Source organism: Lytechinus variegatus, chromosome 2, assembly GCF_018143015.1.
Source record: "Lytechinus variegatus isolate NC3 chromosome 2, Lvar_3.0, whole genome shotgun sequence".
NCBI classification, from domain to species: domain Eukaryota; kingdom Metazoa; phylum Echinodermata; class Echinoidea; order Temnopleuroida; family Toxopneustidae; genus Lytechinus; species Lytechinus variegatus.
Window position 1 is genome coordinate 38,194,251 of NC_054741.1, and position 144,179 is coordinate 38,338,429.

Below are 144,179 nucleotides of genomic sequence, written 5' to 3' on the forward strand. Positions count from 1 at the left end.
AGTCACGAAGGGTCAATACAGACCATGATTCTTCCTCTGTGTCAAAAGAGATGAAAATCAATTCAAATCAAGCTCCTGCTTCTTCATTTTTGATGTTTTGTTGTGATATATGTAGTGAAGGTTCTGTGAGATAATATGGTCATGGTTTGAAATACCAATGTGTATTTGTTTGTTATGTGTTTGCATGTGCAGAAACAGGTTTGATTCCATGTTAAGTTGATATTAAAGTACATGAAACAAAAGAAACCGCTGAGAAACTCACTCATAACCATGGAAAAAAGAACAGTGACTTTTGATATTGTTTCATTTTACAACTTTGGAATTTTGACCGTGCCCCACATTTCAAGGCACTTCACCTTCATGTGAACCATAATCATATCATGTAGGGTATCCTTTTAAAGAGGATTAAATGATCTATTCATTGGTATCATTCACACATTAATATTCACTAAAACCGAGGAGTGATAATCGACCAAAGATTTCCAAACTTTTTTTGAGGAGTTTATATATAATACTGAAAAAGACTACTGGTGTTGAGTTTTCAAGTGTGTAAGGATATGGACACAAGGCAGTGTGCATGTACATACTGTATAAATTGAATATTACAGAGCCATTATGGTGATAAATGTTGGATTCGTAAAAAAAAGGATATTGTCTGCATCAAATCATTTTACAATTAAATAACAAGCAAATTAGAAGTAATCTTACCATGCACGATCATAATATGAAAAAAAATATTGCATTTAACACATCTCCCAAATATTTACTTTTTGGTGAAAAATAAAGTTGCGATATGACAGATGTGAAACAGTACACCAAACTAATCATGTATCAAAATCAATATAATTTTATTAACAATTATATACTTTCCACTACAAAGGAAGTTCCATACAAATTAATTGAACATGAAGTAAAGTCCCTGGATGGTGATCCAAGGGGAAATATACCAATAAGATGGGAGGGTCAAATCAATGCAATCCCTCTCTCTTACAGTGCCAGGGTATTGAACCCTATCTAGGCCAGGGTATTTTGGGAGATTATGTGGCCAGGGAGGGGGGGGGGGGGCTCAGAGGCCCCTCTTGAGATCTTGGCAATCAATTATGCCAAAAATTGGCATGCAGGTCTCCTGGAACATAATCTAAACAAGTGGAATGCCTCTGGCCGTCTCACCTGCATCACACGGTTCAATATAGCAGCAGTGCTGACTTTGAAAACTACTCAAACTCGCACAAGATGTTCAGTGATACAGGGTCACCCTTATGTCCACTTTTTATGAACTAGACCCATAAACTTACAGAGATATGATGGTTATTCCACAAAAAACCAAACATGGCCAAAGTTCATTGACCTTACATGACCTTTGACCTTGATCATGTGACTTGAAACTCGCACAGGATGTTCAGTGATACTTGATTACTCTTATGTCCAAGATTCATGAATCAGTTATGATGGTAATTCAACAGATACACCCATTCGGCCAAAGTCCATTGACCTTTGACCTTGGTCATGTGACCTGAAATGTGCACAGGATGTTCAGTGATACTTGATTACTCTAATGTCCAAGTTTAACGAACTAGACCAATAAACTTTCAAAGTTATGATGGTAATTCAACAGATACCCCCAATTCGGCCAAAGTTCATTGACCCTAAATGACCTTTGACCTCAAACATGAGACCTGAAACTTGCACAAAATGTTCAGTGATGCTTGATTACTATCATGTCCATGTTTCATGAATCAGATCCATAAACTTTTAAAGTTATGATGGGAATTCAACAGATACCCCCAATTTGGCCAAAGTTCATTGACCCTAAATGATCTTTGACCTTGGTCATGTTACATAAAACTCTAATAGGATGTTCAGTATTACTTGATTAACCTTATGGCCAAGTTTCATGAACTAGGTCCATATACTTTCTAAGTTATGATGTAATTTCAAAAACTTAACCTCAGGTTAAGATTTGATGTTGACGCCACCGCCACCATCGGAAAAGCGGCGCCTATAGTCTCACTCTGCTATGCACGTGAGACAAAAATTCTATATGAATTTATTTCATACAATTTGCTTTTAATTGATTATGCTAATTTATGCATAATTAGTATGCAAAATCATACCTTTTCCTCTACCTGTTAAAGCTCCGAATGTGTAAATTTTTGGTATAGTAACTCTTCATGGTGTTCTCAGCAAATGTACATGAAAAAATTGTGATATCAGATCAATTTCTTAAGTATATATATTGTTATTTTTCAATTTATTATGAATTTCTTTATTATTTGGACCTTTTGTTTTTCATTGTTTTTTTTAATGAACTTTGTCGGGGACACTTTTGAGATCATACACAACATAAAATCAATCCATTTAGACCAGCACAACTAAAAATAAACATACAATTATGATTTTTGATTGACAAAACAATCTACATTGTCTTTGTACACGAAATCACGTTTGTGAGCAAATTTTTGGTCTGACATGCACTTACAAAACGTTGCGTAGTTTTGGAACCAAGTACCCGGGTGTCGAAAATTTGGCCTCAAAAGATGCACAAGACTTCAAAGTAAAGAGTCAGTGAGCAGCGCGGGTAAAAAGTTTTGTGCAGCGAAAATGTTATGTGATTCAGCCCCTGGCCTAGATAGAGTTAATAAAAGGCAAGCCAGCCTAAGCGTGGCAATACTTTTTTTTTCTCAATTGAATAACCAGTGAATTAATATGGAACTATGCAACACAGAACTCTTTTCTTATACTCCCCTTTCTCCCTTTTTCTTCTTCCCTTTCCGCCTTTTCCATCTCCCCCCCCCTTTAATTACAGGGGAAATCAGGTTGCCCCCTGCATGGCACTATCCCAGGAAACAAACAACACTAAATTACATTTATTACATGTGGCTTGATGGAAGGAAGGTGCCACACAACTCATCAAAACATCACCATGAGTTCATTTTTGATTGATTGATTGATTTGAATTTATTTCTGCACTCAGCATAAATATTCAACATAACATCTAGGTGATACAATTAAGTTTTACAAAACAATTTAAGAAATAGTCATAACAAAGCAATGAAAAATTAATATTAAAAAGTAGCAATATTCAATGAAAAGAAAATAACAGTTTAAACGAATGCGCCATCGTGAGCGGTTAAGCTTAAAATGATGGCGGCCTTCTATTGTGTGAATGAAAAACACATCAAAAGGGCTGGGTTAAATGTTTCAAATCACTTTATAGCCCCCATCCCCAGCATGATACTGATACTGGTGCATTGAAACAATATTTTGGGTGACTTGTTTATTCCATAATCATTGTTTTGTGTATTTTTATGCATGACAATAAATCATCTTGAATCTTGTTTATTCAATACTGTCAAATTTCATTCACTTACTTAGCTGACAACGGCTGTCCTATAACCAGGTCTAGCTAAGTTTTTCTGACTTATCGACATCAAGTGTAGAGACAGGTCCCACTTTTGATCAATGAACCTGTAACTATTGACCTTATACTGAAAATAAAAATGCACTGGTCACCATATTGAACTTATATCACGATGAATATGAGTGCACATTTTTTTAAAGACATAATGTTATTTTTGTGGCAAATTTTGCCCCCGTTTGAGACCCTGATCAAGATTTCTAAAACATTTTTCAAAGATACACTAAAATGTTCATACTCTCAAAAGTCAAGCATTGAATATCTTGTGAAACGTGGAATGTACAATAAATGAGAAGATTATTCTTCTACTTACCAACTGAAAGAAATAAAAAAATTGACAATTTAAATTAAATAAAAAAACATAAAAGGAACCAAATTTTACTTAACCCTTAACCCTATCTAGGCCGGGGTATTTTTAGAGTTCCTATGGCCGGGGGGGGGGGGGGGGCCTAAGATCTCGGCCATCGACCGCGCGATCGCGCCGAAAATTGGCACACGGGTTGCCTGGAGCATAATCTACAAGATTGTATAGTAATTTATTTCATGCGAATCGCTATTAAGTGATTATGCTAATTTATGCGTAATTAGTATGCGAAATCATACTTTTCCCTTTAACTCCCTAAATAAAGCTCCAAATGTACTAATTTTTGGTATAGAAACTCTTTGTGGTGTCCTTAGCAAGTGTACATGAAAAAAATTGTGATATCAAATCATTTTCTTATGTATTATATTGTTTTTGCAATTTCTTATGTATTTCTTTGTTTTTTTACCTTTTGTTTTTCATTGTTTTTTCAATGAAATTTGTTGGGGACTCTTCTGTGATCATAAAAGCATAAAATGAATACATTTAGACTAAAAAAACTAAAAATAATCATACATTTATGAACTTTGGTTGAAAACACAATTTGCATTGACTTTGTACATGAAATCACGTTTTTGAGCAATTTTCGGTCTGACGTGCACTTACATAATGTTGCGTATTTTCGGAACCATGTATCCGGGTGACGCAAAATTGGTCTCAAAAGTTGCGCAAGACTTGAAAGTAAAAAGTCAGCGAGCGGCGCAGTAAAAAAATTTCGCACGACGAAAATATCACGCAATTCGTTGAGGGGGGGGCCTCCGAGGCCCCCCGGCCTAGATAGGGTTAAAGGACTTGGCTATTTGAGATGTATTGAGGACTGGGGGACCATGATGCCCCCATCCTGATCTTGGCCACCGTTTGCACGATCACGCCAAAATTTGGCACGCATTTTCTTTGCCACATAAACTACATGCCAGCATTGAAAAAATAATTAAATCATGACTTTTTTTAATCACAAATAAAATATGCAAATTTATTCATGAAAAACATGATTTGCAAATTTAACACCCACATTTCGCTTCAAATTTTTTTCTTCTTTTTCCAGATGTCATCTTTGTAATCTAATTCAAAGGTTTCCACATAAAACACTTGCAAAAGCCTATTTTTTCCTTGTGTATTTAATTGTTTTTAGAACTTCTTATGTATTTTTTGGGGGGTTTTTCATTGCTTTTTCAATGGAAATTATTACAGACTTTTCAATAAATAAAATCAAACCCTACATAAATTAAGCTGACCAATTAGAATGAAAAATATTTACTCTTTTATGAAAATTATCTCCCATAGCCAGCCTAGCCATTTTCGGCATGACATTGTCTCGTAACAAGTCACGTGGCATCGCGATGCTATTCCCATATGTCGTGAATTTGGTCTCAAAAGTTACACAAGGTATTAAATTCTGCGGCATTATCTTTTTGCATTTAAGAAATATCAAGCAAAGTGTGGTGGGGGGGGGGGGGGGGAGGGCGGCATCATGGCCCCCAGTCCTTTAAGGGTTAAAGTGATTGGTTAACATTGGTTTGACTTAAAAAATACACTTGTCACCTGTGTCTGTGATATTTTACAAAAATGAAGCCCAGAAAAAATTGCATTCGAAAATAATTATTTAGTGCTTCAAAAATTGAAATATAAAGTGACCGGAAACACCATCTTAATTTCATCCCATACGCTTATGTGTACTATTTAGGCGTCTAAAAGACGCCTATTTACAAAATCTGGGTTTGCCTTGTAGTTTTTGCTTTTCATTCTCAATAATGGTTGTTTTCAGGGTTTATTAGTTCTAATACATGCACTTGTACACGTTTCATCTTGGTTTGAGAATTTTTTAAATCGGCTGCTCACAAAGATAAACAATACCTTTAAACTAACATTTCTTCCAAATTCCTGGAACCACATATATCAAGGCTTTGACTAGACATGACATTGAAAAGTTTGAATATTCCATTAGAATAATAGTATGACTTTGACCACCATTAACCTACAATCCTCCAAGTTTGAATTTTTTTTTTAAATTGAGAGAACTCTTAAAATTTTAAGCACAAAAGTTAAAACTAAAGCTGTTCCTGTTTCCACATATTAGGCAGGAGTATGGTCGATATATATGAATATATATGAAAGATTTAATATACTCCATGAATAATATCTATCCTCATCAAATAATAAAGAATAACAGTATCCAATTATTATGCTACGAGCATGTGTAAATTCTATTTTTCATACCACTTTATTCTCCCCCCAAAAAAAAAAAAATCCCTTGCTGCCCCTAAGTTCTTAATTCTTTCTCGAAGATTTTCATGATAGTTTAGAATTAGATGATCAAAATCTGTCCACATAAAATTCAAATTATCATTTAACATCAAATAGCAGCAGTTACTCCTAATTCAGCACCATCGCAGCACAGTAGTCACAAATTCTATATTAAGACAATTCATAAGAATGATATATTGCCTTTTCGATAGAACTTTGACAAAATTATAATTTCTTATAATAAAATGTTTGGGTAGGTATAACCACTGGCGGATCCAGGGGGAGGGGGGGCACAGCCAGCCCATGACCCCTCCCTTTTTACGAGAGGCATAATTAAAATTTGTGATGTAAAAATGCTGCTAAAACACATGTGTGCCCCCCTTTTTTTAAGTGAAGACCTTTTTTCTTTTTTTTTTCTTTTTGCTTGTCAATTTTTTTCTCTGGAAAATGTACCCCCCTGCCTTTCAAAATCCTGGATCCGCCCCTGGGTATGGCTGCCACATGACTGTATCCTATTGGATGGTTATCCCTCTGAAGTAGCATATTGGCTTTAGTGTGTGCTCAGGAGCAATCTGGGCGTTGGATAGGAATCACTTCACAGTTTCTCTAGCAATTATAACAAGATAGCATTTATTCCAAAAATATGAGAAACAAGGTTTGCAACAGAATGGCCAAATTTACATTTGGGATCCTTCTCACATACCTTCATACAGAAATACTTGCACTTTAGGAAGAGTTGATTTCTTTAAGACATCTAATAGAATATATGTTAAAAAAATTAGACACTTTGAACAGTTTTCCAGCAACCAAGCAATGTAAAATTACTATAAATTAACAAAAAATATATTGATGAATATTTTCTAGGCAAGTACGTTTCTCACGTTGATGCAAATAGATAAAGAAGTCCTTTGGCATAGCTGATTATCTCTGATCCACCTAGTTTACTCTCTCCATAGAATCTATCTACAAATGTGATAGGAACCTGTAAAAGAGAGAGAGAGAGACAGAAAGACAGAAAAGGAAGGGGGGGGAAGAGAGAGAGAAAAGAGAAAGATGGTTGAATTTATGTCTAAGACTGATGAATAAAAATTTGAAGAAATTTGATGAATAAAATTTTGAAGTAATAGTTGGAAATCAGTTTGCATGCATCACTTGATGCTACTTGTATGTCTGGCAAGCCTCGGGCAAGTTTTCAGGTTTTCATGAGTAAAAAAAGAATACAAATGAGCAAGGACATTAGTACGAGTTACATGCATGAGGTACCTTTAGAACGAATCTACTAGAAAGTCTAACATGCCCAAGGCATAACTCGTTATCATAGTTCAGCAGATTTGCCAACATTGGAAATGCAAAAAGCTGAACCAATCATGGTGATTCATTAACTTTTGTGCACAACTGTACATGTCCAAAATATCTTCATGAATGATAGAATGCATATATCCTTGTCCATACCTCTCCTACTTTATATCCAAACTGCCTTGCTCTGACAATCATCTCCATCTGGAATACGTAACCCTTTGAGACGCAGGAATCAATCAATCGCTGAAGGACTTCTTTCTTGTAAAGACGAAAGCTACCTGTAAGGTCGGATGCTCCAGGCCGTAGCAGGACTTGAGCTAAGAAATTAGCACCACGACTTCGAAGAGATAGAGAAAGACAGGGAAGGAGAGTGAAAGAGAGACGGTAGCACTTATAATTGCATCAAGATTCTTCAGGGAATTTAATGGATCGATTCATAAAAGCTACTTTCAACGAAATATATGTAGTGCTATTCTTGTGAGGCTCATACTACATAACAGTATAGAGTGCAAGTCTTACTCTATTGGAAAACAACATTGTGATCTTATTTTATTTCAATAATCACTTTATTCAATATTCATAATTGAATAAAGGGATATTGATGGATAGAACAAGAAAAGACATAAACCCAGGACGTGAACTCATAATAATCAACATGCAGGGCAAAAAAAAGCAAATCTTATTAAAACATCAATGAATATAAAATAACAACTAACAAAGAAAACAAGATACAAGGGATCAAGTTTTTAACTCTGGAACATTATTAGAGATGGTCGTTGGTACATAAGGTTTATGGGAATTTAAGAAAGGAGGTGTGACCCGATTTCCCATTACCAAAGACTATGAAAACAAGCACTAACCACCAACCACTAGGGTTATGTTGTTCTTTATGTTCTTTAGTAAATTCTTTAAACATAGCAATGTGGGCCACTTTGAATATTCACATCACACTCCAAGCAAGACCCATGCTTTTTACCTAGAGTGCAGTGTTACTTTTTCTTTACAGGCCTGTCATGAGTTTTGCAATATTTATATCACCATGTGCATAGGTTAATAAAAACTGGATGTGAGTGGTTCTACGATTCATACACATTGTTCAAGTGATGAAAAATGGATGAATACAGAAGATCTTGATGGAGAGAATGGTAAAGCTGGCCACTTGGTTTGATATCAAGAAATTGTCATGTCAGTGCAAGAACATCCTTAGCACCACACTTTCGCGCATCGCATGCATGCAAAAATGCCCTTGGCAGCCCATAAATGCATTGTGTAAGGGCATTTCTGGACTGATTTGGTGCGCAGAAATATTCTGAAGGGCATTCTTGCACCAACACGATGAAATGGACAAGACTAAAATGGAGAAGTTAGCGCAAGGGCTATTAAATGAAAGAAGGCAACTGAGGTGCATGGCTGCCAACAGTAGCGGACCGTGACCCGAAGGAGACAATGATTGGAGGGCATTGTATTGTTTGTGAACAATGCTGTGACCCTCCAATGCTTTGTCTCCTCCAGGTTACGGACCGCCACTGGCTGCCAACCCCTTCTAGAGGGCCGTTACTTTTCATTAAAACAGGTTAACTGAGGTAATTTATAGGTTTTATCTCTTACCTGATAATTTTTCTCTTCAAGTCCCATCCATAGACCCCACCACTACCTTGATATCTGGTACCAGATACTACATCACATCCTTCTTCCTTCTGTAATCTAGCAAAATCAATCACAAACACACACAATCAAACTTTTCTCATTTCAAATAATAATTTCTACCTGAACATATGGCCAATGGTAAATTATATAGGGTTTTGAGTTCTTTATTCACATGTAACTCACTGAAAATTACCTATATTTAATAATAATATCCAAATCTATTTCCTAGGTCAAGTTAAATAGAATACCAGTAAGACAAAAGTAATGGTAATTGGGTCTAGGTTAAGAATCTAAAGTTTAAATGACACAAGACTATAAGTACAAATAAAACCACTTCCAATTGAACCTCAATCTGAGAAAAATGTCTTAGAATTATAATGGATAGCAATCTACAGTTCCCAAAGTATGCAGAAAATGTTGCCTAACAAATGAAACAGAAATCTGGTATTTTGAGAAGGCTCAAGAGAATGTTCAATACTCATAATCTTCGCTTACTTTACTGGGGCTACAGTGTATCATCCCACAAGCTTTACATTGTTGCAATGTATGGACTAACAAATCCCAACTACGATATCACTAACAAATTACACAAATGAGCTGTTTATATTACAACTGGTTGTTCATGGGATACTCTTTCTGAGCAAGTGCTCACTCAACTCAGGTGGCCAACATTGCAAAAGTTGTATTTAAAAGATATGGCATGTATGACATTCAAATGTGCGCACCATCTTGCATCCTCCTTATTGGTGGACAATTTTTTTTAAATCCGTGACGATGTAGTACATTACATAACACGTAATTCACGTCAACTGAAACTCAAACCTCCTAGATGTAATACTGAATTATATAACCAATATTGAGACACAATATGGACTTATCTAAATCAGTGTAATTATGTATATTCTTCATATTAGAATGATTCATATGCCTTCATATCAACCCTACGATATATAAATTTTAAGTATTTACGCTGTCATAATTAACCAAAAGTAAGAATATTATACAATAATTTTCTTTGCTATATTTTTATTTGCCAATATTTTTTATATTGTGTACATGTTTTTTACATTGTAAAATTTTAACGTGCCTTTACATATACATGAATTATTTCAGTATAAACTTCAAAGTATTTTTTGTAAGGTTTGGTATTGTTTATTTTTCAATAGTTTTGTTACCAATACAGATATTCATTGTCATTTCTTTATCCTTCTTTTGTATTATGCAAACTATTACCCCTGTACATTTTGTTAGTAAATTTTAATGTATTTATGTAATGTTTTTATGTACTGATTTTAAGGGCCACGATGAAAATCAGCAAATGCTGACTTGAGCTACCCTTTTTAAACAAATATACCAATACATACTCACCATTGGCTACATCCTTGAACCTATTTTATGAAATATGCCTATAATTTCCTCCCCTGGCTTTTACATCAGAAATTATCATTAAAACATGCACACATGGACAAAACAGTCATGTAAACTGACCTATGATATGTCTACATTCTATACAGGTTAGACATTCTCACACATATTTACCAGAGTTTAAATAATTCACAAATCACAATCAATCCTGAAAACATTATTAGAATTCCAAACATATATAAAGCTCACCTGATGAATTCTGGAATAAATTTTGGCTGAAAAAAAAAAGTGAAAAGGAAAAGTAAGCATACTACTTTGTAACAAGAGCAACATATTAATACATCAAAATTACAAACAAAGCTAAATAGTCTCTGCCCTTTTTCAGATCCTCACTATACTAGCAATCCTGTTGTAGAAATAAAACTGAAGTAGAGCTAATTTGTTTATTAGCTGATCAGTTAATATCAAGATTTCACATTTTATAGTAACCAACAGATAATAGAAGACAAATTTTGCCTGTGCGATTTAAATGGATAAACAAATTTGTTAAGGATTTACAAAATCAATTGTCCATTATTTTTTAATCTAAAAATTGGATGGCAATAGACAATTTGTCTTAACACATTTTTCTTATAGTTGTTAACTTTTGATTGATGGTGATTTCATAAATTAAATATATGGTCAAATACAAAATCAAATATTTGAGTGTGTGACAGCATCAATTACCTCAGTCATTAGGCCTGTGAAATGTACTATTAGATTTTTTTTTCTAATTTCATAACTTCATCATTTTACAGGTGATACACTTGTTTGCTTTGTATTCAAATGTATTGTTTGTTGCAATAGATTTGACGTTTACGTTACATACATGTAGGGATGATTTTTTGAAAGGCAACTTACATGATGAGAGAGATCAGCATCCATAATGATGATGTAATTTCCTGTGGCATGTTTGATACCATGGATGTATGCAGTACCTGAATCAAAAATGTATACAAATACTACACTGACTTAAATCATAACATCAATGACAAAGGAAAGAGAGAAATCACGATTCACAGATAGTCCATTTAAGTAAACTTCAAATAAATAAAACAATGCAAAAACATCAACAATGCTTTTTTTTCTGCGGTGTTTTACTTTATTTTTTTTCTGTATTTGATTACTTTATTGACTAAGCTTCAACACAGAAATTGTTTATATTTTAAAACTAAATTACTTTTCTTCTATTACAGGTTGAACTTTATTTACAACTTGCTTACATATAGAATAAAATTACAAACAGTAGAGTCTGCATAAGTTGAATAATCACCCAACATGATGCTTATTTCAGATTAGAATATGCAAACATATTAATATCATCTTCCAAGTCAAAATTTACCAAATTCACCAGATTTCTCTGTTCTCAAAAGAGATTTGACTTGGGTGGAGTCACCTGTATATCCAAGACATGTAGTAATGTCTCTTAAATGTATGAAAAACAATCAAACTCATCTCCATATAAGCAGCAGAGCTGCCAACCTGAACAAGGACATTTCAGTATTTTCAAGGCTGAAAAATCAGTATTTTGGTGGGGAAATTAGTATTTTCACAGGAATACCATAGGACACAAACTGAAACTTTAGAAATCAGTATTTTGCATGAAACCATCAGTATTCTTCTCTATTTTCAGTACTAAATACGGAAATCAGTACTACTTGGCAGCTCTAAAGCAGCCATTTGCCTTGCAAAAACCTGTTTTTAGTGGATACCTAAATTGCCATCCATTCTGAAGAAATATGTGTTACAGAATCTGTATTTAGAGGTCAAATGTCTCCAGAGGCGGCTCTGTTTCCCTTGGAGAGACTTTATAGTCAGGTTTGACTGTATGTGATATTTTGCTATTATACAGAGCGTCCCCCAAAAAACTATACACTTTTGAAAGGGCTACGAACTGAAAAGTATGCCACCCTCGTGGGAAAGGCTTATATATATATATATATATATATATATATATATATGGGAAGCCAATAAACTCAACTTTAAATGATGCCAAAAAGTTGGAAAACCATTCCTGCTTCAGTGAGTACTGCCCACAAAGGGTTTGGAAATTAGGGTGGGCTGGAATTAGCCTTTCATTTTTTTTCAGTTTCTGAGAGGCATGTCCATTGGAACTAGCAAATTTGGGGATGTTGTGATAAATTTATGGTTGCATCAACAACTTAAATGCGTTGTTTAATTGAAATTTAGCGCATGAGTGAACAAGAATTGCACATTTAGTGTAGTATTTTAACATTATGTTGTGGATCTCATCAGTGTGTTCATGGGAGTAAGGATAATGTGAATGGTACCTGTTTCATGCGTTGGGGAAGAGATAGGTTAAGGATATTCTTGAAAGGATATTCTTCCTCTTGTTCTCACATACCCCGCCCCCCCCCCACCCCCTGCACTCTCCACCTCTTTTTCACTCATTCCCTGGATTTGCAGTTGCTTCATTTGTCAATTCATGTGCCATGGTTTACACAGAAATATTCAGAACACCTTTGCCTCTCCTTAATTCTATCATTCAAAGTTGTTGAGCATGAAAAGCCATTGAACATACAAATAATTAGCCAACTTCAGTTGTATTCCCTTTTTCAACAAACCGTTATGCAACGTCCATTTTGTATTAATGTCCACCTGAGTATTAATGGGATGTTTAAGAAATCTTTAAACAATTAGAATGCTGGGTAAGATTCTTAATTAGCCATTTAAATTTTTATTCAAAGTCACAGATAAAAAATAAGACAGGAAATGCACATTTAATTTACTGGACTATTCAAGGCTGTATGATATAACTGAATCCTCATTGATGTTGGATGACAGCTCAAGATAGAGAGGCCTCAGTTTTCATCACAGCAGAGGTCTTTTATGGTGACAGAAAATAACCGCACCAACAGTGTAACTACTGTCATTAGGAGGTTTCTTGAAGTCTTTCCTGATACAAGATGCCCCACACGCGAAACTGTTTATCAAAACGTCAGAAAATATCGCGACACGGGGACAAGTCACAACCAAAATCTAACAAGATCTGGGAGAAGAACGGGAAGATCCAAAGACAACACAACAGCTGTTCGTCGAATTCTTCAGAATCGAGAGGATGGAACAGTAAGCAGTTGCTGCAATGGCTTAGGGATCCCAAACTCAACATTTAACAAGATAATGCAACTGGACTTAACGTTTCATCCTTATCAGATGATAAAGCGCCACAAACTGCTTCAAAGTGATCGCCAGCGTCGCTTTAGGTTTTGTCAGTGGCTACTTGAAAGGCCTGCCCGCTTCCTTCGTGATTTTCTCATAGGAGATGAGTACAACATTGCCCTGAATGCCCAAGTTAACACACACAACTTGAGGGCATATCAAGAGCAGGGTCACCCTCAAGATGAGTTTCACTACAATTGCCGTGATAACAAAGGTGACAGTTTTGGCCCGACTCACAGGAAATGGAGACATCATTGGACCAGTCTTCGTTGACAACAATGTCAATGGTGATGCGTACCTACAGATGATCAACGAAGAAGTTGTTCCTGCCCTCGACCAGATTCGGAGGTACCATCGTCGACAGAACGGTCGCTTTTGATATGTCTGGTGGGCACAAGATGGCGCTCCATGTCATCGATCAAGAGCAGTGACAGAGCGTCTCGCCCAACTGTTCGGCAATCGTGTTGTTTCTTTGCACCAAGATGTTGAATGGCCTCCGCGTTCACCTGACCTTACCCCCTTGGATTTTTTCTTGTGGGGATACCTGAAAGGGAAAGTGTTTATCACCCCTCCTTTCAACTTGAATGAGCTTAGAAGAAGAATCTCCCAAGAGATGGATGCACTGAAACAAGATAGAGGAATGATCCCAAAGAGCAGTGCAAGACATGATAAAGATAAGCAGACTGTGTGTGGAAAGAGGAGGTGGCCATGTTGATCACTGAACTGAAAGACTTTGATTTTTACTTTACACATTTTTGTTTTGTTTCTTTCTTACAGGATAGATGACATGGCTGTAAATCATGTACCATTGTGTACAAAATGAAAATAACAAAAGAAAAACAAACTTACTTGTTCGTCTTACGATTTTGTGTTATTAAAAGCTTGTATTATTCAAGTGACCGATGGTTGATGGGTTAGTTCTTTTTCTTGAATGATTAAGAAACTGACTGAATGATTTAACATTTTACTGAATAGCTGAATGATGAGTGAATGTTTGATTGGTCAGATTAATTTATGAGTGACTGATAATGACAGCTGAAAGTTCTGGATTTCTTATGTAATAGCAGTCAGTCTCTCAGAAGCAGAAAGAGAGGGATGGAATGATGGGGGGGGGGGGTAAATGATCAGTCCATCCTTATGAAAGAATTCAGGATAGGCAAAGGTGTTCTGAATAGTTCTGTGTAAACCACTGCACATGAATTGACATTTGACAAATGAAGCAACTGCAAATCCAGGAAGTGAGTGAAAAAGAGGTGGAGAGTGCAGGGGGTATGTGAGAACCAGAAGAGGACGAATATCCTTTCAAAACTTCAAAATCTCATCCCCCGTGCATGAAACAGGTACCATTCACATTATCCTTACTCCCATGAACACACTGATGAGATCCACAACATAATGTTAAAATACTACACTAAATGTGCAATTCTTGTTCACTCATGCGCTAAATTTCAATTAAACAACACAAATAAGTTGTTGATACAACCATAAATTCATCACAACATCCCAAACGTTGCTAGTTCAAATGGACTTGCCTCTCAGAAACTAATAAAATTGAAAGGCTAATTCCAGCCCACCCTAATTTCCATACCCTTTGTTTACGCAGTACTCACTGAAGAATGAATGGTTTTCCGACTTTTTGGCATCATTTGAAGTTGAGTTTATTGGCTTTCTAGATATATATAAGCCTTTTCCCCCAGGGTGGCATACTTTTTAGTTTGTAGCCCTTTCAAAAGTGTATAGTTTTTTTGGGGGGACTCAATGTATAGCCCTTAACACATAATGGACAATTTCTATGGATACTTCATGACTTTATTTGGATTCTGGCTTGCCTGCATAATTAAGTTATTACAATGATAGCATGGAGTTGAACATATACCTGCTGGGACCCGTTGCAGAAAAGTTACCATCGTGGTATCGTGCATCGTGATTGGCTGTTGATCATTGTTACCATGGTAGTTACCATTGGATGGAAAAGTTCTATGCAATGGGGCCCGGGAGCTTTCATGCTTTCATGCTTAATTAGGTTAGCCTCCCCATCCCTCAAGGTATTCCAATAATATCAACACACACACACACACGATTCATCGGAACTATACCCCATTGAAAACTCACCCAGTCCAAGTTTCTTTGCTCTTGGTCGCAACACCTGAAGAAAAAAAATGTGATTGAAAAATGATAATCACATATCAACTTTCAAAAATATAGAGATAAAATTCAATACAATTATTTACTTTTATAATTCAAAAGATATTTCAAGAAAAAGAAGTCTTGCAACAATAAATAGTTGGTAAACCAAAGTACAAATTTTATTGTTTTAATTATCAAGTTTCTTCTTTCAAATAGTAGATTGCAATATACACAAAACAGATACAATTTATTCTAAACATGCCAGACTATGAATAGTAAAAAAAACCGAAATATTTAGAAACAAGTTTTTATATCTTTCATAATAAAACGAGGAGAACACACATTTACCAACAAAGAAAGGTATGCAGAAAGAACTTACAATTTTGTCACTTCCATAGATATCTTGCAGTTGCTTGGCAACCTCCAGTGTTCCATCAGGGCTTCCATCATCAATAACAATTATCTCAAAATCATGACCACTGTAATAAAAAACAAAATAATAAAAGATAAATATTCAAAGGACCTATTTATTTTGAAAAAAAAAACAATCAAAATAACTGAACAATGTATATGAGTCAACCTTCTACCAATAGAGAGTCTGAAGGTGTTGAAATTTTGCCAATTCACTCTTGATCTAGTGGATAAATGCTAGATTTTTGGCAGTGCCTCTTAAAAATGTCCAGTAAAAAGATTATTTTGGAGTTTGCATTTTGTTTACGTAGACTTGACATAGACAAGGTGGTTTTAGTAAATGCATTCATGTAGAATTCAGTGAGCACTCACACTACAATACAAGATTTGTATACTGAATATGATGCTAGTATATAAGAGTAGATGGTAAAGCTTATTGGTGGTGAACTGACAAGCACAATCTCTGCCCGAGTCTAAGGAATCTTCATTGATTTTCACTTCCACCATAGGACATACCCCCAAGAATAAAATGAAATATTTTGTCTCTTTTTCGTAAGTTTCAATCTCGATTTTACCCTTACATCACAAGCTTTTCTTCCGTCTGAATCTCTAGCAGCTCCAATGACAATGCGGGTGGCATGGAAGTACCAGAGCTTGGGGTGGGGAAGGTTCACCTTCAAGAGTCTACCCCTAGACTAGTGCAGCATGTGGGTTTATGTCTATTTCAGTTTATGGTATCATTGCTCATTTCCTCCAAGTATCACCAGTTGTGGCTACCAAAACACAGTTGGTGAATGCCCACCGTCTACCAGCCCCCAAGCAAGCAACAGCAGCGTTTCGACCCTTGATCATTAGATCAACAGCCAACATGGCTGATCGTGATCATCTACTTTTACACCTTTGGACAATGCAATCATCAGCGCTGCAATATGCCCAGTCAGCAACATTGTCAACAGTGAGTCATGCAACCCTAACAAAAAACCCAGGAACCCCGCAAGCAATACCTGATGTCTGCTCTGATCAGGATCAAGATAGGATGGGTGGTGAAACTGCTTTTTATCTACATATACTACAGACATTGAATTAAACTGTGTTAGAAGAGATATCGATTGGCAATAATTTAATTAAATCTCTTTTTGTTGAAATCACTTTTCCTGGTAACAAAAACATAATTGTTGGTGTCATTTACCAAATTCAAATCTTCACAACTTAGTGTACCTGACTGACTTATTACATAACATTAATCTCAATAAATATTTTTCTTTATATGACAACTAGATAGAACCTTGATTTCATTGGTTGCTTGATATCGTTCATTCAGCCCATTTTTGCAATGACGTCATCAACCTAGCAATTTTGGATCCATTCATCATGCAATTTTGGATCCATACGATTTTGTCCTTGCACTCGGGCACCAACACTGCAGCTGCAGGCACCAGCAGTGCGCAAGTTGTAATGACGTAACAATCAACAGATCGAACTCGCACTGCATGAGCATATTTTGCATTGATATTCATAAATTTTATATGAATAAAAAATCAATTTTTAGGTGTCATATAAACCAAATAATGAATGTTTGTTTATTCGTGCAATGGACAGAATACTTCATTCAGTGAAAGATGAAATAATGATCCATTCAACTCGGCTATGCCTCGTTGAATGGATCATTTCATCTTTCACCTCATGAAGTATTTTGTCCAATGCACTCATAAACATTCATTATTTGTATATCAATGGGGGATTTCTTTCTTATGAAACATAATCATAACAATGCTCATCGACATTTTCTTGAACTAATTGTCTGCTTCTTTCTTTCCACTCATTTCCAAACCAACTCATGATGCATTTCCACTGCTACGTTAATAGGGTTTTTTTCTCACGTCATTCCATCCTCTGAACCATACAATACCCGATCATGTTCCCATTTTGGCACACTACCCAATACTCCAATTGTTAATCAACAGCCCAATCCAAGTAAATGCAAAGTTACTGCACAGAATTTTCAGCTTGCCTAGGAGTCCATTCAGAAATTGGTCTGACATTTATTCAAATAAATGAGTTGATGATTCATATATGACTTTTTCCATTATACTCACTACTCCAGTAGACAGAAACTTACCAAAATAAAAAATGAAGTCACATTACAAAAAAAAACACCTATACTTCCCTGGATTTCTTAGTCTATATTAAAGGAAAATGAAACCCAAAATCTAATACCACATAATGTCATTAATAGATATACACAGGGCACTAATACCCCAATCCGATTTCCCATTATTGAATGCCACCTTTTTCAAAGTAAGGGTTCTTTAGGCTGGAATGGAGATTCACCTTTTTCGCAGGGTTACTTCAAATTGTGAAGTCAGCAACAAACTACATCTCTATTATAGATTTTATTATTATTATTAATTAATCAAATATACACATACAGATATATCATTAAAAAAATTGTTAGAAATGTGTTATAATCCTAAATATGATTTAATTAGTTTTAATTATACATTTTATGCCCATTTATACCACTTCCAAATTGGCAAATTAGCTAGCAAGAATAAATTACTATCATAGCTAATATGTCAATTCCTTAAATTTATCATCAAAATTCTTCAAATCATATTTTAAAAGTACAATTATTATTAAAATACATTTCTAACAATATTTTAGGAATATATTTGATTTACTTTATAATAGAATCTACAGTACACAAATATAGATTATTTATCAATTAAATCATGTGGTGCTAGATGTTAAATTTCATTTTACTTAAAGATCATTAATCAGTAAAATCAAGGAGTTTTAAGAGATAGAGTGACAATGAGAAGCAAAGTACAAAAGAATACACAGGTGCAGTGTAACCTCTGGTGGCGGACTGTGAATGTGATATCACCAGTTTCATGGGAGAACTGAAAAGTGAGTGTGATGAACACATTTTGGGAATATTTCCAATTTCGTTTGATCACACAATATGGACATTAAACACATTACAAATCAGATCTCATAGCCTTATTTCCTACTGAAATTGGATGAAATATTGTACAATTGCAGTTTGCAAAATGTGAGAAACCCTCAGAATTTGATAAATTTTTATATCAACATTTTATAGAATGGCGCAAACTTACTCATTACAAAGTGGCTTTGAACAGAGTGTGTTGGACGGTTCTCATTCTCTTAAAAACTCCTTGGAAAAAATAACGTCAACTACAAATATATAACACGAAAGGTACCACACTTCAAAACGAAAATACACTCTGTATAAAACACACTAACCAAACTAATTCACTTTGAAAGGATAAATTTATTTCATTGTTTTCCAAACTTTAAAAATGAAATGCACACAGCATGTGGAAAGTGAACAAGCAATGAACTAGGTAAATTATAGATTGGATGTAACTCATTGAGGTCCGAAATGCCCCTGTAGTGGTCACGTGCTGGTCTAGACTGGAAAATCTGAGACCAGAAGGCTCAAGACCAAAACCAAGATGAAACTGGTCTTGAGACCAAGAGTCAAGACCAATCAGAGTTGAGACCTTCATTAAGGATTTCTTTGGTGAAGAAATATGATCCTTCTCACATTTCAATTTTGGCTTTTGTGAGGAGCACAGTACTGTCCATGAGTTAATCTCTTTTTGTTGAAAAAGTTACCCATTCAATTGATCGTCCCACACTGTAGGTATTGTCCTGGACTTCTCCAATGCTGTAATATGACCCTCTCAACCATGACATTTTACTTCTCAGACTGTTTCACTATGATGAGCATGAGAAGGCCTTGAAGTAGTTAAGGAGTTATCTGTATTTAATACATTCAGAAAGCCAAGGGCTAGTCCAATTTTACTGGCTGGCAGTGTAGCTCATCTGTTAATCTCGGCAGACTTCCGTGGCCCTTCAAATGTTTTCTCCGAGGTACAAAACTCCTCCTCTTTGCTGCAGATGGAGCATCGAAGGACCAGGGTGCAAATCAGCTCCTCCCTCTTTGACAAATCTTCCAAAGGAATCAGGTGCCCTGTAAAGTTAGGAAATATCAGTATTATGTTGTGGAATAGCAAATCAATTGAAGATCAAGTCCACCCCAGAAAATGTTGATTTGAATCAATAGAGAAAAATCCATCAAGCACAAAAATGAAAATTTCATCTAAATGGGATCATATTTAAAATAAGAAAGTTATAACATTTTGAAGTTTCACTTATTTTTCACAAAATAGTTAGATGCACCAAATGAGATAGTTGATGTTGTCCTTAGCTCACTATTTCTTGTTTTTATTTGAAATTGGAATATATTTACAAATTTGACAATAAGAACAAACTTGACTGAACCATAAAATATCAAAATAATGGTAATTCCACATATTTAGGGAGGAAACTACATTCACATGACAGTGAGGAGAAAATTAATTATTTCTATAATATAATACAAAAGAAACAGTGAGTGATGTCATCAGTCCCCTCATTTGCATACCACTGGGATGTGCATGTGCATATGAAGTATTTTGTGAAATTTAAGCGAAACTTAAGACATAACTTTCATATTTTACATTCAATTAAGATGAAATTTTCAGTGTCGTGCTGGTTGGATTTTTCTCTTTTAATTATTCAAATCAACATTTTGTTGAGGTGGACTTGTCCTTTATTTATATAAAAAATATAGAAATAAAAGAATCCATTTCAGAGCAATACCATCGTGATTATCAAGCAAGAGATCGATTGCTGCAATCCATTTTTATGATGGGAGAATTGTAACTAAGATGATCTCTTAATATTCATTTTATTTTAATTTTTTGCACACATAGATTGAGTTGGGAGCAGATGAAGACTTTTAGTTTTAGGATTTACTAGGCATTAAGTGCATTTTAAAATGGGTATTTGATCTACATGACCTATATTTATAGAGTGTAAAATATAAAAAATAACCAATAAGAAATACATGGCATAATCGTGATATAGTCCCCAAATCCAAAAGTGGGGATTATTAGATTCACACCTACCAGAACGCATGAAAATCACTTCCTTTCTCCAGAACACAGTCCCCAACTCTCGCACAACAATGTGGCGAAATGATAACACACACAAATGAAACACACAGTATATAAACACTGGGGTTCTCTCCCTATTATATACTCGTGATACAGTCCCCACTCAATGGGAAATCAAGTTCGATTTTCACGGCGGTGGGGACAGTTTAAACAGTATAGTATACTCGTGATCCAGTCCCCACGCTATGGGATACACAGTTCGCTTTGTGCGCAGTGGGGACGGTTCCAACAGTATAGCTATACTCGTGATACCATCCCCACGCTATGGGATACACAGTTCGCTTTGTACGCAGTGGGGATAGCTCCAACAGTATATATACTCGTGATACCGTCCCCCCACAACATCAAAGCGTGCTCGTTCAACAAGAGGATGGGGACAGTTTCCCGATGCAACGTGACAAGGATAAAGCATTTTAGGGTATGGCTGCGGAAGTTGGGGGGGGGGGGAGGACTTCAGCCCCTACCTTTTTCCTAACATAAACGTAAAAATATGACCATAAGAATGTGATTTACTGTGCATCTTCAGTTTCCAATGTTATGAATGTAATAATTTTTGATCGCCCACAAATGCCTTCATATGAAGCACAAAAGTGCAGTCTTTTTCCAGACCCGGTTAATAAAAAATTATAATACAAGTCCAAAGTCTTTTTTCCAGACCCGGTTGTTTCAAAAATCATAATATAAGTCCAAACTAAGATACCATAATGATATTCCAGTGGAATAAAAATTAAAAATCGAGTTTAGTCTTTTCTCCAAACCCCGATATTCCAAAATTATAAATAATACAACAACAACAACAATAACAGTATAACTATAAAGACAGCCCCCCCCCATAATCTTATTAATGCTGGCTAACATGGACATATTTATAGCATAGTCTTTCAGCCAGACCCAGTTATTTTTTTCCAGAATAACGCTAATAGTAATAATAAGAATAAGAAAAACTCAATATTTAAGACCAAACAATCCTTCAACCTAAAACCTATTTTAAAAAGAGGTTTTGAGCGTTTTCTTTATTCCAGACCTAATCAATTTTCATAAAATATGAAAAAAAATCGTCTAACGCGAGACCCTATTTGTGGAATAACACAAGTTTTAAAACATACTCTTTCCTCCAGATCCGGTTATTTAAAATCAATTTAAACAATCTTAAAAACATAAGACTTTGTCACATCCTTATTCCTGTGGAATAACAGGAGTACATGTATTATGCCTAGTCTTTCGTCTATAGACCTGGTTATTTAAAAGATAAACAAATATTGGAAAAAAAATCAGAGCTATAAGACCAATCTTCAAAATTAAACCCAAAAGTCAAAATGCTTGGATTTAGAGTGTTGTCTTAACCCCACACCCAGTTCTCTTAGAAATACAAATCAAGCATAACTTTAATCTTAAAACTTGTTTCCCATGATTTCCTATTTTGAAATAACTGTGTCTGGAGCAAAGACTACACCATATTTCCGTGCTATTCAATGTTGATAAGATTGCGAGGTTTATGTCTTGTCGTGTTTTTAACGATTTTTTCAACTAGGTCTGGAGGAAAGACTACACTATATGTCCATGTTGTTCGACATAAATATTTTTTCATTATTATTATTAATTTATTAGTAGTAGTATTCATTTTTATTTCAAAGATCTGGGTCTGGGTGAAAGACTACGCTATATTTCCATGTGGGCCTTTGTTACTTTTTTACTCTGGTCTTGAAAAAAGACTTTGAACTTATATCACAATTTTTTAAAACAACCGGGTCTGGAAAAAAGACTCTGCAATACAAACGTATTACAAAAGGATTTTATTTTGGAACGAATTTGCCAAATATCCCTTCAAATTCATTACATTTGTGGGTGTAACACCCCCCCCCCCCCACTTCGAAAACCGTTCCGCAACCCCATTACCATCAACATCATTATTATTACAGTCATCATCATTATATTATCGTTACTATTATTATTACTATATTGTCAATATTGTCATCATATGATAATTGGTATTATTAGGGTGAATATAATCATAACTATATCATCTTCATATATCATTATAATTCTTGTCAGTATTATAATTACCATTACTATTATCATTGTTTATTCTTTATTGTTGTTTTTATTATTGTTGTTAATTTCTTGATATGATAGTATGAATGTTATTATTACTGTCAATTTAATTATCATTATAATAATTATTATTATTATTCTTGTCAGTATGTTATTACCATTACTTGATCATGATATATATCATAATTATTCTTTATTAATGTTATTATTATGATTATTCATATTTTTATTATTGGCAATATAAGGATTACTATTATCATCATTATTATGCTATGCAATTGATTCTATAATTATTGTTTGTATACTTTCTATTATCTAATTATGAGTGTTATTATTATTATTGTCAAGATCGAGATCGAGCGACAGTGTGGTTATATTAAGACATCAATGTCATGCGGACTAAATGAACAAAATGAGAGGTTAAGTGTCAAGCGTCATCCGAAGAATATACCTTGCCGTGAATTCTGATGATATGCAAATTCAGTCAGATACTGACGATGATATCCAATGAGTACCCATCGGTTCCTATTAGCCTTATGGCGCTGAATATAAATAATATGTAAAGTAGGTCCGTATGCACTCTCCTCGATATACCGCAAACGCGGTCTCTCCCTCGAGTTATGTAACCACAAGATGATGGAGGGGTGAAGGAAGAGGCGGGAACTGGGAACTACGATTCAGAAGGAAAAAATTAACACAAAAATAGAGGGGATGGTGAAGAGTTGAGAGAATAATTGAATATAGAGAATGAATGTACAGTTAATGGGTATGTGGAGGCTAAATTATTGTGAATGTGATCATTTTTTTGTCAATGCATAACAAATAAGAGCTTGATTTACTGTCTTTATTTTGTTGTTACCATGCAGACTGTATGTTCAATATCTGGGTGTACAAAGTTTCTTGCCAGCCTCTCAATTATCCCCCTCCTTTCATGTTTTTTTCTTTCTTATCTTTCCCTTTCTTTTTTCCATCAAGATGATAAATCTGGGTTGTGATTACGTTTCTGTATGTAGGGTCCATGTGTATATCATAGAGCCATGGGTATTAGCTCCATGGGTATATCATGATCGTCAGGCTCGTCTCATACGGCCCTATTTTGCATACATTTATATTCAGCGCCAAAATGACTGATGACGGGGTAGGGGTTATACTCAGTGACTTTCTTCATTTAATGGCTAAGTATTTAATGCGGACGTTGGTGTAACCCATGCTTATCTTTCAATTTTCATTGCCTCATCTGGAAAGGCATATGACAGTCTCCCGCCCCCCTTCCATTCTCTCTCCCTCCCTCTCTCCTTTTCCCCCTCCATCTCTCTCTTCCTCTAGAGCTCTGATACGGTATATGCAAATATGGCCAAAATTTAGGCGGCAAATCACGGGTGAATGTCTAATTGACGAATCAGAATTAGGCTAGATGTAGCATGGTAAGGTGATTGGTCAAAATGTAGCCAGACTAAACTTAAGAGATGTGTTTTGGATCCTCCAAAAATGTATAAAAGCGTCGATTTTTTTAATTAGATGTTAGTTGAGTTTCATGTTTGTTATCATCATGGCCGGCAACTTTCGAAAACGAGTTTCAGCCCAAGAATGCACCGTCGCAGATTTCTACAATCCCTGGAGCTTCCACTCCCTCTTCTTGTCGGAGCCCGAGTTCGTCCTCGAATGGATGAAAAACCAACGGCTTCTGGCAGCTTCGATGATCTGCGAAGAATGTGGGAGTGAGTGCAAGTGGACGTCGAGGAAGGACAAGCATCATGGCTTCACTTGGCGTTGTCGTCGCAAGGGGCATCGTGAGAAGGAGTACGGCATAACGCGATACTCGTTCTTTGATCGCAGCCACTTCGTCCTGCAAGACCTCCTCGAATTCCTCAGGACGTTCCTCCTGGGTGGGTCGCTGAAGGGTTGTTCCGTTCAAGCCGGGATGGACTACAAGAAAACTTCGGTAGATTGGGCGAATTATACTCGCGACCTCTTCAAGAAGTTCGTCGACTCCCACTACAACGTCGAAAACCCAGTCCAACTCCAGGGTGAAGTCGAGATCGACGAGTCCCTCTTCGGCCGACGTTGCAAGTATCATCGAGGAGATGGAAACAAAGGGGTGAAGGTGTGGATCGTAGGGTTGGTGGAACGAGCCACTAACAAACTGATCTTGTATCCTGTCGACGACAGGTCGGAACAGACGCTGCTGTCCATCATCAAACGGCACGTCGTCCCAGGTTCCACTATCTTCACCGATGGATGGAGTGGATATAGCCGGTTAAACGAGGAGGGATACCGCCACTTCTCGGTGATCCATAAAAACCAGTTCAAGGCGGTATTCGAGGATGAGGCTACCGGGGAGAGAATGGAAGTATGTACCAACGCCATCGAGGGAGCTTGGAAACATGCAAAAGACCACTTCCGAAAGATAAATGGTACCAAGCTCTCCAACTTCGAGGCACACCTGGCAGAGGTGATCTGGCGTAACCACGTCAGGGGGCAGAACATCTTTGTCGCTTTCTTCGATCTCCTCCGCGAGTGCTATCCACTGACCGGCCCACCCCTACTGGAAACTGCAGTCCCCCTCTTCCAGACATGGTCGAAGTGTAACGCTGATACATCACTGCAGAGAATCAGCGACGCAGAGGACGATGACGTCGATGCTGATCTCCCCCAACACCCCCTTCACTCTTCCACACCAGGGCCCAGCTCGAAGAGGGGGAAGAAAAGGAAACCATCAACTCGCCGTGTCTGTGCTCCAGCTGGGTATCGGCACGTCAACCCACCAGCATCACCAACTGCACAGATGGGGCCCGTTCCAAACAACTACGAGAAAGGGGCATTTGTCCAATTGTCATCAGATGATGACTTCCAATAGACGATTCGTCTATCCAAACGGCTCTTCTAAGAGCCACCACAACTCCAAGAAAGATCCAAAGATTATCTCTAACTTTAAAAAAAAGTCAACCCTTTTTTACCCTATTTTTAATATATGTAATACAATTATCTCCCTTCCTATACCCACTCCCTCTCCTCTAGTTTAAAATCATTTTCATTTGGTTTCACAAATTCCTTCTGAAAAGAAATGAATATAAGAAAAGTAAATTAGAATAAAATCACTTCAATTTAATTTAAATATAATATATTGGACCAAATATACATGATGAAAAATATTATTTGCTGCAAATATTCAGAAAAAATTATGAATTTTGATATTTTGAAAAGGGTAAATATGATCATGAATAAAATTATTACAAAACGAATTTGTCATGGGCTATGCTGATGATGATATGACTACAAAATTTATAACAAAATAATGACAATTATAATCATGATAATAAGCTAATAGCGATGATAATAGATATAATGATAAGAAGTAATAGACAACTACAATTATTATTTGCAGCTTCATCTTCACCTCTCACACTCAGAATCTGAGGTCAATCGTATCTTTATTGCGGGCTTTTTGGTCACAGATTATCTCTTAATCATGATACAGTCACTCTTCGTCATGCATAAATTCACTTCATCTCTCTCTCTCCCTGACTCTCTCGCATGTTCTCTTACACTATGCATTCAATGTTGTCTGCTTGAATTTGTTTCAAAAATATCCTATTATATCAGGTTTTATAGGATAAATGCGGGGAGGAAAAACTTCCATTTTAGATAGATACATGTAGATAGATGGTTTATTAATAAAAATCAAGACATCATCGCGGCTAAGGCCGAATTACGATGTATTCACAAGGTAATAAAGACACAAAAATATTCAAACAATGACACCGATAATTACAAAATAAATAATACGGATAATGGTATTGAAAACTACTTGTGTTGTCGAATTTTGGAAAGGTAAGAGAGAGGTGGGAAGGAGGAGAGGCAGATAGAGAGAGGGGGGTGGATAGGGAGGGAGAGAGAGGGGGAGTGAAGGGAAGTGGAGCAGAAAGTCTTAGGAAAAGAAGAGAAGGTAAAAACGTTATGAAAGAGGTAAAAAGCATGAAGTTGTAAGGCGGTACGTAAGAATAAACAAAGTTAGAAGAATTCGAAAGTAGAATATTATCCTTAACACATATTGGTATGGTATTTTCAGAACCATGATCCGAGTAACATAATCATCATACATGATAATGGCCTTTATGCAAATCCTAACATGCCTAACAACTGGGGAAAGGGGAGCAGATACCATCACCATTCCCCTTCCTAACATTGAACAGAAAAAGCTACTAATCAAATTAAAGGAAAGAAGAAAAGAAAAAAGGGAAAGAAGAGGAAAGTAGAGAGAAATAAAGAGGGGGAAAGGGGGCGTGAAAAGAGAAAGAAATTTGTAAGAAGAGGAAATGAGAGGGATATGGAAATAAATTAAGGATTGTCGATAAAAAGATGTAAACAAGGAAGGAAATTGAGAAAAGATGAAATGAAAAGAAAATGAGGAAAGTGTACAGAGGAGACGTTGATTAAAATTTTAAAGCAGGGATGGCTATCATGGGGGCCGGGGGCACATTGCCCCCACTTTTTGAAGCACTGGAAAAGTGCCCACTTCATACGCAAGAAAAAAGCAATCTTACGAACGTATACTGTACCCCTTTCATCAGAAGATGACCCGTTTTCAGTGTTACCTAGTGCCCGTTTTTGTATAAGTGCCAATTTCTTTTCTTCCAAAAATGCCCCCTCACCGCCTGTTAACACCCTTTTTACCTGAGAAGGACCCTTTTTATGTGTCATCAAATGCCATATCTCGTATCAGTGCAAAATTTATCCCCCCCCCAAAAAAAAAAAAAATATCCCCTAATTAACGAACGTGTTCTAGCCTCTTTCACCTGAGAGAGACCTGTTTTATGTGATACGAGCGTCACCTTGTCCTTCTCATAGGCATGATAGGTGCCTGTTCTTCAAATCAGATAAATTTGTCCTGAAAAATAAACTCTGGCTTTTCGTGCTGAATGCACCCGGGTTCTTTATCATCTGCAAGTGCATAGAACCCAATGAATTATAGACAATTGTAAACATATTCCTAGGTGCCTTTTCATGAGACACGTGAGTGGGGTAGATAATATTTGTTTTTTTTTGTTTTAAGATCATGGCCGTATATTATACACAGCAAGGGGGGGTGAAAACTTACATTTTTACTGCAGATTTTCACAAAACTCACTAAAAGTATGCACAAAAATCCATCAATTTCATTTACCATAATACAAAGCCCCCTCCGAAAATATATGATAAGCTTAGTCGCTTTGCTCCCTCGCGTTTTAGTTTTTTCCCCAAAAGTTTACACATATGCTGCCCCCAGCGAAAAAAATTCTTCATACGGCTATGTTTAAGATGGTGCCCATCCCGAAAGAAAAGGTGCCCACTTTTTTTGCTGTGTCCCCCCCCCCTTCAACTTCGCTCCGCCGCCCGGCCTGCTTTAATGAGAAAAGAAAGAGAATGAAAGTACAAAAAGAATGAAGAAGGAAAGAAATAGAGGAGAAAGAAAGAAGGGGAAAGGAAGAAAGTACAACAATGAGGGAGAAAGCGCAAGGGCTCCAACAGCAAACTAGGAAGTGGGGGTGGGGGCAAGAATGAATTAAGAATGACACGAAACCACAAAACAAAGGAATCAATACAAAATGTGAGGGAAATGAAAAGCAAGGTAATGATAACAACAATAATGATAATGATGAGGGTAATTTGATAATAAAGAATAACAATAATGATGTTGATAATAATTATGACAGTGATAATTATGATTATGATAAATAAGGTTAATAATAATAACAATGGTAATAATAATAAAAAATAAGAATAATCATTGTTATAGGAAATAATAAAAGAATAATATTAAAGCGAAAGTATTATAATAATAATAAGTGAATATACATGATAGTAAGAATTAACTAAAATGAAATTATAATAACAATAACAAAGTAAAATACATGACAGTAAGAAAAAGGGACAATAATGATGATAACAATTATGATAATAATACCAAGCGTTACGAGTCTACAGCGATTTTATTTGAAGGAATTAAATGAAATGCAAGAAACGGAATGTATGGAAGGGGCATATTTTCAATGATAAAAAATATCTATAATAATGATATCATTATTTTGATAATAACAATAACAACAATAAATAATGATGATGATAGTAATAATGAATAATAACAATAATAATGATCGTAATAATACAGGGGCCGCGGAACGGTTTTCAAAGTGGGGGGGGGGGGCTGACCATGTCCTATATGGTTTTTTACGCCATATATGTTTTGGAAAATGTAGGAGCTAAAGCCCCCCCCCCCCCCTTTGATCGCGGCTCCTGTATTACCCAAAGGCCGGTGCTTTTTCCTTGTCACATTGCATTGGAACCCCCCCCCTCCCCAACTTCCGCAACCATACCCAAATGTGTTTTATCCTTGTCACGTTGCATCGGGAAACTGTCCCCATCCTCTTGTTGAACGAGCACGCTTTGATGTTGTGGGGGGACGGTATCACGAGTATATATACTGTTGGAGCTATCCCCACTGCGTACAAAGCGAACTGTGTATCCCATAGCGTGGGGATGGTATCACGAGTATAGCTATACTGTTGGAACCGTCCCCACTGCGTACAAAGCGAACTGTGTATCCCATAGCGTGGGGACTGGATCACGAGTATACTATACTGTTTAAACTGTCCCCACCGCCGTGAAAATCGAACTTGATTTCCCATTGAGTGGGGACTGTATCACGAGTATATAATAGGGAGAGAACCCCAGTGTTTATATACTGTGTGTTTCATTTGTGTGTGTTATCATTTCGCCACATTGTTGTGCGAGAGTTGGGGACTGTGTTCTGGAGAAAGGAAGTGATTTTCATGCGTTCTGGTAGGTGTGATTCTAATGATCCCCACTTTTGGATTTGGGGACTATATCACGATTATGCCCAATACATACCTCCTTGGCACACATGTGTCCTTTGCAAAGCAGATGCAAGCCGTTTCCCACTGATCACGTAAAAACCATCAAGATCCATACGTAAATCTTGGCATGTGGGACCACTTTCTGGTAGATCAGGGCTCTTCATGGTTTTGAGGGATAGCTTGCTTTCTAATACTGGTGCTGCTTCATGCACCTCCTCCTCCCTATTTTTCAGCTTCTTCATGACATGGTATGGTGTTCCTCTAAAGAAATTCCTCTTCTTTATATATTTTGGGGTTTTGCGAGGCATTTTGAGTCAAGTGTTTACACAGCAAGAGAGCACATGAGTTTCAGTAAACAGTTTATTCTGTCCCTCACTCCCTCTAGATGGCAGTATATTTATGTCTAAAACTAGTCTAGGAATTCAGACCCCGTTCTCTTCATTTTGAGACCTTGATTGTTAATAGGTTTTGGTTTACAATTTAATGTTTAACGGATTTTCAAAGGAAACTACAATGTTAATTCATCATGAGGACGAATTAATTGATCTGTCCCTGTTTCTCATAATCACGTATACAATCACCATGTTTATTCAGATCAACATGATCATCATGATGAAAACTGAACTGTTATGAAAAGAACTTGTTCGAGTACTCTTGAAAAGGGAAAAATGATAAGGTTGTGTGAAAAGGTGTTGGTAATACACACAAATATAAATAAAGAAGGATTTTAATCTCTTTTATTGTGCAATATTTAAGTGGTCCTAGTATATGAAAGATCACCTCTTAATTTCATAAGAATTTTCTTTATTTTTATATATTTGTTTTTTTTTATAGCCAATTCTTGTTGCGTTTTCTCTAAATTGGCTCTATCAATTTTACTGAATTTCATGTAATATCTATAAAGTCTATCTTAGAGATGCCATAATAAGCTTTCCAAGGTCATCTGGTCATGATGACCTCATCTAGGCACCATTTTGTAAAATTCTTTATTTGATCATCCCAATCTCTTAAAAGCATAGTGAATTAATGCAAACTTGATCTAATGTGTTCATTAAAACTGTTTTTTTGATGGAAAGGCCATCTTAGTGATTAATATCAAATAAAAAATAAAAACTCACCCATTTCTCTACAGTGACATATCAAAAAAGAAAAAAGATCTCACAAAACCAAGAGGTTTATCAACCCGTTTGGACTAAACATTGCTCATAATGCATTCTGGATAGAATCAATCAAGACAAATTTGCAATTTTGTTTCATATCAATAAAACCTCCACCCATATTAATCCAGGGGGGTAAAAAAATGGGGGTTTGCAAAAGTGACATGATGATGATAATGAACATTCAACAACAATATGAAAAATAAATGAAAAACAAAAATAATAGAAAAAAAATGATAGAAAAAAACAATGATAGTACAAAACAAAAAGCGACGGATCGAGAGAAGTAAAAACTAATATAAAAGCATATTACAAGATACATTTAATATCTATGCTGATGGCACTACATAAAAATAGAAAAAAAACTATTAAGTGTCAGGGGAGAAAGAGACTACTATTGCTGTGGTAAGAAGCATTTTATCCAGCTCTGTAGAGGTCTGCGGTGTGATTGCAGTGCCGTGAGGCTAATTACAACAGAAGGCAAATGACATTTGTTCGACCCAATCGATTCAAATTTTTTTCAATTTTGATATTGCTGATTGGCAAAAGTGTATGAATATGATTGAAAATCTAACACTGATTCTAGAAATGCTTCTACTTCCTTTGCACAAATTTGGAAGATGTATCAATGATTTTGGAACAATGTTTTGACTGGTGGAAGAATTAAGGCTGCATGTACTAGTATTTTACTGTTTCAGTTGATGAATTTGATTCCATCATAGTTATATTTGTAAATGGCGAATTTTAAATTTCACTTTTCATCTATACTTGTAAATCAAACATCTACAACTACTAACAGATACAAGTGGAATGCCTCTGGCCGTCTCACCTGCATCTCGCGATTCAACATAGCAGCAGTGCTGACTTTGAAAACTACTATAACTCGCACAAGATGTTCAGTGATACTTGGTTACTCTTATTTCCACGTTTTATGAACTAGACCAATACACTTTACAGAGATAGGATGGTAATTCAACAAATATCCCCAATGTGGCCAAAGTTCATTGACCTCACATGACCTTTGACCTTGATCATGTGACCTGAAACTTGCACAGGATATTCAGTGATACTTGATTACTCTTATGTCCAAGTTTCAAAAGTCAGATCAATAAACTTGCGAAGTTATGATGGTAATTCAACAGATATCCCCATTATGGCCAAAGTTCATTGACCTTTGACCTTGGTCATGTGACCTAAAATGCGCACAGGATGTTCAGTGATACTTGATTATGTCCAAGTTTTATGAACTAGACCAACATACTTTTAAAGTTATGATGGTAATTCAACAAATACCCCCCAATTCGGCCAAAGTTCATTGACCCTAAATGACCTTTGACCTTGATCATGTGACCTGAAACTTGCACAGGATGTTCAGTGATACTTGATTACTATTATGTCCAAGTTTCATGAATCAGATCCAAAAACTTTTTAAAGTTTTGATTGTAATTCAACTGATACCCCCAATCGGCCAAAGTTCATTGACCCTAAATGACCTTTGACCTTGGTCATGTGACGTGAAACTCATGCAGGATGTTTGGTGATACTTGATTAACCTTATGTCCAAGTTTAATGAACAAGGTCCATATATTTTGTAAGTTATGATCAGGCCTCTACAAAAAATGTTTTCGTCACTTGCCCTGTTGGGCAAGTGATGAAAAAATTTGCTTGCCCGATAGAAAAAACTGCTTGCCCAATTTTTTAAATAATTTTTTCATTATGACGGCACTATTATTTTTATTAAGGTATACAAAATTACAATTGAGAATCATGTCCAGTATAAAAGAACACACATTGAAAAGGATATCTTCAGCAACGTAGGCCTGAGTCTTAACGTTTATTTTGGAGAAAAAAAAATTGATGTTTTATGGGCATTTAAGGTTTTAAAACACCCTTCAACAAAAGTTGCTAATATTTCATATTTTGCATCTTTAAATCCACGAAACGGCTACCTGCTTAGGCTACCATATTTCCTTAGAATTGCTTTCATTTACCGTAGTTGGAAACTATAAAGAAAGCCAGTGAAAAATGTTCAGCTCTTTATTGTTCAGCTCTTAATTAGTTGGAAACCATCAAGTCTTTACTTCATCATTTTATGATGTTGCACTCGGTCAATAATTTTTATCTACATGTTTTCACATGCTACTTTTTTTTTCTATTTTGAGGAATACCTGTTCACTTATTAATGAATTATTACTAACATTGTTTAATATTGTATGATTTTTAAGTAATTTTTTTCACTATATGCTTAGAATCTTGGGTGTGTGTGTGGGTGCGTGTGTTTGTGTGGGTGTGACTGTGAGTTGAACTTTGATATAAATGAATTCAATATCTAATTTCTACTTCGCCTATTCCAGTACAATAACCTGTACTCGGCCATGTAATGAAGGCCCACATACCCTAACTTTTCCTGAAGTTCTTTGAAAACGCAGACTTCTACGAAAATTGCATTTCTCTATGGGGGAGTCTAAATTCGGTGAGAATGTATTCATTAATAACTTAAATATACATGACAATGAAGAAATCATCAAACTTTATTGGAAGTTTTGAATAATATACCCGAAATGTAAACTCTGAAACAGAAAATCACCATATTTGAGGCCTTTACTGAGCGAATTGTCCCCCAGAGCTCTGGCAGAGAGACAGAGCTCAGACTGGCTAGCTAGTATGCGCACTTGGACCCAGGGTGACCAGACGTCCCGTATTTCCCGGGATTGTCCCGTATTCTGCTCCTTTGTCCCGGCGTCCCGACAAACCCTTCCCGGGACGCATATTTGTCCCGTATTTAAGAATTTTGAACAAAATGTAGTTAATACATTAACAAGTGATGAATTTCCATCAAATAACCAACAGATGACGAAGCAGATATAACAATGAAACTACTGTAATTTGGAGATGTAATCGGTGGAACAAATTATTGAGTTTTCATAACTAGATCTTGTTATTTCAGCTTTCGTTTTTAGTCTTGTGTACGATGCCGGTATGTTTCATCTAATTTTTAAATTTGACAATGTTTCACTTTGAAATTTTATTATCTAAAATATTTTCGCTTTTCAAAATTCTAAAAATGTATTACAAAGCACCAAATATCATTATGATTTTTGTTAAATAACTGGATTTTTTGTTTGCTTGAAGTTTTAACTTTTTTCTCTTTCTTTGTTCATCTTTATATCCTTCCTGCTTGCCCTTTTTTGTTCCATCTATCTTTATTTCCGATCTTTTCTTCCTGAACCTTTCTGTCTCTCTCTGTTTATTTGTCTTTCTTTCCTTCTTTCTGTTACTTTCCTTTATTAAATTTCCATTTTTTATTTCCTGAATTCAATCTTTCTTTCCTTAAAGGACAAGTCCCCCCAACAAAAAACTTGATTTGAATATAAAGAGTAAATCAACAAGCATAACACTGAAAATTTCATCAAAATCGGATGTAAAATAAGAAAGTTATGGCATTTTAAAGTTTCGCTTCATTTCAAAAAACAGTTATATGCACATCTCGGTCGGCATGCAAATGGGGAACTGATGACATCACTCAATACTATTTCTTTTGTATTTTATTAAATGAAATATTTTTATTTTCTCATCATTGTCATGTGAAATGAAGTGACATTCCTCCCTGAACACGTGGAAATTTATTATTTTAACATTTTGTGCTTCAAGCAAGGAGGTCCCAATCGTCAAAATCGTAAAAATTGAAATATTGTATAATTCAAACAATAAAAAACAAAAGAAATAGTGAGTGACATCATCGACTCTCTCATTTGGATGTACGTTGGCTCGTTCATATAATTATTTTCTTAAAAATAAGCAACACTTTGAAATGTCATAACTTTCTCACTTTACATCCAATTTTGATGAAATTTTCAGCATTGTGTCTGATTTTTTTCTATTTATTCAAATCAACATTTTTCGGATGTGGACTCGACCTTTAAACTTTTCTTTGCTTCCTTCTCCCTTTCTATCTTTTTTTCGTTCTTTCTCTCCTTCCATTAGTTTCTCTTTCTTTCATTCTCTCTTCCCTTCATTCTTTCCTCCCTCTCTTTCCTCCTTTCTTTCATTATTTATTTTATATTTCCTTTTAATTCTTTTCCCTCATCATTCCTTTCCCTTCCTTCCTTTCTTCCTTGTTTTCCTTCCTTCCTGTTTTCTAATTTCTTTTCTTTCTTCCAAAGAATGAATGAAACAATTTTTTTCCTTAATTCGTTCTTTCCACCTCTTTTTCTTATTTTCTTTTTTTTCCTTTCTCTCCTTTATTTTGTTTTTCACACATATATTTATCCTCCCTTCCTTTCTTTTTCTTTCTTTCTTTCTTTCTATATTCATTTCAAAGAATTAGGGAAATCTTTTCTCTCTCTTTCATTCTTACTTTCATCCTTCTTTTATTATTTGTTTCATCCTTCTTTTATTCTAACTTTCTTTATTTTATCTCTTCATTTTCCCCTTCAGTTCGTTTTCTTTATTTCTTTTAAATTCATCTCTTTTCTTTTGTCTTTTCTTCCTCTCCTTCATTCTTTCGTTTACCCTCCCTTTCAATTCTTTATATTTTTCACAAGTCTAACAATGTGTATCTTTGTTGATCCTTTTTGTCGATTGTCCCGTATTTGATTTTGTGAAATCTGGTCACCCTGCAGGAGCCTCCCGCCGGCCTTGTAAAATAGATGGAGCTTTGTTTGATGATTTATTGTCTGATATTTACCTAATCCCCTCAAAAAGGGAAACAAATGAATTTTAAGTTATAATTAACAAATACGGCAAGTTATTTTGGATGTTAATAGGCCGTTTTGAAAAGCAAAGCCGAATGACATGACAACTCACCAATGCGAGGTTACTCGACTCTGTGATTTATTTCCTGTGTAATTCTAATTCTTTTATCACAGAATTGTGATATCGGAAGGGGGAAAATGTGCATTAGAAATTGCACATGGTGGTAGTCATAATGGACCCCTATACTACATTCAACTGTTTCCCGGCCATTGCGTTGATTTTTTCATACCTGGTACCATGTGTATGGAAATACGTGGTACAGAAAAAATAACGCAATTTCGGAATTTGAAACTCCGCTACTCGCTATTTTTTAAGGCTTGTTCATGATTTTGAGTGTGGATTTTGGATGATTTATGGAAAAACGAGGTACGGTACAGAAAAAAAGACGCAACAACCACTTGCCCGATCGGGCAATTGACTTTGAGAAGTGCTTGCCCGCACGTCATTTTCACTTGCCCCGGGCAAGCGGGCAAGCGGGTTTGTCGCGCCCTGGTTATGATGACATTTCAAAAACTTAACCTCAGGTTAAGATTTTGATGTTGATTCCCCCAACATGGTCTAAGTTCATTGACCCTAAATGACCTTTGACCTTGGTCATGTGACATGAAACTCTAATAGGATGTTCAGTAATACTTGATTAACCTTATGGCCAAGTTTCATGAACTAGATCCATATACTTTCTAAGTTATGATGTCATTTCAAAAACTTAACCTCAGGTTAAGATTTGATGTTGACGCCGCCTCCGCCGTCGGAAAAGTGGCGCCTATAGTCTCACTCTGCTATGCAGGTGAATAAAAACCAGGAATTTACTTTTACAATATCCCATGAAACTATAAAAGTGAACCCCCATTCATCGCAATTATGTTAAGCTTATCAAATGTTGGGAAAAGTACCCCCTCCCCGAAAAAAAAAAAATTGTCTGATACAAACAATTAGGTACTTGGTACATGTAAGTACATACATACATGAATAATGCATAATAATTTCATAGTAATTTTTTTTTTGCACGAAGGGAATGCAACTTCCTTCATTATTTCATAAAGTAGTTTGTGAAATAAACATTTTAAAAGTCAATAGCAAGCTCCTTCTGAGTCTGGTGTGATTAACTAAGTGAAAGACTTGAATTACAAGAATACAATATTTCGTCACCATAAAATTGACCACATCTGCATTTGGGCAATTCCATGGAAAATGTTCACTTTAAAAAAAATTAAGTTTCAGATTTCACTTAAGCAGTCAAATTTTCTTAAAAAGTAATTTATAAAGTTTCAATTTCCAATAGAAAAATCACAATATTGATAAAATTTTGTAGTTTTTCCATCATCAAAAAAATAGAATAGTAAATTGCAAAACCTAAAAACATGTGGCTATTTTTAAACAATTCATCTTTCCTGTCTCTACTAAAATAAAATAAGGTCCCAGAGATCTCTTAACTTTTGAATAGTTGATTGTTTACATCAACAGAAAATCATTATTAAATTTTATGCCATTCATCAATTTTAGAGAAATCGATCTTCAGATTTGTTTGATTCCTTTAACATTATCAGTATCATGTCCATTACATTTTTCACTTTAAGTTTTCACAGCTTATAGGAAATTTGTCTGAAGGTACTGGAGATTCAGATTTTATGTTAGAATTAAACCCCCTACCATGTGTAGCAATCATTTTCCCTTACCACTTCTCATTTTCATAAAAATGGCGTAACGGACATAGAGCGTGATCGGTTCATCACGGACGGACATTTGAAAGATTTTGAAAGTTTTGAAGGCTTGTAACAAATTAGGAATAAGATGAACAAGGTTCCTTTGTGTTTTATAGTGAAGGGTTACAGGGTAGGACAAAGCATGCTGAGTGATGAAATAAGTTGCCATGGTTACCTACAAACATAGGTATCCACTAAATGTGCCATATCACGGACGGACATGATAAAATTGTGGTTTTTAGAATTTTTGTACATTTTTATTGTTTCTATCTAAACGGCTTAACATTGACCAATAATTGTAAATGCAACTAACACTTGGGTATGTTAGCTTCTATGTTCAGCATATTGAATTCTTAACCAATATCAAACATCCGAAAGAATTGCAAATATTTTCTATCATGGACGGACATCTCGGACGGACGTCGCGGACGGACGCAATCAAAATACATTGGAAGTACCCTGTAAGAAGTTCTTAATACTTTTTTTGGGGAAAAATGCTATTGTATTGACGATTTGTACATATTTTAATATTATTAAACAGTATTAGTTGCACAATCAAGTTGCTACAACTTCAATCAAGTAGCTGCAATTTGATTTAAGATGTAGCAACTTGATTTCTGTGCTAGACGCACAGTATAATCTAGACAACACAGTTCTGGTCAAAATCGAATAAGAATATTGTCTTTTTAATTTGCAGAATACTAGTTGGTTCCAAATCAACAGCTAGTCGATTAATGATCACATTGATACAAGTATTTTTATGATCATGATGATTTTAGGCATTAATTTTCCAAGAGCAAAGATTTTTTTTAAAGGTCCAAAAACTAAATCGAAAAGATTGACAGGTCGCTGATCCTTATGCTTGTTTGTTGGATCAAGTATGACACAAGACTTGTAAAGGGCTCTCTTCAAATCCATCTTTTGCACATATCAAAGTGGAGACACCCCACAACATCAACACAAAACAGCCCTCATGTATTTAGCCACAATTGAAATTGATATACCAATCTAAAGCTTATTAAACTTCTAAACACTGCAGTGCAAGCTTTATGCATTTCACAGTTCACCAGATAAGCAGTTTGCTTAAATCTAGCTCCAAAATGGACTTTGAAAAAAGTTATTCATGTACTTTTCACAAGCCCCAAGACGGTGATGTCATGTTCTATTAGAAGCATTGTGAATCCATAGGTTTGTACATGGAAAAATTGATTTTTCTGCTTATCAGATTATGCATTGCATTTTACTTTCTTCTTTTCCATCACTTTCTGCAAGCTTGAATTGATGAAATCTACAGCTTTGGACTTGTTTTTGCCATATTTTATTTTATTCCTGATTTTTGGGCATATACATGTAGCTTTGCAACTCTATCTGCATTCCAATGTTTAACAATTTTTCCTGACAATATAGCCCCAATAATGGCCAAACAAAGATATCACAAAAATGGTGAAGAGTTGTAGGTTTATTCCATTTGAGTTTTGAAAAAATTCTAAGACCCACTTTTCACTGCAATTAGAAACTAAAATTAAATTCATAATCTGCTCAGCAAAGTTTTTCATTTGCATGTATGGATCATTTCACAGTAATTTGCTTATATTACTCGCTTGTCTGTCCGTGATGAAATTAATGTCCGTCTGTGATCATTTGTGATTGATTTATGATATGCATAAAATGTATGGATTTTAGCTATGTTCAAATAAAATGATGTACAGACTACAGTGTCTACACTGTAGAGCTGCCAACTTGGATTAAAAAATTACTTGCTTTGGCCGATAGATATAAGGAATCGTAAAATATTTGTTTTCATCAATAAATATCATATAAATTACTTCACTATATTTATCAACCGAAACAAATATTTTACGAATCGTGATATAATCAGCAAATGCAAGTTCTCTCTCCGGAATGTTTCATCACACTCACCGATATCTGTTCAACTCAGAGGAAGTGATTTGTGCTCTTGTAACTCTATTTATTTAACAATCAGTGGCGTACCTAGGATTTTTCACAGGGCATCAGGCAGGGTGACCAGACGTCCCATATTTCCTGGGACTGTCCCATATTTTACTTCTTTGTCCTGTCGTCCCGCGTCCAACAAACCCTTCCCGGGACGCCTATTTGTCCCGTATTTCAGAATATTGAACAAAATGTATTGAATAGTAACGAATTTTCATCAAAATAACCAACAGATGACGAAGCCGAAACAATAAAATTGATAAACTTTTGCAAGTTCTGCGGTGATTTTCTTGCTAACCCAATACATCGCAAACGAGCTGGCCTCCTGCCATTGTGTGACAGGCTATACTAGCTAGGCATGTAGGATTTGAGCAGATTCTCTCCACCAAACATGCCAAAATAATCACAAAATCAGCGGCAAATTTGTATGACTATATTATGGATTCTCAGATTACTGATTTGGAGATGTAATCTCGGAGGAACAAGTTATTGAGCTTTCATAACTGGATCTAGTTGTTTCAGCTTTCGTTTTGAGTCTTGTTGTGTAGGATGCCGCGATGTTTTTTAAGTAAAAAAATCATTTTGAAGTATTATTCATTTCTAAACATTTTTTTTCATTTTAAAAATATATTTCAAAAACACCAAATATCATTATGAGTTTTGTTAGATTGGATTTTTTTTTCTTTATTTCCTTTCTTTCTTTTCTTTCCTTCTTTTTCATCCTTCTATCCTTCTTGCTTGCCTGTTTTTGTTCCATATATCTTTATTTCGTATTTGTCTTTCCTGATCCTTTCTCTTTGTGATCATTTTTCTTTCTTTCCTCCTTTTCTTACCCATCTTCTTTATCAAATTTCCTTTTTTACATACTTTCTTTCTCCCCCTCCCTTCCTCTCCTTTTTCTTTTAATTCTTTCTCTTCTTCCATATTGTTTTCATTCCCTCCTCACTTCAATTCTTCCTCCCTCTCTTTCCTCCTTTTTTCATTCTTCATTCTACTTTTCCTTCCAATTCTTTCCCTTATTTCTTTCTCTCCCTCCCTCCCTTAATTCCTTTCTTCCCTCCTCCCTTACTGCTTCTTTTTTTCTAAGAATGAAGGAAACATGTTTCTTTCCTTTATTCTTTCTTTCCTCCTCTTCCTTTTTCTTACTTTTTTTTCTTTCTCTCCTTTATGTTGTCTTTCACAATTGTATTCTTCTGCCATTCCTTTCTTTTTCTTTCTTTCTGTATTTAATTCAAAGAATAATGGAAACATTTTTCTCTTATTCTTTCTTTCATCCTTTTATTCTAACTTTCGTTTATTTTTTTTCCTTCATTTACCCTTAATTTTTTCTTTCTTTCTTCTCAATTCATCTCTTTTCTTTCTCTCCTTCATTCTTTCATTTACCCTCCCAATTATTTTTAATTTTTCCCAGGTGTAACGCTGTCATGACTGTGTAGCCTTCTTTGTTGATCTTTTTTTGTCGATTGTTCCGTATTTCATTTTGTGAAATCAGGGGGGAGGGGGCAAAACCGTCTGCCAAAAAATTTAACAAGCAAAAAAAAAACACAAATAACGTTTGAGGATTTCATACCAGAAAAAAATTGACAAGTTAAAATAAATCTTCAACTTCTTGCCGGGGGGGGGGGGGGGGGAGGGATAGGTACCTTGCATGGTTTGTGACTAGTCAGTCTGCCCCCCCCCCTTCCCCATACTAGGTACGCTCGTGTTAACAATGCAGCAACCAGAATTAGAATTAGCCCCAGGATCAGCGGGGCCGGAGGAAAAAGAAGTTCTTACCGTAAAATGACACAATTGACAGCATGTGGGACTGTAGACTCTATTTTGTTTCTATAATTTATTATACCCATTTCACAAACAAAGATTGGCAAAGATTTCTCTTACCTTTTTTCAAACGATTTCATAATAAGCCATGTGATCAGAGGCAGATTTTCCTTCTCGTTGTAGGTTGGAAGCAAAATTGAATACTTATCAGCTTTAGATCGTGGCATTTTATTGGATATTCTGTTACCGTCGGTGAAACGTCTTTGCCTTCGGTATACCACGTCCTCACAATAAACCACAACTATCGTAGCTTTAAAGGGAAAGTTAACCCTGACAAACATTTGATTGTAAAAATAGCAGAAAAATAATTATTGCCGAAGGTTAATTTGAGAAAAATCCTTCAAAGAATAAAAAAGAATTTTAATTGCTTGATTTGTGACGTCATATTCGAGCAGCTTTCCTACATATCGAAAGGTAAAAATCAATAAAAAATGTAATTTCTCAGACAATTTAAAATCCTTCCATCTGCATTCATTCCTTTCTCATATTTTCAGGATTAGCTTTTAGTATCGTCCTTCAAAATTTAACAATTTTTACGCATAAGTGGCCATTATCATTATGGCGCCCTTTATTGCAAAGTTATAGTAAAGTGGCAATAATTTCCTTGTTTTTATTCATTTCAGCCTTGCTATCTTTTTTTTCATTGTTTTGCCAACTGTATCACCCAACATAATTCAATAGTGTTGTACTCAACTACTCATATCAGTGACAACTACTTTATAGGTCAAATCCACCCCCAGAAGTGTTGATTAGAAAAAATCAAACTATCATAACACTGAAAATTTCATCAAAATCGGTTTTAAAATAAGTTAAGACATTTTAAAGTTTCACTTATTTTTCACAAACAATGTCTAAATAACTGACATGCAAATGAGATGGCTGATGATGTAACTCAGTCACTATTTCTTTTGTGTTTGCTATTGTTTGAATTATACAATATTTCATTTTTTACATATATATAAGGACCAACTTGATTGAATCATATAGTATTAAACAATGTTAATTCCACATCATGAAGGAATTAATCGTTGTTTCACTCGACAATGAGAAAATTAGAATACGTCAGATCTCATATAATAAAATACAAAAGAAATAGAGAGTGGATAATGTCATCAGTTTCCTCATTTGAATATCGACCAGAATGTGCATATAACTGTTTCGTGAAATTAAGCGAAACTTTAAACTGTCATAACTTTCTTATTTTACATTTGATTTAGTAATAAAATTTGAAGCAACTATAATCCAGTTTGGACATACAACAAGCAAAGAGAACAAACAAGTCCAAGTTATTCATATTTTATTGAATAGAGCTCTTTCATGACAAAGTATTACTGCTAACATTGGGCCAAATAGAAAAATCAAGATCTTTGGTCCATTGATATGAAAGATATCCATACCAAACAGTTTGAGTGGTCTTCTGATGATTAAACCTTGGTTTAACCCTAATTTCAAACCACACTTCAATGGAATGCTGGCCTTCATAATATTCTATATTCATGGCGATTTTAATATATCAAATTAATTCATATTTTTGTTTATTCCTATTCTTCCCAATTCACCCATATTTTTTTTTGGGGGGCACACGCTTTTCAAACAGAAGAATAATCTGAATTGGTGAATGAGGACACAACTGGTGCTCCAATAAAGTGTGGTTTAAGTCAATTCACGTTAAACTAGAAATATACATGTATAATATATTGCTTTACTAAAAGCTGTATAATCCAGGGCTGTACTGTAGGAGGGGGAGGGGTGAACCAAATAGAAACGAACCAATTTAAACAGCAAATGAAGAGGGAGGCAATTTTGAAAAGTACCTATATATAACTTCTGTTATTTTATGTTGGCCCCCCCCCCCCCCTTTCTCCCATCAAGTTGCCCTGTCAATACTTTTTACTGCACTCCTTTGAAAGGCAAATTCATCAAATAATAGAGCTTCTAAATCCCTGAGTTTTAATGGTTTATTTTTCATTTGGTCCAATGCCAATTTGTCCAATTGCCAACTCATCTACTATCATTTGGTCTACCATCAGTTGGTCCAATATCCACATGGTTGAATTGCCATTTCGTCCTCACATCATTTTGTCTAATAACCAGTTGGTCCAATAGCCATTTAGTCCATATTTTGTCTAATTATACTTAGTGTTAATTGGGCAAAATGAATTAAAATAAGCTGAATATCAGACCAACTGGTTATGAAACCACATTATGCATATGTTATATTCTACTTTATTACTCCCAAGTTTAAACTATGAGATTCTTGCCTGGGTGAATTCTATAAAGCTTCAACTTGACATGTTTGTTATACAAAAGGAAGCAATTTGTATCATTTGTAATGCCCATCCACAGTCTCATACAGGTCCCTATTCTTGGAGATAATTGTTTTAAAGGGGAAGTTCACCCTGAAGAAAACTTCGTTTTAAAAATAGCAGAAAAAATAGTAAAAAATATTGGTGAAGGTTTGAGGAAAATCCGTTAAAGAGTAAGAAAGTTATTAGAGTTCAAAGTTTTGGATTTGTGACGTCATAAACGAGCAGCTGCCCCATTTGTTATGTAATATAAAATGCATGAATTTCAAATTTTGTATGGTTCCAGATGACTTAATTTTGTTTTCTATTCATGATTGGGTGTGAAATGATTTGTCTATTGGTATACAAAAGGTACAGTGAAATCCATTTTCAATTTTCTGAGAAAATGACATTTCCTTGATTTTTTTACCATTCACTATGTATGAATGCTGCTCGCATATGACGTCACAAATCAAATCATTGAAATTCTAATAACTTTTTGATTATTTGATGAATTTTTCTCAAACCTTCGGCAATATTTTTCATTATTTTTTCTGCTATTTCTACAATAAACTTTTTGTCAGGGTGAACTTCCCCTTTAAGAGTCTCTGATATCTTCAATTTGCAAATTGGGGTCCCCATGTTTCAATTGAACAATAATGACCTGCCTCTGGCAATTTGCTAAAAATTCATTAAAAACAACCAATTGCATAATTATCCAACACATCAAGCATTTTCGTTTCATCTTCCGAAAACTAGAACAAAACTTACCCACAGTACTGTTATTTATTCAGGTCCCAAATATTGGAATTCCCTTGATTGTGAGATAAAAAGATCAATTGAAGACGTCTCTTTTGAGTCTGTATTGTAACCCATAGAACCCATGTGTACAAAGTAGTTTTGTAACACAATCAATTTTTATTTACCCTTTTTCTGCAGGTCTCTCTTCCCTCACTCTGTCCGTCCATCTGTCATGTAAACAAATTACATGTATTTATATTTACAGCTGCAGATGCCCTTGTGATGGACCTGTCTATGTTGTTCATGGCATATGTCAAACCATCAATTTTTTCCCTCTGATCATTTTAAACTTGAATGGCAATAATAGACAGGTATTGTGTTTTTTCTTCTCTTCTTTGAATTGTCTAGTAACCTGTGTGTCTCAGTTCTTTGTTTCACTTTTGTTTTGTCGTTGTGCAGTTCTGTTGCTTTCTCCAAGCTTTGCTCTACTATATTTATCTATCTATATTTCTCCCAATTGTCAATGATTGCGTTTTTATTTGTTATGGGCCTATTCACGACAAGCTCTTGCTTTACTTTAGATCTATCCACTTTAAATGTAACACTCAGGATTGTATTCTATTTTGTAATCATTTATACTATTTCAGATTGAGTTATGCTTTGTATTTTGATTGACTTGTGGAAAATAAATGAAATGAAAAAAAATGAGACGAAATGGTCTTAAACGAACTGGTGATTAGACAAAGTGATGATTGGACCAAATGATTATTCGACCAAATGGTTGTTAACAAAATGTTGGACGGAATGGCATTAATGAAGGTAGACTATGTGGTGAGTGGACGAGTTGGCATTTTACCGTTTTAATGACCCTGTTCTACCTACTTTTGTTCAACAACTCATTTCAGAGTAGAATATCATACTGTAAAATTCAAATTGACATTTATAGATAAATATACTGAAAATTAGTCATTTTGGAATACTATCCTCTATGGCCAGTTTGAGGACAAATCAATAATACAATGGAACCCATGTACAAATATTCAAGACCATTGTTATGGTACTAATACAAAATGCATACTGATGAGTTTTGATTGCATGATACCATGCTAAGGTTCAGCGCATAAACTTCACACAAATGCAATCATTTAACTCTTTCTATCTTTATCAAATAAGGAAATATTCAGCTGGTAATATTATTTTGACATTAGGAAAGGAAGTTTCCATTCAATTACAAACAAAATTTTTACCTCATTCAGAATCACAGATTGTCAAATTTTTATTTTATCATATGTAGCGATAGCCTTTCATACAGTGGACTCAGATGACAAATGTAATTTTTTTCATTTCTAGCATGTTTTAATGAAAGACATTGAAGTTGGTGTTGATCTTTCATAGATGAACTTATATAAAAGTTCTTCAGCAGTGTATAGACTGGTCGTGTGACAGTCACATGACTGTCATGTGATCAGTTGTTACTATGAGCCTTTGGTTTTCCTAATCAATGATTCTGCTAGATCCCAATGTTCCTTGGTGAGCTGTGACAAAACAAAAAAAATGCATTCTAATTATTGAATTATCATTCATTCATAAAATACTCATACGCAAACTTTTTTTTTTATTATGATGCAGTTTATGTTCACCATTCATCAATCAAATATGACGTCACAGCACAGCACTTGGCAAGATACCACCTAGGTGATATACACCAAATGCAGGCCACATGCAACTACATTATTCAGAACTTGCAAGCCCGATTCCATCAAACTTTTATATCATAATATATATCATAATTAATAAAACTATGCAAACTGTCAGATAAACAGACTTTGATTAACAAACTACAACTACATGTAGGAGATTAGCATTGAGTCTAGGTTTCATCCATAGTCATAAAACACTGCATTTGCAATATCCAAACCAGACAAAAAATTATTGAAAATATTTTTTTATCAAACTGCTAAGAAAGATGTTGCCCCTTCCCCCATCCCCTTGGTTTAAAAAGGTTTACACTCACAAATGAGAGAATGATAACCAAAAAAAAAAATAATGTTTTATCAAGATGTAGAATACCACATCTTAACCCATGGTCTTATCATATTGTCTAGCTACACCCCCCCCCCACAATGACAATTTTCATGATAATCTTGTGCAGTACCCATGCACATTAAATGTTGATTTAATACAAGCAGCATTTGGCTTAATATTTCTATCAATATTGTAGGTTGAATTGATAACTCACCTGAAGGTAACCACTAAACATTCCTGAAGCCTGCAGTGTTTGGCCACCATCAAACATGAACACTTCACCATTAAACCAGCTTGAATAGTCACTGCATAGATAACAAGCAAGGTTAGCTATCTCTTCTTGTACTCCCATCCGACCAGTAGGCGTAGATTCAACAAGCTTATGAGCAAACTGACCAGTAGGATCCAGTCTATCGAAGGCACCCTGGAATCAGAGCATTCAGGAGATAAGATTATTATCAATCCAATCCAATTCTATGATTTTTCAATCAAAAATTCTTCATCAGCTGTCCATGGTGGAGGTAAGGGTGACTGTGTGTACACATGTGCATACCATGTGTAGGTAACAGTAGCCAGACATTGGTTAAAGCATTGAGCTGTTTAATAGCTCTATGGTCAAAGTGAAGACATGCAAGCTCTAGAATGAATAGAAAGAGGTTGCTTGGTGATATCAGTGTCATAGCTTCCCTTCAATACAGGATTTCATACTTCTGTCCATCATTGTTAAGACCTATCTCTACCAAAATGTAGTAAAACCCAGGACCAAAATCCAATTGAAATCATTTCGAGCAAAACCAATCGAAACCAGTTGGCCACCTGGTTTCAATAGGGAAATTGGAGCAACTGGTTGCAATTGAGTACAGTATATGAATAAAAAAGGACCCAAATCCATAGTCATTTTGAGAAAATTGAAAAAAAAATGAATATGTTTTTAATTTGGGCAATTAAAGTATATTTGACCAAAAGACATAAGAGAAATTCATAAAACAAATCAAAGTGTACATTTTTTATGAACATTAATATTCACGTTACTTGTAGGCTGGGCCTTTTGTGGACTTGGGTCATTCTTTCATTCATATACATGGTAGACTTCTGTAGTAAGTAGTAGAAGTAAAGAGAGAGGGCGCTATGATATAAATGTAAGAATAGCCCAAGTCCTGGACTTGGGGGTTTTCTTACACTCATACCAGATTTTCCTTCTTTATTTAAGGCATTTCTGAGATGATTTCAAATTTATCATTTATACACAAAATGAGTCACTGTATATGGAACAATTCTCATATTTAACTCAATTTCGCCAAAAAAAATTGGATTTGGGCCATTTTCATATTCAGATACTCAATTAAAACCAGTTATCAATTGGTTCCAGTTGTTCAAATTTCCCTATCAAAACCAGTTGAATCCAATTGGAGGCAAGTGGTTTCAGTTGGGTCAGTTGAAACCAATTGAAGAGAAAGGAGCAGTGAATCGCCTTATAATTGTTGCAAGAGGCAAAGTGCATCTGATGCAGTTTTCTCGCAAATACAAATTAATTTTTTTTTTATAAAACAAGGCAAAAGCGATTTGTGTCGCGCCCACTTATGAAAATAACCAGAAATATCGTGATTTGCGAGGGCACGCAACAGAATTGTAGGGAAACTTCATTGTGAAATGACTGGGATGGAATAACACTTGTCATAAAAGCCTTGCATGTAAACTTTAATGTTGACCCGGAGATGACCTTTGACCTTACCACGTGACCCTCCGACTGCAGCATATCATGCAGGTCACCTAAGTACATCTGCCATCCAAGTTTTGTTGAAAAGTAACTTCCGGTTGCTGAGTCAGGTGTCATAAGAGAGTCTTGCATGTAAACTTTAACGTTGACTTGAAAATGACCTATGATCTTACCATGTGACCTCCGACTGCAACCTAACATGCAGGTCCCCAAAGTCCATCTACAATCCAAGTTTGGTAGAAAAGTGACTTACGGTTGCGGAGTTAGGTGTCATAAGAGAGTCTTCCATGTAAACTTTAACGTTGACCTGAAAATGACCTTTGACCTTACCATGTGACCTCCGACTGCAGCATAAGATACACGTCCCCCAAGTCAATCTACCATCCAAGTTTAGTTGAAAAGTGAATACGGTTGCGGAGTTAGGTGTCATAAGAGAGTCTTGCATGTAAACTGTAACGTTGACCTGAAAATGACCTTTGACCTTACCATGTGACTTAAGACTGCAGCATAACATGTAGGTCCCCCAAGTCCATCTACCATCCAAGTTTGGTTGAAAAACGACTTATGGTTGTGGAGTTAGGTGTCATAAGAGGGTTTTGCATGTAAACTTTAACATTGACCTGAAAATGACCTTTGACCTTACCATATGACCTCATGCAGTATAACATGCAGGTTCTCCAAGTCCATCTACCATCCAAGTTTGGTTGAAAAGCAACTTACGGTTATGGAGTTATGTGTCATTACAGGTTTGTGATGGACGGACGACGAACGGACAACATTTGGATCCCTAAGTCTCGCCTTCACCCTAAAATCCATTTTATTGTTCAAATAGACATGAAATGAAATACTCCGAAAATTTGCTTTGCCCAATTGATCGTGGGCCCGGCAGCCACCGTGCAGCGCCAGATCGACGAGGCTCTATCCCTTTAATTGTTGAACGCCAAACAGGGTAGCAGCAACTCCCATCTTTTAACGTCTTTTGGTCTGACGCGGCCGGGGTTTGAACTCCCGACCTCCCGGTTGTGAGACGGACTCTCTACCAACTGAGCCAACACACCGGTGTATGCAGAGGTCTCTATAGAGACTGACCCAGATAACTCTCCTGCCAGGTCTTAAAGTCCACCGTTACACAAGGATTTCTGTAAACACATTGTTTATCAAGGTTATGATGAATAATGGTAGATATAGGATTATTGTAAAATTGATTCAATATAGTCTCATATTGTCTAAATTGCATGAGAATATCCAGGAAGACATTGATCAGTTGATATTCAACTATCAAATAAAATATTCACTGATACAATGTATATACTTAAATCAATGAGGTCTATAGGGACCTATGACACACAGGGAGAGAAGATGAAAACTATCTTGAAATGGACATAAAAATTCATTTCATGAATATGGGGGGGAGGTGAAACTAACCTTTGTATAGATTCCTCCAGGTGCAATGCAGTTAAATCTCATTCCATAACGACCCCATTCCACTGCTAAACTTCTACAAGTGAAAGCAAGATAAACAGAATCATGGCTACAAACTTGTTTCTACTTTTATTCTAGTATACGGCAAAGGTTTATCGCAGGGGAAAAGTACTTAGTGAGATAAAACAAGAGGAGCGCCTCTGGCAGTCTCACCTGCATCACGTGATTCAATATAGCAGCAGTACTTTGAAAAGTACTATAAGTTAATCATTGACAAAAAACACCATTCATATAACTATCACCCTTATGTCCAAGTTTTATGAACTAGGTCCAAATACTACATCCAAATTTGAAGTTAAGGACATTTCAAAAACGTAACCTTGGTTAAGATTTCGATTCCCCCAACATGGTCTAAGTTCATTGACCCTGAATGACCTTTGAACTTGGTCATGTGATCTGAAACTCAGGTAAGATCTTCAGTAATACTTGATAACCCTTATGTCCAAGTTTCATGAACTATGTCCATATACTACATCCAAATTTGAAGTTAAGGACATTTCAAAAACGTAACCTTGGTTAAGATTTCGATTCCCCCAACATGGTCTAAGTTCATTGACCCTGAATGACCTTTGAACTTGGTCATGTGATCTGAAACTCAGGTAAGATCTTCAGTAATACTTGATAACCCTTATGTCCAAGTTTCATGAACTATGTCCATATACTTTGAAGTTATGATGACATTTAAAAAAAACTTAACCTTGGTGACGCCGACGCCATCGCCGTCAGAAAAGCGGTGCCATAGTCTAGGCTAACATGGTGGTTATTCCCCTATACATTTTGTACATAGTTTGTGTGGCTCAACTTACTCCACAAATGGGGCAAATTGAGCCATTTGACACCTTTTTTTTCAAAGGTGACAATGACTTTCAGTGTGGGAGGAAGAAAGGATCATTGGAAATTCAAGAACCCAAATTGCCCAGCTAACGATTAGTGCAACATAACTAATATTGCATTACTCAAAACAATCCATCATCACTAGTAGGTAATAATGTAAATGTAAACATGCTTTTCAAATTCTGTTAAGATGCCTTTCCCCCATGATTTCTCTTGTGATAGTCACTTTATATTCTGTCTCAAAAAGATATTAGTATAGTAAATAAATGATAAAGAGGCTGGGGTAGAAAAAAAAATCTTAAACTTTATCATGTACATAATTCTGATGTGCACTGCCAAACAAGAAATTCTTACTGATATAAGAACATGAAGGCAATATGGAAGCTAACCTGGTAACATTTTCAAGTCCACTCTTTGCAGCGGCACTAGGAGTAACAAAAGGAGATCCTAGGGCTGCGTATGTTGTGCTGATTGTCAAGAAATTGGCTCCTGCAATTCAATGAAATAAAATTTGGATAATCATCCGGGGTTTTTTTTCTCACATTTTGCTACAGTCACATTGGCAAAACCAACTTCAGAAGTTCAGACCAACCAAATCTATGACACCGTTCTCAGTATACTATCTAAAACTGGTTTACTGAAAACCAGTTCAGGAAACCACTTTTGAAGATCGCTTTGCTAGCATTCCCATTTGATCACCCGAAAGTGGTTTCCAAAACCACTTCACGTAGAGCGGTCTTGCTGTTGTGGGAACACTCTCATTGGGGTTACATGTTTCGCGCGAAAATTGAAACCGCAGCGTAAGCATTCCAAATACAGGATGTGGAGTAACACGCTCAAAAGTTGTGAAGATCACTTCCCGTAGAATTGTTGTGTCCTCACTTATGCTAAAACCAGTTTAACGAGGCAAAGCGATCTCCAAAACTACATCGAAAGGTGGTTTTCTGAACCGGTTTGGAAGATCGCTTCCATGACCACTTTGACTGTTCTCATCACAAGTTAAACTAGTTTTAGGATGGTAGTGAGAATGGTGTCTATGTTACTTCAAGCAGCATAGGAAATACACAGGGGCAACTGTCGATTTCGCCCTCATGATACCCCAAATCACCCCTAAAAATTCTCCAAACTGAAGGCTTTGTGGCGACCATCTTTTCAAGAGTCGCCCTGAGATCCATCACAAACAACATTCAGGGTTAGAATAAATGAAATCTTTACTGTCAACCATCTAGTGACACCATTGAACAATATTTAACTATGGTTTGCAAAGATTAGGATCTTTGGGTACCACAGTCATTTACTATTATTTATTTTCACAAATGCTCAGAATTGTATGTATAGCACCAATGATGGCCCATCTTATACATGTTATTCATCTCAACTTAAAGGAGAATGAAGCCTTTGGAACCAGATAGCTTGTGTGAAAACAGAAAAATCAAAGAAACAGATCAACCAAAGTTTTAGAAAAATCAGACAAATAATGAGAAAGTTATGAGCATTTGAATATTGCAATCACTTATGCTATGGAGATCCTCAAATTGGCAATGCGACAAAGATGTGTGATGTCACTTGTGAACAACTCTTCCCATTACTTTAGTATATATTTCACTTAAATTGCCTCTTTTATCACATCTATCAGTAGATCATGTGTTCTTTCTATGGGAGGGCATGTAAGACAGATTTTTAAAGAAAACATAATGGATAAAGAGTTTGTATCACCACAAAAAAAAGTAGAAAGAGACATTTTGAGGGTATTTCATAGTCCATCTAAGGAAAAGTTGTTCACATGTGACATCACACATCCTTGTCACATTGCCAATGGGAGGATCTCCATAGCATTAGTGATTGCCATATTCAAATGCTCATAGCTTTCTCATTATTTGTCCGATTTTTCTCAAATCTCTTTGTTCTTATTCTTTGATTTTTCTGTTTCGACACAAGCCTACTTATTTCAAAGGTTTCATTCCCCTTTAAGATTCATCTTATTTTAACAGCAAGACTTAGATCAACTTAAGTCAATATTGATTTCAATCAATTTCAGCTCTTTGAAAGATGGCTCCGGTAGTTTTTGTGGATCATGTTCAATACTAAAATGTTTTCCAACTTGATATGATTTTTCTATTGTTCTTTCACTTCAAATTATAACAAGTGGAATGCCTCTGGCCGTCTCACCTGTATCACGCGATTCAACATAGCAGCAGTGCTGACTTTGAAAACTACTATAACTCGCACAAGATGTTCAGTGATACTTGGTTACTCTTATTTCCACGCTTTATGAACTAGACCAATACACTTTCAGAGATAGGATGGTAATTCAACAAATACCCCCAATGTGGCAAAAATTCATTGACCTCACATGACCTTTGACCTTGATCATGTGACCTGAAACTTGGAAAGGATATTCAGTGATACTTATTACTCTTATGTCCAAGTTTCAAAAGTCAGATCAATAAACTTGCAAAGTTATGATGGTAATTCAACAGATACCCCCATTATGGCCAAAGTTCATTGACCCCAAATGACCTTTGACCTTGGTCATGTGACGTAAAACTCAAGTAGGATGTTTGGTGATACTTGATTAACCTTATGTCTAAGTTTAATGACCTAGGTCCATATACTTTGTAAGTTATGATGAAATTTCAAAAACTTATCCTTAGGTTAAGATTTTGATGTTGATTCCCCCAACATGGTCTAAGTTCATTGACCCTAAATGACCTTTGACCTCAGTCCTGTGACATGAAACTCTAATAGGATGTTCAGTAATACATGATTAACCTTATGGCCAAGTTTCATAAACTAGGTCCATATACATTCTAAGTTATGATGTCATTTCAAAAATTTAACCTCAGGTTAAGATTTGATGTTGACGCCGCCCGCCGCCACCGCCGTCGGAAAGCGCCTATAGTCTCACTCTGCTATGCAGGTGAGACAAAAATCAAATACCTTTCTTGAATTAAAGTAGAGATAAAGATCCATTTCATTAAGACTCATGCACTTTTACAAACCTTTCTCTTGCTCTACTAGTCTTTTTCCAATCTCTAGGGTGGCATACATAGTTCCATTTAATACCACATCAACTATTGTCTTCCATGCATTGGGTGAGAGCCGTTCAGAGGGAGATATGAAGTTAGCAGCAGCATTATTGATGATGACATCCGGTAGACCTCCACAGATCTCCACAAACTGATCTACGGAGGCTTTAACTGCCTCAGGATCTCTAATATTAGCAGGGATTGGATGGACAGGGTTTCCAGTCTCAGCAGAGATCTCTTCTGATGTACTCTTCAAAACATCTGCAGATCTGTGAGAAAGAATGACACTGAATCAGCACTCTTATTTGATCAAACATAGTCAAATATACATAATGATTGAACATTATGTTTATTTGACTATATGTATGATGGCAGTCAATTATAATAATAACAATTAATACATATGGTTTATATATATGAAGCGTCTTTTCCATTTTAATCAAATGCTCAAGGCGCTTAGAAGAGAGCCCAAATAAAAGTAAAGATAACTTTAATAGAGAAGTACAAGAAAGGGTAAATTACAAATAAGGAAAAATGTCTGTCTTCAAACCCAGTACCTGCTGGTGAACAAATACAATTTTAGGATGAATTTAAAGGATGTTGCAGAGTTTGAGTCCTTCAGCTCCTGTGATAGCGAATTCCACAGGGCTCGTCCATCATGAGCAAAGGCTTGATCGCCCCAAGATTTTTTAGAGAATGACATCTCAATGTTTTTTTTTCCATCCAATGCCCAGTGACAGAATTATCATAAAGAGGAAAAAGAAGGAAGAAAATCTGTGCCAAATTCTAAATATTTCCTACATGACTCAGCCTCAACCAGGCCCCAGAACACACGTTTTACTAAAAATTGGAAAGTGCAAATTTATATTTCTTGTCCACTATCAATTAACAGGGTTGCAAATTATAATAAACAAGTAAAGCGCATCTGGCAGTCTTACCTACATTACGGGATTAAATATAGCAGTGCTCAGTTCAGACTTTGAAAACTCCTATGAAGTAATTATTCACACACACAAGAAAAAATGATACATTCATTCATGGAGGTACCTCCATGGTTCATTGACCCTAAATGACATTTGACCTTGATCATGTGACATAAGACTCGTTAGTGATACTTGATTTCCCTCATGCCCACATTTCATAAACTATATCCATACTTTCAGAGTTACATGTATGATGGCAATTCAACAATTACCTCCAACATGGCCAAAGTTCAATGACCTTAAATGACCTTTGACTTTGGTCATGTGACCTGAAACTATAGAGGAATTATTCCCAAAAAACACAATTCATATAATGATATAATACTATGTTCATTGACCCTAAATGACATTTGACCTTGATCATGTGATATAAGACTTGTCAGTGATACTTGATTACCCTCATGTCCACATTTCATAACCTACAGTTATAAACTTTCAAAGTTATAATCGGAATTTAACAATTACCTCCAACATGGCCAAAGTTCATTGACCTTAAATGACCTTTGACTTTGGTCATGTGACCAACTTGTATGGGATGTTCAGCAATACTTGATTACTCTTATGTCCAAATTTTATGAACCGGATCCATGAACTTTCAAAGTTATAATGGTAATTCCATGAATACCCCCAACTTGGCCAAATTTCATTGACCCTAAATGACCTTTGAACTTGGTCATGTGACCTGAAACTCGGGCAGTATATTCGGTAATACTTCATTACCCTTATAAGGCCAAGTTTCATGAACTAGGTCCATATTATTTCTTAGTGGCTTTCATTTAAAAAAATTAACTGTCGGTTAAGCTTTGATTTTGACGCCGCCACCGTTGAAAAAGCGGCGCCTATAGTCTCGCTCTGCTATGCAGGTGAGACAAAAATTTAAAATATTGAAATACTGTATGACATGCCGGTACTGCTGACAAGAAGATAGAGTGAGTGGCTTACTGTTGTGTAGTCCTTTTGAAACAAAAGCACATCATACGCCCGCCCGTATCATGGAAAACAGAGTTATTGGTCAAGCAAGAAAAGTGTAAGGTGGCGACTTCACCTTTAACTGTCTGACCTCAAATCAATAGAATTCTTGGGATCTATGCTAATATCATACACACCAAATTATATGAGCCTATAGGTAAGTTAAACTAAAGTTATTGTGTCAACAAGGACTTCAAAAGGTATGATGAAAACATGTCACTGTGATTTTGACCTTTTGACCTCAGATTCAAAAGGCTTCCTGGGATCCATGCTACTATCATTCACATTAAATTATATGAGCCTAGAATAAGTTAAAACAAAGTTATCGCATTTACAAGGAGTTCAGAAGGGTAAGATGAAAACATGTCACTGTGACCTTGACCTTTGACCTCTTGACCTCAAAATCATTAGGCTTCGTGGGATCCATGCTAGTATGAGCTTAGGTTAAGTCAAACTGAAGTAATCGCGTTTACAAGGAAAAGTTAACAGACGGACACCGAGCGTGAAACCATAATACGTCTCGTACAGGACGGGCATATAAAAAGTAGAGATGTCAATGTTCAAAAGAATGAAAAAGGTTATAAATCCCAGAGATATATTTTATATTTTTGATATTGGTACCCAATATTCAGTTCAAATTTGAAAGTTATGCCATTATTCAGTTTTCAAAATTATATTTGATCTACTTACCTGCTGACAATAGCAACCTCAGCTCCAAGTTGAGATAACATTTTGGTCATGGCTTTTCCAAGTCCTGTTCCACCTCCAGTCACAAAGGCTGTCTTGCCTTTATAGGTATTAGGAGGTAGCATTGGTGTCTTCACAGCTTTCAGGTTATCATACTTCTCTGAAGGATTGCTGCTGGAGTAATTTGGAGTTCCTGAAAGACATCTCACAGACCGCTGGGATAAAAAGAGAAAATTACATTCATGTGAGCAGCTCTCATAACACTACAGTGAGAAAATTTCTAACTCATAAAAATCCCCCTTGCCTGTCCCTGGTGCCCCGACCCAAAATGGAATTTTTCAAATTTTTGGGCCTTTTTTCAATGCCGATATTCATATTTTCCAACAGAAACTAAAAAATATGTGTTGTGTCAGATTCAGTGAAATTTCATCAGATTGTGAGCAATGAATAAAACTTGATTATTAATTCATTTTCTAGCATAAGCAACTGTATGCATGAGGGACTGCGCGTTTACATACATGTAGCTCAGTTGCGGTGGTTGGTGCAGTACATACATGACAATATGTGTATTGCTTGTATCCCTGTCATCTCAATGGAAATATGCAAACATCCAAATATATTTGTGAACAGATTGTGACAAAGGTTTCTTGCCATACATTCTAAATAAATTTTATATCCTGTACCATGTTTTGCTCGATTTCCTAGTGTTCATCAACCCTAATCATATTTAGCCAAATTCCACTTTTATAAAATCTGAGATTCTTAAGTTCTCAACAAATTCTTTTTCACCAAATACAAATCAATAAATCTGCATCAAACACAGTCCTTGCCTGATAACATCATCCCTTAGAAAGTGGCAAGGCTATCGGTCTTCATATTCAATCACACTCAAGACCAAGTTTCAAACTAAAACCTAGATTCATCAGAATGCAAGATGCATTAGATCTAATGCAACCAAGCAAATCCAATCAAAACCATGGCGATGTCATAGCAGAGAAACAGAGATGTCCGATGGATATGGCTGAAATTCTGATTTCTGAACGACTCTTTTTGCTACCTCAGGCAGTGCGTGGTTTGTATTCGATTTTCCCAATCCCTGGGGGTTGGTGTTAATGAGTGGGGAAATTACACATAGATCGTCAACACCAGTAGTAATGCTCCGTTCAGCAGACGACATTCAACACCAGCGCTCAACACGAACTGCAACTGCTGGAAATAGGCCTATGTCATATTTTCTGAGGTCAATCCCAACATCAGCATGATTTCAAGTACGGTGTCGTGGCTGGTATTTACTGGTAATGGTGTTGTTACAACACCAACACCAGGGGTGGTATTCTGAGATCCATTTTATCTCAAGATAAAATAAAATATTTTATCTACGTTAAAATCAATGAGATAAAATACCCTTGAAATCTCTCCGAATTGGTATTCTGAGAATTATATCTTCATTTTATATCTGTAAGGCACCTATTTTTTAATCAATATCCAATTAGAAACGCGCTTATAATTTTATAAGGCTCTCTCATATCATTCAAGTTTCAACCAATGGAAATCCATTTCGCTAGGTGTGGTGAAGTGAGATCGCGTCAATTTACTGACTCCAAATACGCTTGCGCTTCTTTAGAGATTTCTTTTTTTTTTAAATAACAATACTCTTAATTTATTTCGAATTGTATTGCATCTTTTCAAGCATCATTTCAAAGACAATATTAGTCAAGAAGTCTTATGAAATACTTCCTGATTGTACAGGAATAACGTTAAGGTATTATTCACAATAAATATATAATTTTCTTGTCAAAATTTGGAGTTAATTCACCTAGAAATGATGAAATCAACGTCGCGGGGATAAAAATAGCCCCTACCCTCTTTTTAGTTTATTTTTTCTTCAAAGTAACCTGGGCGCAATCAAGCACATATATTTTAAAATTTTATCTGAGATATAAAAATGTCCTTTCAGATTCCAATTTCATTTCAAGAGATAAAATCAAATATTTTAAAGATAAAATGACCTCAGAATACCGCCCCTGATGTAAACATCGTACTTGAAATCACCAAATACACCTCCCAACCCTGTACTACTACTTGCTAGCGGAGGAATTGTTGATTCGGTAGCCTTAAACCAACCTTTACCCAGCAGAGAGCTCCAGCCTGCTTCGCGAGCCTCAGCTCCCTGGTTTACGCTGGGAGCTCCGGCTGGATTTAATAGCCTGTTTTTCTAGATTCTGTCAAAAATGACCTTTTTTTACCTGGCTAGAAGACCAAACGATGCTGCAACTTCTTCCACTTGTTATATTTTTCGTTATAAATGACAACATTCCTTATTATGTATACGAATGGAATATCTTGACAATAAAGTTAGATCACTTCAGTCGATCGTGTCCACAGCTCAGAAAATATACAACTAGCCAATGCACTGGCACTGGCGGCCGGTCGGGCGCCGCGCCGGCCTAGCCTGCCCCATGCCGCGCTTACGTTCGGGCGCGAGGCTCCGCGTGGGGAGTTAACGGTATGCCGTTCACGTGAGGGGTAGGGGTCGGTCTTTGACGAGGGATAATCTCAAACCTGTGCCACGCCCACCCATGATTAAAGCCGTTTTCATCCGGCGTTTGCATTTTTGAAAACGAAATTCAGGTAATTATATTAAGCCTGAATAGCATTTTGTTTCACTCAGTTTTGGCTTACTACCAACCCTACCAAACAACACTACAGCTATAGATCACAAATCTGCTTTACTTAAAGGGGAAGTTCACCCTGAAGAAAACTTTGTTGTAAAAATAGCTGAAAAAATAGTAAAAAATATTGGTGAAGGTTTGAGGAAAATCTGTTAAAGAGTAAGAAAGTTATTAGAGTTCAAAATTTGGGATTTGTGACGTCATAAACGAGCAGCTGCCCCATGTGTTATGTAATATAAAATGTATGAATTTCAAATTTTGTATGGTTCCTGATGACTTAATTTTGTTTTCTTTTCATGATCGGGTGTGAAATGATTTGTCTATTAATATACAAAAGTTACAGTGAAAACCATTTTCAATTTTCTGAGAAAATGACATTTCATTGATTTTTTACCATTCGCTATGTAGGAATGCTGCTCGCATATGACGTCACAAATCAAATAATTGAAATTCTAATAACTTTTTAATTATTTGATGAATTTTTCTCAAACCTTCGGCAATATTTTTTATTATTTTTTCTGCTATTTTTACAATAAACTTTTTGTCAGGGTGAACTTCCCCTTTACTTAATATTCATCAGTTTCATAGCATTTTTATTTATTTTATCTGGAAAGTCAATAAGCATATAGTATAGGATAGTAAGGATACTATACTCTATAGGGTCTAAACTTATGAAAGAAGAGTTATTGAAAATGCCAATCTACTATTTCGCTAATACAAATCCCAATCAATTAAATATGAATATCCAATAACTCAGAAGCCTCTGAAAGAGAAACTGAGAAAGAATTTTGAAATTTTGATAGTTCATTCTTAAATGATCAAAACCATGTTTTACTGAATGACAAATGTTCTGTTTTAATTTACTCTTTTTGTGTCTGATACCTTTCATTTCCTTTTTATATTTCTTACTATGTCCTTAATGTCAATTGAGCAGATAAAAGCCCCATCATCTTCCAGACAAGTATCATGTTTATTTCAAAGTTACTCTTATATTTTCAAGAGATACGCAAAAGGTTGCTTTCAATGTAGTTCTATCTTTAGCTTGGAAAAAAAAATCGATCCACATACTGATATGTCAGGTATATAGCTTTTGTATTTGTGATTAAGTTATGATAAATCATCAACAAATACTGAAATGCAAGAACACTTAAGTATTTCAAAGGCTGGTAATCAGTGTGGGATGAAAATCAGTATTTGGGGAAGAAAATCAGTAATTTGCATGAAGCCACCAGTATTTTTTTCTCATTTTTTTAGTAAGAATTATTTAGAACCAGTACTACTTGGCAGCTCTGCAAATCTAACTTTCGTTTTTGCTCTGTATTTGAGGCGAGACCTACCATCTACAAACTATAACAATTCCTGGAAATGTTTCAGTCAGTATTTAAAAATGTAATCATTAAGTAAACCAGGAAAAAAAAAGTTTTGCCATTTTTTTTGGTAAATCATTAAAATCAAGTTGAGCCTCAATCAGTTTAAAATATTGCATCAAATTATCCTATTTTACAAGATCAAGTAAAAAAAAAGAAGAGAAAGGGAAGATACAAGGAGACAGAATAAGGAGATGATGAAACTGAAGCAAGAACAAAAGAACCCAACATATAATAAATAAACATCACTTTGATTTTAATCATTTGGAAATTTATTCATGAAAAATATATATATCAATAAATTCAGCTTTGAGCTTAGGTAAATGAAACTCTTTTTAAGAGCACATATAGAGGAAAATCTAACATAAACAGGATAAACAATAAGAAATTATATATGCATTTTGTAAATTTGTATAAAAAAACAACTAGATATATATTCACTTCGAATGAAGATTTCGAATTGGTTGCAAAGGACATGTTATTGACAGAGTGAGGACTACCTATCTAATCAAATGAGACAACTAAAAATATTATATTTTCCCCCAGAACTTTTATTATGATTATTTTCCTCCTACATGATTTCTATGCTATAATTCATTTTTGCTGGGGAGGAGGGTCCTAAGAAGAGGAAAACACACATTCCCATTACTTATGGGAGAAAGAATGTCTCCATCATTTGTCACAATTATCCCACCCAGTTGCCAATTTGAGATACATATATAGTGATCTCATTCTTAAAACAGTCATAACTTTCTTTCCTTGTCCATTCAGACTTTCTGTTTCTCTTCTTTTTGGGCTTAACACAAATCATTTAAAGGTTAGATTCCTGTTTACATATAAATTATCAATTTACTTTATTTAAAAATCATAACACATTGTGAAAATAAACAACTTCAGTGATAAATACTAATAAAACTGATGAATGTTTCAAATATTTGAGAATTAGATCAAAACTCTAGACATACACTTTATATATGCATAATAATAATCTGGTTCAATATGGGACATCATGATTCATATCAAAGCAAAGCCCTGCATTGAGTAAATACTCAATAGGGGGAGCCCGGGGGGGGGGGCGCACTTCCATTGATGAGTGGATACCATGCATGGCCAAAAATCATGAAAAAGGAATCTCTTTTTGTAGATAGGACACATTACGTATGCAACGTAATACGGGTGTCAAAAACACTAAAATAATGAAAAAAGGGTAAATATTTCGCTACGAATTAATTTGCGAGGGATTTGCCAGGGTATAAAGAGACTAAAATATTTTATAAAGGACGTACTTTTTGCCCCAACATTACGTGTTTAGGGTCTGATTTGAGAGAGATATGTGGGGTGGTACGAAAGTGTAAAGGTAAGGAAAATACTCCTTTAGGGTGCTTTTCGAAACCCTATGGTCACGCATGGTATTGACTCGTCAATGGAAGTACCCCCCCCCCTCCCCGGGAGGGGAGCTCACTATCAGTACAAGGTAGACACCTGCTTGTACATAAAGAAAGAAATAAACAAGTGGAATGCCTCTGGCAGTCTTACCTGCATTGCGCGATTCAATATAGCACAAGTGCAGACTTTAACTAGCACATCAATGATGTGGAGCTCATCCGGCATCTCGCAACAAAATTTAACACAATTTTAATTTTAGCCCAGTTGACATTGTAGTGAATTATATTGGTGACATAAATTGAGGATATCGTATTGAAATTGATAAAGAAATGACAAAGAAGCATTTTTTATGATCTATGAATAAATTTCATATGAATTAAGTATTAATAATCATCTAGTCAAAGTTTCTTAACTCTGTGTAGAACCTTGGTGAACCTAATGTAGCTCTCAGATGGAACAAAAATAACCAAAGTCAATCAACAAAGAAATAAGTAATTTTTGTGAGTTTTGAAAAAATATGAATAAATTAGCATATTTAATGAGTTTCAAAATTCTATGTTGAAATTCTGTATCATCACCTCGAGCTATTATATAAAGCAAACAAAATTGAAATTGATCAACAAATGAAGAAAAAACATTTCTTTGTAATTCTGTATAGAAGTATGGTGAACCTCATAAAGTTCTACAAAATGGAAGAAGAAAAAATAACAAGTGGAATGCCTCTGGCCGTCTCACCTGCATCACGCGGTTCAATATAGCAGCAGTGCTGACTTTGAATACTACTCTAACTCGCACAAGATGTTCAGTGATACATGGTTACTCTTATGTCCACTTTTGAACTAGACCAATAAACTTACAGAGATATGATGGTTATTCAACAAAAAAACCCAACATGGCCAAAGTTCATTGACCTTACATGACCTTTGACCTTGATCATGTGACCTGAAACTCGAACAGGATGTTCAGTGATACTTGATTACTCTTATGTACATGTTACATGAATCAGATCCATAAACTTTCAAAGTTATGATGGTAATTCAACAGATACACCCATTTCGGCCAAAGTTCATTGACCTTTGACCTTGGTCATGTGACCTGAAACGCACACAGGATGTTCAGTGATACTTGATTACTCTAATGTCCAAGTTTAATGAACTAGACCAATAAACTTTCAAAGTTATGATGGTAATTCAACAGATACCCCCGATTCGGCCAAAGTTCATTGACCCTAAATGACCTTTGACCTTAATCATGAGACCTGAAACTTGCACAAAATTTTCAGAGATGCATGATTACTATTATGTCCAAGTTTCATGAATCAGATCCATAAACTTTCAAAGTTATGATGGGAATTCAACAGATATCCCCAATTCGGCCAAAGTTCATTGACCCTAAATGACCTTTGACCTTGGTCATGTGACGTGAAACTCATGCAGGATGTTCAGTGATACTTGATTAACCTTATGTCCAAGTTTCATGAACTAGGTCCATATATTTTCTAAGTTATGACGTCATTTCAAAAACTTAACCTCAGGTTAAGATTTCGATGTTGATTCCTCCAACATGGTCTAAGTTCATTGACCCTAAATGACCTTTGACCTTGGTCATGTGACATGAAACTCTAATAGGATGTTCAGTAATACTTGCTTAACCTTATGGCCAAGTTTTATTAACTAGGTCCATATACTTTATAAGTTATGACGTCATTTCAAAAACTTAACCTCAGGTTAAGATTTGATGTTGACGCCGCCGCCGTCGGAAAAGCGGCGCCTATAGTCTCACTTTGCTTCGCAGGTGAGACAAAAATCGTTCCACAAATAAAGAAAAAGAATCATTCTATGTGAATTTTTAAAAATATGCATAAATTAATTTTGCATAAATTAGCATAAAAATTGTTCTGGTCAAAATTTCAAAATTCTAGCTGTGTTGAAGTTTGGTGAACCTCATGAAGCTCTACCAGATGGAAGCAAAAAATTCAAAATCGGTCAACAAATAAAGAAGCATTTTTTTGTGAATTTTGAAAAAATGTGCATATAGCATATATTCAATGAATTTTAAAAATTCTGTGTAGAAGTTTTGAATCCCCCACCTAGTGCTATCATATAAAGCACACAGAATTGAAATCGGACTTGAAATGGCGAAGTAGTAGCATTTCAAAATTGTGGACGGACGACATACGACACGCCACGGCATAAGCTCATCTTGCCCTTCGGGCCGGATGAGCTAAAAACAGCTATTGAATAATTATTCACAAAAGAAAACACTCATCTGTTAATAAAATACCATGTCCATTGACCCAACATGATGCCAATACAGCTAAAGTTCATTGACCTTAAATGACCTTTAACCTTAGTCATGTGACCTAAAATCAGGCAGGACCTTCAGTTATACACCATTACCCTTATGTCTAAGTTTCATGAACTAGGTCCATATACTTTTAACTTATGACATTTCAAAAACTCAACCTCGGTTAAGATTTCAATATAGACACCGCCGCGGCCGCCGTCGGAAAAGCGACGTCTTTAGTCTCGCTCTGCTATGCAGGCAAGACAAAAATGCTGTTCTCCATAGCCGTCAACGTACATATGAATAGGGTACCAAAATTGCTGAAATTGAGTTGGTTTATGGACCACGAGTCTTGCCTGATTTTGCGATCAATAAAATATGCAATAATGTCCTTTTGACCTTATCCTCCTGATGAACACATGTGGTAAAACCCGAAGATCACTTGATCCAAGTATAAACACAATTAATGCAGATATAAAGAAATGAGAGCAAGTTTAACAAAACCTTCTCATATCATTTGATCTTTTGACCCCCTAGATCACCTATGACCCCATCATCCACATAAATACACATTACCCCAGGATCATTTGTGCCAAGCGTATTACTGATGCAGAAATCAAGAAATGAGAGCAATTTTAACAAAAACTTGACTTTCTGACCCCTAGATAACCTTTGACCCCATCACCCTGAACAACACACATGTGGTATTACCCAAGGATCATTTGTAGCAAGTGCAAACAAAAGAAACGAGAACAAGCTGAACAAAAACATGACCTTTAAATTTGACCCCTAGATGACCTTTGACCCTTCCTTCCTGAACAATACACTTGTGGTATGACCTAAGGATCATTGTAACAAAGTGTGATCAAAATTGTTGAAGAAATAGAGATGAGAGCAAGTTGAATAAAAATTTTTAAGGATGAACATGACCTAATACTATTTACCCTTTTGACCCCTAAATGACCTTTGACCATATCATTCTCAAAAGGTCACATGTAGTATCACCCAAGGATCATATGCACAAAATATGAACATAATCAATGCAAAAATAAATAAACAAAGAGAGCAAGTTGAACAAATACTTTAATATTTTTAACAGACTACTGGACTAACATACACGTACCAACAGGAAAAGTGATTACTAGGTCTCTGCCGAACTACATTCAGGCGATACAAAAAAGGGTAAAATACTTTTCAACAGCCAGGTAGTGTAATGGTATATCATCCACCCTATCATGAATATATAATATTCTGGGCATTATTCAGTGTTGGGGGACAAGACAATATACTTGTTTAGGGTATTCTGAGATGCAAGAATTATTGCTTGTTATGAAAGTCCATATGAGCCTGGTCAGGTGTCCCTTCGTAGTGACAGTGCCGTGATGCAGCATTAGAAAAAGCTGTGCTTGACAGTTTTATTTGAACTCAGCAGTTTAAATCAAATTTATATATGACAAGGAAGATTGGATAGCTTTTTCCGAGTAATTTCATTCTGATGGCATAACTACTCAAAAACTTACAGCTGACTGATTATTGGAAGACATCTATTAATATAGAATGAATTGCATTGAATGATCAGTCAGTATGTTAGTATAATTAAGTCAATCTGGCTACATGTATAAAGTCTAGCAATGATATTCTAATCAAAATATATGAATAAGCTCATCATAGGGTACTTAGCATACTAATCTTGCACTAGTGTGAGTGCATACATACGGTACAGCATCGACCTATCTTGTCATGTACTCCCTCTGGTACGTGGATTGTCCATATACTCATGATTAATTGGTTAAGTTACAACAGATGAAAGGATAAAATTAGTGAAGGTCTGAGAAATCTGATTGAAAAATAATTTGTTACCAATAATATCATGGATCTGCAATCATTCAAATTAAGTATATTTTTTTAATCATAACATTGTATAAATCAAAGGTTTATAAAATCTTCGTAATAACTATAAATTAAACAACTATTAAACTACTGAATAAACTTAATAATCTCATGTAAAAGAACTTTTCACTCACACAAATAAGGTTTTAAGGGCATGTCTACTAATAAGCATAATTTAAAGATTGTACCTAATGAAAATGAGTGAGTTTCCAAACTGAATATCCAGCATGCATTAATTGCGGTCAAGCACAGTCTGTTTCAAAGACTTCACAAAAATAAACTGGTAAGCAATTTAATGAATCATAAAGTGTTTATCAATAAAATCTTTGATACATAGATAATCATGATTTCATATCAACTTGAGTATAACCAGCTGCAAAGGACAGATTAAAATATGTTCATAATTATGTTTTGTCATATATTGCATCACATAGAAGGCATTTTTTCCAGTATTTTCAGATAAATATTTATCCAGCAAAATTTATCACTTTTTTACTTTCAGCATGCTTTCAGGGACTACTTTTTAACAGCCCAATGCCTACAATGAATGAGCCCTGAGCACTCGTTTAATTTTTTCCCTGATATGACAACCACGCCTACTTCTACTATTTCAGGTCTATATGCAGCAAGCTTACAGATACATCATGCAGTTAGCACTATTTAACTACATACATATGAATATTGAGTATTTTGGTAACAAATAGAACTACCATTTTTTGATCAACTGTAATGTGTTTTAAAGTTTAGACATATTCATCAATAAACAAGTTTATTTCAGTCAGAGATAAAAATCAATTTATAACCATATCATCTGTTGTTTTTGCTTATATTCAACTAATTCATTCCATCATTATTTCAATATTTTTCATATCAAGGGGAATTAAAGGTCTACAAAAACACTTTTTTACCTCTTTTCATCCTTCTCAAAGTAGTCAAATAGAACCATCATAATGGAATGTTGAATATTGACATTTCCCTCTTTTGTTTCAATCAATGATTTCCTTCAAATGATATATATCATACACAGTATACAAACTATTTGATAACAACCTGTTGACAGACAACACATACTAGCATTCTATATTCATGCAATATTACAATGATTATATGATGATTGATACTTAATGATCATAAATGATATCTGATCTTGTGAAAATCATATGATGGTCATACCATGCTATCATTATGAACCCTTGGTCTTTCTTATCATTGCCTCTGCTTGATCCCAGTCATCTTTACTTAGCTGATGAGATAAGAGAAATAAATTGACAAAATCAATGGATATGAAGAGAAAAAACAACGAAATGTCAGGAAATTTTATTTAACCAGGGAAAATAATTGTTAGGCACATTTTCTTATAACTGTAGGTCTGAGAACCAAATGAATCACACAGTATCAATGAAACACAGGGGAGGCCTACAAGCCTTACATGTCATGTCTTGTAGGAATATAAACGGGAATATATCAGAAAAGAAATCAAGCCAACTTCTTCTTTTCCAAAAGAAAAGGAAATTTTTATATTTAATACAACAGATATGATCCCCATTTCATAACTTACAATTACGGTAACTTTGCCAGTATGGGAACCACTGGCAGATCGATCAGGGGGGGGGGGCAGATCTGGCTCATGCCTCCCCCCCCTTTTGAGATTCATAATAAAAATAAATTAATGTAAATATGCCATTTTTACACAAGTGTCCCCCCCCCTTTGGAAACGTGATAGCGGATTTTTTGGGGGGCTGGTCAAACTTTTGCAGACAGAATCAGTTTAATTTTAGGAGAAAACCATTCTTTTTGGCCTCTCGAATTCTTTTTAGACAGAATGACCTTAAATATGGGTGGAAAACTTTTTTTTTTGCTTGTCAAATTTAAGTGGAAAAATGTCCCCCCCCTGGAAATCCTGGATCCACCCCGATGGGAACTACCATGGTAACAGGTCTCTGTTGTCACAGGCTAATTGATAGACATGGCAATGAATAGTTGGCAAACTGCATAAATCTAAGCACTGTAGTACATGACCCATTAATTAGAGGTATAGAAAACTAGTTTTCTCATCATTGAGTATCCAAGGAAAGACACATCCATGAATTTATAAAAACTTCTTGAACCTATTGATAGCTAAACTCTTACCTCCAGATATCCACTGAACGCTCCAGAAGCCTGGTGCGACAGACCGCCATCCATAATGAAATTCTCTCCATTGAACCAACTAGCATAGTCACTGCAGATGTAAGATGCAAGGTTACTAATCTCCTCCAACTCCCCCAGTCGACCAATGGGAGTTCCTTTGATCTTTGTCTTCCAGAACTCCCCTGTCGGATCCAGCCGGCTCACGGCTCCCTGGGACAATGAACAAATGTGAGAGTTTAATATGCTAAAGGTACAGATATTGAAAATGAACCCCCCCCTCCCCTGGCCCTGTAGCATTGCCCATGATCCAGGGAAGCGTTTCATGAAAGGAGTTCAAGTTCCTCTGCATCCAAAAGTAACCATAGTAACACTGCTTCATTATGTCATTATTCATCGCGTGCGCTGACGTCGCTGCTTTTTAACTCCGCTTTTTGCTAAATTTTTTCTTTAAAATTTCTAAGTTAATTTTAATCAATATCTAGTTCAAATGGGCTACAAACCCTTTTAAGAAACTGTTGATCACCATATTTTATATATTTAATCGCCAAAGGTAAAATTCTCGCGCAAAAATAATTTACAGTTCTCATACGTATTGTGCCACACCTCAGACGGGGCACTCGCGCACTACTCCCCACTACAGCAGGGGTAGTTTTTCCAGTTGTTTGTGTGTTGACTGGGGAGTTTTTCCCAGCGTTGGTTATAACGTAGTCTACAACTGTAACTGTAGACCCACATCTGCAGTGTGTGTAGCACAGCTGATTAAGGAGTCTGCATAGCAGACTAGGTCTACTGGAGCTCGCTACGCTCGCCCTTTCAGGCTGGTTTGCTTTGCAAACTAGCAGCAGCGCGCTGAGTTCCCACCTAACGAGCCATTCAGAGTCTGCATAGCAGACTAGTTGTAACGTAGGCCTATTACGGTCTGGTTTCATAATCAGTTTTCTACATTTTAAGGTGTATTTACATTATATCGGTCTTCAGTGTGGTGATATTATTTTTTGAAGTGATTTTACTGGATATTTTTTTAGAGTGTTTGTGTATTGGAATGTCTTTGTAAAGTTGTGGAATTTGTAGTATTTGGGTATGTCTGGCATGTGTTGGCAGCCATTTCTAACTTTGCAACAACAATTATTTTTAACAAGTGAAATAGGTCTACTTTTAAATCAGCATTCACTCCAAGTGTATCTTGACCTTTTTTGCATTGCCTTGCATCTTCATCTTATCTGCATCCTGTGCATTGCTTTCATATTCTCCATCAAAATGAGCTAGCTACCCCAGTTCTTCATGTTCTTTCCTTGTGGCAACCTTCATAAGTATTGGCTTACGCCTCTTTTCGACAAGTCCCACAGTGGTTAGTAAATATAGAGGCTTTAATTATTTATTTACTATCTATTGTCCACAGCAGTCTGCATTTGCATATTAATGAGTCAGAAAGATGTGGATCGAGGGTATTTAAATTCTAGTTCATCGTGATTTAGCCGTGAACCAGAATAGTCTGGTGGTTAAGTCGCTGCCCGAAAAGCAGTAGATGGCAGGTTCGAATCCCACTGGTTCCAATTTTTTCTGACTTATGATTTTTCATTAAAGATCGAGAATGCAATCTTAATACATAGGAGTAATGCCGAAAATTTGTTTACAAATCCCACAGTGGTGTTGGATGTTTTGGACAACCAGCTTTTGTTGGACCACTGGACTGCTTCTCTTGCTGGCCATTTTCCTCCCAAGTTTGAATGCTGCCCGGTGAGTCTGTTCCATGTTTCCATTCATAGTAATCAATATCTTGGTCTGAAATTCTTATTACGACAAGCAAATTTTAAATCTGGCTTGTCTTTGCTATTGATGTTAGCTGCAGATATCAATCCAAATCCAGGACCTGCTTTGCAGTCTGGTCCAAAGGATACTGGCATGAAAAAAAACAACAAAATATAAGACTAAATATCCTTGTCAAATATGCAATAAAGCTGCCAAATGGGCCAAGATTAGTAGTAGTAGTAGTAGTAGTAAAATGGTATTTATTGGCAAAAACAACATATCGCAGCCCAAAGGCTGAATTACATGAAGTTTACAATTGTAATGTTAAAAAATTTGATTACACATCATTTTCACAATTCGATTACATAATAATATGAAATAACTACATCTTAAGACTAAATACAACTTTTAACAGACTAAAGGTTGAAAGGATGGCATAGAGAAAGAGAACAAGAGAGAAAGAAACATAGAAAGGAAGGAGAGGATGACATATAGGATAAGAGAAAGGAAAATTGGGAGAGAGGGAGAGATGTTTAGAAAAGGATAAATCATGGGGTGGAGAAGTGGGAATGAAAAGGCTTGAATGAGTTGGCAGAAGGTAAGGGAAATGAAAGAAAGAAACGAAGAAGAAACTGAATCATACATGTGTATATGTAGGAAAACGAAATATACCGAAAAATGTAATAATTGCAATTCATATATGTAAAACGTTTGCGTTATAATTCGAATTCACAATATCGAAATAACATAATGTCTCGCAAAGTAACATTAGAAGCACAGATAATATAATGGAGAACAGTTACAGATAAAAAATGAGAGTAAAGATAAAGAGGTTGAGAGAGAGAGGGGGGAGAGACAGAGAGAGAAAAGGACAAAGCATAAGAATACAATTATAAATCAAGAAACAAAAGTGGACTTGGAATTTAATGGCCTGCTCGTCTAACTGGAAAACATTGTATTCCAGTTATGGAAAACATTGTATTCAACGTGATTCTTGCAATGGTTGGTTTCATACAGTCTGTTTGGGTATGAGTCAGGATGTTTTTGATGCCCTCACTGAACATATTCTTGGATTTGTTGTGACTGTGGAGCACCAAATTTTCATTCTTCCTTATTTATGGATGTGAGTGATATTCAAACTAATAATAGCTTTGAGATACTGAATGATCATGATCCTGGATTGTCAAACAACGATGATCCAAACATCTAGTCCTAAATGTAAACAAGTGGAATGCCTCTGGCCGTCTCACCTGCATCACACGATTCAACATAGCAGCAGTGCTGACTTTGAAAACTACTATAACTCACACAAGATGTTCAGTGATACTTGGTTACTCTTATTTCCACGTTTTATGAATTAGACCAATACACTTACAGAGATAGGATGGTAATTCAACAAATACCCCCAATGCGGCCAAAGTTCATTGATCTCACATGACCTTTGACCTTGATCATGTGACCTGAAACTTGCACAGGATATTCAGTGATACTTGATTACTCTTATGTCCAAGTTTCAAAAGTCAGATCAATAAACTTGCAAAGTTATGATGGTAATTCAACAGATACCCCCATTATGGCCAAAGTTCATTGACCTTTGACCCTGGTCATGTGACCTAAGATGTGCACAGGATGTTCAGTGATACTCTTATGTCCAAGTTTTATGAACTAGACCAACATACTTTCAAAGTTATGATGGTAATTCAACAAATACCCCCAATTCGGCCAAAGTTCATTGACCCTAAATGACCTTTGACCTTGATCATGTGACCTGAAACTTGCACAGGATGTTTAGTGATACTTGATTACTATTATGTCCAAGTTTCATGAATCAGATCCAAAAACTTTTAAAGTTTTTATTGTAATTCAACAGATACCCCCAAATCGGCCAAAGTTCATTGACCCTAAATGACCTTTGACCTTGGTCATGTGATGTGAAACTCATGCAGGATGTTTGGTGATACTTGATTAACCTTATGTCAAAGTTTAATGAACTAGGTCCATATATTTTCTAAGTTATGATGAAATTTCAAAAACTTATATAACCTCAGGTTCAGATTTTGATATTGATTCCCCCATCATGGTCTAAGTTCATTGACCCTAAATGACCTTTGACCTTGGTCATGTGACATGAAACTCTAATAGGATCTTCAGTAATACTTGATTAACCTTATGGCCAAGTTTCATGAACTAGGCCCATATACTTTCTAAGTTATGATGTCATTTCAAAAACTTAACCTCAGGTTAAGATTTGATGTTGACGCCGCCGCCGCCGTCGGAAAAGCGGCGCCTATAGTCTCACTCTGCTATGCAGGTGAGACAAAAAGTACAATTTGAATCAAATGAACAGGTTAAAGCTAAACCTAAATCTAAACCAAAACCAAAGACTCGTAACCTTAAGATCCTAAATGTGAATTGCCAAAGTGTACGAGCCAGGTTGGCAGGGTTCCAGTGTCTCATGAATGATGAGGATGCTGATATATCATTGTGGGAACTGAGTCATGACTCCATTCTGGTATTGGCTCTGGTGAAATTTTGCCCTCAAATTACAATGTTTTTTGTAATGATAGAGATGGTGACAACCATGGTGGTGGTGTCTTTATTGCTACCAAATCTGAACTTATTGCACAGGAAGAACCTAACCTTGATCAGCTAAACTGTGAACTTAAATGGATCAGCATACATGTGAGTGGTTCACCCCCAGTGTTTGTTGGTGCCTTTTATAGATCACAACCCACAGATTCTGAATACATTAAGTTGCTTGAAAATGCCTTAGTAAAAATCCCAAGACAATCATCTGTATGGTTGATGGGGGCTTTTAATCTGCCTGACGTGGACTGGGAATTAAACACCTTAAAGCCCAGTGGTTGATACCCAGGTCCAAGTAATGCCATGATGATCGTGGCCGAACTGATGTCTGTATTATGGACTTCAGTAAGGCATTCGATACTGTACCTCTGGGGTCCCGCAGGGCACAGTCCTCGGCCCTCTCCTGTTTCTTGCATAAATAAACAATCTACCAGACCAAATCAAAGCAAAGGTAAGGGTGTTTGCTGAAGATGTTATATTGTACAGAAATATTTACTCAACTGAAGACTGTTATCTTCTTCAAAGTGACATCAACAAACTGTGTGAATGGCAAATACAATTTAACACATCAAAGTGTTTCAATAGGCATGTTACACCCAAGAAGAAAATCGCTCTCTATAATTACCATCTAGGGAACTCTGAACTGGGCATGTTGACAGCTATCCTTATCTAGGTGTTCATTTATCTAATAATTTGTCTTGGACTAATCATACTAATACAACCGTAAACAAAGCAAACAGTAAACTTGGATTGTTGAAATGTAATCAATGGAATTGTTCAACTCAAAGTAAAGATATTGCCTACAAGACTCATGTGCGGCCTAGGCTGGAATATTGTTGTTCTGTGTGGGATCCCCACCAGAAAAATCTTCAAGATAAACTTGAATAAACTCAAAGAAGAGCAGCATGATTTGTATCTAACAAGTATCAACGCATTAGTAGTAAGTAGTGTTATAAGGATTAAGAATAAGGATTGCTACAAATATTCCCTCTTCCCTTGTACAATTGTAGAGTGGAATTCACTTTCTCCCACTACTAAAAATGCACCCAATCTAGCTGCATTTAAGAAACAGCTGACCAAAAAAATGCTAACTAAAAGAAGTATATAGCAGCAGCGATTGCACAAATGGCCTGCACGTCTATAGCCTCTTTGAGGTGTTCAAGTGCAGTATTTACAAGACAAGACAATCAACATCAAGGAAAGTTGTCAGATCAGACAACTTGTCGGGTTGATGAAATGCTTTCCTGGACACCTTTCCATGAATATTTTCATCACTGACAATGTCAATGAAATAATTGATTTATGGATTGATGGAAAAGCACCACTGGTGTTACCTAAACTTACTATGAGGGTGAAGGTCAGGTAACGACCAACTGTCACTAATGAAACCACAGGGGGGGGTGGGCCACTTCCATTGACAAGTGGATACCATGCGCGACCATGAGATCTCAAAGAGCACCATCAACATGTATTTTCCATATTGTGAAAATGCACCCCTTAACAAGTATTGGCGTGTGAAACCCTACCCTTAACAAGTATTGGAAACGAAACAATACTATTGTATCCCTGAATTGAACCCCTAAGTACAGCGATATTTCAATTGATGTCACAGACGTCGGTCGTACCTTTACCTACATCATTGGGTTTAGTACTGCGCAAATCGTATACTCTTAACAAGTAGTGTTGACTCTTGGGGCAAAAAGTACATCCTTTATAAAACATTTTAGTCTCGACTTTTTATACCCTTGCAAATTTGACCCTAAACACGTAGCTTTCCTATCGAAAATAGATACCCTTTTTTCATTATTTCAGTGTTTTTGACACCCTTATTACGTTACGTATGTAACGTGTCCTATCTTGAAAAAGACATCCTTTTTACGTTTTTTTTTGGTGCGCATGGCATCCACTCGTCAATGTAAGTGGCCCCACTAAGAATGGAACTACATTCAGCGGGTGTTGCAAGAATTTTTTTTTCAATCAATTGTAATTAAGTGACAAATTTACAAGTGATAGCAATGTTTACCAAATCAATTGATAGTTGATAATGCAAAGAACTGACCAGTGATTGATTGCAAATTTGCAATCAATTTCAAGACTTATAATTGATTTGGCACCTGAAATTTATTTGCAATCAATTGCAATTTTCCAGCAACACTCTGTAACAATACCCAGGATCGTCTGAATCTGTGATGGTCTAAGAATGTGACATTTGGACCATCATTATTATTTCATATTGCATTCATTACCTTTGTGTATGCTGGACCCGGAGTCATTGTGTTGAATCGCAGCCCGTAACGGCCCCACTCTACAGCCAAACACCTAACAGGGCGAATAAAATATACATACCGGGTAAATATTTTCTTGCTTACATTAATTAATTGATATCAATCGTTGATTTACTTTAATGCTTCTAACCCTAACTTTAAATGGTTTTTTACATAATGGAAGGCAATATAAAAACACCTGAACATGTTTAAATTCACTTTAAAAAAACACTGCCAAACTGAGGAGGGGGATGAACAGGGAAAGGGGTTCAAAAACTCCTGGATTCATCATATCATATCACATCACATCAAGGGCTTCCATAAATCTAGATATATGGCATGGAAATCCTTGATATCTTGGATAATTACTCCTGAAAATCAATGAATATAAGGCATTCATCCTTTTGTTCAAATCTTTCAAAATAAGGTCGAAGAAAGCTCCATTTTAGTAATACTAAGTTATAGGATTTAGTATTTGTTTGCTTCATTTTTATTTCTAAATTCACCAAACATCAAAAATATTAATATTGTTTGCAATATACAAAATAATCCATAGTGTATACAATATAAACATGATACATAATTACAAAAAAAATGGTGTGGGCATAAACTTCACATTTTAATAAAAAAAAGCAACATTAATTAATGAACGCAGGAGAACACCATCATGAGCGTTTAAGCTTGTAATTGATGGCGGCCTGATAAAAGGGTTTGTATGAAAGCATAATCTGGCTAATGCCCAGACGTCTTCAACATTACCTTGTAAGGTTTTCTATACCACTCTTAGCCGTTGCGCTGGGAACTACAAAAGGTGAGCCATAGGTTCCATAGGTGGTACTGACAGTCAGGAAATTGGCCCCTGGCAATAAATGTAATTAACAAAAAATAAAGGCTAAGTTTAAATGCCAATCAAATGGGAGAGGAACAGAAAATTAATGCACATACAGTGTGTATGACAGTTCTAAACTTTTGGAAATTCAGTCAAAATTATGTTTCAAACATAAAAGTGACTGATTCAAATTCTCTTCAATCAGAAGTCACCATAAAGGCTCTTTTTGTTCATGCTCGTGCAAAAAGGGCTTCAAGTCAAGAAGAAAAAAGTAAAATTATTATTTTTTAATGTAGATAACAATGTTCTCGCCAAATAAATATTCCCTTCTGCACTGTCCTTTTTGCCAAAAGGCTTTGAATACAGTAATTAAGTAAAATCCCTATTCATTTTCTGCATTCTGTCACATTGGTGCTTAAAAAGGAAACCAAAATACAAGGAGAAAATCTATCTTATCAGAAAGAATAGAATGAGAGGAGCAATCTAAGACTTGTTTTATCAAAACCAGTTATAGAATAGGCGAGTTATGGAAGTTTGAAAACTCTTGTTGTACTTTCTATGGGGATCCTCAAATTGGCAAATGTGCTTCAAAATTGACTATTTTTGTGGACAACTCTCCACTTGTTTTGTACACGAATTTTCAGATTTTCCTCATTATCTTTCAAATTGCATCTTGCCTCCTGAGCACAAAACATATGTCATGGGAAAATATAATTTACACCACATATGTCAAGGTCAGGAGGAGATAATGTCAAATCTGTAAAAGAAAGGGGGAAATCTAAAAATTTGTGTACAAAACAAATGGAGAGTTGTCCACAAAATCAGCCATTTTAAAGCATGTTCGCCAATTTGAGGATCCTCATAGAAAGTACAAAAAACTTTTTAAACGTCCATAACTTGCTTATTTCATAACTGATTTTGATGAGACTTGTTTTAAATTGCTCCTCTCATTTTACTCCTTCCAATAAGATTGATTCTCTTCATGGGATTTTGTTTTCTTTATGGCACAATTCTAATATAACTATAAAAGAATGCTGAAAGTATGATTCAGATTGGTGGTTTAATTTTACCCTCTTACTTGGAGCAAAGCCATTTTACGCTGTGGAAAAATGGGCAGTGTGAACAATAATTTTTTTGGCAGCAAATACACTGATTTTAAGGTTAGACATTTAATCTTTACTGACAATATGAAGAATGAAATGAGTTTAATGATGTTTCACAAATATACGGATTCTGTACACCCTGAGCTTCTCTGATGTAGGGACAGTGATTTTCCGCGATCGCGGAAAACGGACGGAATTCACGGAAAAGGCCTTTTGAAACGGAAAGTGGCATTTCAAACGGAAAATCACGGAAAACGTATTTTCCCTCAAAATACACAGAATAGCAACAGAAATTACTCTGAAATAACAACAAAATGAGACTATTAAATGGCCACAAAACCCCAGAAAACATGATCTCACTTCGCTACAATCATGACAATTCACACATCGTGATTGCTCTCGACATCAGCACACTCGATAGTACCCCGCGATCGTACCCAGCCGGCCGGGTTGAGCTTCACATCGCTCAACTGCACGGTCGTGTGTTGTTGCCCTCTACGTTTGAAGATGTAACAGCACGATATCGTGGTCTTAAAATCCAAGATGGCGGACTGGCGAAAGTCGTTGACTGATGATAACGATGTCCAAAAAACCCCAAAATTATCGATGAAATTTAATTTCACCGTAAAATAATGCTAATTATGTGAAAGGTGAGGATGTATGCATGCTAAATCAGTTTGAAAAATTATTGAATACACCAGCATAGATCCGATTAGAACGGATTCTATTGTGTTGTTGGTACAGTAGCAGATACAAATTTTGGCCAGTGCGAGTGTATGCGCTTTGATTTTGCTATTCAATGTGTAAACGGAATTGTCACTTTTCCGTGTGTACAACGTCTATGGGGAAACGGAATTTCCGTTTTCTGACGTGCTGAAACGGAATTCGTGATTTTCTGAAACGGAAAAGGCCATTTTTTGAAACGGAAAATCACTGTCCCTACTGATGAGATGGATATGGTGCCTTATAAATTATTTATGTCACCCATTTTTTTCTCTGCATGTTTTTATTAAGAAAAACTAAAATCTCCTGACAACAAAGTGCCCTAGCTCTCAATGCATGATTATCCAATTTCTACTGGTTCAATTGGTCTACTTGAAGATATATGGTCTAATTCTGAGATTGTCTAACACTATCGATAGTATCGTGGCTAAACTAACTTGGTCTACTGTCAATTTGACCCAATCGCCAATTGCTCCAGCTATCACATGGTCTAATATGCACTTTGGCTATCTGTATTTAGTCAAATGCCCAGATGGCCTGATTTTCATTTCATCTACTTGCCTTTTGTCACACTTTGTCATATGAAAGTTTAGTTTATAAACAGTGAACATCTAATCATTGACTCAATGAACAAGTACAGTAATTTTATACCAAGTAGATATTAGACCAAATTGGTATAGCCTATTGGAAGTTAGGTGGAATGGTTAATGAGCTACAGGAGGCAGTTGAATTGAAATGGTTGTAGACAAACTATGATAAGATCATGTGGGACAACATGGAAAGTGGACCAAGTGGCAATTTACCACATACCTTTCTGTTCTTTGATGAGTCTCTTTGCAATATCTAGAGTCACATACATCGTACCATTCAACACCACATCAACGATTGTAAACCAGGCGTTGGGAGAAAGTCGTTCTGTAGGAGCCACGAAGTTGGCAGCAGCATTATTGATGATGACATCCGGTAGACCTCCACAGATCTCTACAAACTGATCTACTGAGGCTTTAACTGCCTCAGGATCTCTAATATTAGCAGGGATTGGATGGACAGGGTTTCCAGTCTCTGCAGAGATCTCTTCTGATGTACTCTTCAAAACATCCTCAGATCTGTAGAAAGAGAAATAAAGGGAACATAAATTGACTAAGGGCAACCTTTCCATTTACTCTAAGGATTTGTAAAAACTTAAAACTAAACACTCATTCAATAGTTATAAATAAGTTAGTATGCACACTATGAACGGTATTTTCATAAAGAGTGATAGAAATGGGTGTAGAAATTAAGAAAGATATCTTCAAGATCTATGAAGCACCTTCTGTCAGATAATCTATTTTCATTTGTTCATGTTGATATAATCTCATAACAAACCATTAACTCTAATCTCATCGACATCATAAGAGGCTATAGAAGTAGAGTACAGTATCTTCTGTGGATTTTATAAGCTTACCTGCTGACAATAGCAACCTCAGCTCCAAGTTCAGAAAATGTTTTCGTCATCGACTTTCCAAATCCTGTTCCTCCGCCTGTCATATACACAGTTTTGCCCTTGTAAGTATCGGGAGGTAGCATTAGTGTCTTCACAGCTTTCAGGTTATCATACTTATCTGAAGGATTGCCGCAGGAGTAATTTGGAGTTCCCGAAAGACATCTCACCGGAGGCTATGCACGATGGCAAAAGAAAGACACAATATATAAATAACTGGAAAAATACGTTCACAGTGAAAGATTGAGATACTTTAAGAAGAAAGACTGAGAAATAGTAATCTTCAAATGGTATGGAACCCTAAACGAACTCTTTATCTAATCTATGCATTCATTTATTTAATTTACATGGATATTGAATAATGAATGAGATGCATATAGACAATATTTGTCTCTTCTTCCACTATGACTGTTGACCCACTGAATCATTGTCATCCATCATTATCACATCCTATACTACCCAAGCCCTATTACTTCTCTCTTGAATTGATTCATTGTCACCTTCATTTATTTGCCTGATGAGCAAATTTGCTTTAATAAGGCTATCCCAAATAAAATGTTCCTCTCATTGACCATGTAAAAATGATAAAACTGGTAATAATAATGATAATAATAACAATAATAATAATAACAATAACAATAATAGTAATAATAACAATAACAATAATAATGATAATAATGATAATTATGACAATAATAATAATAATAAACAACATATGAGGTGTTTATAGCTTCATGTCCTCCTTTATTAATCTAGCTATCAATTAACAATGATCTTCATCAGGACAAGTGATGGAGGTCCAATGTGTTTACATGCACGGTTCTTTGGAAAATATTCTCAGGGATATGTTTGAAACGTGTGAGGGGCTGTGGCATCAAGTTCCACTGTCCTTCAATATATATAAACAGTGGTGCTCAAAAGTTTATGAGCCCTACCAGAAAATGAATGTAAAGTGATCTATCTTCCAAGTTCTGCCATGTTTTATTTTTATTATTATTGTGAAGTCACGTGATAAAATTTGTTTTTTGGGCTCGCTGAATACCGTTAGTGTTGTTGTATACTTTCAACTCTCGGCATGAACAAAAAAAAAGTGCTTTTTGTGGTGTGTGTATATCTGCAGGGGCCACAGTAGCGGCTGGGGGCTTGCTTCAGCCGCCCCCCCCCCCACTTTTTTCCAAAACCGTGTACAAAAATGTGAAATTGACCATATGATTGCGATTTTTTGCATGGTCAGCCCCCCACTTTGAAAACCTTTCCGCGGACCCTGATCTGTGTGTTTGTGTGTATGAATTACGATTCATAACAAAATGGCCAATCGAGACGGGGGAAGAAGGAGAGAACTTTTCATTTTTTTGAGGTTCCAGTTTGTGCCCAGATGTCAGGAAACTGCCACTCGTTAGACCTTCATCCATATAATCGTGGTAAGTGCTTGATTTCTGTTTTAACTATTTATTCGGAGAATTATTTTGACCATACTTCACGCTAGTCGAGTGAGTATGGTCAATTACACGGTAAGGTCCTGGGCTCCCGCCCGCTATGTGGGCGGGAGTTTCCTGGGTTATTTTTGTCCATGCACAGGATGGGCATCTAACAATTCATGTGAGCCCATACTTAGCACAAGCTGATAATTTTTCAATATTCAGCACTTTTTTTAACATGCAGGACATGTACTAATACCCTTTTCATAAACCTATCCTCCAATTAGCCGCCTAAGAGTAATGCAGACAATTCAATAAAAATTGTGTTCACGAACTCCGAAAATAAGCCGCATTATTTTTACGAGCGCCCATCGTGAAAAAGGCGGATAATCGTCATGACAACTGGACACGCCCCCTCTGATGCGGTTGTGTTGGAAAAGGGTGACCGCACCATGGCAATTTTCCGCATTATTTGGAAATGCGTTCAAACTCAACATCTTGTCCCGATGCTGCTATTATGCGGATAATAGCAGCATCAGAGTAATGCGGATAACTCTTGTCCTCCTCCAATTTTACGACCAACTTATGCTGCTATTAGCCGATAATTGGGTTTATGAAAGGGGTGTAAGAAAAAACATTAAAACTCAAAATCAAATCACAAGATGATTTGTATTGTGCACACTGCATATTGACTTGAAGTAAGATAAGAACACTGGAATTTTAAGCAACATATTATTATCCTAAATTGTGAACAGATCATTCATTAACATTTATATCAATCAACAGCCATTATGAGCACTCATTCAATGAAATTATGGTCAAAAGATTAAAGTCTTTATGACTCTCTTTTATTTCATTGTCCTACCTGATCAGAACGCGCAATCATGGGAATACTGTTCATCCATCGCTTGAAGTATCGCAACATCATGCTGGAAGCCGTTGGGAGGTCAAGCCAGGTTTAACGTTTAATACGGTACTTGTTATTGAAGCCTTTTGAACTTGAAGGAAAGTATGTGATGTCTCAAACAGTCCAACCAAGCCTTATACCAAAAACTTCTGTTTCTGTTAATGCTGTTCCGCTGAACTCCGTTAGCTCCACTCACCAAATAAAAAATAATGGGTTTTTTTTAACTCCTCGAAACAGACGGCTGCCAGCTGTCTAACCAAGCCTTAGCCTTGCTGGGCTAGCTAGCTGCAGTGCATTGATTTCACTCGCTCGATCTCGAATACTGCAGCGCAGCGCAGCTAACTAGCTAGCTTGCTAACTCGTTGTACGTTGAGCATTGTGCGCATGCTCAAAACAGAGGGAATTCCCCGATTTTAGTTTTGACCCCGCCCCATCCAGGTTCCTCACCGTCGCGTCGCATCAATGACAATAGGCACCTTTCGCAAATCTCTACAACGCGAGAATAGAGTCGGGTAACTCAAAAGTTGACGATTAATCATAGACTCGAATTTCTAGATTGATTATACATTACAGTCAATACAATCAAACGTAGAAAACTGTTTTACAATCATTGCCAAGCTTTGTGTTCCAGGCCCTATAGATCTTTCTTTTCGTGTGCAAAGCTCTTTCATAGGATACCAGCATGCAATGCCATGCCATTTGCCTGCCGAAGCTCGCGGCGGGACTGTATATACCTGTATCATGGCTATGACTCCAGCTGGCTGGAGACATGCGAAATGTAGATTATGACATGGATAAGAAAGTGGTTTTTCAAACAAATCGAGTACATATTGAGTAAGTAAAAACTTACCGAATAAAGGTTTAGATATAGATCATTACAGTCCATCGAATCGATATTGCATTTAATGTGCATTATTTGTGGATCACTGGCAATTGATTCCATGATTCAGATCACCTCTCAGGCCGAATCATTTCCCATGCGTTGACATGTACACATCATGCAACAGGCCATAAACCGTCTAAATTTGCGGAGTTTTTTTCTTTTGCCTGCACCTCCTACATAAACGATATGCCTCTAGTACACAATGTAATGGGCAGTATGTTTTACTTTTCCGCGGAAATGGGGGGTTTGCCGGGGGGTACACTTCCATTGATGAGTGGGTACCAGGCGCGACCATGGGGTTTCGAAAAGTACCCTAAACAAGGGAAGGTCTTTTCCAGATTATGAAAATGCACCAAGTTGTGACACCCTACAAGTAGTGGAAATATATCCCTTTTCAGTATTTTAATTATTGTTTCTCACACCCTCATAACGCTACATAGGCCTATACGTATACCCACTCTTTCCCTTTTTACGTATGGTCGCGCCTGGTATCCACCATTCAATGGAAGTGGGTCCCCCGGGCGGCCTCTCGAGCTCTGGGAGGAAGCAAATTTGGATTTGGAAAGTCGTCCTAAATCAGATATATCGCTGTTACCATAGTAGCAACCAGAATTTTGCACACGAAACGCAAATTGAATGTTTCCGTTCCAGATGCGAAACGAAAAAAAAATCCCATGTCACACAATTTGCATTACAGGACGGAGTTTTACGGCCATGACGACGGGCCCAAAAGTCTCTCCCAAAATGAACTACCGTTCTAAATAAGCGTACGCGTCCTCAAACGAAAGGTCGGGAATAACAATGACAATGAATTTTATTCTTGAACGGCCCCGCCAGGGGGCATTTAAGAATAACAAACAAGTAAGATATAAAGATAACACAGAAAGCATATATATACTATTTACAAATCATGAACTTCATAAGGCAACCAACTTCAATAAACTAACTAATGATCAAATACTATTACTAAATAATAGTTAAATAGGTACTTAATGGCAAACAGTGGCAGTAGTATCTAAAAATGTATAAGGAAAATAGTGTGAAGACATCAAAATCTGGACATTATGATTTGACAGAATCGTGATAATTTCTTTAATACATTTTTGTTTCTAGAATTAAAAAGCTGCTTCATTTTCAAAACATTCGGTCGACGAGCATAAAAGGAATTAATCAGAGCTTTCCGATCTGTTTCAAAAAACGGACATTTAAAAAGAAAATGAAACTCGTCACCTGGATCATTCATTTTACACAAGGTGCACAATTTCATCAGGGGACTGTGTCATCAACATTTTTGTCCGACATGTTGTCAGATCTGACATCTTTCCTTGATTTTGATTGGCTGATAAGCAATGTTACTATGGTAACTGTCGGATAAAATAGGACTTGTCGGATAAATTGTCTGACAAGTCCTTTCATGAAACGCTCCCCAGGTTCCCGGATCAGATTGCAATTGTGTTGACCTTAACAGGGGCTCCCGCCAATAGACCTGTTCGTAGTTATTTTATGGACAATTTTGGTCAAATGACCTTTCATTTCTTTCATTATGATAGGCAGATTTCAAAGCAAGAGTTACGTAAGTAAGCCTTACATAGCAGGATGGAGAAATTGAATAAAGTATTTGTTGCGTTCTACTTTGATTTTGAATGCATATTATAGCATGCTGTACAGATGTACGTGGTAAACTGTAAAATACCAGTATTTGTGGACGCATTGTTGTTGATTATTTGGGAATGCAAATAAGAAAAACAAAATTCAAAAGAATATATGAATAATCAATAGATCAAAGTCGGTGCTTATCTCATTAAATTTTAATCCACCATGTCACTCTAGTACCAATGACCTTCCTGTGACCATGCGCAGAGTGAAACTACCAACCGGATTAGGGAAGGGGGGGGGGATTTTTTCACCCATATTTTCTCCGATCGGCCGCTCAAAGTTGATTTTTGTTTGTTTCTGTGAAGGTGTTGTCTCAGTGGCGTAATGAGCCCAAAATTGATGCGAGTGAGAAGCGCGAACGAAAAAAAGAGACCTCAGACCTAAAATGGGACACTCGTTCATGTTTTGTAAATCGGATGGGTGATTTGGTATTCTTCTATATACATTAATAATGCGAGCGCGAGGAGAAAATATTTGATATTTTGATCTGAAACTGGACAATTTTAGCACGTTTTGAATAAAGATCAAGCTGCTTATCTCAATACACTTAGTGTGCGCGTGTTTTAGAGTTAGACAGAATATTGGAATTCCGAATATATTTCATTTTTCATTATGAAAATCAATAATGCGAAGCGCGAACGGAAAATATTTTATATTCCGGTATGAAAAGGATGAATTTAAGCCTTTAAGCACTATCTAAAGCACTCACGGTGTATGGAAATTGTGAAGTGGATGTGGATAGCTCTTAATGAAATGATGCGAGTGCGAAGCGCGAGCTGATATTTTTGTTATTATATTGACCTAGCTAAGAGGACCTGGACATTCTAATTAAGATGATGACTATCTTACTATTCCTCTTCCTAAGCGCGATATGAAACTTGTAAATATTCATTTCTAAACCGGGGACAGTTATTAGGAATTCATGAAAATTGTATTATCATATTAAGGCCTGAAAACTAGATATTTCAAGTCCCTGTGTAATCATGAATATGATTCATTTTCGCCAGACGAAATTTTTGATAAAGTGTCATAAAAGGGGGTTTTAAATGTTTAAATTTTTAAATATATATAAAGTTAATAAATCAACATAAATCAACGGCAAACTGCATGGTTTTAGGCCATCTTGAAGGATTCAAATTAGAGATATATATTAAGAATAGAATGATAAACTCCTGGTATGGATAAGTAAAACATACGTGTCTGGTATATGATTAACGAGATTGTAAAGATACTTTCTGATCAAGGTATATATCAGACAAGTTGGTTAACGAAGATGAAGCAAACTCTTGATAGATTGGGCATGGCGATTTTATTTTTACATTTCTGTTCCTCGAGCAGATATTGGGTATGAAACAAGCTGTAGATATACGAATAAAGGATTCACAGTTGCAAAATTGGTTTACGTTCATAAACGAAAACTCTCAATGTGTTACAGAATATTCAAAGAAAATATTCGTCTAGAGAGTTACTTCATCAGTATGAATAAAAAAAAAGAAGATAGAATCACTTTTTTTAGATTTCGCTGTGGAAATCATCGACTTCCTATTGCCTCGGGAAGATATGAAAACCGTCAAAGAAACATGAGGCTTTGTACATTATGCAACCTTCAATCAATTGGTGATGAATTTCACTATCTTTTCGTTTGTCCTTCTTTTGCTAATGAAAGAAAGTTTCATATTAAAATATATTACACTGAAAAACCGAATACACTTAAAATGAATCAGATATTCAATAATATTGTGAAAAAACAGAAATCCGTTCTAATCTTGTAAAAAAAATTAAGAAAATTAAACTTCGTTTTTAGATAAGTTATGCTCGAAATTCAATATTTTGAGCTGTTGACTGAATAGTGGTATGCCATTACTTGCCTTCTATTAGAAAATTGTACATAATTATAATTTTGCAAAGCTGGGGGTTTTTAAGCTTCAGGGCATCTCAACTGTAGGCCTAATTATCAAATTTTCTGCGCTCGAAATAAAATATGAGATTTTTTAACCGTGGATTAATAGCCAACGATATGTGATGATGTCGTTACTTTTATATTTCTTCTTTCTTAATCAAATTTTGATTATATTTTTGAAGCTTCAGGGTACTATTTCAACCACATTTATCAAATTATTTTTAATGTTAAAATTTGTATTTTTTAATTTAATTTTCCTAAAATGTACTCTATATGATTTGTAAATTAATTTATGAAATACTATTGATGGTTTGTATTTTGTATGACTGAATCTCCAATACCAACTCTATGAGTAACATGGGAATAAATGTCATTGCCATTGGCTTGAACAGCGCATTTGATTGGATTAAATAGATGCAGGATTGGATTTAATAGATGCAGGAGTAGGAGAAGTAGGAGAGAAATGAGATAGCACGCAGATAACGCGGTTTTTGTCACGCCTGCATAGCAGAGCGAGACTCTAGGTGCCTCTTTTCCGACGACGACGGCGGCGGCGTCGTCAACATTGGCTTAACAAATATGGACCTATAGGTCATGAGACTTAGACATAAGATTAATCAAGTATTACTGAACATCCTGCCTGAGTTTCAGGTCACATGACCAAGGTCAAAGATCACTTAGGGTCAATGAACTTAGACCATGTTCGGGGGAATCAATATCGAAATCTTAACCAAGGTTAAGTTTTTGAAATGTTGTCATAACTTCGAAAGTATATTAACCTAGTACATACAACTTATACATAAGAGTAAAAGTGTATCACTGAAGATCCTGCCTGAGTTTCAGGTCAAATGATTAAAGTCATATGTCACTTAGGGTCAAAGAACTTTGACCAAGTTACTGAGGAATTATCATGATTTTAAAAGTTGATAGATCTAGTTCAGGAAACTTGGACATAAGAGCAGCCACGTATCCCTGGATATCATGTGCGAGTTTTAGGTCAAATGACCCGGTCAAATGTCATTTAGGTTCTAGAACTTTGGCCATGTAGGGGTATTTGAGGAATAATCATAACATTGAAATTTTAAGGGTCTAGTCTATGAAACTTTGACATAAGAATCAAGTATCCTTAAACATCCTGTGCGAGTTTCAGGTCACATGACCAAGGTCAAAGGTCATTTAGATTCAACAAACTTTGGTAATGTTGGGGGTATTTGTGGAATTATCATCATGATTTTAAAAGTTTATGGATCTAGTTCATGAAACTTGAACATAAGAGCAGCAATATCATGTGCTTGTTTCAGGAACATGGCAAAGGTCATTTAAAGGTCAAGGTGTTGAATTGGCATCATAACTAAGAAAGTTTATGGATCTAGCTAATGAAACATCTACATTAGGGTAATGAATGATTGTTTTGCACATGTCTTAGGTCATATGATCATGGTCAAAGGTGATTTTGGGTCAATGGACAAAATATTTTATTATCATATTACATAACATAAAGGAATTATCTCCACGTTTCGTACAGTTATCTTTATGCACATAAAGCAATTTGTAAATACTTCAGCTCATTTCACATTAATTTTTTCATCATGACTTTTACTGATCCATACCGTTAATCTTGCAAATAAATTACATCTACATACTATGTCATTCCAGTCATTGATATCGAGACATCCTATCAAGAATTAATGCTTTTGGTACCAGTGACACATGTGGAAAAAAAATGTGATTTTGACAATTCTATATGTCGATGTAATTATGGTAATACATGTGTTTTTACATGTGATTTGCATATAATTTGCATAAATTAAACTTAAAAATTGATTCATACTCACCAATTTTATAAAAATCGACCTGCAGTTAAATGCTTAGCAAAAGAAAACCCAAATACACACAAATTGGGCATTTGAAAATTATTTTTAGTGAGATATGGTGAATTATGAGTTTTTTGCATAAAATTTGCATAAATTAGAATTTTAAAATAGGGTGCCCTTCACCAATTTCAGGGCAGCCTATCTAGAATGAATGCTTTTGATACCAGGGACCCACATGCAAAAAATTGCGCTTTTGTAAATCCTGTCCCCAAAATTTTGCTAAGGCCCCTGACTATACCGTTAATATTGCAAATAAATTAGATCTACATAGATCTACTGAAAAGAATGTTGAAAATGGATCATTGTCAATATTCTACTGCTCTTAATCAGCGGGTGAAATGCTGTTTTGAGTTTCAAAAAGTGATGTTGAACTTTAAAGCATATACTTGTAAAGCCTTTTTTAGGCCTTTATCAGATAGACGTGACCGGGTTGACCTATACAGTGCGTATTAAAAAAACGGGACAGATTTGAAAAGTCTATGAATTTTTTGTTTCAAATTATGATCTCTATATTTTGGTGTCAAAAGATGCTCTCGGGTCTTATCCTTCAAATGCTATTAAAAAAATTTAGTTTCGTTCACGCTTGAGCGAACACGGAATGTTTTTGTCTGGGGTTAAAAAGGAGGCTTGCGCCAAAATGGCATCAAATGATAAACATGATGATCGGACTTCTTGCTTATCAGCAGACTTCCTCTTAATCTTTACTTTATCTTTGCCATAATTTTTGTATTATGCGGTCAAAATTCATTTCTAAATCTACTTATTTGCTCAAATATTTATGTTGTTCCTTTTTTAATATCCTGTTTTAGCATTGAATTTTCCTTCTTTAGGCAAGAACAATTTTTTTTAACCGAAGTATGAGAGAGCGTTTTTTTTCAAATCCTTTCATTGTGTGCTACAAAGGTTATGGTGCTTGAACAGTGGCATACTGATGGGTTGGGGCTCGGGGTGCTCATCCCCCCCCCAAAAAAAAAAATCATGACCAAGAAAAAAAAGGTGGAAAGAAAATAACAGAAAACATGGAAAGTGAAATATGATATCGCTTTCTGAATATTATGTCAAATTCACAAAATTAGATATTTTAATGAAAAGGTGGAAATTTTTTTGCTTGCTCGCTTCACAACTTTTTAATACATTTTACTCGATCTGCCATATCTTGCTCCTTCAAAATTGACTCAATAAACCATTATGGTTTATTGAGTCAATTTTGAAGGAGCAATGATTGCCATTGAAAGACATGGGTCCCTTTTCTGTTTGCCCTGTCAAGCACATAATTAAACTTGGTGAAGGATTCAATAACCCCTTGAAAATAGGATTCATGTCTTTTATAGGTACCATAACATGATTTGTTTCACATAATAAAAGGATTTGAAAAATTACAAATTCTCCCAATTAATAATGCAAATCTTCCTACTTGGGTTGACAAAAAGTCTTATTTTCTTACTTACATGTATGAAGGAAAATTCAAAGGTAAAAGAAGTTTAAATGAAAAACAAAATAATTCAGGTAAATAAATAAGATTGTAATGAAAATTGACAGCATGATTCGAAAATTATGGCAAAGACAATGAAAAGATTAAGAGAAAGTGTGCTGATTAGCCAAAAGCCTTATTGTCAAATTTCTAATTTCTGCCATTTGGGCGCAAGCCTCTTTTTGAACCCCCGACAAAAACGTCCCGTGTTCGCTCAAGCATGAACAAAATTTATTTTTTTAAATGGCATTTCAAAGATAAGATCTCAGAGCATCTATTAACATCAAAATATAGATATAATATTTTGAAACAATTTTTTAATAGACTTTTCAAAACTGTCCCGTTTTTTTTATACGCACTGTATAGTGTTAGACAAACTATACAGATTTAGGCACCGAAAATAGACTTAAAATTGATCGCAAGTTTCTTGCAACGCCCCCATAAAAATGCCAAAATACATAAAGGAATTATCTCCCCATTTCGTACAGTTGCACATAAAGCAATTTGTGAATACTTCAGCTCATATTTCACATTATTTCATCATGACTTTTATTGATCTATACCGTTAATTAATCTTGCAAATAAATTAGATCTACATAGATCTACTGAAAAGAATGTTGAAAATGGATCATTGCCAAAATTCATGCTGCTCTTATCAGCGGGTAAAATGCTATTTTGAGTTTTGAAAAGTGGTGTTGAACTTTAAAGCATATATTTGTAAAGCTTTTTTAGCCTTTATCAGATAGACGTGACTGGGTAGACCTAGAGTGTAGACAAACTATACAGATTTAGGCACCGAAAATAGACTGAAAATTGATCGCAAATTTCTGGTGTTAAACTTTAAAGCATATATTTGTAAAGGTTTTTTAGGCCTTTATCAGATAGACGTGACTGGGTAGACCTAGAGTGTAGACAAACTATACAGATTTAGGCACCGAAAATAGACTGAAAATTGATCGCAAATTTCTGGTGTTAAACTTTAAAGCATATATTTGTAAAGGTTTTTTAGGCCTTTATCAGATAGACGTGACTGGGTAGACCTAGAGTGTAGACAAACTATACAGATTTAGGCACCGAAAATAGACTGAAAATTGATCGCAAATTTCTGGTGTTAAACTTTAAAGCATATATTTGTAAAGGTTTTTTAGGCCTTTATCAGATAGACGTGACTGGGTAGACCTAGAGTGTAGACAAACTATACAGATTTAGGAACCGAAAATAGACTGAAAATTGATCGCAAATTTCTGGTGTTAAACTTTAAAGCATATATTTGTAAAGGTTTTTTAGGCCTTTATCAGATAGACGTGACTGGGTAGACCTAGAGTGTAGACAAACTATACAGATTTAGGAACCGAAAATAGACTGAAAATTGATCGCAAATTTCTGGTGTTAAACTTTAAAGCATATATTTGTAAAGGTTTTTTAGGCCTTTATCAGATAGACGTGACTGGGTAGACCTAGAGTGTAGACAAACTATACAGATTTAGGAACCGAAAATAGACTGAAAATTGATCGCAAATTTCTGGTGTTAAACTTTAAAGCATATATTTGTAAAGGTTTTTTAGGCCTTTATCAGATAGACGTGACTGGGTAGACCTAGAGTGTAGACAAACTATACAGATTTAGGAACCGAAAATAGACTGAAAATTGATCGCAAATTTCTGGTGTTAAACTTTAAAGCATATATTTGTAAAGGTTTTTTAGGCCTTTATCAGATAGACGTGACTGGGTAGACCTAGAGTGTAGACAAACTATACAGATTTAGGAACCGAAAATAGACTGAAAATTGATCGCAAATTTCTGGTGTTAAACTTTAAAGCATATATTTGTAAAGGTTTTTTAGGCCTTTATCAGATAGACGTGACTGGGTAGACCTAGAGTGTAGACAAACTATACAGATTTAGGAACCGAAAATAGACTGAAAATTGATCGCAAATTTCTGGTGTTAAACTTTAAAGCATATATTTGTAAAGGTTTTTTTAGGCCTTTATCAGATAGACGTGACTGGGTAGACCTAGAGTGTAGACAAACTATACAGATTTAGGAACCGAAAATAGACTGAAAATTGATCGCAAATTTCTGGTGTTAAACTTTAAAGCATATATTTGTAAAGGTTTTTTAGGCCTTTATCAGATAGACGTGACTGGGTAGACCTAGAGTGTAGACAAACTATACAGATTTAGGAACCGAAAATAGACTGAAAATTGATCGCAAATTTCTGGTGTTAAACTTTAAAGCATATATTTGTAAAGGTTTTTTAGGCCTTTATCAGATAGACGTGACTGGGTAGACCTAGAGTGTAGACAAACTATACAGATTTAGGCACCGAAAATAGACTGAAAATTGATCGCAAATTTCTGGTGTTAAACTTTAAAGCATATATTTGTAAAGGTTTTTTAGGCCTTTATCAGATAGACGTGACTGGGTAGACCTAGAGCGTAGACAAACTATACAGATTTAGACACCGAAAATAGACTGAAAATTGATCGCAAATTTCTGGTGTTAAACTTTAAAGCATATATTTGTAAAGCTTTTTAGGCCTTTATCAGATAGACGTGACTGGGTAGACCTAGAGTGTAGACAAACTATACAAATTTAGGCACCGAAAATAGACTGAAAATTGATCGCAAATTTCTGGTGTTAAACTTTAAAGCATATATTTGTAAAGGTTTTTTAGGCCTTTATCAGATAGACGTGACTGGGTAGACCTAGAGTGTAGACAAACTATACAGATTTAGGAACCGAAAATAGACTGAAAATTGATCGCAAATTTCTGGTGTTAAACTTTAAAGCATATATTTGTAAAGGTTTTTTAGGCCTTTATCAGATAGACGTGACTGGGTAGACCTAGAGTGTAGACAAACTATACAGATTTAGGCACCGAAAATAGACTGAAAATTGATCGCAAATTTCTGGTGTTAAACTTTAAAGCATATATTTGTAAAGGTTTTTTAGGCCTTTATCAGATAGACGTGACTGGGTAGACCTAGAGTGTAGACAAACTATACAGATTTAGGCACCGAAAATAGACTGAAAATTGATCGCAAATTTCTGGTGTTAAACTTTAAAGCATATATTTGTAAAGGTTTTTTAGGCCTTTATCAGATAGACGTGACTGGGTAGACCTAGAGCGTAGACAAACTATACAGATTTAGACACCGAAAATAGACTGAAAATTGATCGCAAATTTCTGGTGTTAAACTTTAAAGCATATATTTGTAAAGCTTTTTAGGCCTTTATCAGATAGACGTGACTGGGTAGACCTAGAGTGTAGACAAACTATACAAATTTAGGCACCGAAAATAGACTGAAAATTGATCGCAAATTTCTGGTGTTAAACTTTAAAGCATATATTTGTAAAGGTTTTTTAGGCCTTTATCAGATAGACGTGACTGGGTAGACCTAGAGTGTAGACAAACTATACAGATTTAGGCACCGAAACTAGACTGAAAATTGATCGCAAATTTCTGGTGTTAAACTTTAAAGCATATATTTGTAAAGGTTTTTTAGGCCTTTATCAGATAGACGTGACTGGGTAGACCTAGAGTGTAGACAAACTATACAGATTTAGGCACCGAAAATAGACTGAAAATTGATCGCAAATTTCTGGTGTTAAACTTTAAAGCATATATTTGTAAAGGTTTTTTAGGCCTTTATCAGATAGACGTGACTGGGTAGACCTAGAGTGTAGACAAACTATACAGATTTAGACACCGAAAATAGACTTAAAATTAATCGCAAGTTTCCTGCAACGCCCCCATAAAAATGCCAAAATACATGAAGGAATTATCTCCCCATTTCGTACAGTTATCTTTATGCACATAAAGCAATTTGTGAATACTTCAGCTCATATTTCACATTATTTCATCATGACTTTTATTGATCTATACTAGTCAGGGGCCAATTAGGCCTTAAATTTGAAGTTTTGGGGACAGAGTTTACAAAAGCACCAAACTTTCCCTATGTCATTATTAGGTCAATAGCTTCATTTTTTTCCCACAGAACATGGTGTTGAAAATTGCATCTTCATGCAAAAATATGCTAATTTATGCAAATAAGCAGTATTTTATGCATGAAGCAATATGCCATTAGGAATCAATTAATATTTAAAAAAAAATGATACCAAACTTTAGGAAAGTCTCTATCAGGTCAATCACTTTAATTTTTCCCACAGTACATGGTGTTGAAAATTGCATCTTCATGCAAAAATATGCTAATTTATGTAAATTAGCAGTAATTTATGCATGAAGCCATATGCCAATGTGAATTAATAAAAGTAAATAAAAAGATACCAAACTTTAGGAAAGTCTCTATTAGGTCAATAGCTTTAATTTTTTCCACAGAACCTGCATGGTGCTGAAAATTGCAACTTTATGCAAAAATATGCTAATTTATGTAAATTAGCAGTAATTTATGCATGAAGCCATATGCCAATAGGAATTGATTAATAAAAGTAAACCAAAGAAAGTCTCTTTTAGGTCAATAGCTTTGAATTTCCTTATCAAACATGATATTGAAATCATGTTTTTATGCAAAAATATGTTAATTTATGTAAACTAGCCGTTGATTTATGCATGAATAGTAAAAATTAGTAAAAAGGAATAAAAAGAAACCAAACTTAAAGAAAATCTCTATCAGATCCATAGATTTAATTTCCCTATCAAACGTGCTATTGAAAATCCCGTCTTCATACAAAATATGCTAATTTATGTAAATTAGCAATTATTTTATATGTGTAAATTAGTCCCATTCCAGTGGGTTTAACAGTGGAAAAGGGGCCAAACTGTTGAACCTCTATCACTCAGTTCAAATCTTCAATTGTATGAAGAGGACGAGGTGACGAGTTTCATTTTCTTTTTAAATGTCCGTTTTTTGAAACAGATCGGAAAGCTCTGATTAATTCCTTTTATGCTCGTCGACCGAATGTTTTGAAAATGAAGCAGCTTTTTAATTCTAGAAACAAAAATGTATTAAAGAAATTATCACGATTCTGTCAAATCATAATGTCCAGATTTTGATGTCTTCACACTATTTTCCTTTTACATTGTACACATATTTTGAAATATACTACTGCCACTGTTTGCCATTAAGTACCTATTCAACTATTATTTAGTAATAGTATTTGATCATTAGTTAGTTAATTGAAGTTGTTTGCCTCATGAAGTTCATGATTTGTAAATAGTATATATATGCTTTCTGTGTTATCTTTATATCTTACTTGTTTGTTATTCTTCCATGCCCCCTGGCGGGGCCGTTCAAGAATAAAATTCATTGTCATTGTCATTGTCATTGCTATTGAAAATCCCGTTTCCATGCAAAAGTGTGTTGCATGTATGCTATGCATGTGCATGTATGCATGTATGCTATGCATGTATGCTATGCAAAATCCCGTTTCCATGCAAAAGTGTGTTGCAAATTGTGTAAATTAACAATAATTAATACATAAAGCAGAAAGCCGTATGCACCAGAACAGTGGCAAAAATCGAGCCAGACGGTGGCCAGAATCGAGCCGAATTTAGCCCGAATCCTCCGATTTTCGCCAAATGACGACCAGAATAACGACCCGAATCGAACGATTATGCCCGAATTTGCAAAGTACGCCACAGAATTTTCCGAAAATGTGCCAGATTCTTTCGAAATGGGCTATTACCGATTCGGCAGTTTTTTTGGATGCCATTTTTCTAATTTCTGGCCAATTCATCTCATTCGTCTATATTCTTTGTATTCGAGTAATGATTCGTACGATATGGGGGGGGGGGGGGCAAGAGTGGACCTTTAATTACTCTATGACTGAAACGAATCGAGTCCCAAAATACCCCAAAATGCCTCTAAAAATCCAACCGAATTCCATCGGAATACATCCCGAATGTGGCCGGTCACATTCGGGAATAGTCTGGAGGGTATTCGGCTGGTTTTGAACATTTCAAAATGACTGAGCTGAATTTTTTCAGCGAATGTTCCCAAATTTTCTTGCAAAACAGAATATTCCTGAAACCACCAGAATACGTGTATATGGATGGATTCGCAGCTGATTCGGTTCCGTTCTAACCCTAGCTTTAAGCAAAGGGTTACACCAAAACCAAATTCTCCCGAAAAAAGTCGGATCAATTCTGCCCAAAATGGCCTGAATTCGGTACTTATTCATCTCGAATTCGGGGAGCTCCCGGAATCGCTTCGGAAGGATCCGGGACTATTCTGTTCTCCCTCCCCAACGGAAACATTCGTGGAGAGATTCTGCTTGTCTATGCTAATATGCTAATTTATGTAAATTAGCAGTAATTTATGCATGAAGCCATATGCCAATAGGAATTGATTAATAAAAGTAAATAAAGAGATACCAAACCAAAGAAAGTCTCTTTTAGGTCAATAGCTTTGAATTTCCTTATCAAACATGATATTGAAATCATGTTTTTATGCAAAAATATGTTAATTTATGTAAACTAGCCGTTGATTTATGCATGAATAGTAAAAATTAGTAAAAAGGAATAAAAAGAAACCAAACTTAAAGAAAATCTCTATCAGATCCATAGATTTAATTTCCCTATCAAACGTGCTATTGAAAATCCCGTCTTCATACAAAATATGCTAATTTATGTAAATTAGCAATTATTTTATATGTGTAAATTAGTCCCATTCCAGTGGGTTTAACAGTGGAAAAGGGGCCAAACTGTTGAACCTCTATCACTCAGTTCAAATCTTCAATTGTATGAAGAGGACGAGGTGACGAGTTTCATTTTCTTTTTAAATGTCCGTTTTTTGAAACAGATCGGAAAGCTCTGATTAATTCCTTTTATGCTCGTCGACCGAATGTTTTGAAAATGAAGCAGCTTTTTAATTCTAGAAACAAAAATGTATCAAAGAAATTATGACGATTCTGTCAAATCATAATGTCCAGATTTTGATGTCTTCACACTATTTTCCTTTTACATTGTATACATATTTTGAAATATACTACTGCCACTGTTTGCCATTAAGTACCTATTCAACTATTATTTAGTAATAGTATTTAATCATTAGTTAGTTAATTGAAGTTGTTTGCCTCATGAAGTTCATGATTTGTAAATAGTATATATATGTTTTCTGTGTTATCTTTATATCTTACTTGTTTGTTATTCTTCCATGCCCCCTGGCGGGGCCGTTCAAGAGTAAAATTCATTGTCATTGTCATTGAAAATCCCGTTTCCATGCAAAAGTGTGTTGCATGTATGCTATGCATGTATGCTATGCATGTATGCTATGCAAAATCCCGTTTCCATGCAAAAGTGTGTTGCAAATTGTGTAAATTGACAATAATTAATACATAAAGCATAAAGCCGTATGCACCAGAACAGTGGCAAAAATCGAGCCAGAGTGGCTAGAATCGAGCCGAATTTAACCAGAATCCTCCGATTTTCGCCAAATGACGACCAGAATAACGACCCGAATCGAACGATTATGCCCGAATTTGCAAAGTACGCCACAGAATTTTCCGAAAATGTGCCAGATTCTTCGAAATGGGCTATTACCGATTCGGCAGTTTTTTGGATGCCATTTTTCTAATTTCTGGCCAATTCATCTCATTCGTCTATATTCTTCTTTGTATTCGAGTAATGATTCGTACGATATGGGGGGGGGGGGGGCAAGAGTGGACCTTTAATTACTCTACGACTGAAACGAATCGAGTCCCAAAATACCCCAAAATGCCTCTAAAAATCCAACCGAATTCCATCGGAATACATCCCGAATGTGGCCGGTCACATTCGGGAATAGTCTGGAGGGTATTCGGCTGGTTTTGAACATTTCAAAATGACTGAGCTGAATTTTTTCAGCGAATGTTCCCAAATTTTCTTGCAAAACAGAATATTCCTGAAACCACCAGAATACGTGTATATGGATGGATTCGCAGCTGATTCGGTTCCGTTCTAACCCTAGCTTTAAGCAAAGGGTTACACCAAAACCAAATTCTCCCGAAAAAAGTCGGATCAATTCTGCCCAAAATGGCCTGAATTCGGTACTTATTCATCTCGGATTCGGGGAGCTCCCGGAATCGCTTCGGAAGGATCCGGGACTATTCTGTTCTCCCTCCCCAACGGAAACATTCGTGGAGAGATTCTGCTTGTCTTGAAAATTTTAAAACCAGCCGAATCTCCTCCAAAATACTCCAGAATGTGGCCAAGACACATTTTTTCGAGCCAAATTTGGGATGTATTTGGATGGAATTCGGTTGAATTAATTTTGGGGAGGCATTTGGACAATTATCTTGGGAAGTCGATAGCTCTGATTCGGGACCTATTCCAGACAGATTCGACTCTGATTCGGCCTAAAATTGATTGGGAGAATTTGGTCTTGGTGTTACCTTAGTTTTAGAGATAGAGATCAATTCATAAGCCAATAAAGAAAAATCACTGAAATTATTCAAGTCACCTTCAATCAAGGGACGACAGAAAAAGAAGGAGGATCAGGTCTCGCGATCTTTGCTCAAATCTTATGTGTCCCTGTTCTAAAAAAATGTACATAGCTGTCAGAGGGGCAGACATGGACAGCTTTTTCTGCCAGCTTATGAGAACCATCCATATACCTTCTCTTTCTGACAGGGGAAAACTCTACTTGGGAAAGAAATCTGACCTCTTGAATTTTTGATTTGATTTTATTGTTTACTTCTGCAATTACATCATTCGTATAGAATACATTTTCCATAACATAACAAACATAGTATATTGATAATTTTTTTGGCATGAATCATAACTAAATGTACTAAAATTATCATTACAAACAAAATTGATCTCATACCAAATTAGTTAACATTTACAATTTGCAGGAGAAGGATTGTCATCATAAGCAGATTGCTTGAAAAAATGACAACCCCAGGTTAAAACTCATTGATTAATATAATACATTAATACAGCAGAATCGATACACAGTACATTTTATGAAAAACAGCAGTAATCTAATTTGAGCATTGAAGATGGAGATGATAAGGATGAAGATGACGGTGAAATGGTGAAGATGAAGGTGATGGAGAGGATGATGATGGTGATGATGCTTTAATGACACAACGACACAGAAATTTTACTTCAAATATTCTGATATCAACATGGATTTAACGTTTGCTTTAAATGAGTAAAGGGACGTGGATCTTTTTATAGATTCTGGTAGAGAGTTCCACAAATCAGGACCATGGTGTCTTATGGATCTCTGCGCAATAAGCAATTTGGGGTTGATTAAATGGAAATTAGAAGAGTTCCGCGTAGGGTATGAATGGATAGATGTGTTCATAGTATAAAAATTGTGAAATGAAGGTGGGAGCATGTTATTTACGTATTTGAACATAAGCAGTAAGCTTTGAAATGAATTTATGTCAAAAATAGTTAGAGTCTTTAGTTTATGGAATAATGGATTTGTGTGTGATAAATATTGCGAATTAGTACAAATTCGAATTGCTTTTTTCTGTAATAAATATATTGTATTAATTTTAGTTTTTGCACACGTTGCCCAAACTATATTGCAGTACGATATATACGGCAATATCAATGAATTGTAGAGTAAAACGAGTGTAGTATGAGGAATTATGTTTTTCATTTTGTAAAGTACACCTACGTTTCTGGAGATGTTAGTAGTTATACAACGTATATGTTCATTCCAATTTAAATTTTCATCTATTGTGACACCTAAAAACTTTGTTTCTTTTTTCCTTTTGAGTGGAATATTATCTATGCTTATGTCGTATGGAAACTCAGTAATATGTGAACTTGTATGCTTAAAATACATAAAGTTTGTTTTGTCTATATTAAGTGATAGCCTATTACATTTAAACCATAAAGATAGTTTAGGTAATTCACGATTAAATGTATCTACTAAAGTTTCTAAGCTAGTGTGTGAACAAAAAATGTTTGTGTCATCGGCAAATAATACAAATGATAATAAAGGCGTTACAGTAGTCAAATCATTAATATATATAAGGAAAAGTAGGGGGCCAAGGATCGATCCTTGTGGAACTCCGCATTTTATTGTCTGAAAATTAGAAGAAATATTATTGTGAGTGACATATTGTTTTCTATCAGTCAAATAACTCTCAAACCATGATAGTGTGATTCCCCGAATTCCATAATTTTCAAGTTTTTTAAGTAAAATCTGGTGGTCAAGAGTGTCGAATGCTTTGCTTAGGTCCATGAATACTCCTATTATGTGTTCTTTATTTGTCATTGCATTTGTAATTTTATCGTATATTTGTATTAAAGCCTGATCAGTTGAATGCCCTTTCCTGAATCCATATTGGTTTGAATTTAGAAACTGAAAAGTATCTAGGAACTTATAAAGTCTTTTGTAAATAATCTTCTCTAATATTTTGGATATGCTGGGGAGAATAGAAATAGGCCTATAATTTGTTATTTCATGTGGATTGTCTTTTTTTAAAACAGGATTTACCTTTGCAATTTTAAGGGGATCTGGACATTTACCGGTGCTGATCGACAGATTAAAAATATGACACAATGGAGTGACAATATAATGTATGATCTGCTTAAGGAGGAAAGTACTAATTCTATCATATCCCTTTGATTTGCTGGATTTGAGATTTTTTGTTATTTCAATTATTTCCTGAACATTTGTGGGGTTAAAGAATAGGGAAGAATTGATGGGTGTGGGAAGAAATTTTGCAAAACTTTGGTTTGGTCTGGCAAGGTTGTTTGCCAAAGAGGGTCCTATGTTAACGAAAAAGGAATTAAAGGTATCAGCTACATCATCTGAATTTATTGCAGCAGCATGAACTGTGAAATTGTCTTTAGGTAATACTTTGGGTTTCTTGCCAATCAAATCATTGATGATCTCCCATGTGGCTTTCATGTTTGATTTAACTTTGTTAAGTTTCTCGGAATAAAACAATTTGCGAGAAGCCCGAATTATATTGGTTAGTCTATTTCTATAAGTTTTATATTTATTTTTGTTTTGAATAGAAGGGTTCTTTAAAAATGTCTTGTATAGTTTATTTCTGGTATGTATGGATCGTAGAATAGCTTTAGTAATCCATGGCATTTTTGCTTTTCTTTTTTTGATAGGTGATAGAGGAAAATTTTTATCGTAATATTTCTGCAATTTTTGGTTGAAATTTGTGTAAGCAATATCTGAATTTGACTCATTAAATACATCTAACCATTCCTCAATCGCAAGATCACTTTTAAACGATTCAATATTTATTGGGGATTCTTTACTATACATTGTAGATTTAGGTGAATTTTCTTTTGAAATATCATTATCACATAATAAGAAAACCGGTAAATGATCAGCTATATCAGATATTATTAGTCCGCTGGAAGTATCTCTGTTTAGTATGTTTGAAAATATGTTGTCGATAAGTGTTGATGAATGGCTATCAATTCTGGTCGGTTGATCTATGTGGGGATAATAACCAAATGAATGCATAGTATGTAGGAATAAATCGTTGTCATTATTTTGGGATAACAGGTCAATGTTAAAATCACCCATTAGATATATTTGTTTATCTTCTTTTGTTATGGTATGAAGGCATATTTCAAGCTCTTCGCAAAATAAATTTGCATTGCCATGAGGGGGTCTGTAAACTAATCCAATAATTATATTTTTGCCTATCGGCTTCATGATTTCTAAGAATAGAGTTTCACTTTGTTTTAATGATATTTCTTTTCTTATTTTAAACTGCAAATGTTCATTGATGTAAAATGCTACACCACCTCCTCTTTGATCTTCACGATCTCGCCTTATAAGATTATAGTTTTGCAAGTTGAATATGTTAGGTGAATTATTATGAAGCCATGTTTCCGTGACACCGATAATGGAGAATTTGAAATTATTTAGAGTAAAGAGTAATGATTCCAATGATTCAAAGTTTTTGTTCAAACTTCTGGCATTAACGTGAAGCAAACTGAATTTGTGTTCTGTGTCTCTAAATTTAGAAGTAAAATCTTCAGTTGAGTAATATTTATTACATGATGCATTGTTTGTATTGAAAATAGAAAAAATGTCTATGTCATTACTCGTGAAGAAAAAACGATATTACCAAGATTTTAAGATCGAAGATATGATAACTGATTTGTATGTAAATTTTCTGTGCCGGAACAGTATGATGATGATGATGATGATGGTGGTGGTGATGATGATGATGATGATGATGGTGGTGGTGATGATGATGATGATGATGGTGGTGGTGGTAATGATGATGATGACAATGATAGCAAATCATACGGGAGGTCAATGAAGTCCTAACCTGCGAGCATCTGGCCACCTTAACGTTAACAGAAAGTAGAACCAGAATTGTTGTAATCACAAAAGTGAATAAAGAAATGAAACCTGTCTAAATAATTCTATAAAAATCTATCGATAAACCTTAGTCAAAGAACCAAACATAAATTAAAAAGAATAGTAAAAATCGGAATACATGCAGTGTAAAATTGCGGGTAACAGATCGATTAAATTCAGTACAGGTATTAAAGAGTATTTCTTGTTGGATTACAATTAACGAAATTAAGCAAACATGTGGTGCGAGGCAAGGCTAGTACAATGCCTTTGAGAAAAATGGATACAGAGACAGTTATATACTAAAGTGATTTAAAATAAATACCACTGAGCATGTACATGCAAGAATATTGACAGCAAAAAGTATTTAAAGGTTCTTTCGTATATTGAAAATAAATTAGACAAATTGTTTTTTTCCTACAACATTACAATAATTAGCTATATACAGTACCTAACAAGTATAGCTACATAGTTCATTCAACGATTACGTACACAAAAATATCATAATGAGTAAGGTCACTGACACTTTAACATTGATTTTTTTTTTTTCTTAAATTTAGTTTCCATTATTATAAACAAAGCAAAGTACATGTAACTACCTGTAATCGGTTGCACAAGTTCGACTGACTTTACCTGTGTTGTAATGTTAAATTTTGTTATGTATTAATTTAAAAGATTGCAATATCACAAAAGGCAAAAAATAAATCAGGCATCAAGCCGTCCAGAATGCAAAGAGTGTACATAATGGTGAACTTGGCAGCAATCGATTGCTGGAAATCAAATAGTAAGCCATTAATCATGAAAGTTATTTTCTCAAGAGTGAATTCCAGCAATCGATTGTAAGTATTTCTTCAGCCATTACATATTTTGAATCATTATGTACTTTAATGAATGAAAAAATGTTGTCCATTCAATACAAAATGGTTGAGAAATTCACCATAAGTCGAAACCCATACATGGCAACATTACAAAAATAACTTGGTACTTTTTTATCACTATATTGATGTAAATTTCGTTGGTAAATTTCGCTGGTAAGTGCTAGTAATCGATTGGAAGTATTAAACTTACTTCGGCAAACAGGCTAAAACCAAAACAATCCAAAACATGTACAGGCACACATCCTGGATATTTTTTTTTCTTTTGGTGTATGAAAACATATAGACCATTTCGTAAAAAAGATTGAGAAATTCACCATCATACGAAAAGCACACATGGCAACATCACAACAGGTAAGTTGATACTTTTCACTTTACACATATTCTATATTGATATAAATTTAGAATAGAATTGATTGAAAATAAGTCGAATCGCCTACATGGTAAGACCAATTTCCTTTACAGATATAAATTTATTGAGGTATGTTTTCAACGGAAATGATGAGCAATATAATCAATACACTAAATGCTGAAATTTTGGTCAGTCTCGATTAAACTTGTCTGATGGTGCTTCATGATGGTAGCTTGGTAAGATATATATTTTTAGAACAATCCATTCTGCATTAACATGATTATATAATAAAGCGGATTGATTAATATAACACAACTCATTAGAAAATGTCGTCACTTATATTTAGTATCCATTATTAGAGGCAAAATAATGAAACAACCTATAATCGATTGTACAAGTTCAACCGAGTCTACCTGCATTGTAATGTTAGATTTTACTACGCATTGACGTCTAAGATTGCAAGATCGCCAAAGGCGAAAATAAAGAAGGCATCAAGCCATCTAGAATGCAAAAAGTGTATGGAATGGTGAACTTGGCAGCAATCGATTGCCGGTAATCAAATAGCAAGTCATTAATCTTGAAGGTTATTTTTCAAGTGGAAGTTTCAGCAATCGATTGTAAGTAATCGATTTGTTTAGCCTTTACATATCTTGACAAAACAAAGTAACTACCTGTAATCGATTGTACAAGTTCAATTGACTTTACCTGCATTGTTATACTAAATTTTGCTACGCATTGACTTCGAAGATTGCAATATCACCAAAGGCGAAAATAAAGCAGGCATCAAGCCATCTAGAATGCAATAAGTGTATGAAATGGTGAACTTGGCAGCAATCGATTGCCGGTAATCGAATAGCGAGCCATTAATCTTGAAAGTTACTTTCTCAAGTAGGAGTTCCAACAATCGATTGTAAATATTTGATTTGTTTAGCCTTTGCTGTTTTGAATCATTAAGTAGTTTAATAAATGAAAAAAAAAAGTGTTGTCCATTCAATACAAAAGGGTTGAGAAATTCACCATAAGTCGAAACTCACACATGGCAACATTACAAAAAGTAAGTTGGTACTTTTTTATCACTATATTGATGTAAATTTACAGGTGCTAGTAATCGATTGGAAGTATTCGACTTACTTCGGCAAACAGGCTAAAACAAAAACAATCCAAAACATGTACAGGCACACATTCTGGATCATTTCTTTTTCTTTTGGTGTATGAAAACATATAGACCATTTCGTAAAAAAGATTGAGAAATTCACCATCATTCGAAAGGCACACATGGCAACATCACAACAGGTAAGTTGGTACTTTTACCTCAACACATATTCTATGTTGATATAAATTTATGATAGATTTGATTCACAATAAGTCAAATCGCATACAGAAAATGATCAATTTTCCTTTACATATATAAATCCATTGAGGTAAGTTTTTAACGGAATTGATGAGCATTGTAACCAATACACTAATTGCTGAAATTTTAGTCAGTCTTGATTATACTTGTCTGATGGTGCTTCATGAGTGTAGCTTGGTAAGATACATAACAAAATAAAGGACCTGTAATCGATTGTACAAGTTCAATTGACTTTAGCAATCGACTGCTGGTATTCGAATAGCAAGCCATTAATCATGAAAGTTACATTCTCAGGGGGGAATTCCAGCAATCGATTGTAAGTATTCAATTTGTTTAGCCTTTACATATTTTGAATTACTTTGTAGTTTAATAAATGAAACATGTTGTCCTTTCAATACAAAAGGGTTGAGAAATTCACCATGTGGCATCATTACAAAAAAGTAAGTTTGTACTTTTTTATATATCACTATTTTGATGGAAATTGGGAGTAATCGATTGGAAGTATTCAACTTACTTTAGCCTATAGGTCAAAACCAAATATCCACATTATGTACAGGTACACATTTGGATTTTTCCTGTTATTTATTTTTTGGTGTATGAAAATACATAGACTATTCCGTAAAAAAGAATAAGAACTTCACCATCAATCGAAAAGCACACATGGCAATATCACAACAGGTAGGATGGTACTTTTCCCTTAACACATATTTTATATCGATATAAATTTATAATAGCATTGGTGAGCGATTAAAAACAATATAATGGAGCTGGTGCAAGAAGCCAAGGAAGGCAAAATAGTGATGAGTCAATACGTCGAGATGGTTAGTTAATGATGACTTTAAACTCACCAAGTTATTCTTTGTAGGCCTTCCATTCAGCTGTGGAGTTCTTTTCTTTCGTGAGGAGTGCGACTTTGGTGCCAGTAACCACTATCTTAGTAGATAAGTTGTTCTCTTTCCGCAGGTTGTATACTTTGGTCGCTAGGATGCTTCGTTGTGCTTTGAGTGCCGGTGGTAGGTCTGTGCGTACGGTGATCCGTGGATTAGGCCTGGCGATTTCCTGATCATTTCCTCGGCGGTTGACGGTTCTTCCCTCGAAAGCAGACAACAATCGATTTCTCTGAGCCATGTAGATGAATTTAGCAATTATTGGCTGGGGAGCATTATTGGTTACATTCCTGTTGGGTAGACGATGAGCATTGTTGAGAGCAATTGATTCAGCTTCTTCTCCACTCAAGCCAATGGCTTTAAAAGCTTCACGTAGAGCCCTTTCTACATTTTCATTAGGCCTTTTTTCTATGCCATAAAAAAGAAGGTTTGCCTTCCTGTGGTAGATTTCCGAAAGCAATAACTTCTCGTTCAGTAGATCGATCTCTTTCTGCAGCTTTGATCCCATTTCAGGAAGCTTACCCTTTTCGATGTCTAAGACTCGAGCCGCGTTGTCAGCCACTGCTGCCTCCAAATCTGCAATTTTCTTTTTCATGCACGTAATATCTGTGTGAATCTCATCCAATTTGGTGCAAACCTTGCCAGAAAACTCACTCAGTGATTTTTGGAGGTCTGCAAGTGTAGGTTGAATCGATGGCGAGTCTTCAGACTGCATACGTGGCACTGTAACACTCGTATTAGTAACTGGCGATTTAGGGCGTTGGCTTTGTGTAGCGTTCGCATTACGTTGAGCTGGTCCCGGCATTTTGCTTCTCAAATCATAGGTTTTCTTCATGAGGTAGAAAATGTTTTCTAAGGTCAATGATTCCCAAGCACAGTCAGTTTCAAGTAGAATAAGTTCACTCACCGCATTTAGTGGTTCCAAATAGAAAATAATGGTGAAACATAACAAGGTGGCGAGAGCTCAAAAATGGCGCGTTCACTCCATTCCGCTGCGCATGCGTAATCCTTTGAAAGAAAGATGATATACTGTTTATCTTTTCCATATGATTTCGGGGTTTTTTTATTGTGAAAGGGGTATGCACAGGATTTATAATTTGCATAAATTTGCATTTTAAACATGATGCTCTCCTCTGGTCGCATGGAAAGTGACCATAATGAATGAATTGTGTAACAGTGTCTCATATGCATAGTGTTGTGCTTGTCCCTCGGTTTAAAACCTCAAAATAGAACTGTTGATGAGTTTTACACATATTTGCATAAATTTGCATTAACATTGACAATTGATTCTTATTCAGGAGCTTACAGAAATCAATCTAGATTTGATGCCCCGTCAAAATAAATCCCAAATACCCCCACCCCCGAAAAAAAAGAAAGTAATAGGCTTCTATAGAAAAGTTGAGGTCTGTACTATACAGTGCGTCCCAGAATAAACGAAACCGAGATTTAGCGATCATTTATCATAACTTAATCATACATAAAATAGACAAATGACCTACCAATTTAAAGCTCAGAATCTCCTCTTTCATCTGATATTACTTAGATTATTTCTTATTCACGCATGAGTGAGCAAATACAATTTGAAGAAAGGATATCAAAAACTCATTTTTCGGGGGGTATCTGGGTTTCAAAAAGAAAACCACATTTTTGAAAAGTTCAATATCTCCTCTTTAATTTGATACCTAAATTACAGAAAATGGTCATGAAATAACAAAGTTCTGGTCATTTGAAATAAGGCTTGAATTTCAATAATTTCATAAAATGAAGAGGTTCTCCAGGCTGGCTTTCAAACTCACTCGACACTCTGTTTTGTTGACGATCAGCCATGCATTAAATCTTTTGTTCACCATCGAAAGCTTCTGTGGGAAACCGGTGAAAACACGTTTATCTCATGAAATTATGGAAATACAAGCCTCATTTCAAATGACCAGATTTTTTTTATTTCTTGACCATTTTCTGTAATTTAGGTACCAAATTAAAGAGCGGATATTGAACTTTTCAGAAATGTGATTTTCTTTTTGAAACCCAGATACCCCCCGCCAAATGAGTTTTTGGTATCCTTTCTTCAAATTGTATTTGCTCACTCATGCGTGAATAAGAAATAATCTAAGTAATATCAGATGAAACAGGAGATTCTGAGCTTTAAATTGGTAGGTCATTTGTCTATTTTATGTATGATTAAGTTATGATAAATGATCGCTAAATCTCGGTTTCGTTTATTCTGGGACGCACTGTACATATACATTAATTCACGGTGAATAGTGTGATGTTGCATATTTTTTGCATAAATTAGCCCTATGAAAAAGGATTCCAGTCATTGATATCGAGACATCCTATCAAGAATTAATGCTTTTGGTACCAGTGACACATGTGGAAAAAAAATGTGATTTTGACAATTCTATATGTCGATGTAATTATGGTAATACATGTGTTTTTACATGTGATTTGCATATAATTTGCATAAATTAAACTTAAAAATTGATTCATACTCACCAATTTTATAAAAATCGACCTGCAGCTCGCAGTTAAATGCTTAGCAAAAGAAAACCCAAATACACACAAATTGGGCATTTGAAAATTATTTTTAGTGAGATATGGTGAATTATGAGTTTTTTGCATAAAATTTGCATAAATTAGAATTTTAAAATAGGGTGCCCTTCACCAATTTCAGGGCAGCCTATCTAGAATGAATGCTTTTGATACCAGGGACCCACATGCAAAAAATTGCGCTTTTGTAAATCCTGTCCCCAAAATTTTGCTAAGGCCCCTGACTATACCGTTAATATTGCAAATAAATTAGATCTACATAGATCTACTGAAAAGAATGTTGAAAATGGATCATTGTCAATATTCTACTGCTCTTAATCAGCGGGTGAAATGCTGTTTTGAGTTTTAAAAAGTGATGTTGAACTTTAAAGCATATATTTGTAAAGCCTTTTTTAGGCCTTTATCAGATAGACGTGACTGGGTAGACCTAGAGTGTAGACAAACTATACAGGGTCATTTATTATATTTTTATCTACGTTTATATACAGACAGTTCTTCCAGATAATTATGATTGATATGGGTGGGCGTGGCACAGCTTTGAGATTGTCCCTAGCCGGCCCCTTCAAGCACGTAAACGGCGTATTCCCCACGCGGGGGGCAGGCCGCGCCGCCATGCGCTCTGAATTGGCCTGGATTTTTATTTATCGATTTTTTTTTTTTTTTAATATTTTTTATATAAAATCATTTAATTCAAAATCAAACAAGTACTTAAAGTACATCAAGAAAAACTCTGTTCACTAAGTCAAATGATTTTTCATAATGAAAAAAAATCTACAATAAGTACAGAATATAACATTCAAATCTAGTCTGAAGAATAAAAATACAGATATAACAAAAATAAATTTATAGAGACGCAATTGGAATCAAATTGAGGAAAAAAATTAAAAGAAAAGCTCTCCAATACTACTGAACTGCAGCTTTAAACGCTTTGATTTTTCTTACCTACTACACTCTATTATTATCATGCTAATTCTACCGCTAATGACATGACTGATGTCGCTGCAAAAATAATGCTTTGAAATGTAGTACTGCTACTTCTTATATTTCATTTTAAAGGAAGCATATTGTATAAAGTTGTATCGTTTCATGTATCAGTTTATGGGCAGAAATAATTTGATTGGTTACCATAATATTTCGCCAATATGGGGGGGGGGGGGTGAAAAATTTTTACCCATATTGATTGATTGATGATTTTTGTTTGTTTATTCGTAACAGTCACTTCTTTGCTTTATCCTTATAAAACATAATAATCTCATAAGCCATATTTGAATAGTGCGAGCGCGAAGCGCGAGCAATTTTTTTTGGAAATTTCATGTATCTTGTCCTGAAAATCATTGAACATTCCGGGCAAAGTTTGTGATCCTGAACAAAATCCGTATATAACTGATCGAAAAGGGACTTGTTAAGGACTGTTAGTAGTTAGCCATAAACCAATACATATTCAATAATCAAATAAAGCGAACGCGCGCTGAAAGTTTTTGACATTCCAACCTAAAAAACGGAAATTCTAAGCATATTTTGTAATCATGGGCAGGATAGGCATGTAACGACTGTGACGGTGCGTGACGCACTTCTGAATAGTCATTTCGTCGTGAAATACTTGAGATGACCTTAATGATGTTTTTTACCCCTTCTTCTTCGCTGCTCGGATCAATCTAATACAACTCGCAATCATGATCGCAGCGACAGTGATATAAATTAGGTTTCTTGGGCGACTGAGAAAGTTCCCGAGAAATTCCAACTTAAAAGATTGTGAAACTAATAAAGTTCCAGTGAATTCTAAAAAAGAGATTGTTAATCTCTCTGTCTGTAATTGGACTTTATTAATTCGTACATTACCCCTCTCATACAAACATAACAAGACCGCTGAAAAACCTTTGAAAGACCATGAATTCTGGTTGATCTTTAGAGGTCTCTCAATGAACCTACAATGGTCTTTGAGGTCTTACACGAGTCCTGACCAATCTTTCAGTGGTCTTCGTGGTCTTCATGGGCTCCAAACCTTTTTGAAGTGGTTCAATACAGTCTTACAACGGTCTTACAGAAAATGGTCTCTTGGTGGTCTTTCAGCAGTCTTTCAGCGGTCTTTCGATGAACTTTCAAAGTTCTTAATAGTCTTTCAATTATCTTTCGGCAGTCTCTCAAGATTTTTGCATAGGTCACTGTAAGACTAATGAGAGATCATTGAAAGACCAGGCAAAGTTCGTGGAAAGAATTCTTAAAGATCACTTGTTGCGTAAAAGATCTCTGAAAGACCATTGAAAGATTTCTAAAGGACTAGTCTAAGACAAGTAAGACAAGGAATATCCATCAGTTTTGAGAGTTCTTTAAGGGGTCTTTTTGAGACATTCCACAGAGATGACAAATTTCAGTGATCTTGAAGACCGCTGTAAGACTTCAACAATTTTAAGTCTTTCAGTGGTATTTCAATATTATTGTCTCCGTTCTGTAGAATGGGGGCTATTATTACGTCTGTTAAGTTATAAGATATCTGAACTTGCACCACAAGAGTAAGCATTCCGAATTATCCCCAAGAACATGTTTGTTATAATAACGCGTTAAAAGTCTTTGAAAATAAGGATGAAATTACAGGGACTAAACTTTACTATATCAGTTGATGGGAAATATATCTGACTTTTTTATAAATTGACCAAAAAAGCTTATATCGAACGACCGCTTCATTTCGGAAAAAAACACGTTCAAATCAAGAGAGGATCTCTTGATCATGAGGACATGCCATTCATCACCTGGAAAGATAAAATCGCTCTCATCCCTCCGCCAGTCAAATAACATAAGTTCAAAAGCTAAGTGACATTTCTTCCATATTAGTACAAAAGAAGACCAGTGATCAGTGTCAGATAGCGAATCATAATTATGGATAAACTTTCGTGTAACATCAATAATTATCAAACGAAAAATCTTGGAATCTTGTTTGGGTTGGATTGAATAAATATCTTTTGCCTTTCTTTCTTCCCAGACCACTGAACAGTGTAGCGACCTCTACAATCTAACCCATTAATGACTCAAGCGCCTTAGCTATGTACTGATGTAAAATAATCATTTTCTTACCCCCCCCCTGATTTTTTCATTTAATTTCAATTAATAAGTTTTTTTAATTAAAGAGTATTAATTCGGCTAATTTTTAAGAAACATCTCGATTATGAATTGTGGCCTCTCTGCGTCTAATAGTAAGACTCACTTCATCTCAAATAAGGAAAAACTTAAACCCGTGGTTCATTTCCAGGGTAATTCTCTAAATCACCAAAAACAATTTTGTAGGCGATATTACACGTTGCAAGGGAATTACATCCATAATTATCAATGTTCTTCATTTCCTTACAGCGCCTCCAATTGATATCAGTTTATACACTTCATGTACTGAGTACAAATATTCTTTGGCGATCACTCTAAATAATACAGGGGCACCAGACTTTTTTTAAGGCCATGGTGGAGGTGTCTGTTTATACATAAGAAACAACCCAGCATTCAACATTATTAGTGAAATGCAGACGGAAGATACTGAATCGTTATGGATTAATGTACTTTTACCAAGATCAAAACCAATCGTTTTAGGAGTTTTATACAGACCTCCTAAAGATAATAAGTTTATTGAACATTTATCAAATTCTCTGGAAAATTTCAGCAAGGATGAAGAAATTATCGTTTTAGGTGATATGAATATCTGTCTACTTCACAATTCATCTCTCTCCAAAAAATATATCGACTTATTAAATCTTAATGGTTTACGTCAACTCATCGACGAACCAACACGAGTCACATCAACTTGTTCATCTTTGTTGGATCACGTAATCTGTAGTAAAGAAAATAAAATCAATAAGTGTGGTGTTATTGATCTTGGTATAAGTGAGCACTCCTTTACCTTTTGCACGCGAAAGATGAATAAATTGGTAGTTAACCAGCACAAAACGACGACTTTGAGATCGCTAAAAAAGTACAATGATGAAGCTTTTATTTCTCAACTTTCCCTCGTAGACTGGTCATCGATAACTAATTGTTCGGATGTAAATGAAGCTTGGTCTAAATTTCAAGATGTTTTTATTTCAAAATTAAACGCAATTGCTCCTCTCAAAGAGGTCAGGATAAAACAGAGAACTGAAGTTTGGATGAACAAAGATATTTTGTCTCTTATTAGAGAGAGAAACACAGCTTACAAGAAAATGAAGAAAAACATGAAAGACGAAAATTTGTCTAAAGTATATAGAAAATTAAGAAATTTGGTTCAAAGGGAAGTAAAAAGGGCCAAGCTCGATCATTTACAAAACCAGATAGAAGAAAATAAACAAGATTCACGGAAACTGTGGCAAAACCTAAAAAACTTAGGTTTAAAAAATAAAAAAAGGTGGAGATCAAGAGATTGTATTAAATATTGACGGAAAATTATGTCATGACAAAAAAGCAATAGCCAGTGAATTCAATAATTATTTTACAAATGTTGCTACCAATTTAGTTAGTAAGCTACCTCCATCAAATAATTTTTTCAATGTACTTTATAATGATAATGTTCGTAAGTTCTACAGTGAAAAGGGTTTAATCGAAGATAGCTTTGAGCTTTTACCAGTTGGTGAGCAGTTTGTGTATAACGAATTACAAAAATTGAATGTATCAAAAGGAACGAGTCTTGATCTGATTCCTGCTAAGTTTTTGAAAGATGGGGCAATAATTTTATTTAAGCCTATATGTTTTATGATCAATCTTTCTATTATGACAAGTACCTTTCCTGACGATTTGAAAATTGCTAAAGTGACACCATTGCACAAGAAGAAAGATAAAACAGATGTCGGGAATTATAGACCAATTAGTGTATTGAGTGTAGTATCGAAAATTTTTGAAAAATCTGTTCTTGTTCAAATTGAAAGATACTACAAAGATAATAATATAATCTATGACTTTCAGTCTGGCTTTAGGCACGACTATTCAACTGAAACAAGTCTAATTCATATAACAGATTATGTAAGAACACAAATCTCGCATGGGCGATTCGTTGGCAGGGTGCTTCTTGATTTACAAAAGGCTTTCGACACAGTAAATCATGAGATATTATTAAAAAAGCTACAAGTGTTAGGTTTTAATAAGGCAAATTTAGCTTGGTTCAAATCATACTTTAATATCAAACCGACACCAACTGGTATCAATTCGTAATGTTCATTCAGAGCTACTTCCTGTAAAGTGTGGAGTGCCACAAGGGAGTATTCTAGGTCCTATACTTTTTACGAGTTATATCAATGACATGTGCATTTGTTTATATGACTGCAAGCTACTGTTGCGGATGACAGTGTTTTACTCTAACCCCGAATCCGTTGAAAAAATTGAGTGAAGAGCTGTCAGCTTGTGTAGATTGGATGACAGACAACAAGCTTTCTTTACACTTCGGTAAAACACAAAGCATTTTATTTAGTAGTAAAGGTAATACCAGAAAAAATGACGGTTTTGAGGTGAAATATAAGGATCAAACGGTTCAGAGAAAAGAATCAGTAAAATATTTAGGTGTCCATTTAACTAGCCAGGTTTCATTCTCTTCTTTAGTAGAGTCTATAGAAAAAAAAGCAAATTCGCGTTTGAAATTTCTGTATAGATACCAAAATTGCATGGATTTGCATGCGAGACGTATACTGTGCTTTGCTCTCATTCAGTGCTTGTTTGATTATGCAAACGCTGCGTGGTTTAATAATTTAGGAAAGTTGGAACAAAAGAAATTGAAAATAATTCAAAATAAAGTGGTAAGATTTATTCTTTGTTTGGGTCCAAGAAACCATGTTGGTTACTCTAAGCTGTCTGCTGTTGGTCTTCTGGATGTCAATCAAAGATCGAAGCAACTCATACTCCACCACGCGCACAAAATATATCATTCAAGGGTGAATCATTACATTGGCTATAACTTTGATCTTGTTAGAGATTTGCATGATCATGACACAAGAAATCGTCAATTTAACTTTGTATTGCCCGAAAACGTTGCCCTTATTGACTATTTTTTTTTTTATAATAATGCAATAAAGTACTGGAACTCTCTCCCTAATCACATTAAAGCGATCAGAAACTTCGTAAATTTTAAGAGAGTGCTTAAAGATTACTTAGCCAATGAGTATGAGATACTCGAACAAATGAGTTAACTTCTCTAAATTGTTTGCGAGAGATTGTCAACAGTTTTAGCAATTATATTTTAAATTGTTTTTGTTTACATTTAAAGTGATATTCAGATTATTTCCTTTCCTTCTTTCTCATACCCTTCTTATTACTCCTCCTAATCTTCCTGCCCCTTCTCAATCTTCTTTTTTCTTCTTCCCTTCTCCATATTCTTTTCCTCTTTTTGCTCCTTCTCCTTTCTTTTCTCATCTTTTTTATCATTCTTTTATTTTCTTTCTCTCTTATCTCTTTGAGCTTATTCACCTTCTTGATCATCTTCCTATATCCTTCTTCTTTTTCTTTTCGTTTTTCTTCTTCTTCTTCCCTTCTGCTGTTTTTCCTCCTCCTTTTCTTTTTCTTCTCCTTTTTTATGTCTTCTTACTTCTGTTTTCTACATGTATATGAATTCTCTATTTCATTTATTTTGCTTTTTGATTGATGTTAATTTCAATTTTTTAATGTGTATATACGTTTTGCTATTCATTACTATAAAGTGTGATTTTACTATTTAGGACCCCATTGGAAATAAGCTCTTGAACTTTCATGGGTTCATCCTGTCAAGCTTTATGAATCGATATACCATGTATACCTCAATATGCTTGAAATGTATGTGTATATAGACTTGGCAAATAAATCAAATCAAATCAAAGGATTTTAAGGTTCATTACTTGGACCATCTCTGCATCTCTCTCTCTCTCTTTAACCGCTACAGAATTTTTTTTTTCGAGTATCGGTGTTATGATTATAAATACTAGTGCTAGTAATAGAAGACGAAGTAACAGTAGTGGTGATAGTAGAAATAGTCCTAGTTATAGTAGTAGTAGGAGTAGTAGTAGTAGGAGTAGTAGGAGTAGTAGTAGTAGTAGTAGTAGTAGGAGTAGTAGTAGTAGTAGTAGTAGTAGTAGCAGTAGTAGTAGTAGTAGTAGTACATTTTCAAGCATTATTTTTGCAGCGACATCAGTCATGTCATTAGTGGTGGAAGTAGCGTGAGATAATAAAGTGTAAGGTGTAGTAGGTAAAAAATAAAATCGAGAGGTTAAAGCTGCAGTTCAGTAGTATTGGAGAACTTTTCTTTTAAGTTCTATCATCATTTTGAAGTGGAGTGCGATGGAGGGTTAATTTACCAATAAAACAGTCAATGCTCACTATACTGTTATGACGGTCGTAAAGAAATGATTGCTATTGACCTAAAAAAAAACCACTAATATTTCAAAATTAATGAAAAAAAAATCGTCATTGTAATGTGTTAATTATTTACCTCAAAAACGTTCTGTTTTCCTTCTTTCTGAAACAGCAAACGTATCTTAGTTTCCTAATAAAGACGTGTGGAAATATGAAGTCCCTTGAATAAGGGCCCAAACCCGTGTGTGCGAAGGTCATTTCGATGAGAATGAAATATTCGCATTATGCAGAACTAAACAAACAGGTGCGCCGTGACCATTCCCTTGGTTACAGCGCAACGATTGGACGAAAGTTTTAGTTCTACGCAGATCACATTGTGATGTCACGACAGAAAGTTCGTTGACTTCACAGAGTGGCCAAGTTTTATTGACCGATGGCCCTCAGTAAAGGCGCATACTGATCGTGCTGGACAAATTCGATCGTCTTGTCTGACGATTTTTGTGTGGCATCCTCCTTCTTTTATAGCTGTTTTGGGGTGTGTTATTTTGGATGTTGAAGATTGAATTAGGATGGAGGGGAGGGGGTGTAGTGAAAAGAAATCACATTTTATGGCCATGGTATCTATTGTTATTCAAAAATCTAAATATAAAAAAGAAGTGTCAGCGCCCTAGGTCACTTTGAATGATTGGACAATCGATTTGCCTCTATTGGTGAAAGAATGTTGGTTCTTTTCGTGAACGTGACAACGTTTGGCTGTTGTTGCCCGCGGGTGAAACGGAGGGGGTGGTTAGTGGTTTTATGATTTCGTCGACGAAATACTTTTATTTTATTGTTGAAAGGAAAACTAAATTAAAAACTTAAGCAAAATTTTTTCCTTGCCTCCCCATTTAATAATATCCTCTGGAATTTTTCATAAAAGGACATGTACGTTGGACGCTTTATCAGCTAAAGTCTATATAATCTAGAAGTAAAAACAATTACAGTAAAACCCAATGGTTCTCACAATCAACGAAAAAGTAATATCATGTTTTTTCTACGTGGCAAATGTTGATGAAACGGTCTCCTGGATCTCTCAGTTCGGTGTTGCTCTGAAAGTCGTAAATGTGATCATGATTTTCTAAAGCTCTAACATGATAACCATGTATAATGTTTGGTCAGCCTACAGCGAAAGTCACGACTGTGACGATGCGTGACGCACGCCTGAATAGTCATTTCGTCGTGTACAGATTAATAAGCAAATGTTTTTAATCTTGGACCTCGAACTCCCGTCTCTTTCCCTTTGAAATAAATTCTCAAAACATCAATACTTGAAATGACCTTAATAACGTTTACCCCTTGTTCTTCGCTGCTGTTAGATGGCGAATCATAATTATGCAGACTTTCGTGTATAACATCAATAATTATCAGACTAAAAATCTTGGGATCTTGTTTGGGTTGGATCGAATAAATATCTTTTGCCTTTCTTTCTTCCCAGACCACTGAACAATGTAGCGACCTCTACAATCTAAACCATTAATGACTCAAGCGCCTTAGCTATGTACTCATGTGTAACAATCATTTTCTCCCCCCCCCCTTATGATTTTTTTATTCAATTTCAATTAATAATTTTTTTTATAAAAGATTAATAATTCGGCTACTTTTTCAAGAAACATATCGATTATGAATTGTGGCGTCTTTGCGTCTAATAGTAAGACTCACTTCATCTCAAATAAGTAAAAACTTAAACCCTTCGTGCATTTCCAGGGTAATTCTGTAAATCATCAAAAATAATTTTGTAGGCGATATTACACGTTGCAAGAGAATTAAATCTATAATTATCTATGTTTTTCATTTACTTACAGCGCCTCCAATTGATATCAGTTTATACACTTCGTGTTCTGAGGACAAATATTCTTTGGCGATCACTCTGATACAGGGGCACCAGACTTTTTTAAAGGATTTTAAGGTTCATTACTTGGACCATCTCTCCCTCTCTCTCTTAAACCTCTACAGGATTTTTTTTTCGAGTATCGGTGTTATGATTATGAATACTAGTGGTAGTAATAGAAGACGAAGTAACAGTAGTGGTGGTAGTAGAAATAGTCCTAGTTATAGTTGTAGTAGTAGTAGTAGGAGTAGTAGTAGTAGAAGTAGTAGTAGTAGTAGTAGTATAGTAGTACATTTTCAAGCATTATTTTTGCAGCGACATCAGTCATGTCATTAGCGGTGGAAGTAGCGTAAGATAATAAAGTGTAAGATGTAGTAGGTAAAATAAAATCGAGAGGTTAAAGCTGTAGTTGAGTAGTATTGGATAACTTTTCTTTTAAGTTTTATCATCATTTTGAAGTGGAGTGCGATGGAGGGTGAATTAATCAATTTTACAGTACTCACTCTAGTACTCACTCTACATGTAGTATTATTAGTATTATGACGATCGTAAAGAAATGATGGCTATTGACCTTGAAACAAAACCCCTAATATTTCAAAATTAATGAACATAAAGATTCGTCATAGTAATGTGTTAATTATTTACCTCAAAACATTCTGTTTTCCTTTTTTCTGAAACAGCAAACGAATCTCAGTATAAGACGTGTGAAAATATAAAGTAAGTCCCGTGAATAAAGGCCCAAACCCGTGTGCGAAGGTCATTTCAATGAGAATAAAACATTCGCATTATGCAGAACTAAACAAACAGGTGCGCCGTGACCATTCCCTTGGTTACGGCGCAACGATTGGACGAAAGTTTTAGTTCTACGCAGATTACATTGTGATGTCACGTCAGAAAGTTTGTTGACTTCACAGAGTGGCCAAGTTTTATTGACCGATGGCCCTCAGTAAAGGCGCATACTGATCGTGCTGGGCAAATTCGATCGTCTTGTCTGAGGAATTTTGTGTGGCATCCTCCTCCTTTTATAGCTGTTTTGGGGTGTGTTATATTGGATGTTGAAGATTGAATTAGGATGGAGGGGAGGGGGGTGTAGTGAAAAGAAATCACAATTTATGGCCATGGTATCTATTGATATTCAAAAATCTCAACATGAAAAAGAAGTGTCAGCGCCCTCGGTCACTTTGAATGATCGGACAATCGATTTGCCTCTATAGATGGCCTCTATTGGAGATGACCTACCATGACGGCCACAAGACGACACGAATAAGTGCTCCGCTCCGATCCCTATACACTTAACACGGAATAAAATTGGACAGTGAAAAACGCAAGAATGAACAAGGGACAAGCCGGTTCTAAACGGCGTAGGCCAGTTACGCCCACCAGCCCTACCGTACCGGAAAGCTCAGGGGATCTGCTACCTGCAATAGAGAAACTACTGGATGCAAAGATTGATAAACTGAACAGTCGTTTCGATATTCTAGAAAGCAGAATAGCTACGAAGGTGTCGCAGATAGAAAGTAAGCTGGATAGCTTTGCGGAGTCCTTAAACTTCCTTTCCAAAGAGATTGAAGAAGTGAAAAAGGTAGAAATACACAGAATCCAAAACAAAATGGAAGAAGAAAGACTGAATCGGGAAAAGGAGATAGACAGAATTTCATCTTACATTTGCAGGGAGAATCTTGTTATAATGGGGATCCCAGAGCTCACAGAGAAGGAGGATACAGACAAAGTGGTAAGAGAATTCTATCGGAGAAGCCTGAAAATGGAAGAAGGAGTGATACGAGAAATAGAGCATCAGAGAGTGCATCGAGTACCTGCAGTGACAAAGCCACGCCCTATCAAAGTGCGCTTTCTACGATACAATGATAAAGTTAAAGTTCAGCAGAATGGCCGTCTACTGAAAGGCACGTCCTTCTACATCTTAGACGATCTTCCGAAGAGAGTCCGCATGGAGCGTAGCCGCCAACTCCCAGCTCTACGAGCCGCTAAAGAAGAAGGGAAAATTGCGTTCTTCTCAAGAGCAGAACCATGGAAGCTGGTCATCATCGAGAGGGAGGACGAGGGAAGGAATGCGACGAGAGATAGAAGCAGGAATACCAACACGGAAAAGGATTCTCGACATAATCGAGGTAATGTTAAGCAATTAACGGAGGAAGGAATGAGAGCAATGGAAAATGTGAATATGAATCATATCGCAGAGGAAGATCAAGGAAAGAAAATAACAATGAAAGTGAACCAAAACACGGAGGATTTGATCGTGATGGAATGAAGTGATTAACCAACTCGGCGAGTAAAGAAACAGGTAAAGAGAATGCTTTATATACGTCAATAGAAGATTAAGAATAATAACATTTACGTCGATGATTATATAAATGTATGAAATGATTTTTGATAACCTGCTGGATGAAAAGAATTCGTTTCTGATTTGGAGGAATAGATGGTACTTACTATTTTGAATATGTATTGACAATGAACAGAAGTTATTTTGCAATCTCAAGGAAAAGATTGATAGTTTTGTCAACTTTAGAGAAAAAAAATGAGAAGTGCAGGTGTGTTTTTTTTTTTATAGAGAGATTGTTAACATCAATTCGCAAAACAAAAGAGATACGGAGAAACTTATATAGGCATGTCAGGAGAATGTTCAGAATCTAAAAATCTGTAATTTATAATTTTCTCAGATAACGCAGGACTATTGAGTATATACAAGAAGAATGTTTGTCTTTGAATTTGGAAAAAAAAAGATTTTGTCCAGGATTCTGACAGTATTTGATCTGTTTGGAAGGTGATTAATGTTTTTTCTTTTTTTTGTTTTAAACAGTTTTAACGTCAAAAAAATCAATCAAAATTAATTCAAGCGATGATGAAATTAGGTAATAACTATTTTGAATATCTGCTACCGGTGAGCAGAAGTTATTTTGCAAATCTTACTGAAGAGAATGATAGTAGAGTTGATAACTTTGGAAAAGGAAAAAAGAGAGAAGTGGTGTTTTAGAGATTATTAAAATTAATTTACTAAACAAAAAAATAAAGAGGAACACCAGGAGAAATCAGATTGTAATAATCTATGTTATTTTTTCCTTTTCAGTTATCACATGCATATCGAGAATATATAACATAGATGTTTTTTTGTACAGGTCTTGAAAGAAAAAAAGGATGAGAAGAATTGATTCTGTCGGGGAATCTGACAGTATTTTGATCTGTTTGGAAGATGATTAGTGTTTAACAACTTTAAAAAAAAAAAATTTTTATTGTTATTTCAAGCGATGATGAGATTAGAAAATGAGCAGAAGTTATTTTGTAAAATCTCACTGCATAGTAGAGTTGATAATTTTGAAAAGCCTATATTAAGTACATGATGTTTTAAAGATTGTTGATATTAATTCGCAAAACAAAAAGAGATAATATACAGGCCTATCAAATTTGTTTTTACTGGTTTTGGAAAGGAAAAGAAAAGATTTGATTAGGTCGGAGAATCTGACAGTATTTTGATCTGTTTGGATAACCGTCTGTTGACCATTAGAGAATTTGATATCTTGTAAAGATCTAATTTAACGAATTATCATCGATGAAAGCTTTGGAAAAAAGAATGGTCGTTAAGTAAAACTCACAAAAGATTGCTACCGGTGTGCAGTGAACATGAGTGTGTACTGAGTAACAAGTAATCGTTTAAGTTTGCGGATTCATTAAACATTGGTGTGTTTTTTTTTCCGCATATTCTGATTATAGAAACATAGAAAGTGTTTTTTTTTTTATATTACAGATCTTCAAGGTAATTTCATATCAAAACAATGTGGTCGGTTATCCTTGAAAAAAAAAACAGAACGGCTAAGTTTTAGAATCCCATATTTATTGCATGCACGGGATTGTATGTAAATCGATTCATGAACACGCTGGAAATGAATATTGACAAACTCTGAATGTTGGGGAGGGTTGACATGCCCTATTTTTTTTCTCTTTGATATGCAAAGTACATATGAATGAGAGGTGGAGTCAAACTTTTTTTTTTCTCTCTTTAACCAAGTTAAAAGAAACAATTTATTCTTTGACATGATGGGGTTTTGTTACGCTTGCTATGCATATAGTTCAACTTCGCCATCATTCATTATTTAACGAGCCATGGAAATGTCTTAAACGTTCACTGAATTAATTTGAATTTTCAATTAGCATGTAAAGGAGGCATTGGTGAGAATCAACCTTGCAAGGGTAACGTTGACTTAATTTGCATGTCTCCAGTAATGAAAGCTGCATTGAAATTTTAACGTTTAACAACTGGGCGTGGCAACATTTCTCAGAATAGATTTAGACATATGCTCTACGTCTATTAAGGATAATTACCACTCTTTTTTCCCCTCTCTAAGAACCTTTTTTTTTCTGTGTGTATGTCTATTGTTAAATCCATACAAGAATATGTGGATGCTCGGTTATAATTCAAATACTGAGATGCAAAAATCCAATAAGAAATCGATGGTTCTAAAGTAAGAAGCAGGAACTATTTAAAATCTACGTCATTATATTTCACTGCTCAACCAGTTATAGAAATGTTTTAAACGTTCACTGACTCCTACTTTAATTGATGTGATGGTATGCAAGGTAGTTGTTGTAACTTGCCTCAGTAAACTTGCAATTTGACATACCAAGTTATTTGTTTCAATCAAATGTTTTTGGAATGTATTGTAATGGTTCACTGGACAAGCTTTTGTACATGGAATCAATCAATGCTCTATATTTGTAAGAATCAACATTACTATTGTAATCTCGATGTTATTTCGCACGTCACATGCTGGCTTTCAAGTGGTTTGCATAATGCTAAACAAACGAGCGGGGTTGTTTTTTTTTCTTCCCTTTAACTTAACAAGAAGGTATAATTAGATAATGTAGCACATTCATTTCTTTGAAAAAAAAAGTTATTGTGTGTGCTTGCATCTATTGCAAAATACTGAACGGAATATTTCGTTTGTGTACAACCAAAGTTATACGTCAATACTAAGATACAAATATTCAAATCCTTTGTGAAATAGTTGAATCTATTTTAGACAAGAATCCATTTCATTCAGTTTCGTTTAAATCATTATGTTTCACTGCTCAACCAGTAATAGAAAGGTTTTAAACGTTCACTGACTCCCACTTTAATTGATCTGATGGAATGCAAAGTAGTTGTTGTAACTTGCCTCAGTAAACTTGCAACTTGACATACCAAGTTATTTGTTTCAATCAAATCTTTTTGGTATGAATTGTAATGGTTTTTAGTACAATTCACCGTACAAGCTTTTGTACATGGAATCAATAAGAGGTGGAAACCCCTTAAATTGTTGTACAATAACTCCAAATGCTAACTTGGGAAAAGAAAGAGGAATAGATAGAGAGACGGAATTTGACATATTGTCGTGCAGCTTGGAACTTTTTTTTTAATTTTATTTTATTTGTTTTTTCCCTTTTTTTTCTAAAAAAAAGAAAAGGAATTTTGCGCATTCAAGATTACGTAAAACAACAAAATATTGCGCCTTGATGGTCTGTGCAGGAGCCTTATTGATATAGTTAATCTCTCTTTTCCTCTGTTGATTTCAACAGCTCAAGTTAGTTTAGGTGCTATTTTTCGTCTTCCTCTTGTTGATTTGTAGATCTTTTTGAATGGTTTGGCTGCGGTGAAGTCGTTTTTTTTTTTCCCAGAAAATAATATATTTTCTTTTCATATCAGATTATGCCTTTTTTGTTAGGCTGATAAGAATGAATCTGGTGTATTGTTTAAGTATTTACGATAAATAACCAAGAGCATCGGGTGTTAAGGTATAGGGAGGGGAGGGCGTTACACAACTTAGAGTGTCCTATGTTTGAGTTAGGTACGTCTTTTCGTGGTCAGTTTTCGTTTGTGTCGTTTGTCTTTTTTGTTGCTTGTTTCTTTTCTTTCTCTTTCTTCTTAAGGTCAGTTTGCAGTGACACTTTGATCATGATCGACTTCGGGTGGGGTAGGCCGTGGAGGGAGCCATCCATTTCTCATCCTGTGTAGTATCTTTTCAACATATCCTTAAATGAATAAGTTTGTTTGTAATTTCATTTCTTTAAATGTGAGGGGGATTCGGGAGAAAAATAAGCGACAAAGTATTTTCAAATGGTGTAAGGACAAAAATGGGCATATAATCTTTTTACAGGAAACTTTTAGTACTCAAGAAATAGTTAGGAACTGGAGCTCATCGTGGGATGGGAATTGCATTTATAGCCATGGTACAAATCATGGTAAAGGAGTCATGATACTTATTGCTAGAGGGGTCAACATAAAGATAAAACATACAATTATTGACCCAAATGGCAGATATATTTTCATAATCGGTCTATTACAGAATCAGCAGGTTGTACTGGGAAATGTTTATTTTCCTGTAGGAAGTAAAGAACAGGAGCAACTAGATTTTTTGCAAAATATTTCCCAGATTTTGAAGGAGAAAGAATTTAAAAATAAACCTTTTATTATAGGAGGGGATTTTAATATGATGAGGAATGTACTTATAGATTACAAAGGAAGTAGCATTAATAAAAGACAATCTAGGCTTAGTATTGATTTTGAAAGTTTTTTGGATAATCATAAGGCAATAGATATATGGCGATTTAGAAATATCGATAAGATGCAGTATACTTATCATCAACAAAATCCTTACATGCAGAGCAGATTAGATTATTGGGTGATATCAGACATTTTTGTTGAAAAAGTATCAAAATGTGAAATAATACCGGCTCTGTCGCCTGATCATTCTGCAATAGAATTAAATGTTAATTTTGCCGTTACTCATCCTGTTATAAAGACAGGATACTGGAAATTCAACAATAGCCTATGTTACGATGAAGAATATGTTAAAGGAATGAAAGAGGAAATAACTCGTCTAAAACTTCGGTTGTCTGAAGAAATTATGGATAATAGAATACTGTGGGATTATGTTAAGATGGAAATTCGAAATTTTACAAGAAAATATTCTAAGAAAAAAGCTAAAGAAAGAAAAGAGAAGGTTGAGAAGTTAGAAAAGGATATTATGAAACTGGAAGAGGAGGTTCAATTACAGCAAACACCATCGAACACAAATGATATTTTGATTGATCTTTTGGCAAGAAAAAGAAGTGAGCTAAAAAACAATTTATGCGTACTTAAATGACGGTATAAAAATCAGATCTCGAGCCCCATGGTTTGAAAGTGGAGAACGAGAAACTGCGTATTTTAAACAACTGGTAGATTATAATGGTCGGAAGGGTTTTATTAAAGAACTTAAAGTTAATGGAAATGTAATTAAGGACGAAACTAGTATTTTAAAAGAAATCAAAGAATTTTATTCTTCTTTATATTCTAAAGGAGAGGTAGAACCTGGTGATTATTTTTTTCCTAGTAACTTACCAAAATTAAGCGAAAACCAAAAGAATCATTGCGAAGTGAAAATAAACCAGGGGGATTGTATTGAAATTTTAAAAGAAATGCAACTAAATAAATCACCAGGAAATGACGGTTTAAATGTCGAGTTTTATATTACATTTTGGCAGGTAATAGGTGACCTAGTCTTAAATGCTTTTAATGATGCTATGAAATATAAAGAATTGTCACCGTCACAAAAACAAGCAATAATTACAATTATACATAAGGAAGGTAAAGATCCGATATTGATTAGCAATTATAGACCAATTTCCTTGCTGAATGTTGATTATAAAATCCTAACCAAAATACTTTCGAAAAGAATTAAGACCATTTTGGATAATATTGTGTCTGGCGACCAAGTAGGTTATTTAAATAATAGGAATATTGGCGATGCTGTAAGAATAATAAACGATATGCTTTTTCATACATCAAATTTTAATAAACCAGGATACTTAGTTGCAATCGATTTTGAAAAGGCGTTCGACTCAATTTCAAATTCCTTCCTCCAAAGGGTGCTTAAATCGTTTGGTTTTGGGCCGATTTTTAGTAACTGGGTTAACGTTCTTTACACCAACTCGCTGAGTTGTGTCTTTAATGGGGGGAAATCGACCGGTTATTTTGCAATCGAGAGGGGGCTAAGACAAGGGGATCCCCTCTCCCCTTACCTTTTTATACTTTGTATAGAATGTTTAACGCACTGTATTCGTAATGATAATCAAGTAAAGGGTATTCGATTTGGTGAAACGGAAATTAAACAAATACTCTATGCTGATGATATGACTATATTCGTAGAAGACTTGGATTCAGTATATAGATTAGAATTAATTCTTGAAAAATTTAGGAAGACATCTGGACTTAGGATGAACAAAAATAAAACGTTTATTTTGCCTCTAGGACCCTCTGTTAGCCTTACTCACCCTTTCCCTTTTGGGAGACAAGTTGATATGGTTAAAATTCTAGGTGTTGTCTTTTCATTAAATCCTGACGTTGCTGAAGAAATGAATTATAAAGAAATATTAAGCAAAATTAAAAAGTTATTAAATTGGTGGAAACAAAGAGATCTAACTTTGTTTGGAAAGATTCATCTGCTTAAAACTTATGCTTTTTCTAAATTGATTTATGTAAGTTCTTTAACGCCTATGCCGGAATGGGCTTTTAAAGAAATTGAAGAAATTTGTTTCGACTTTTTATGGCGAGGAAAAGATAAAATTAAAAGAAACACATTGTATCTGGGATATAAACAAGGGGGAATGAAAATGCTTAATTTCAAACTCTTTGTAATGGTACAGAGAGTGATGTGGGTCAAAAGATTGGTAAACGGTGATCAGAAAGTGAAATGGAAAAAATATTTCAAATTTCTGCTAAGACCATTAGGTGGTAATTTAATATTTTACTGTAATTTTACACCTGACATGATTAATATAAAAATTCCAAAGTACTACCGGGAAATGTTAAGTATTTGGTTTGATATAACTGTTTTCATCAAAAAGGACATAAGTAATAAAAGAAATGAAATTTTTTTCAATAACAGGTATATTAAAAATGCAGGAAAAGCGTATTTTCATGAAAATATTTTCTTAAAAAACACATACAAATTACACCATATTGTAAATGAACATGGTGATCTTAAATCAAATACTTACTTTAGATCTATGGGTTTAAATGACGACGAAATAGTATCAATTAATGAAATATTTGCACATGTTCCTGTGGAATGGAAAGACGAATTAAAAAATAATACATTAGTTGATGGTTTGAAGATTGAATTTATTTTCTCTAAAAATGTTTTCCAGTTTGAGTCAGTTTGTTCAAAACAGCTGTATAGATCCTGTATAAGCAAAATTGCCGACACTCCTGTCAGTTTTTACAATCTCGAATCATCATATAACATGTCTGAAAAAGAAATCGAGAAAGTATTTTATCGTCCAAGATTTTGCACATTAGATAATAAGCTAAGAGAGTTTCAATATAAATTATTATACAATATTGTCTTTGTTAACCACCATTTATATAGGTTTCGATTTACATCGAGTAATGAATGTTCTTTTTGCGGTAAAGATGAAGAAACTTATAGACATATTTTTTATGAATGTGAAATGGTTAAAGTATTATGGAGATTGTGTAGCAATATATTAAAATTTCCGATTCTTAAAAGCTTACAGTGGAAGGATATCCATGTTGGATTAGACGAGACATCAGAAAATAGACAATTATTAAATCATATCATTTTACTTATCAAATTTTTAATATATCACGGTAGGGGGAATCATAAACTACCAACTGCCGAAGAGATTCAAGTAAAGCTTTTTAAAAGTAAAGAAGAAGAAAAGAAAATTGCTATAGAGAGAAAAACATTAACACAGCATTATAAAAAGTGGGAACACTTAAAAAACAATTAAGAAGGATGAGAGAGGGATGGTTTTTGCCCGGTTTCCACACGTGCGGGGTGGGCTGGTCTGTCTGTCACTGTAGACTGTCCTTTTTTTATTACTTTGCTTTTTACTTCTTTCCTTTCTTTCTTTTTCTCTCATTTTTTCTCTCTTTATTTTCCTTCCTTCTGCTTTTCTTAATTTGTTTTTGTATTTTTTGTTATTGTACTGTCTAATTGTTTAATGTCTCTTCTGTGTGTGTCTGTGAGGGGGGGGGGGGGGTTCACTCAAACCCTTTTTCCATTTTTTATTTTTTTTTTATTGTAAATTTCATTCAGTTTAATCAATGTTGAGTAATAAATTTTCTACATAACTATTGTATGATTTTGTGAATTTATATTGGTTATAAAATAATGGTTATTTTTTGTTATTGAATTTATCCATTGTATATGATTATGTTAATACCATGAGTATTTGTACGATCATTTGTATTGAACTGAATGATTAATAAATACTATTACAAAACAAAAAAATTGGTGAAAGAATGTTGGTTCTCTTCGTGAACGTGCGACAACGTTTGGCTGTATTTGCCCGCGGGTGGAAAGGGGGGGGGGGGGGCGTGATAGTTTTATGATTTGTCGACAAAATACTTTTATTTTATTGTTGAAAGTAAAACTAAATCAAAAACTTCAGCAAAACTTTTCTTGGCCTCCCCATTTTAATAATATCCTCTGGAGTTTTTCATAAAAGGACCTGTACGCTGGACGCTTTATCAGCCAAAGTCTATATAATCTAAAAGTAAAAACAATTACAGTCTACCCAATGGTCCTCACAATCAACGAAAAAGTAAAATCATGTTTTTTTTCTACATGGCAAAAGTTGATGAAACGGTCTCCTGGATTTCTCAGTTCGGTGATGCTCTTGAAGTCGTAAATTTTATCATGATTTTCTAACGCTCTAAAATAATAACCATGTCACGACTGTGACGACGGTTGACGCACGCCTGAATAGTCATTTCGTCGTGTACAGATGAATAAGCAAGTGTTTTTAATCTAGGACCTCGAACTCCCATCTCTTTCCCTTTGAAAAAAATTCTCAAAACACCAATACTTGAAATTACCTTAATAATTTTTACCTCTTCTTCTTCGCTGCTCGGATCAATCCAATACAACTCGCAATCATGATCGCAGCGACAGTGATATGGAAAAGGTTTCTTGGGCGACTGAGAAAGTTCCCGTGAAATTCCAACTTAAAAGATTGTGAAACTGAGAAAGTTTCAGTAAATTCTAAAGAAGAGATTGTCAATCCCTCTGTCTGTAACATTGAATCGTACGTACCCCTCTTATACAAAAATAATGTTTAGGAACTATTTTTACGTCTCTTAAGTTATAAGATACCTCAACTTCACCACTAGAATAAGCATTCCGAATTATCCCCACGAACTTGTTTGTTAAAATAACGCATTAAAAGTCTTTAAAAATAAGGATGAAATAACAGGGACTAATCTTTACTACCAGTTGATGGAAAATATATCTGAATTTTTATGATTTGACCAAAAAAGCATATGTCGAACAACCTTTTTATTTCGAGAAAAAAAGACGTTTAGATCAAGAGAGGATCTCTTGATCATAACGACATGCCATTCATCACCTGGAAAGGCAAAATGCCATTCCTCCGCCAGTCAAATAATATAGTTTCGAAAACTAAATGACATTTCTTCCGTATTTGTACAAAAGAAGACCAGTGATCAGTGTTAGATGGCAAATCATAATTATGCATAGACTTTCGTGTAACATCAATAATTATCAAACTAAAAATCTTGGGATCTTGTTTGGGTTGGATCGAATAAATATCTTTTGCCTTTCTTTCTTCCCAGACCACTGAACAGTGTAGCGACCTCTACAATCTAAACCATTAATGACTCAAGCGCCTTAGCTATGCACTGATGTGTAATAATCATTTTCTTACCCCCCCCCCCCCCCCCTCTGCCTCCTGATTTTTTCATTTAATTTCAATTAATATTTTTTTTTATAAAAGATTATTAATTCGGCTACTTTTTCAAGAAACATCTCGATTATGAATTGTGGCCTCTTTGCGTCTAATAGTAAGACTCACTTCATCTCAAATAAGGAAAAACTTAAACCCGTGGTGCATTTCCAGGGTTCTGCAAATCACCAAAAAGAATTTTGTAGGCGATATTACACGTTGCAAGGGAATTACTTCCATAATTATTAATGTTCTTCATTTACTTACAGCACCTCCAATCGATATCTGTTTACACACTTCATGTACTGAGGACAAATATTCTTTGGCGATCACTCTAATACAGGGGCACCAGACTTTTTTTAAAAAGGATTTTAAGGTTCATTACTTGGACCATCTCTGCATCTCTCTCTCTCTCTTTAACCGCTACAGAATTTTTTTTTCGAGTATCGGTGTTATATGATTATAAATACTAGTGGTAGTAATAGAAGCCGAAGTAACAGTAGTGGTGGTAGTAGAAATAGTCCTAGTTATAGTAGTAGTAGTAGTAGTAGTAGTAGTAGTAGTAGGAGTAGTAGGAGTAGTAGTAGTAGGAGTAGTAGGAGTAGTAGTAGTAGTAGTAGTAGTAGTAGTAGCAGTAGTAGTAGTAATAGTAGTAGTAGTAGGCCTAGAAGTAGTACATTTCCAAGTATATTTTTTGCAGCGACATCAGTCATGTCATTAGCGGTGGAAGTAGTGTGAGATAATAAAGTGTAAGGTGTATTAGGTAAAAAAATAAAATCGAGAGGTTAAAGCTGTAGTTCAGTAGTATTGGAGAACTTTTCTTTTAAGTTTTATCATCATTTTGAAATGGAGTGCGATGGAGGGTGAATTCATTATTTAACAGTCAATGCTCACTCTAGTATTATGACGATCGTAAAGAAATGATGGCTATTGACCTTGAAACAAAACCCCTAATATTTCAAAATGAATGAACAAAAAGATTCGTCATAGTAATGTGTTAATTATTTACCTCAAAAACATTCTGTTTTCCTTCTTTCTGAAACAGCAAACGAATCTCAGTGTCCATATAAAGACGTGTGAAAATATGAAGTCCCGTGAATAAAGGCCCAAACCCGTGTGCGAAGGTCATTTCAATGAGAATAAAACATTCCCAGTATGCAGAACTAAACAAACAGGTGCGCCGTGACCATTCCCTTGGTTACGGCGCAACGATTGGATGAAAGTTTTAGTTCTGCGTAGATCACATTGTGATGTCACGACAGAAAGTTTGTTGACTTCACAGAGTGGCCTATTTTTATTGACCGATGGCCCTCAGTAAAGGCGCATACTGATCGTGCTGGGCAAATTCGATCGTCTTGTCTGATGAATTTTGTGTGGCATCCTCCTTCTTTTATAGCTGTTTTGGGGTGTGTTATTTTGGATGTTGAAGATTGAATTAGGATGGAGGGGAGGGGGGTGTAGTGAAAAGAAATCACAATTTATGGCCATGGTATCTATTGATATTCAAAAATCTCAATATGAAAAAGAAGTGTCAGCGCCCTAGGTCACTTTGAATGATCGGACAATCGATTTGCCTCTATCGGTGAAAGAATGTTGGTTCTCTACATGAACGTGCGACAACGTTGGCTGTATTTGCCCGCGGGTATAGCAAGCCGTTTGTACCATAAAGGCGATAAACCGAGTTTATCGCCGATAAACTCGGTTTTTCGGTCGATAAACAGAGTTTATCGAGCGAAAAACTAAGTTTTTCACCGATAAACTCAGTTTTTCGGCGATAAACTCAGTTTATCAAGTGATAAACTGAGTTTATCACGAGAAACTCTGTTTATCGGCGAAAAACTAAGTTTATCGCCGATAAACAGAGTTTTTCTCGATAAACTAAGTTTATCAAGTGATAAACTGAGTTTATCGAGATAAACTCTGTTTATCGGCGATAAACCGAGTTTTTCAGCGATAAACAGAGTTATTTCGATAAACTATGTTTATCACTCGATAAACTTAGTTTATCGCCGAAAAACTAAGTTTATCGCCGATAAACTTAGTTTTTCGCTCGATAAACTAAGTTTTTCGAATTGAAAAACTTAGTTTATCGAAATTGAAAAACTCAGTTTATCGAATCGAAAAACCTAGTTTTTCAAATCGAAAAACTTAGTTTATCGAAATTGAAAAACCTAGTTCATCACTTGAAAAACCTAGTTTATCGCCGATAAACTAAGTTTTTCAAATCTGATAAACTAAGTTTTTCGAATCTGATACACTGAGTTTATCGAAGAACGCCATTTGTCCCATAAAGGCGATAAACTAGGTTTTTCAAGTGATAAACTGAGTTTATCGAAGAACGCCATTTGTCCCATAAAGGCGATAAACTAGGTTTTTCATGTGATAAACTGGGTTTTTCAATTTCGATAAACTAGGTTTTTCGATTCGATAAACTAGGTTTTTCAAAATTGAAAAACTTAGTTTATGACTTGAAAAACTTAGTTTATCAAATAACTCTGTTTATCAAGTGAAAAACTTAGTTTATCGTGAAAAACTTAGTTTATCGCGAAAAACTCTGTTTATCGGCCATGTAGTGGGCGATAAACTTAGTTTTTCGCCGATAAACAGAGTTTATCTCGATAAACTCTGTTTATCACTCGATAAACTTAGTTTATCAAGAAAAACTCTGTTTATCGGCGATAAACTAAGTTTTTCGACGATAAACAGAGTTTCTCGCGATAAACTCAGTTTATCACTTGATAAACTGAGTTTATCGCCGAAAAACTGAGTTTATCGGTGAAAAACTTAGTTTTTCGCTCGATAAACTCTGTTTATCGACCGAAAAACCGAGTTTATCGGCGATAAACTCTGTTTATCGCCTTTATGGTACAAAGGGCTTGCCATACGCGGGTGGAACGGAGGGGGGGGGGGGGCGTGATGGTTTCATGATTTTTGTCGACAAAATACTTTTATTTTATTGTTGAAAGTACAACTAAATCAAAAACTTCAGCAAAACTTTTCTTGGCCTCCCCATTTTAATAATATCCTCTGGAGTAATTCATAAAAGGACCTGTACGCTGGACGCTTTATCAGCCAAAGTCTATATAATCTAGAAGTAAAAACAATTACAGTCTACCCAATGGTCCTCACAATCAACGAAAAAGTAAAATCATGTTTTTTTTTCTACATAGCAAAAAGTGATGAAGCGGTCTCCTGGATTTCTCAGTTCGGTGATGCTCTTGAAGTCGTAAATTTGATCATGATTTTCTAACGCTCTAAAATAATAACCATGTCACGACTGTGACGACGGGTGATGCACGCCTGAATAGTCATTTTCGTCGTGTACAGATTAATAAGCAAGTGTTTTTAATCTAGGACCTCGAACTCCCATCTCTTTCCCCTTGAAAAAAATTCTCAAAACACCAATACTTGAAATTACCTCATTAATTTTTACCTCTTCTTCTTCGCTGCTCGGATCAATCCAATACAACTCGCAATCATGATCGCAGCGACAGTGATATGGATAAGGTTTCTTGGGCGACTGAGAAAGTTCCCGTGAAATTCCAACTTAAAAGATTGTGAAACTGAGAAAGTTTCAGTAAATTCTAAAGAGAGATTGTCAATCCCACTGTAACATTGAATCGTACATTACCCCTCTCATACAAAAATAATATTTAGGAACTATTTTTACGTCTGTTAAGTTATAAGATACCTCAACTTCACCACTAGAATAAGCATTCCGAATTATCCCCACGAACATGTTTGTTAAACTAACGCATTAAAAGTCTTTAAAAATAAGGATGAAATAACAGGGACTAATCTTTACTACCAGTTGATGGAAAATATATCTGAATTTTTATGATTTGACCAAAAAAGCATATGTCGAACAACCGTTTTATTTCGAGAAAAAAAGATGTTTAAATCAAGAGAGGATCTCTTGATCATAACGACATGCCATTCATCACCTGGAATGCGAAATTGCTCTCTTCCTCCGCCAGTCAAATAATATAGTTTCGAAAACTAAATGACATTTCTTCCGTATTTGTACAAAAGAAGACCAGTGATCAGTGTTAGATGGCAAATCATAATTATGCATAGACTTTCGTGTAACATCAATAATTATCAAACTAAAAATCTTGGGATCTTGTTTGGGTTGGATCGAATAAATATCTTTTGCCTTTCTTTCTTCCCAGACCACTGAACAGTGTAGCGACCTCTACAATCTAAACCATTGATGACTCAAGCGCCTTAGCTATGCACTGATGTGTAATAATCATTTTCTTACCCCCCTCTGCCTCCTGATTTTTTCATTTAATTTCAATTAATAATTTTTTTATAAAAGATTATTAATTCGGCTACTTTTTCAAGAAACATCTCGATTATGAATTGTGGTCTCTTGCGTCTAATAGTAAGACTCACTTCATCTCAAATAAGGAAAAACTTAAACCCTTCGTGCATTTCGAGGGTTCTGCAAATCCCCAAAAAGAATTTTATAGGCGATATTACACGTTGCAAGGGAATTACTTCCATAATTATTAATGTTCTTCATTTACTTTAATACAGCACCTCCAACCGATATCTGTTTACACACTTCATGTACTGAGGACAAATATTCTTTGGCGATCACTCTAATACAAGGGCACAAGTTTTTTTTTTTTAAAGCATTTTAAGGTTCATTACTTGGACCATCTCTGCATCTCTCTCTCTCTCTTTAACCGCTACAGAATTTTTTTTTCGAGTATCGGTGTTATATGATTATAAATACTAGTGGTAGTAATAGAAGCCGAAGTAACAGTAGTGGTGGTAGTAGAAATAGTCCTAGTTATAGTAGTAGTAGGAGTAGTAGGAGTAGTAGTAGTAGTAGTAGTAGTAGGAGTAGTAGGAGTAGTAGTAGTAGTAGGAGTAGTAGGAGTAGTAGTAGTAGTAGGAGTAGTAGGAGTAGTAGTAGTAGTAGTAGTAGTAGCAGTAGTAGTAGTAATAGTAGTAGTAGTAGGCCTAGAAGTAGTACATTTCCAAGTATATTTTTTGCAGCGACATCAGTCATGTCATTAGCGGTGGAAGTAGTGTGAGATAATAAAGTGTAAGGTGTATTAGGTAAAAAAATAAAATCGAGAGGTTAAAGCTGTAGTTCAGTAGTATTGGAGAACTTTTCTTTTAAGTTTTATCATCATTTTGAAATGGAGTGCGATGGAGGGTGAATTCATTATTTAGCAGTCAATGATCACTCTAGTATTATGACGATCGTAAAGAAATGATGGCTATTGACCTTGAAACAAAACCCCTAATATTTCAAAATGAATGAACAAAAAGATTCGTCATAGTAATGTGTTAATTATTTACCTGAAAAACATTCTGTTTTCCTTCTTTCTGAAACAGCGAACGAATCTCAGTTTCCAAATAAAGACGTGTGAAAATATGAAGTCCCGCGAATAAAGGCCCAAACCCGTGTGCGAAGGTCATTTCAATGAGAATAAAACATTCGCATTATGCAGAACTAAACAAACAGGTGCGCCGTGACCATTCCCTTGGTTACGGCGCAACGATTGGATGAAAGTTTTAGTTCTGCGTAGATCACATTGTGATGTCACGACAGAAAGTTTGTTGACTTCACAGAGTGGCCTATTTTTATTGACCGATGGCCCTCAGTAAAGGCGCATACTGATCGTGCTGGGCAAATTCGATCGTCTTGTCTGATGAATTTTGTGTGGCATCCTCCTCCTTTTATAGCTGTTTTGGGGTGTGTTATTTTGGATGTTGAAGATTGAATTAGGATGGAGGGGAGGGGGGTGTAGTGAAAAGAAATCACAATTTATGGCCATGGTATCTATTGATATTCAAAAATCTCAATATGAAAAAGAAGTGTCAGCGCCCTCGGTCACTTTGAATGATCGGACAATCGATTTGCCTCTATTGGTGAAAGAATGTTGGTTCTCTTCGTGAACGTGCGACAACGTTTGGCTGTATTTGCCCGCGGGTGGAACGGAGGGGCGTGATGGTTTCATGATTTTTGTCGACAAAATACTTTTATTTTATTGTTGAAAGTAAAACTAAATCAAAAACTTCAGCAAAACTTTTCTTGGCCTCCCCATTTTAATAATATCCTCTGAAGTTTTTCATAAAAGGACCTGTACGCTGGACGCTTTATCAGCCAAAGTCTATATAATCTAGAAGTAAAAACAATTACAGTCTACCCAATGGTCCTCACAATCAACGAAAAAGTAAAATCATGTTTTTTTCTACATGGCAAAAGTTGATGAAACGGTCTCCTGGATTTCTCAGTTCGGTGATGCTCTTGAAGTCGTAAATTTGATCATGATTTTCTAACGCTCTAAAATAATAACCATGTCACGACTGTGACGACGGGTGATGCACGCCTGAATAGTCATTTCGTCGTGTACAGATTAATAAGCAAGTGTTTTTAATCTAGGACCTCGAACTCCCATCCCTTTCCCTTTGAAATAAATTCTCAAAACACCAATACTTGAAATTACCTTAATAATGTTTACCTCTTTTATTCTTCGCTGCTCGGATCAATCCAATACAACTCGCAATCATGATCGCAGCGACAGTGATATGGATAAGGTTTCTTGGGCGACTGAGAAAGTTCCCGTGAAATTCCAACTTAAAAGATTGTGAAACTGAGAAAGTTTAAGTAAATTCTAAACAAGAGATGGTCAATCCCTCTGTCTGTAACATTGAATCGTACATTACCCCTCTCATACAAAAATAATGTTTAGGAACTATTTTTACTTCTGTTAAGTTATAAGATACCTCAACTTCCCCACTAAAATAAGCATTCCGAATTATCCCCACGAACATGTTTGTTAAACTAACGCATTAAAAGTCTTTAAAAATAAGGATGAAATAACAGGGACTAATCTTTACTACCAGTTGATGGAAAATATATCTGAATTTTTATGATTTGACCAAAAAAGCATATGTCGAACAACCGTTTTATTTCGAGAAAAAAAGACGTTTAAATCAAGAGAGGATCTCTTGATCATAGCGACATGCGATTCATCACCTGGAAAGGCGAAATGCCATTCCTCCGCCAGTCAAATAATAGTTTCGAAAACTAAATGACATTTCTTCCGTATTTGTACAAAAGAAGACCAGTGATCAGTGTTAGATGGCAAATCATAATTATGCATAGACTTTCGTGTAACATCAATAATTATCAAACTAAAAATCTTGGGATCTTGTTTGGGTTGGATCGAATAAATATCTTTTGCCTTTCTTTCTTCCCAGACCACTGAACAGTGTAGCGACCTCTACAATCTAAACCATTAATGACTCAAGCGCCTTAGCTATGCACTGATGTGTAATAATCATTTTCTTACCCCCCTCTGCCTCCTGATTTTTTCATTTAATTTCAATTAATAATTTTTTTATAAAAGATTATTAATTCGGCTACTTTTTCAAGAAACATCTCGATTATGAATTGTGGCCTCTTTGCGTCTAATAGTAAGACTCACTTCATCTCAAATAAGGAAAAACTTAAACCCGTGGTGCATTTCCAGGGTTCTGCAAATCACCAAAAAGAATTTTGTAGGCGATATTACACGTTGCAAGGGAATTACTTCCATAATTATTAATGTTCTTCATTTACTTACAGCACCTCCAATCGATATCTGTTTACACACTTCATGTACTGAGGACAAATATTCTTTGGCGATCACTCTAATACAGGGGCACTAGAATTTTTTTTTAAATGGATTTTAAGGTTCATTACTTGGACCATCTCTGCATCTCTCTCTCTCTCTCTTTAACCGCTACAGAATTTTTTTTTTCGAGTATCGGTGTTATATGATTATAAATACTAGTGGTAGTAATAGAAGCCGAAGTAACAGTAGTGGTGGTAGTAGAAATAGTCCTAGTTATAGTAGTAGTAGGAGTAGTAGTAATAGGAGTAGTAGGAGCAGTAGTAGTAGTAGTAGTAGTAGTAGTAGTAGTAGTAGTAGTAGGCCTAGTAGTAGTACATTTCCAAGTATATTTTTGCAGCGACGACATCAGTCATGTCATTAGCGGTGGAAGTAGCGTGAGATAATAAAGTGTAAGGTGTAATAGGTAAAAAAATAAAATCGAGAGGTTAAAGCTGTAGTTCAGTAATACTGGAGAACTTTTCTTTTAAGTTTTATCATCATTTTGAAATGGAGTGCGATGGAGGGTGAATTCATTATTTAACAGTCAATGCTCACTCTAGTATTATGACGATCGTAAAGAAATGATGGCTATTGACCTTGAAACAAAACCCCTAATATTTCAAAATGAATGAACAAAAAGATTCGTCATAGTAATGTGTTAATTATTTACCTCAAAAACATTCTGTTTTCCTTCTTTCTGAAACAGCAAACGAATCTCAGTGTCCATATAAAGACGTGTGAAAATATGAAGTAAGTCCCGTGAATAAAGGCCCGAACCCGTGTGCGAAGGTCATTTCAATGAGAATAAAACATTCGCATTATGCAGAACTAAACAAACAGGTGCGCCGTGACCATTCCCTTGGTTATGGCGCAACGATTGGATGAAAGTTTTAGTTCTGCGTAGATCACATTGTGATGTCACGACAGAAAGTTTGTTGACTTCACAGAGTGGCCTATTTTTATTGACCGATGGCCCTCAGTAAAGGCGCATCCCGGGGGGGGGGGCCACTTACATTGACGAGTGGATACCATGCGCGACCCAAAAAACACGTAAAAAAGGATGTCTTTTTCACGATAGGGCACGTTACGTACGTAACGTGATAAGGGTGTCAAAAACACAAAAATAATGAAAAAAGGGTATCTATTTCGCTAGGAAAATTACGTGTTTAGGGTCGAATTTTCGGGGATGATAAAACAAAATTAAAATGTTTTATAAAGAATGTCCTTTTTGCCCCAACACTTCGTGTTTAGGGTCCGATTTGCGCAAGGTGTAGAAGGTGGGGTCGTACTAAACCAAATAAAGTAAATCCGACGCCCGAAGGACCCGTAACAATAAAACATTCCTGTACTTGTTAGGGGTTCAATTCAGGGAATATATGCCAAAAGTATCGTTTTGTTTCTAATACTTGTTCAGGGTAGGGTTTCACACGCCAATACTTGTCAAGGGGTGCATTTTCAGAATATGGAAATTACGTGTTTAGGGTGCTTTTTGAGACTCCATGGTCGCACATGGTATCCACTTGTGAATGGAAGTGCCCCCCCCCCCCCGGTAGGCGCATACTGATCGTGCTGGGCAAATTCGATCGTCTTGTCTGATGAATTTTGTGTGGCATCCTCCTTCTTTTATAGCTGTTTTGGGGTGTGTTATTTTGGATGTTGAAGATTTAGTAAGGATGGAGGGGAGGGGGGTGTAGTGAAAAGAAATCACAATTTATGTCCATGGTATCTATTGATATTCAAAAATCTCAATATGAAAAAGAAGTGTCAGCGCCCTCGGTCACTTTGAATGGTCGACAATCGATTTGCCTCTATCGGTGAAAGAATGTTGGTTCTCTTCGTGAACGTGCGACAACGTTTGGCTGTATTTGCCCGCGGGTGGAACGGAGGGGGGGCGGGGGGGACGTGATGGTTTTATGATTTTGTCGACAAAAAATACTTTCATGTTATTATTGAAAGTAAAACTAAATTAAAAACGTCTGCAAAACTTTTCTTGGCCTCCCCATTTAAATGATCTTTATCTTTAGGCAATTTTTTAAGTATATTTAAAAAACATCTAGATGATCATATTCCTAAAAAGAATGATAATCGAGTTAATTATAAAACATCACCCAGACTTCCCTGGATTTCTAACTCCCTCTTGCGCTCAATTAATAAAAAAAACCGACTGTACTATAAATTCAAATTGAAGAAGAATGATCATTCAAAAATTAAGTATACTTCTTATAAAAATACATTAATAAAAGTCTTGCGTGCAGAAAAAAAGAAATATTACTCGATTCAATTAGAACAATATAAACATGATATGAAAAACACATGGAAAGTTATTAAGCAAGCTTTGAATATTTCAAAAAAGAAATCAAATATTACTAAAATAAGATTTAATAATCGGAATATAGAAGATCCCACAGAAATCGCCAATGTTTTGAATTCTTACTTTTCTACGATAGGGGAAAATTTGGCACAAAAAATTCCACAATCCAATAAGCATTTTTCTAAATTCCTGGGACAACCTAATGCCAATTCCATTTTCTTCTATCCGACTACTATTTATGAAGTGACCGATATTGTTTCCTCCTTAAATAATAAACACAGTGCTGGTCATGATGACATAAGTAATTTTATATTAAAAGGAACCATATCGTCTATTGTTGAGCCCTTGACACATATATTAAATAAATCTATATTAAGTGGTATTTTTCCTAAACAAATGAAAATTGCGAAAGTTATTCCCTTATTTAAAAAGGGAGACGAGCTTGATGCTGGTAATTACCGTCCTATATCCTTACTCTCTTCTCTTTCTAAGATTTTAGAGAGATTAATTTTTATTAGAACAACTAAATTTCTTAAAATCAATAATATATTCACTAACTTCCAATTTGGTTTTAGACAAAAACATAGCACTATCCACGCTCTTTTAAATTTTGTGCATAAAGTAGCCCATTCTTTAGATGATCATTCGCATCTAATTGGTATATTCCTGGACTTCTCCAAGGCATTTGACACTATTAACCACGACATTTTACTTTACAAGCTTTCTCATTATGGAATACGTGGAATTGCCTTGGAGTGGTTCAGGAATTACCTTACAAATAGAAAACAATATGTTTATTTAAATAATCACATCTCTGATCAACATGACATTAATTGTGGTGTCCCACAAGGTAGTATATTAGGGCCTCTTTTATTCATTATTTACATTAACGATTTTCATAGATCATCTGACATTCTTTCTTTCATTCTTTTTGCAGATGATTCCAATGTATTTTTTGCTCACAAAAACCCTCAAACTCTAGTTCAGATCATGAATTTAGAACTGCTAAATTTGACTCAATGGATACGCGCCAATAAACTATCTCTTAATTTAAACAAAACCAAATATATGATATTTAGTAATTCTATTGAATTTTTACCTTCTGACATTATCTTTGATGATACACCTTTACAATGTGTTTCCCAAATTAAATTTTTAGGAATTATAGTTGATAAATAACTTTCTTGGAAACCCCACGTTCTTCATGTGAGCAAAATATTATCTCGTAATATTGGTATAATTAATAAGTTAAAACACTATTTTCCTCAGGTCACATTACTCATGTTATATTCCTCCTTAATTTTACCGTACCTTAATTATGGAATATTAGCATGGGGAAATACCCATAATTCTTTATTGGACAAAATATTAATTTTACAAAAGAAAACACTCCGAATTATATGTAATGCACCAGTTCGTTCTCATACAGATCAATTTGTTCCTGGAACATAAAATCATGAAAATAAAAAATTTATATTTATTTCAATTAGGTCAATTCATGTATAGATACAAAAATAATTCGTTGCCACGCATATTTGACTCTATGTTTCACCAAAACCAATCCCTCCATAACTATCCCACCAGGCAGTCAAATGAATATCACTTGCCCCTCCTCAGAACGCATCTAGCACAAAATACTTATTTATATACAGGTCCAAGATTTTGGAACTCCCTTGGCGATGAGATTAAAGATGCCCGTTCTTTACTGTCCTTTAAAAACAAATTAAAATTTATGCTCCTTATTTCCTAATGAATTATATTCACTGTTTAAACTAAAATTTTGTATCATTTTTTGCTAATCTATGTTTATACAGAACATAAAGCCTTATTATTTTTTTTTCCAGTTAGACATAAAATTTGAAAGTTATATCTTGTCTATACATTATATTGTACCTTTTATATTGTATGTGTGTGTGTGTGTGTGCGTGTGTAATGGTGTATTTGTATATGTGTGTATGGAGGGGTGTGTGTGTGTATGTTTATGTGTAATGTGTATATGTATGCGTGTATGTATTTGTGTGTATGTGTGTGTATATATGTATATATATATATGTGTGTGTGTGTGTGCGTGTATTGATGTGTATGTATGTGTAGACATAATATAATTATATGCAGCAAATTAGCTTTGCATCCCTCTCCCTATCTCTATTTTCTTTCTATATTCTAGGCAGTTGTTATCGTACTATTGTCCACCTCATGTTCATGTGTTGTGTTGTTTCGTGTTATTTACTATTATTACTTGCCTTTTCGTTATCTTCATGTATTACTTTACGTATATTTCTATATTCCTTGTATCTATTTTTTGAGGGGTCCACATTATACAAGCTTTGCTTTTCAGTGGACCCCTCCATTCTTCTTATGATATATAATTGCGTTGATTCAATTATATCTAATGATATTGATTATATTGATTTAATTTGACATGTATGTTAATTTATATTTAGATTACTTTCAAATATGTATTTTTTTTTCTTCCAATATTGAATTTTTTTCATGCTATTGTTTATTTAAATTGAATCAATCTATTTTGTACTTATTTGTATCATTTTGAAGAATGAAAATAAATTTGAATTTGAATTTGAATTGAATTGAATGATATCCTCTGGAGTTTTTCATAAAAGGACATGTACGTTGGACGCTTTATCAGCCAAAGTCTATATAATCTAGAAGTAAAAACAATTACAGTCAAACCCAATGGTTCTCACAATCAACGAAAAAGTAAAATCATGTTTTTTTTCTACATGGCAAAAGTTGATGAAACGGTCTCCTGGATTTCACAGTTCGGTGATGCTCTACAAGTCGTAAATTTGATCATGATTTTCTAACGCTCTAAAATGATCACCATGTATAATGTTTTATCAGCCTACAGCGAAAGTCACGACTGTGACGATGGGTGACGCACGCCTGAATAGTCATTTCGTCGCGTACAGATTAATAAGCAAGTGTTTTTAATCTGGGAACTCGAACTCCCGTCTTGTTCCCTTTGAAATAAATTCTCAAAACACAAATACTTGAAATTACGTTAATAATGTTTACCCCTTCTTCTTCGCTTCTCGGATCAATCCAATACAACTCGCAATCATGATCGCAGCGACAGTGATATGGATAAGGTTTCTTGGGCGACTGAGAAAGTTCCCGTGAAATTCCAACTTGAAAGATTGTGAAATAAGGATGAAATAACAGGGACTAATCTTTACTACCAGTTGATGGAAAATATATCTGAATTTTTATGATTTGACCAAAAAAGCATATGTCGAACAACCGTTTTATTTCGAGAAAAAAAGACGTTTAGATCAAGAGAGAATCTCTTGATCATAACGACATGCCATTCATCACCTGGAAATGCGAAATGGCTCTCTTCCTCCGCCAGTCAAAAAATATAGTTTCGAAAATTAAATGACATTTCTTCCGTATTTGTACAAAAGAAGACCAGTGATCAGCGTTAGATGGCGAATGATAATTATGCATAGACTTTCATGTAACATCAATAATTATCAAACTAAAAATCTTGGGATCTTGTTTGGGTTGGATCGAATAAATATATTTTGCCTTGCTTTCTTCCCAGACCACTGAACAGTGTAGCGATCTCTACAATCTAAACCATTAATGACTCAAGCGCCTTAGCTATGTACTCATGTGTAATAATAATTTTCTTACCCCACCCCCTCCTGATTTTTTCATTTAATTTCAATTAATAATTTTTTTTTATAAAAGATTATTAATTCGGCTACTTTTTAAAGAAAAAATTCGATAATTAATTGTGGCCTCTTTGCGTCTAATAGTAAGACTCACTTCATCTCAAATAAGGAAAAACTTAAACCCGTGGTGCATTTCCAGGGTTCTGCAAATCACCAAAAAGAATTTTGTAGGCGATATTACACGTTGCAAGGGAATTACTTCCATAATTATTAATGTTCTTCATTTACTTACAGCGCCTCCAATCGATATCTGTTTACACACTTCATGTACTGAGGACAAATATTCTTTGGCGATCACTCTAATACAGGGGCACCAGACTTTTTTTAAAAAGGTTCATTACTTGGACCATCTCTGCATCTCTCTCTCTCTCTTTAACCTCTACAGAATTTTTTTTTCAAGTATCAGTGTTATGATTATAAATACTAGTGGTAGTAATAGAAGCCGAAGTAACAGTAGTGGTGGTAGTAGAAATAGTCCTAGTTATAGTAGTAGTAGGAGTAGTAGTAGTAGTAGTAGCAGTAGTAGTAGAAGTAGTAGGCCTAGTAGTAGTAGTACATTTCCAAGCATTATTTTTGCAGTGACATCAGTCATGTCATTAGCGGTGGAAGTAGCGTGAGATAATAAAGTGTAAGGTGTATTAGGTAAAAAATAAAATCGAGAGGTTAAAGCTGCTGTTCAGTAGTATTAGAGAACTTTTCTTTTAAGTTCTATCATCATTTTAAGTGGAGTGCGATGGAGGGTGAATTCATCAATTTAACAGTAAATGCTCACCCTATTATTATGACGATCGTAAAGAAATGATGGCTATTGACCTTGAAACAAAACCCCTAATATTTAAAAATGAATGAACAAAAAGATTAGTCATAGTAATGTGTTAATTATTTACCTCAAAAACATTCTGTTTTCCTTCTTTCTGAAACAGCAAACGAATCTCAGTGTCCATATAAAGACGTGTGAAAATATGAAGTAAGTCCCGTGAATAAAGGCCCAAACCCGTGTGCGAAGGTCATTTCAATGAGAATAAAACATTCGCATTATGCAGAACTAAACAAACAGGTGCGCCGTGACCATTCCCTTGGTTACGGCGCAACGATTGGATGAAAGTTTTAGTTCTGCGTAGATCACATTGTGATGTCACGTCAGAAAGTTTGTTGACCTCACAGAGTGGCCTATTTTTATTGACCGATGGCCCTCAGTAAAGGCGCATACTGATCGTGCTGGGCAAATTCGATCGTCTTGTCTGATGAATTTTGTGTGGCATCCTCCTCCTTTTATAGCTGTTTTGGGGTGTGTTATTTTGGATGTTGAAGATTGAATTAGGATGGAGGGGAGGGGGTGTAGTAAAAAGAAATCACATTTTATGGCCATGGTATCTATTGATATTCAAAAATCTAAATATTAAAAAAAAAAGTTTCAGCGTTCTCGGTCACTTTGAATGATCGGACAATCGATTTGCCTCTATTAGTGAAAGAATGTTGGTTCTCTTCGTGAACGTGTGACAACGTTTGTCTGTTTTTGCCCGCGGGTGGAACGGGGGGGCGTCGTGATGGTTTTATGATTGTTTTATTGTTGAAAGTAAACTAAATTAAAAACTTAAGCAAAACTTTTCTTGGCCTCCCTATTTCAAATAATATCCTCTGGAGATTTTTGATAAAAGGACCCGTACGTTGGACACTTTACCAGCCAAAGTCGATAATCTATAGACGTCAAAATAATTACAGCAAAACCCAATGGTTCTCACAATGAACGAAAAAGTAAAGTCATGTTTTTTTCTACATGGCAAATGTTGATAAAACGGTCTCCTGGATTTCTCAGTTCGGTGATGCTCTAAAAGTCTTAAATTTGATCATGATTTTCTAACGCTCTAAAATTATAACCATGTACAATGTTTTGTAAGCCTACAGCGAAAGTCACGACTGCGACGGTGTGTGACGCACACCTGGAGGGCGTTTCATGAAAGGACTTGTCGGACGTTTTATCCGAGAAGTCTCATTTTATCCGACAGTTACCATAGTAACCGTACCTCTCAGCCAATCAACATCAGAGAAAGATGTCAGATCTGACAACTTTTCGGACAAAAATGTTAATGAAACACTCCCCGGGATCAATCCAATCCAATACAACTCGCAATCATGATCGCAGCGACAGTGATACAAATAAGGTTTCTTGGGCGACTGAGATAGTTCCCGTGAAATTCCAACTTACAAGATTATAAAACTGAGAAAGTTTCAGAGAATTCTAAAGCAGAGATTGTCAATCCTTCTGTCTGTAACATTGAATCGTACATTACCCCTCTCATACAAAAATAATGTTTAAGAAATCTATTTTTACGTCTGTTAAGTTATAAGATACCTCAACTTCACCACTACAGTAAGTATTCCGAATTTTCCCCACAAACATGTTTGTTATATTAACGCATTAAAAGTCTTTAAAAATAAGGATAAAATTACAGGGATCAATCTTTACTACCAAAATTGTTGATGGGAAATATATCAGAATTTTTATGATTTGACCAAAAAAGCTAATGTCGAACATCCGCCTTATTTTGAAAAAAAAATTTCGACGTTTAAATCAAGAGAGGATCTCTTGATCATGAGGACATACCATTCATCACCTGGAAATGTGAAATCGCTTTCATTCCTCCGCCTCCCTTTGGAGTGAACAGCGTATATTTTTAA

At 35.3% G+C, this 144,179-nt stretch overlaps 4 protein-coding genes across 4 annotated transcripts; all 4 read right to left on the minus strand.

The window, feature by feature from the left end:
* Window positions 1–5,788: 5,788 nt before the first annotated feature.
* Window positions 5,789–41,644, minus strand: LOC121408048 (dolichol-phosphate mannosyltransferase subunit 1-like). The gene is made up of 8 exons (XM_041599362.1): window positions 41,474–41,644; window positions 16,060–16,159; window positions 15,666–15,699; window positions 11,235–11,311; window positions 10,584–10,609; window positions 8,931–9,026; window positions 7,476–7,659; window positions 5,789–7,005 (listed from the first exon to the last, which is right to left on the minus strand). Exons 1-8 carry the CDS (start codon window positions 41,578–41,580, stop codon window positions 6,901–6,903), a joined length of 729 nt encoding a protein of 242 aa, XP_041455296.1. The 5' UTR covers window positions 41,581–41,644; the 3' UTR covers window positions 5,789–6,900.
* LOC121408049 lies at window positions 19,372–30,426 on the minus strand. Its single transcript, XM_041599363.1, has 2 exons — window positions 30,059–30,426; window positions 19,372–20,091 (listed from the first exon to the last, which is right to left on the minus strand). Exons 1-2 carry the CDS (start codon window positions 30,330–30,332, stop codon window positions 19,940–19,942), a joined length of 426 nt encoding a protein of 141 aa, XP_041455297.1. The 5' UTR covers window positions 30,333–30,426; the 3' UTR covers window positions 19,372–19,939.
* A 3,627-nt stretch (window positions 41,645–45,271) lies between the features above and the next one.
* On the minus strand, window positions 45,272–58,574 carry LOC121408050 (2,4-dienoyl-CoA reductase [(3E)-enoyl-CoA-producing], mitochondrial-like). Its single transcript, XM_041599365.1, has 7 exons — window positions 58,412–58,574; window positions 56,169–56,380; window positions 53,500–53,795; window positions 50,887–50,986; window positions 49,607–49,679; window positions 46,679–46,888; window positions 45,272–45,974 (listed from the first exon to the last, which is right to left on the minus strand). Exons 1-7 carry the CDS (start codon window positions 58,478–58,480, stop codon window positions 45,915–45,917), a joined length of 1,020 nt encoding a protein of 339 aa, XP_041455299.1. The 5' UTR covers window positions 58,481–58,574; the 3' UTR covers window positions 45,272–45,914.
* A 5,708-nt stretch (window positions 58,575–64,282) lies between these two features.
* On the minus strand, window positions 64,283–81,252 carry LOC121408051 (2,4-dienoyl-CoA reductase [(3E)-enoyl-CoA-producing], mitochondrial-like). The gene is made up of 7 exons (XM_041599366.1): window positions 80,914–81,252; window positions 78,595–78,806; window positions 77,961–78,256; window positions 75,255–75,354; window positions 74,478–74,550; window positions 67,897–68,106; window positions 64,283–67,009 (listed from the first exon to the last, which is right to left on the minus strand). Exons 1-7 carry the CDS (start codon window positions 80,974–80,976, stop codon window positions 66,950–66,952), a joined length of 1,014 nt encoding a protein of 337 aa, XP_041455300.1. The 5' UTR covers window positions 80,977–81,252; the 3' UTR covers window positions 64,283–66,949.
* Window positions 81,253–144,179: the final 62,927 nt, after the last annotated feature.

Excerpts from the sequence above, each read along its gene's own strand:
- LOC121408051 (XM_041599366.1), bottom strand. The coding sequence starts at position 80,976 with ATGATGTTGCGATACTTCAAGCGATGGATGAACAGTATTCCCATGATT. Across the intron at positions 75,355-77,960 it reads ACTCATCAAAGAACAGAAAG|GGGCCAATTTCCTGACTGTC; the intron begins GTATGTGGTAAA and ends ATTTATTGCCAG. Across the intron at positions 67,010-67,896 it reads CGTTCAGTGGATATCTGGAG|CTAAGTAAAGATGACTGGGA; the intron begins GTAAGAGTTTAG and ends TTATCTCATCAG.
- LOC121408048 (XM_041599362.1), bottom strand. The coding sequence starts at position 41,580 with ATGCCACGATCTAAAGCTGATAAGTATTCAATTTTGCTTCCAACCTAC. Across the intron at positions 16,160-41,473 it reads ATGAAATCGTTTGAAAAAAG|TGGTCATGATTTTGAGATAA; the intron begins GTAAGAGAAATC and ends TTTTTATTACAG. Across the intron at positions 7,006-7,475 it reads TTGGATATAAAGTAGGAGAG|GTTCCTATCACATTTGTAGA; the intron begins GTATGGACAAGG and ends TCTCTTTTACAG.
- LOC121408050 (XM_041599365.1), bottom strand. The coding sequence starts at position 58,480 with ATGTTGTCATTTATAACGAAAAATATAACAAGTGGAAGAAGTTGCAGC. Across the intron at positions 50,987-53,499 it reads ACTAGTAGAGCAAGAGAAAG|GAGCCAATTTCTTGACAATC; the intron begins GTTTGTAAAAGT and ends ATTGAATTGCAG. Across the intron at positions 45,975-46,678 it reads TGTTTAGTGGTTACCTTCAG|CTCACCAAGGAACATTGGGA; the intron begins GTGAGTTATCAA and ends GTTTTGTCACAG.
- LOC121408049 (XM_041599363.1), bottom strand. The coding sequence starts at position 30,332 with ATGCCTCGCAAAACCCCAAAATATATAAAGAAGAGGAATTTCTTTAGA. Across the intron at positions 20,092-30,058 it reads GACACATGTGTGCCAAGGAG|GGCACCTGATTCCTTTGGAA; the intron begins GTATGTATTGGG and ends CTAACTTTACAG.